Raw genomic sequence first — 144,179 nt, forward strand, 5'->3', positions numbered from 1 at the left:
TGAGGGAGAACTGTCTTTATCAAAACCATCCCTAAGAATACATTCACTAGCCAGCCATGTACCATAAGCCCAAACCTATTCACCAATATCATTCTTTCGTATGAAAACATCTTCTTGGCACTTCTTTTGGTCATGGCCTAAACCACCACAACGGAAGCACATAAATGGCAATCTCTCCTACTTGAATGGAATCCATCTGCGCTTACCAAATTTTGGCAATAGAAACCCAGGGCACAATTTTCTCTCAAATGAAAGACATACCTTAAATCCTAAGTAGCCATTGATAATGATATGGGTGACATCTTTGTTCTAAACTTCAATAATCTCCCCTGCCATAGACGCCAACCTCTCCATGTTCTTCTTAGTAAGCAATTCATTCGGTACTACCAAAGCCCGACCCCAAATTGGGAATCTGGTTAACTCTTCCTCCCATGAATCCATTGTATTCTCAATCTTTCCCAAAATTAGAATACCATTATTCAAGAACCATGGCATTTTTGACAGAATTTGAGTGCGTGTCATCTCGTTCTTGAAAGTGAAGATCAACATAAAAGCTTTGGGGTACCTTTCCTGAATCCTGACTCCCAATCTTTATCCTTTAGGTTTCAGATTTGACTCAGAATAGTTTTGAGGAAGCTCTGACTGAAATCGCGATTTGTACATAGGCGACCTCTCAAGCCCCATCGCCCCACTTCCTTAAAAATACCTTCATCTATCTCCCACCCTTCTACATCAGCAACATGAATATTTTGAGTTTGATTAACCAGATCCTCCATTCCTTCACACACAAATTGCAAACCAAGAAGGCCCTTTGGCAACCCGAGGGCGTAAACGAATTTTTTCCTTGACTCACAAATTACTTTTTGTACTCTTTACTTTGTAAAATGATTCACATGAACAAATATAACAATACACTTGTAGGCAAAATGGTTGTCTTTTTATTATAAGTTTTTAATTTGGTGAATTATTTATAATTTTAGTTCAGAAAAAATTAATCAGACTCGGATTTAGGGTCTAATTGAACTATTTTATAAAAATATAGGATCTAAAAAATAATATGTCAAAATACAAAGTTAAAACAAGTAATAAGACAAAACATAAGATCCAAAATAGTATAAACTCTTATTTTATATTATTTTCTTATTTGAATATGTGTAAATGCACACATGTTGGGTGTAGGGTGCCCACACCAACATTGATATTGTAACGACCCAAAATCACTAATAAGGTTTAAGGGCCTTGATTGGTGTGCCAGGAGGGCATGTTGGGATTTATGTGTGATTTTAGTAGTTAAGTGCATGGTTATGATTTAAAGCATGTTATTTGACTATTTATTTATCTGAGATGCATGACTATGTGTATTAGTATGCATGTAGGCCCTGATTGTGTTTGAAGGGCATAATTGTAATTTTGGCCATGATTGGGCACAGCTGTATTGATATGTGATAAATGTATTCTGTGAATTGTACCACGTGAGTGTGGTGTTATTTTGTGATGCACGTGCCGAGACGGTCCGAGAGAGAGAGCAAATTACCTTAAGAGTCACAACGGGAAGTTGTACCCGGCTCGAGAGGAGCCTAGGGGTACCTTGGGAATTTTATGGTTAAGTTGAGATTTAGCGGTTAATGGTTATTGGAGATTTAGTAACCTGGGTAACCGTTAGTTACTGCTGAGAGTAACAAGTTCTAGGTAGAAAATGGTAGAAATGAAATAGAAGTAAAAAGACTTATGTGCCCTTGAGGTTTAGTTAGGAAAGGATAGGCAAGGAGGGGTAAAATGGTCATTTGGCTGGGAAATTGATATATGGCAGCTGGGTATTAAGGGGTACACGGTTTGGGGCTTGGTCACTTGAGGCTTTGATAGAAATTGAAGAGAAGAAAGAGAGGGAGAAAGAAGAGATAGGGCAAGCAAAAAGAAAAGAAGAAGAAGGGTAGAAGGGCTGAAGTGGGAGCTTAGGAGGAGTTCAAGGAAGCTTGTTGGGTGGATTCTTCACTTAAGGTATGGATTTTATACACACTTAAGTTTGGTTTCTGTGTTGATTTGAGGAATTTAATGCTTGAGTTAAGCTTTTCAAGGTTTTGGTTTGGATTGCTGAAATTTAAGATCAAAGGTGTGGATCTTGGGTGTGTTGATGTTTTGATCTTGATTCTAGTGTCTATAGGTTGTTAGATTGTTCATATGAAGTTTGGAATTGAGTTTTGGGGTTGAGATATGTGTTTGGGATGGTTTAAGGTGAGGTTTAGAGAGTAAAATGGTGGTTTTTTTCTGGGTTCGAAGGGTCGGGCCGCGGCATGGCTCTTGGTGAGCCGCGGCCCTTCGAAGAAGTTGCATGCTGAAGGAGAAGGGCGGGCCGCGGCATGGCCCAAGCAATGCCGCGGCCCTTACCTGTTTTGGAGCCTTTGGGGGTTCTGTTTGGGGGCCATGCCGCGGCATGGGTGGCCTATGCCGCGGCGCTTAAGGAATTTTGGGATTTTGAGATTTTAGGCTTGGGAATTTAACCTAGGGTGCTCGGGGTTGAGTCTTTTACCATATCTGGTGAAGTTCAACGTTCCGAGTACTAAAGCTTAGTTTGGAAGCTTATTTAAGGTTGTTAACGGTGTCTTTCTTCATGGTTGTGACTAGGTGTTAAGCTAGGGCTCGAGGATCGGATCGCGCTCAAGGTGTATCGCCCGTAACTATCTCATTTGAAAGCTAAAGGTAAGAAAACTATAACACCCGTAGGAGGGGGCATGGGCCCATAGTGTGATTGCGGGGCACGGCCCTATATTGCATGTTGCATGATGAGATGATTCCAGGGCACGGCCCTATATTGCATTACATGTTAGGGTGCAGATTTAAATGAATTGATATTTGTTTGAATGTTGTTTGATTTATGCTATATATGTGATTATAGTGAAATGAACGGCTATGGCCGAGGGCGGCAAGGCCGAGAACGGCAGCGGGGCCGGAAGTAACACTTAGCACATGGGATGCTTATGGTCAGGGTGGGACCCAGAGGATATATGTGAGATCCTTACGGTGAGGACCGAGACCCCAGGCTGCGGTAAGGGTTCTGGGGCGGCATGGCCGTGTTTGCTTAGTCTAATGGTTGACTTGTTTATCTGTGGATTATCTGATATGATAAAATGTATAGATTGCATATGTTATGTACTGCATGAGTTTTCTTGCTGGGCTTCGACTCACGGGTTCTCTGTGTTGCAGGTAAGGGCAATGTCTGAGTCAACCAACCATGAGTACGGAGAGCGTGAAGCGACGCGTACATGTTTGGCCTGCCCGACTGCTTTGGTTGGGGGTTTATTCGAAAATGGTTGTAATAATCTATGATTTTTGTACTGATCAACTGTAAACTCATTTCAAGATGTAAATAGTTTTCAAACCTTATTTTGGGATCCCAAATGTCTATTACTAGAAGTTTTTATTGAAACAACGCATTTTCAAAGGTGACAGCCTTAACTTTTAATTAGTCACACTTTCGTTTCAAAACCTCAGTTAGCGAGATCTTTGCACACTGTTTTGTCTTAAAACTCACTTAGTAACGGCTCTAAGGAAGTGGGGCATTACAGATATACTACATTATAACAAACTAATATGTCATGCTAGCAAACTTATATATCATAAACTTTTTTTTCTTCACAAAATCAATTGATAGAAAATAACAATAACAAATTTTGGTATATTATAGCAGACAATGCATATATACCATGTTAATAATAAAAAATATATGTAATTTTTAAATAATTTTAAACATACAACTTTAAAATATCATACCGCAAAAAAGATATATAGTGAGTTAAAAAATAATATACCATCAATTCTTAAAAAACGAAAAAAAAAAATCATATAACTTTAAAATAAAATTAATTAATTCAACAAAATTAATGTAGTTATACCAGGATATTAAAATCATATGATTTTAAATCCAAAAAAAATGGGTAAATTGGACATTCGATAATATTTAAAATAGAATAATTAAAGAAATTGTTATTTTTATCTAATTTAAAAATAAATGACATTTGTTGATGCGGTTTTTCGCCAACAGTAAATTAAATAATCAAATATTAAAGATATTAGTGCTTATTTGTAAACCATAATGAACTTTGTGAACAACTTTTCACACACAATTTTACATGGTACAGTGGTTAAAATTCACTTAGTCCACGAGACAATATTATTGTTCACTCACAATTTCTGCAGAGTTTTTGTATTACAAATAACAGTCAATTTTCCTATCCATTATCCCTGGTATTTATAATAGAATTTCATGGATAGGTTTGGGTAATCGTGTGTATAAATATGGTGAACAATCAATCAAAATAATTCTCATTTCCATAGGGATATGATTTCCTATGCAAATTACTCCCGTTATCTCTAGAAATAAATGTATAATACAACCTAGACATTAATGAGAATATAAAGAGACTCGATGTCTTTCGGGATCCTTCACTATGCGTCACGATCAAGTTTTCCATGAGCTGAACATCTTCATCAAGCTGGTGATCGATGAGAATCCGAACCTTAGTTCAGATTAATTTCATAGAACCCTAAAGGGGATCTTGCCACTGCATGTCTCGAACTGGATCATCAACCTGTGAGGCGACCTGACAATTACCATTGTTGTACCCTGATTTTAGCACAAGTTTATTAACTCAACTCGGGTACAACTGGCAGATAAATACACGGAGAAATAACCAAAGGGAAAAATATCTGCTTATTATCCATGTGAGCAAATCGAGATTCATAGTGGTCATACGTGGTGTTAGGCATCCTGAGTTTATCTCGAACTAAGGATACGATGGTTGTGAAGCGCGAGCTCAAAATATTAAATAGCTGCCGAAGCACGAACTTGGAGGAGATATCCAGCTCATGGTAATTCTAGTATATTGCATACTCAGGGGTCCCCAGAGACTCGGGATCCCTTTTATACGTTTATTTATGACAAGGCTACCATATTTATTATCCGAGATAACAGGAACCTGTTATCTTGTTATCAAATCATATCAAAATATAAATGAGAATTATTTGTATTAAATATAGACATTATGTAAATATGTGATTGACTCACGCGATTACCCAAGCCTGTCCATGGAATTCCCCTATAAATACTGAGAATATTGGACAAGAAAAGGGACCATTATTCTGTAATACAAAAACTCTGCCAAAGTAGAGAGGAAAACAGTAACAATATCGACTCGTCGACTAGGTGGATTTTAAGCACTGAACCATGTAAAAGTTATGTGTTCTTGAGTAAATTCTGTTTATTTTTCATTAGGGTTTACCATTAAGCATTAATCTACCTTATTATTTCTTAATACATTGTTGGCAAAAAACCGCGTCAATAGTTTGGTGCTATCATTGAGGGCGAATTAGTGCTTCATCAAAATCCAGGTTGATTCTCATCATGGTGCTCACTCGCTCAATGCACGATAATGAGATAGAACAACCCGGTGAGCGGGAGGCCCATCATACCGCTGTTCCGAATGAGTGTGGCCCTGAGATTCAGCAACGTTCGGGAAAACAACTGGTGGGTCATGGCGACACTGGGAGTTCGATGTCATTGCCACAAATCCAAATCCAAATTACCTAGCTATCGTCAAGTTGGAAAACATATAATTGAGAAGCCATCTTGCTAGGGTAAACAGGCATATTAAGGAGGTTTTGGCTCGGTTACCCCCTCTTGCAGCCAATGTTAATGTCGGAAAGAGGCAAAGTGGGTCTCACAAGTCCCACAGGAATAATTGGTCCAAACCAAGTCAATCAGTCAGAACCACCACTCCAAGTTCTATACTTGCGGAGCGAGATCACCAAAATTCTCGACCTAGCGACCATCATAGGGGTCGTCAGCATGTCAGTCGGTCGGTTAAGACTGCAACCCCAAGTTCAGTGCCTTCTTCATAGGTCCCCAGGAATGCCCATGGCAATCCACAAGGAGGGGCTGAGATAGGCTCACAAAGACAAAATGTTCCAACAAACCCTTCTACGTCAAGATCAGATCACCAAGCAAAGAGAACTAGAGACATTGGAGTAGAACATAGGCAAGCTAATTTAGTATGCCCTGATGGAATGAGGATAGCCTCACCAATAAGGCATCCCCCATCGTCTATAAGACATCTGACACCACCTCGTCTTCAACGGGACATTCCAGCTTATGGAGACAGTAGGAGAAATCCTCCCCCATCTGCCAATACTTACGTCCCACGGACACATGTCGAAAATCCAGATCCTCGGCCCCAACCGCAAGCTGTAAGCTTCACAAATGGGAGTTAGTAGAGCAATAGTCATCATAGGGGTAGGTTTGAGGGCAACCTAAGATATCAATTGAGTTCAGCACAGAGCCCTCGATATGATCCACAACCTGATTTGTGCGATTGTCTAAATTCGCAGAGAAGAAATCCAGCACAGAATGAAGATATTAGCAATACTCGACAAGAACGAGGTCCGTCCATAGTACGCGATAACGGGAATGCCCCACAAAACAAAGCTTGAGCTTGGAGGTTCAATAACCCATCAAATGCATACGATGGGATGGGAGCTGTTGAAAAACCCCCAGGTAACCTAGGGACTAGGGACCAAACCCTCGAAAGGCTAGCTTTGAGGGAAGATCAAATGAAGAGGCTTTTATCTAGAAAAGAAAAAGACGATTGCAACTCAGAATACGAGCTTGAGCCTTTCTCTCCAAAAATTGTGGTGGCCACATATCCAGTACGCTTTAGAATGCCACACTTGTCAAAATTTGATGGAGATGGAGATTCGTCAGATCACCTCAGAATGTTTAACACCATGATGATGGCTCACAATGTCGACCTCAATCTAAGGTGTATTTTATTCCTTGCAACTCTGGTCGGGTCAGCCAGGCAGTGGTTTAAGCAATATAAGAGGCATTCCATAAGTTTGTGGAAGAAGTTTTCTTCTGAGTTCAAAAAACCATTTCGAGCTTCACAAGAAACTCGGTTTGATACCGATTCATTGGCCAACATAAAGCAGCAACCTGGTGAGACGTTGAAGGCATTTCTAAGTAGGTTTGCCAATGTCGCTGCACGAGCTAGAGATGCTGATGACAACTCCAAACTCATGGCAATGAGGACAAGAATCCTTGTTGGGGGCGGCCTATGGCAGGAACTCCAAAGAAAAGGAGTTAAGAGTGTGGACGAATTCTGGGCTCGAGCTCAAGAGTGGATTAACCTAGAGGTGGCGTGAGCCTCTGTCGCAGGAACCAGCCAGACCCCTGTCCAGCCTGTTGAAGCGATAATGGACGTTGCAGCTACGGCTCAAACCGTTACCCAGAATAACCAAGGGGGAAATAACAAAAGGAAAGGAAATGGCGAGGGTGAACAAAGCGAGACGAAGAAAAATAAATCTATGGAGAAGTTCAAACCTATTTACGCTGCTTATACCGACCTAACGGACACCAGGGTGCACATCTTCCTCGCAAATTCTACTTACCTTCCATGGAAGAAGCCAAATCCGTTGAAGAACCAGAGGGCGAAGAGAGATTCTTCAAAGTTCTGTCAATTGCATAACGACATCGGTCATAACACTGATGACTGTTGATAGCTGAAGGATGAGATCGAAACTCTCATCAGAGCCGGACCATTGGCTCAGTACGCCTGAAATCGAGTGGTCCCTAATCAGCTCGCTGGACCTAACCCTTAATCAGTTCCCGAAGCTCCAGTAAGTCCAACCGGAGCTCAAGCAAATCAGGTTAACCCTCCTCTGATAGTAGGGGGAGATATAACCACAATTTCGGGAGGACCTCATTTGGCAGGCACGAGCAGCGAGGCCTAGAAGAGGTACATTAATGAACTGAAGTCCTATAAAAGGTGGAGTTCGTCCCGGAACAGCGGTTATTGAAACAACAATGATTGGGAAAGCTACCAATCATTTTCACAGAAGAGGATGCTAGCCACGTCTAATTCCCACATAACGATCCGCTGGTCATAACCGTTTAGCTCGCCAACTGAAGGGTCCGGAGAACACTAGTAGATAACGGAAGTTCTCTGAATCTACTTTCCAAGTCCACCTTGGAAAAAATGGGGTTACTTGTAACTGATTTGAAGGCGACCTCAATGACTCTGTACGGGTTTTATGGTGAAGGCTCGGTAGCCATCGGGACAATCGGATTGGTGGTGACATTGGGAGAAGAATCGCGAACGGTTTCCAAGTTACTTGAGTTCGTGGTAATTGATTGTCCAGTTGCATACAATGCAATTTTGGGCCGACTTGCGCTGATGGCGTTTGAAGCCATAACCTTTATCTGCCACCTAGCAATAAAATTCCCCTCAGCCGCGAAAATATGCATCATCAGAGGTGATCATCTCGGTACCAGAGAATGCTATAGCATTTCTATGAAGGGAAAATCACAACCCAGGTATGGTCATAAATGACGAAGGTGAGGAGTCCCAAGAAGTAGAAGTTACTTGCAGGATGGAAGAACCCCAGCAAAAAGAGGATAGTGACGTCGCCCAACGCGATGACATTAACCCACAGATAGGCGAAGACAGGTCAGAACTCCAAGCCATAGAGGAGCTCATGTAAACATTGACCCCAAAGAAGCTTCAAGAGTCATAAAGATTGGGAAGAATCTTGACGATAAAAGGAAGAAGGAGCTAGTCGATTTCTTACCAGAGAATCTGGACATTTTCGCTTGGTCACATGAAGATATGGTGGGAATAAGTCTGAATGTAATAATGCACACCTTAAATTTGGACAAGAACGTGTTTGCAAAATCCCAAAAATGGATATGCTTGGGAACGGTTCGAGCTGAAGCTCTTGAGGAAGAAGTAGCTCGACTATTAAAATGTGGGTTTATCCGCGAGGAAAAATACCCGATCTGGGTTGCCAATCCTGTGATGGTCCCAAAGCCAAATGGGAAGTGGAGGACCTGCATAGACTTCTCCAATCTGAATAAAGTTTGTCCCAAGGATTATTTCCCACTGCCATGGATTGATCAGTTGGTAGATGCCACGGCAAGTCACGAGCTCATGTCCTTCATGGATGCATATTCTAGATATAACCAGATTGCTATGAATCCTGTGGATCAGGAACATACTAGCTTCATGACCGAACATAACATATATTGTTATAAATTTATGCCCTTCAAGCTGAAGAATGTCGGGGCTACATATCAACATTTGGTCAACAAGATGTTCGCTAATCAGATCAGGAGAAGTATGGAAGTGTATGTCGATGACATGCTTGTCAAATCAAAGACTGCCAATAATCATGTGTCCAATCTAGAAGAATGTTTTGGAATATTAAGGAGGTATGACATGAAAGTGAACCCTCAGAAATGCTCTTTCAGAGTGGCATCTGGAAAATTCCGGGGGTTCATAGTCAACATGAGGGGGATAGAGGCTAATCTTGAGAAAATCATATCGTTGTTAGAAATGCCCTCGCCTAGGTCGCGTAAAGAAGTTCAAAGCATGATTGGAAGGGTGGCGGCTTTAAATCGTTTCATTTCAAAATCCACTAACAAGTGTCTACCATTCTACAACTTGCTCAGTGGAAACAAAAAATTTTAGTGGACTGAGGAGTGCGAACAAGCTTTCTTGACCTAAAAATGCACCTGGCTGAGCCCCCAGTGTTTTCTAAGCCTATGTCTGGAGAACCTCTATTCCTTTATCTAGCCGTGACAGAGAATGCAGTCAGTACCGTGTTAGTTCGAGAAGAAGACCGTGCACAAAAACCAATATATTATATAAGCAAGAGACTTCTCAGAGCTGAGTTACGATACCCACTGATAGAGAAACTGGCATTCTGTCTGATATTGGCTTCCAGGAAGCTCCGACTATATTTCGAGTCCCATTCAAACAATGTCGTGACCGACCAACCTTTAAGGCAGGTTTTGCACAAACCTGAAATGTCGGGATGTCTTTTAAAATGGGCTATCGAACTTAGCATGTTTGAGATATTGTACGTGCCACGGACCTCAATCATAAGTCAGGCTCTTACTGATTTTATGGCTGAATGCACCGGATTTCAAGAGGAGCTCTTGAAGGAGCCAGTGCAGGAGTTATGGAAAATCTTCGTGGATGGATCATCAAATGAGAACGGATGGGATCATCTTAATCTCACCAGAAGGGCATCGATTTCATACAGCTCTGAGATTCGGATTTAAGGCATCCAACAACAAAGACGAATATGAGGCCTTACTAGCAGGGCTGAGAGTGGCAAGGGAACTCAAAGAAAAAGCCATCCAATGATATAGTGATTCTCAGCTCGTGGTCAATCAAGTATCGGGAGAATATCAAGCTCGAGGTACCAAGATGGCAGCCTACCTAGCTAAGGTAAAAGGAGAACTGTCTCAATTTGAGTACAATTTTGTTGAATAGATACCCTGCGAGCAGAATTCTAATGCTGACACTTTGGCACGACTTGCCTCCACAAAAGAAGTTAAAACATGAATGTAGTGCCGGTGGAGTTCTTGGAAAGCCCGAGTGTGATAGAAGAAATGATAGAGGTCAAAATGATCGACATAAGACCGACCTGCATGATTCCCATAATGGAATACCTCGTAACAGGAAAATTACCTGACGACAGAAAAGACACAAGAAAAATACTTTATCAAGCTCTTCAGTACATAATAATAGATGGAACCTTATATCGACGTGGTCATTCGTTGCCTCTCCTACGATGCGTTCTGCCCGAGGAAGCCAAAACCATTTTACGAGAAATACACGAAGGATTTTGTGGAGATCATGTTGGGTGGCAAAACCTAGCACTGAAGATACTGAGGCAGGTTCTATTTTTGGCCCACTTTAACGAAAAACTCAATCTCGTATGTTCAGAAGTGCAAAAAATGCCAGCGTTTCACCATAGTTTCCCGAGCTACTCTAGTTGAGCTAACGTTGATTTTGTCCCCAAGGCCATTTGCGGTATGGGGAATCGACCTAATAGGTTCCCCAAATATAGGAAAGGGGGGAGTTTGTTACGCAGTGGTGGCGATCAACTATTTCATGAAGAAGGCAAAAGTCGAGCCTCTAGCAACCATCACTCCAAAAAGAGTCCTAGACTTCATGGTGAAGAGTATTATATGTCAGTTTTGGCTTCCTAAAAATATCGTGTCAGACAACGGGACACACAATTCGACAGCGATCTCTTCACTGACTTCTGTGAAAAATATGGCATCACTAAGAGTTTCTCCTTAGTAGCATATCCACAGGTCAATGGGGCAGGTCGAGGCTGTAAGCAAAACCCTTAAGGCAAGCCTAAAGAAGAGGTTAGATAAAGCCAAAGGATTATGGCCCGAGTAGCTCCTGCAAGTACTTTGGGCCTACCAAACTTCTCACAGAACCTCCACGTGGCATACTCCTTTTTCCTTAACTTTTGGAAGTGAGGCCATGCTTCCAATCAAGGCCATGGTAGCCACTCACAGGCAAAATTCATTTAATCAAGAACATAATGATGAACTACTTAACGCATATCTCGATATGATTGAAGGAAAATGAGAAGAGTTGCAGTTACAGCTCGCCCATTATCAACAAAAAATCACTCGCTATTTTAATTCTAAATTTAAGAGGCCCAGACTTGGACTGGGCGACCTAGTTCTCCGAAGGGTCCTTTTGGTGAATAAGGACCCCAAGGACAATGTATTAGGACCGAACTGGGAGGGACCATATCAAGTCGTTGTGGTTTTGCATGAAGGAACCTTCAAGATAGCTTGGCCGAATGGAGAAGTAGTTCTGCGAACTTGGAATGCCCTACATTTCAAAAATTATTATCAGTAGTACCACCATCAATCTAAGGCTTATTTATAAAATCCATATGATTAAATAATAGATGGATTGTCAAATAACTATGTTTTTCTAATGTTGTATTAGCTCGTGTTCTCATATTTGTAGAAGCAACCAAGAAATTTTATACATTCTGGTTACTTGAGGGGCACATAACCTGAGGTTGGCAAAATTAACCCTGCTCGATAAGATTAAAAAACTTGGAAGCTTGGAAAAATTGATTATTCATGGCTTTTTAGAAGCTTGTGTTTTTAATAAACCTAGTGCGAACTAAGTTTAAATCCTTTAAAATCATGGACGTAACCAGGTCCGAAGCTTAGAAGTTTGGGAAAATTTGTTAAAGGGCCTTTTAAAGCTCGAGTTATCAATAAACCTAGCGCAAACTAAGTTTAAATTATGAAAAACCCTGGATATAACCAGTTTCGAGGCCTGATTCTTAAATAGGTATGATACAAATAAGCAAACAAAACTTGGACATAACCAAGTTCGATAAAATCTATCTTGATCTAAAAGTCGATTCCTAAAATCTCGATTGTACAAGAGTCTAAGGATTCATAAGCATGAGAAGTTAATAAAGGAAAGACAAAAGAATCAAAAGTTGGATATATATATATATTAATATAAGACAAACAAATATAATATCACGTCGAGAAAAAAAAAACCTCTAACTAAGCTCGAAGGAAATTATTTAATATCAAAAAACTATTAGACAATTACAAAGAAAACTAAAAAAGAGATCATTGGGCTCCATCAGCTCGGCCCGCAGAAGTGACCTCCTCGCCGTCACCCTCCGCCACTCCAGACGCCTCACCAGTCTTTAACAGTTCTTGCAAGAGTCGAGCCTTGAATTTAGCAAGGTACGGATCCCACAACCTGAGCTCCATAAAAGAGAAGTTCTCGTCCTGGTTGAAGGCCCAACAATGGTATAACATCTTTTCCATGGCTGATTAAGATGCCACCTTTTCCTCCTTGGCTTTAGCTTCAGCCTCGAGTAATTTTGCCTTGAGCTCACCAATCTCGACCTGAAGACGTTCAATGATATGATTTGCCTCGGCAGTTTGAGCTTGGGAGGTAGATAGCGCAGTCTTTGCAGCCTGCTCGCTTTCCTGGGAAGAGGTGAGAGCAGTCTGGGCAGCCTGCTCATTCTTATAAGCATTTGTCACGGCAACTTTGGCGACCTGCTCACCTTCCTTGGCAGCATCTAGCTCAGCCCGAAGCTCTTCATTTCTCACCCTAGCATGAGCTATGTTGCACTATTGAGCTAGGACGGACTACAAAATAACATAATAAGTCAAAAATATAAGGTGAGCATAATAAAAAAAACAACAAAACAATTTCACCACCAAGCATCGAAAAGGAACTCACGGTGAGATTCATCCCCATGGCGAACTCAAGGACATTCTCGGGACTGTGCACTTTAATGGTCCGTAGGTCCCTCGCGCTGGCTTTATAAGTGTGACCCACCATATAAGTCGCGGTCTCATATATGATACCCCGAAAAGCTTTAGGGATCATTTCCAGGTCCTGAGGATCGACTGGTATTCTGATGTTGGGGGCCTCAGTTTGTATTACTTGAGGAGGCATGAATTGAGGTGGGGGAGAGGGAACCTACCAACAGTGACAGAAGTCACCGGAGCTGGTCCCCGAGCTGAGCCCGTGTCCTTACCCTTGGCGGGGTATTTTGAGGTATTCCCCATCGAAGGGGTGGCCTTCTTCACCACCCGGGGCCTCTTCACAATGGGGCCTGTGCCGGTTTTCTTGGCTTGAAAGGCAGTCCGCAGGTTGGGAGCTCCTGGTTGTTCCATCTCTTCACCTATAAAGAACAAAGGGAGTTAGTTCACAAAAATTTCTGTCAAAAACATTTATAAAGAAAGAGAATATAAAGATCCTACCCTCCGGGCTAGGGGAGGAGTCTATTATCACCAGCTCGGGTGTTTTGATCGGGATAGGCACAACCTCCGGCCCTCGATTTAATGGAGGAGGAGGGGAGTCTAAAGTTAATATTTCTTGGATCCTAGGGGGTGCGGGTCCTTCCTCGGGGCTGGATTCATCTACGTATTGTCTGAACCCAGGGGCAAATGCACCCTGGAGCAAAGAAGGCCAGGTCCTACGGTTTGTCCCATATTCCTCAAAAATGGCGGATCTAAAGTTTAAGATGTTATAAACTACTATTGTACCCCTAGGGTAGCTATTGTCATAGTGTACCACTAGGTGGTCTACGCACTGGAGAAGGGTTACATTTAGATCCAGGTTCGAAGGATGTCGGCTAACGAGTAAATTCGGGTAAAAACGAATTAACCTAAAGTTGGCAACAACCCGATCTAATTCCCTGAAAAGGTATGGGTTACCTTGGTCGGAAGGGCCGGCTGCTGCCCCAGTAGCAACTCGGTCAGGATCAGGTGTCTGGTCTGCTTTGGGGCCCGCCTTTTTCGTAAGAAAGGCACCACGTCCTCTTCATCCTCCTCATCCTCAGTGGGTGGCAAGGCCTCTTGAGAGGAGGGGAGCTCGAGGATCACCGGAAGAGGAGCCTGACTCCTCAAGGCCAGTTTTTGAACCTCGCCAATCAACTTACAAGCCAGCATCGTGACGTCATTCACAACCTGGCAATAGTCCTTTTCACTAAGGGAAGTGTGGACAGCTTCTCATACTGACCCCCGAAGGTCACAGACTTTTCCGTCCTTGCAAATATGGCTGCACGAGATACAAATTCAATCAATACATGTACAACAAAAATATATATTTTAAAGGAACAAAAATTCATGAGCTAAATTTACAAGGATGGAAGACTACGAGGACGGTTGAAGTACCGGTGTTCGAAGTTCTTGAAGCCATTCGACATAAAGAATAGATCTTTACAGTCGTTTGGATGACTGGAAAGCTCAATGAGGGGGCCAGAGTTGGGAAACTGTGTGAGGTAATCAAATCTATCACCTCGCCCCTCTCTAATCAGGGCTAGCCTTGAGGCAGAAAAATTATAGTATGTCTGCCAGGGTGGGGACCTCCCACTTGTATTTCAAGAACAGATACTTCAGCCCCGCCATAAGCCTGTATGAGTTTGGGGGAAGCTGTAATGGAGCCAGTTTCACGTAGTTCAAGAAGTCCACAAAGTACTGGTCCAAAGGAAGGAAGGTGTCGGCCTTCATATGCTCGTCGCTTAAGGCCACGTAATCATCCTGGAAGGGGGCACAACTCCATTCCTCCTCAAATGCAGGTCAGGCAAGAATAATGTCGGATCCTACTTCTATGTTGTGACTCAATAGGATTTTGTTGACCTTCCCTTGAGTCGTGATTTTCAAGACTATACGCTCAGCCTCAAAATAATCATTGGAGTCGATAACGAGCTCCTTCTACACCACCAGACCAAAGTGTGGGATGGGAGCATCAGAGGCGACATGCATCCCCTTGTTCTTGTGCTGAGAGGATGAGCTCGAGGCATTTTTTTTGGAGCGTTCTTCTTTGGAGGAGCCATCAGATCGCCTGATGACAAAGCGGCCTAGTTAGTAGGCGACCTAAGATGATCTATAACTATGACGCGAGAGTTATTTTGGTTAAACAAGCTAAAGTTAGCCTCAGCTCCATCGCGTGATGCCACGCAAAATCCTAAGCCACGCACCTCAGTTTCCCAACAGTCCCCTGATATTTAGGGATCCGTGTGTCAGAAATGTCAGATCCCTACTTTCCTTGGGAAGTGGTTTAGTGCAAAAAAACCCAAGAAAACGTAACCCCTAAGCTATCTAGTTTTAAACCTGAAAACTCTTCAGTTTCTTTACGCCGAATGGGAATTCATTAAATCAATTCACCATTAGGGTTACCCAAATTTACCCAGAAATTTCCCCAGTTTTATGTTCTTATTTCTATAACATATTTGGACTCGCCCATTGAACCTAAATCGAAACCTATTCCCTATGAACATTTAGAAATAGCCTAATAGTAACTACAATGTGTATTGTGGATGAACATAGTTAAGAACAGAAACTCCATTAAAAAAACAAAAAGGAAAACCTTTTCGAACCAAGGGATGAGACACTTACAGGAAAATACATTCATTGATTATAGGGAGTAGACTCGGCAATGGGAAGCTCTTAGAAAGCTTCTGAATGTCTGGGCACGATGAACAGTTTTGGGGATTCTAGGAAAGAAGGGAAGCTTGGAAGTTTGAAATTTTTAAATGCAAAGGTGGTGAGGTTTGAAATTTGGCCATCCTATTTATACGTAAATCATGGAAATTAATCTGGGCCATCCAATTGGGTTACTTCAAAATCAAAAGGCCAAGATTAAATAGACCAAATGGCGGCAAAAAGTTGACAAGACAATTATTGCAGTTCTCGAAACCCGAACAAATGCCAATCTCAATAGACCACATGTCCAGTACTCGAATAGCGGCAGGCGTGGTTTTATGTAACAGAAGTCTAAAAGCCCCTACTGTGTAGGTCAGAAAGTGACGACATCATACACGAGCAGGAGCTTGGAGGCAAATGTTGTACCCTGATTTTAGCACGAGTTCATTCACTCAACTTGGGTACAGCTGGCAGATAAATACACGGAGAAATAACCAAGGGGAATAATATCTACTTATTATCCATGTGAGAAAATCGAGATTCATAGTGGTCATACGTGGTGTTAGGCGTCCTGAGTTTATCCCGAACTAAGGATATGATGGCTGTGAAGAGCGAGATCGGAATATTAAATAGCTGTCGAAGCACGAGCTTGGAGGAGATATCCAGCTCATGGTAATTCTAGTATATTGCATACTCAGAGGTCCCCAGAGACTCGAGATCCCCTTTATACATTTATTTATGACTAGTCTATCGTATTTATTATCCGAGATAACAAGAACCTGTTATCTTGTTGTCAAATCATATCCCAATATAAATGGGAATTATTTGTATTAAATGTAGACATTATGTGAATACGTGATTGACTCACACGGTTACCCAAACCCGTCCATGGAATTCCCCTATAAATTCTGGGAATATTGGACAGGAAAGGGGACCATTATTCTGTAATACCAAAACTCTGCCAAAATAGAGAGAAAAACAACAATAATATCGACTCGTGGACTAGGTGGATTTTAACCACTGAACCACGTAAAAGTTATGTGTTCTTGAGTAAATTCTGTTTATTTTTCATTACGGTTTACCATTAAGCATTAGTTTTCCTTATTATTTCTTAATACACGTGCCGTATTTCCAAGTCCTAACTCGAGCTGCTCGCATCATCATTAGCTAGATGTTCTACTCGCCTACTATTTCTATGTGTTAATCTGCTAGCTGTACCCCTAGGTGAGGTTAAATCCATGCTAATTTTTAGGGTACAACATTTTCCCCCCAAGCTCCTACTCATGCTTGACGTCATCATTTTTTGACACACTCGAGTGTCGAATATGTGCTCGTTTGTAATTGGCGTCTACTCGGGTTTCGAGGACTGTGACAACTGCGTTGTCAACTTTTTATTGTCGCACAGGTCATTTAATCTTCGCCTTTGGATCTCGAGCTGACCCGGTCGGATGGCCCAGATTAATTCCCAAAGCTTACAAATAAATAGGGAGATCAAACCTAAACCTCACCACCTTGGCATTCAAAAACTTTCCTTTCAGAAACAAAAATTCCATTTTTTTCTCTCAATCTTTTTCTAGAAACCTTCATCACCTTTCCTTTTCTCAGAAACTCTCAAGCTCCTGCCTGTGGAAGCATCAGTACTCTCATCGACCGAACGTATAAACTGTAAGTATTTTCTCCTCTGGTTTGAATCCTTCACCCTTTTTTTTCAATGAGTTCTTTTATCTTCGAAAATATATTTTTTTTAGTACCATTTCATATTCAAGTTGTGTCTAAGTTCAAATAGGGATTGGTTAATGCTAAAAGAACGATATTAGACCTATTTAGAAATAAGGTGCTTGAAAATTGGGCAACTTTTTGGGGTTTGTAAAGAAATTTTTGTTGATGAATCAATTAGGATACTTGTTTGGATATAAAAGTTGAGAGGTTTTTAGGTTTGGCTCTAGGTAGCTTAAGGATCACAATTCCTTAAACGGTTTTGCATTAAACCACTTTCAAAAGAAAAGTGTAGATCTGACAGCTCTAATACGCGAATCCTGAAGTATCAAGGAACTTCCCAATTCTATAGCCTATGGCCTAGGACTTCGCGTGGAAACACGAGTTGATACTAGGACATACTTAGCTCATTTTATTTTTGAATCACCAAAAATAAACCACACTCAAAACCTTGGATCACTGTACCTTTATCGTCGTAGTTAGTCATTATTTTAGGCCGCTTTGTCGTCAGGCGAGCTAGATCGTGGCCTAACGCCTTCGGTTGAATCTCCTATTCCTCACTTTGGCCCAGTGGTGGAAAGGGAGATTTTTGTCGACCCTAACGCCTTTTTTGAGGCCAAGCACATCGTGTCCTGAATAACGACACAGGGGAAGGTGAACAAGATACTGCTGAGCCATGGGATCGAGATGGGGATTAACGTCCTTATTTCCCGACCTCCTTTGGAAGGATAACGGAGTTGCGCCCCACTTCAAGATGATTTTGGGGTTTGCTGTGATGAGCACCTGAAGGAAGGTGCTTTCCTCCCCTCAGACCAGTACTTTGTAGATTTATTGAACTACGTCGAATTGGCTCCGTTCCAGCTCCCCCCAAACTTGTATCAACTTTTGGTAGGGATAAAATATCTATTTTTGAGGCATGAGTGGGAGGTCCCCACTCCGGCTCATATTATGTACTTCTTTTTCCTCAAGGCTAGTCCTTATCAGAAGGGACGATGTGACCACTTTTACTACCTCACTCGCCTCCTTAACTTGGCTACCGTTATTGACCTCCCCAGCCATCCAAATGACTATAAAGACAAGCACTTTATGTCGAATGGGCTCAAGAACTACAATCACCGATATTTCAATCGTCCTCGTAAGTCTCATAACTTTTTGAACTCCATACGTGATCTCCCTTATCATTTTTTATTGAATTTAATCCTCCTAACTGAGTCTATTCTTTGTGCAACTATATTCAAGAGGACAGGGTGATCTGAGACCCTTGGAGGTCAATACGATATTTTTTCCTACCTTCCCTCGAAGGAGAAGGAATTCTGACAGGTAGTGAATGATGCTATAACGACCCAAAAATCACTAATAAGGCTTAAGGGCCTTGATTAGTATGCTGGGAGGGCATAATTGGTTTATGTGTGAATTAAATGATTTAATGCATGATTCCGTGATAATCATGCTTATATGATTATATGGATATATGAAATGCATGTTTAAGAGTATTAGTATGCATGTAGGCCCTGTTTAGCTTGAAGGGGTGTATTTGTAATTTTAGCCTGTTGATGGCATAAATGTGATTATATGTTATAATTGTGAAGACCACATTATTATGTGGATATATTTGCAGCATGCATCTTGAGGTGATCCTAGGGAGTCAGTTAGCAGGAAAGTCACAACGGGACCCAATACTTGACTCGGGGCGAGTCAAGGGGTATTTTGGGTATTAGGCAATTATTTGGGTTATCGGGTTATGGAAATAAATAATTGGAGATATATATGAGGTTAAGAAGCTTAGGAGGGAATATTGGAGAAATTTACCATTTTTCCCTCGAGGACGTTTTTGGTACCCCGAGCTTTGGGATTAACTTAAGTAACTTATGTAAGACAAAAGCAACAAGGAAATAGCTAGAAACACCTAAACCGACCCTTTTCTCTCCTCTCAGCTCACTTAACTCTCTCTCTCAAGGAAACCATTGAAACCAAGGGAGATTTGGCTGGAAACTCAGGGATTTGAGCTGGAATCTTGGGGGATATCCCAGTAGCAGTTTGGAGGTTCATAAAGGAATTTAGGTAAGCATTTAATTGTGGTTTAGCTGACTAAATTTTGTAGTTTTGGCTGGGTACTTGATATTGAAGATTGGTTTGAGGCTAAGGATTTAGGAATTAGCTCAGCAGCTACTTGGTGGACTTGTTCTTCAGTGAAGGTAAGCTTTTAATTATAGTTAAGCATTTGAATTCTGGGAATTTCTTTCTGTTCTAAGAGGTTTATAAGCTTTTGGGTTCAAAGATTGAAGTGTAGTTTTGATGAGTTTCTAAGTTAGGTTTTTGTTGGGTTTTACTGTTGGGAATATGTTAGAGTGTTTGTGGAAGTTAATTCATGTCGTTGGGATGGATTTGGGTTGAATTGAGTGAGGTTTGATTGTTAAAAATGGTGAGTTTTCTGGGCTCAAAGGGGTCGGGCCGCGGCTCAGTTCTTGGTGTGCCACGACCCTCTAGAGCATATGGGAGTTGAGGATGAAGAGTGGGTCGCGGCATGGGGAGTGTTGGGCTGCGGCCCGTGTCTGTTATTTGATGAGGCTAGGTCTCTGGATAGGGGTGGGCCACGGCATAAAGAGCTTAGGGCCGCGACTCTTAAGGGAATTTTTTGCCTTAAGGAGGTTTTAGGCGCGAGAACTTAACCTAGGGTGCTCAGGATCGATTCCACTACCGTGTTTGGTGGAATTCGATGTTCCGGAGGCTAGAACTTGGTCTGGAAACTTTTATACAATTATTATGAATGGAATCTTTTATCTTGGTTGTGACTAGGTGTAAGCTAGCGCTCAGGAAACGGATCGTGCTCAAGGGTCATCTCTCGTAATCAGAACATTTGGAATTAAAGGTAAGAAAACGGCACCCGATTGTGAGTTTATGACGGGACTAAGGGCTCCCTGTTCTTATATGCATTATGTAAGGTGGTATTATGCCATGGAAATGTAAAACAAATGGCCTAAGAGTGATGGACGCACAGGGCGCAACTCAGCCACTGGTAGCTCAGGACAGCTTAATATTCACTGAGCTCAGTTTAAGCGGACCAGAGTCAGTGGTGTAAACAGAGGGTGCGACCTAAGGTGTCGACCCTAGTTATTGTATGATTTGGTTGCTGTTGTTAATTGACAAATATGATATGCTGAATATCTGAGTATTAGTTTGTGAATTTGCTGGTTATGTTTACTAAACTTGTGAATGTCATGGTCTGCTGAATATATGATCATGCTTAAAGAATTATTTGGTTATTGTCATTGTTTATGCTATGATATTATGGTTTTCTTGCTGGGCCTTGGCTCACGGGTGCTATGTGGTGTAGGTGAAGGCAATGGTAAGCTTGATCAGCCCTGATTTGGAGAGCTTTAGAGGCAGAATGTACATGATTAGCTGCTCGGCCGCCACGGTTAAGAAAGGGACGGGAACAGGAGGACCTTAAATGTCTTTTTTTCCCTTAGAGGGGCCAATTGATGTATATACTCTGGAAAATTTTGTAAACTGTCCTTCAAATGTCATTTCTTTTGGGATCCCATGTATAAAACGTTTATTTATATGAGATATATCTTTTATGACCAAAACCTTTTAACCCTAGTTCACTAATGGTCTTAGCGACACATTTTCAACTAATTGACTTAATTAGAAAGTCTTATACTTTTATAAACACACAGTGTAATGGTCTTGGCTACCCAGGGCATTACAACTTGGTATCAAAGCGTCCTAGGTTTAAGGGTTCTTGAAGACTGGCTGGACATGTACATTCACTGTTAAAGACAAGCTCAACTCAGGGTTTGGTAATTGTGTATACATGTTTATATGCTTAAATGATTAGAAAAGGAGTATGAATGCTGATATCTGTGCGATTAATAGGAAGCATGAGATACTGATAGGGCCTGGCCCTTGATTATTGTGTGATGATATTGAGGCGTGCTTATTAGCATTGCTGTTGTATGTGAATGAATATTTGAATAAATTGTTATATCTTGGTTGCTTGTGAATGAGAGTTCCAATGGTGGAGTATGGAAGGGTTATTACCCTGTCATCATAGTCTGACCACCGAGTCGTTGATTGCAGATTAACTTGGATAGCTATGCGTCCAAGACGATCTGTACAAATTACTGGTAGTAGGTCTAAGGCACGGGATGATGACCAGGGCCAGACCCCTCCGCCAGTCCCAGAGAACTGGCAGCAACTTATGGCAGACATGCAAGCATGGCTACAGAGCCAGGATGAGCAGATCCGACTTCTACGACAGCAGGCTCCGTCAGGGAGTTCTGACCCTATTTCAACCAGGACATAAATTTCACCTTCATGCAGCCAGGGTTTTGGGAACCTTATCTTGCCAAATTCAAGATTCGATTCTCTCAAGAACCCTCTAAGATTGTCGAGGCTTCCGATGTTGCTGACGGGGACAGCGAGGAGGTGACATCTTCTGAGCAATTCAACATATCTCATTGATGCATTTTCTTTATTTTTTTTAACCAACTCTTTAGGGATTGAAACAATCACCTTTGGGCTCAGATCGAGGTTTTTCCTCCTCGAGATAACTATATGCTTTTGAACATATGTTTGTTAATTTTTTTATGTATTCGTGCTCCACTTAATCTATTGTTTTCTCATGTTTGTGAATCTTGAATTCTTGTACACTTGAAATCTTTAAGGGTTGTCTTTAGATCGAGATAAGTTTTTGATCGCTCGACTAACTAATGTCAATCGATATCTTAGTTGTATCCAAGATTTTTCCCTCTTAATTACGTTATACCTATTTGGAATTAGGCCTCGGGCCTGGTCGTATCGAAGATTTTTAGTCTGCTTAATAGCATCGTACCTATTAAGAATCAAGCCTCAGATCTGGTTATATCCAGGGGTTTAGTTTTAGAAATTTCTCAACTTAGTTCGTATTTGAAATTATTTTGAAAATCCGAGCTTTAAAAAGTCGATGAATAATCAATTTTTCCAAACTCTAAGTTTCAAACTTCATCTGAATATGCTGAACTCTGTTAAAAGCTCTCTTCGATTATGTGCCCCCTAAGCGACAAGAACTTGTAAATGTTCTAGGTTGCTTTTACAAAATGAGCACGTGATAATAAAATGAAAAAATTGATTACGTAATAATCCAATTGTTATTAAAAATGAAGTGGCTTTTATAGACAAACCTTACATGAACAATAATACCAGAAACATTAGCAACAACTATATTATTGATAGTATTTTTTAAGGTGTAGGACATTCCAGGTCTGTGGAACTATTTCTCCATTTAATCGGACTAGCTTAAAGGTCCTTTCATGAAGGATCTCCATGATCTGGTATTGTCCTTCCTAGTTCGGCCCTAACACACCGTCCTTGGGAACTTTATTTGCCAAAAGCACCCTCCGAAGAACCAAATCACCTAGTCCGCGTCTGCATCCTTTTACCTTCAAGTTGAAGTAATACGTGATTTTCTGCTGATAATGGGCAAGCTGTAATTGTGAAGCTTCTCATTTTTCCTCGATCAGATCAAGGGATGCACTGAGTAGCTCGTGGTTCTGATCTTGATCAAAGGTTTTCATCACCAGTGCATCAATCAGGAGCATAGCCTCACTTCCAAAGGTCAGAGAAAATGGAGTATGTCTTGTGGAGGTTCGATGTGAGGTTCTACAGGCCCAGAGTACTTGTGGGAGTTTCTCGGGCCATTGCCCCTTGTCTTCATCTAACCGCTTCTTTAGGCTCGCCTTTAGGGTCTTGTTTAAAGCGTCAACCTGGCTATTAGCCTGCGTGTATGCTACCGACGAAAAATTCTTCATTGTGCCATATTTTTCACAAAATTTTGTGAAGATATCACTATTGAACTAAGTTCCGTTGTCAAACATGATCTTCTTTGGGAGCCCAAATTGACATATGATATTTTTTACGACAAAATCTAGGACTCTCTTCGAGGTGATGGTTTCCAGAGGCTCGGCCTCCACCCACTTCGTGAAGTAATTGATGGCAACAACAACATAACGAAATCCTCATTTTCCTATTGGCAAAGAACCAACCAAGTCAATTGCTAACAACCAAGGGGATGAAATCATGGTTAACTCAACAGATGTTGCTCGGGCGATTATAGTGAAATGTTGGCATTTGTCACATTTCTGAACGTACGAGCTAGAGTCCTTTGTCAGCGTGGGCTAAAAATAGCCTTGTCTCAATACCTTCAGAGCCAGTTTTTGCCCCCAGCATAGTCTCCACAGAAGCCTTCGTGTATTTCTTGCAAGATAGTCTATGCTTCCTCGGGCAGAACACACCGCATGAGGGGTAGTGAATGCCCTCATCGATACAGAGTCTCTTAAACCATAACATACTGTGGGGCTTGATATAACAACTTTCTTGCACCCTTTCGATCGTCAGGTAACTTACCGGTTGTGAGGTACTCCACTATGGGGGTCATCTAGGTTAGTTTTATGTTCAATCATTCTGACATCAACTGATTTTGCTACTACACTCAATTTTTCCAAGAACTCCACTGAAACTACATTAAGTGTATCTGCCTCTGTGGTGGTAGCTATTTGAGTCAAAGCATCATCATTGGAATTTTGTTCGCGGGGTACTTATTCCACGGAGCTGAACTCGAATTCAAACAACTCGCCCTTAACATTAGCTAAGTAAGTCGCCATCTTGATGCCGCAAGCTCGATACTCCCCCAATATCTGATTGAGCACAAGTTGGGAATCACTATAACATTGGATCGCCTTTGCCTTTAGCTCTTTCGCTACCCTTAGCCCTGCCAATAGGGCCTAAAACTCGACCTCGTTGTTGGATTCTTCGAATCCAAACCTGAGAGCTGTATCAAATCGATGCCCCTCAAGTGAGATTAAAATTATCCTAGCTCCTGATCTGTTTTCGTTAGAGGATAAATCAACGAATATTTTCCACAACCCCTGCACCGTTCTCTCATCGGCTCATCCTAAAAACCCATGCACTCGACCACAAATTAAGCGAGGGCTTGACTCTTGACTGTTGTGCATGGAATATATAATATCTCTAACTGGCTGAGTTCGATGGCCCACTTTAGTAAATGACCCGACGTTTCATGCTTTTGCAAAACCTGCATTAAAGGTTGGTCGGTTAAGACGTGGATGGTGTGGGACTGAAAGTATGATCTAAGCTTCCTTGATGCCAAAATAAGACAGAATGCGAGCTTTTCTATTAATGGATATCAGGACTCAACTCTGAGAAGTCTTTTACTTACATAGTACACTGGTTTCTGCGCCCAATTTTCCTCTCGAACTAACACAGCGCTGACCTCATTTTCTGTCATAGCCAGATACAGAAACAAACATTCTCCAAATGCTGATTTTGATAGTACAGGGGGTTCACCAGGTGAGCTTTCAGGTCGTGCAATGCATGTTTTCAATCTTTGGACCACTCCATCTGAGCAAGTTGTAAAATGGGAGACACTTTTTAGTGGATTTTGAAACAAAGAAATTTAGGGCCGCCACCTTTCCAGTTAAACTTTGTACTTCCTTGCGCGACCTAGGTGAAGGCATTTCTAACAACGATCTGATTTGCTCTAGATTTGGCTCTATCACCCTTACGTGGACTATAAAAGCTAGAAACTTTCACGATGAAACTCTGTAAGTGCACTTCTGAGGATTTAACTTCATGTCGACCTCCTTAGTACACCAAAACACTCTTCCAAATCGGACACATGGTTACTGGCAGTCTTTGATTTAACGAGAATATCATCGACATACACATCCATGTTTTTTCTGATCTGGTCAACAAACATTTTGTTGACTAATCTCTGGTATGCGCACCGATATTCTTTAACTCGAATGACATAAGTTTGTAGCAGTATAAGTTATGCTCAGTCATGAAGCTTGTATGTTCTTGGTCTGCAAGATTCATCGCAATCTGGTTATATCCAGAATATGCATCCATGAAAGACATGAGCTCGTGACCGGTTGTGGCGTCTACCAACTGATCAATTCTAGGAAATGGGAAATATTCCTTAGGGCAAGCCTTGTTGAGATTAGAGAAGTCAATACAAGTTCTCCACTTCCCGTTTGGCTTCAGGACCATAACGGGGTTGTCAACCCAGATCAGGTATTTTGCTTCCCTAATAAATCTGCATTGAAGTAGGTGAGCTACTTCTTATTCTAATGCTTCTGACAGTACTCTACCCAAAAGCCTTCATTTTTGGGACTTTGCAGGTACATTCTTGTCCAAGTTCAAAGTATGTATTCTTATACTTAGACTGATTCCAACCATATCTTCATGCGACCAGGCAAATACGTCTAGGTTCTTCCTCAAGAATTCGACCAACTCCTTCCTTTTAGCTCCAAGATTTTTTCCAACTTTTACAACTCTTGAAGGTGTTTATGGGTCGATAGTGATTTCCTTGAGCTCCTCCACAGCTTTGAGCTCAGATCTATCTTCTCCTACTTGCGGATCAATGCCTTCCTATTGGGTGACCTTGTTATCTCCTTTTCGAGGTTCTTACGTCCCATGGGCAACTTCCATTACCCAAGACTCCTCTCCTTCTTTGGCTATGACCATTGTTTGCTACCAAGATTATGATTTTCCCTTCATGGTAATGTTGTAGCATTCTGGAGCAGCGAGCTAGTCTCCTCTTACTATGCATATATCTGAAGTTGAGGGGAACTTCATTGCCAGGTGTCGGACGAGGTAATGGCTTGAAAAACCATCAGTCCGGGTCATCCCAAATTCATGTTATACACAGTGGGAAAATTATCACAACGAACTCAAGTATTTTAGTAACAGATCTTGTATCATCCTCTAGCATGACCACTAGTCCAATTTCCAATTGGTCATTGTTCCGTCACCTGAAAATCCCTAGTGTCATTCAGGTCGCCTTATGATCGGTTACGGATAATCCCATATTTTCTAGGGTGGTCCTGAAAAGCACATTTACTGAGCTCCCATTATCCACCAATATCCTTCGTACCCTTTGATTAACGAGCTGAACGGTTACCACCAGCGGGTCATTATGTGGGAACTGAACATGGCTAGCGTCCTCTTCCGTGAAAATGATTGGTTGTTTTTCCAATCGCTGTTGTTTTGATAATCGTTGCTCCGGGATAAATTCCATATCATTGTGAGTTTCTAGCTCCTATATATACCTCTTTTGGGATCTATTACTCATGCTCGCCAAATGAGGTCCTCCGGCAATAGAAATTATATCTCCTCCTACTATTGGAGGAGGACCAACTAGGTTCTCCTGATCCATCTTAGCCCTAGGCTGACCCATCGGAGTCTCCGAAGCTTGATGATAATTTTTCCTGTCAGATTGATTGGGAGCAACTCAATTTCGGACGTACTAGGCTAACGATCCAGCCTGAATGAGAGATTTGATCTCATCCTTCAATTGTCGGTAATCATCAGTGCTATGGCCGATGTCATTGTGGTATCAGCAAAACTTTGAGGGATCTCTCTTCGCCCTATGGTGCCTATATGGCTCTGGTTTCTTCCATGGAAGGTGATTAGAGTTTGCTAGGAAATTATGTTCCCGTGTATCCGTCAAGTCAGTGTAGGTGGCATAAATGGGCTTGATCTTTTCTCCTAGCTTGTTCTTCTTTGTGCCGCTGTGGTCACCCTCGCCATTCCCTTTCCTCTTATTGTTTCCCGCTTGGTTATCCTGGCCAACAGGTTGAGTCGTATCTGCAACATTTGTCACCACTCCAGCGGGCTGAATAAGGGCCTGGCTAGTTCCTGAGACAGCAAATCGCGCCTCCTCCAAGTTTATCCATTCGTTAGGCAGGACCAAGAACTCATCTACACTTTTAACTCCTTTTCGCTGGAGCTCCTACCATAAATCGCCTCCTACCAGGATTCCCGTTCTCATTTCCATGAGCTTGGATCTATCATCAGTGTCTCTTGCTCGTGCTGCAACGTTAGTGAACCTACTCAGCTATGCTTTCAAGGACTCACCAGGTTGTTGTTTTATGTTAGCCAATGAGTTGGCCTCTACACGAGTTTCCTTTGAAGCTCGGAATGCTCTCTTGAACTCAGAAGACAACTTCTTCCACGAGCTTATCGAATGACTTTTGTATTTTTGAACCATTGTTTGGCAGGTCTGGTCAGAGTCGTGGGGAAAAAATACATCTTAGGTCAAACTCGACATTGTGGGCCATCATCAGCATATTGAACATCCCGAGGTGGTCGAATGGATCTGTGTTTCCATCAAACGATGGCATGGTCGGCATCTTGAAGCAAATAGGATACACAGCTGCTGCAATGTTTGAGCCGAAAGGTTCGAGATCTCCTCATCGGAATCACAATCATCAATTCCTTTTCCAGATAAGTGCTTCTTCATTTTCTCCACCATCAAGGCCAGTCGCTCGAGGGTTGGATCTTTGGTATCTAGGTTAGCTAAGAGTTGTTCACTAGCCCCCATCCTATTGTATGCATTTGATGGGTTGTTTTCTCTCCAAGTTTGAGTTTGGTTAGGCGAGACATTCCCATTGTCGCGTACGATAGACGGACCTTCCCCATGTTGAGTATAACTCATATCATCATTGCGAGATGGATACCTTCTTTGTGAATTCAGATGATCACATAGGTTGGGATATGGATCACAATGAGGACTTTGCACCGAACTAAGGTGACTCCTCAAGTCGCTTTCAGACCTGCCTCCACACTGGCGACCAATCCAGTAACTTCCATTTGCAAAACGTATGACTCGTGGCTGAGATCGAGGACCTGGATTTTCAGCACGTGCTCGTGGGACATAAGTATCCATTGACTGGGGAGGATATCTCCTACTATTTCCACAAACTAGAGTGTCTCCTTATGGGCGCAATGGTGTAGCATGTCTAACCGGTGATGGTGGATGTCTTATTGGTGAGGCTATCCTCATCCCATCAGGTCAGACTAAATTAGCTAGTCTCGATTCTACCCCCAATCTCCTGAGTTCTCTGCGCCTGTGGTTGTGATCGCAGCGCAAGGGGATTCTCCCTGGCGTTTTGTCTTAGTGAATTTGTACCAGCTCACCTTGCTGGGTAGTTGTGAGCATTCCTTGGAATATGTGCAGAAGGCACGGAGCTAAGGGTCACAGTTCTGACCGATCGACTGATATGTGGGTGATGGTTCCTGTGATGATTAGCAGGTTGAGCACTCCGCTGATTTCGCTCTGAAGGTACAAAGCTTGGAGTGGCAGTCCTGACTGAACGACTGGGATTGGGTCAATTATTCCTATGGGACCTATGGGACCCACTTTGCCTCTTTCCAATGTTAGCATTGGTTGCAAGAGGGGGTAACTAAGCCAGGACCTCCTCGATCTATTTGTTAGCCTGAGTGAGATGGCTCCTTAGTTGGGCATTCTCCATCTTGATGGCTGTTAGATATCCTGGATTAGGATTTGGTGGGAGTGATGCTGAAGATGCGTCACTTTAGCTATCCCAAATAATTGATGCCAAGTATCATTGGCAAAGACTCTATCAAGTCTTTCAAAAATAAGGTTCTCCATCCGCCCATTGCACTAAGTGAATATCCATCCTTCAAACTCAACTTCTCTAAAGTCACATTCATCGATAATATCCCAAAAGTTTCTCATCAAATACAAAGGTTTTTCTCCTCTGCCCTTTTTTTCAGCTTCATTGACAATTTCATTAAAGTTCCCTCTGCAAACCCACGGACCTTTATGAAGCTCATGAAGTCTCTGAAGCATCTCCCATGAATGATGAAATAATTGCGCCATCAGGTTGTCGTACAACCCAATCACACGCCATTAAGGGCCTTTATTAATCGACAAAAAACATCAATATGCCCAAGAGAAAAAGAAGTTATATCAACCATAGCTGAATTCCACTAAAGAAGAGTCGACCCTCTACTTTTACCTACTACATCCACATAAAAGCAGCCTTCAAATCCCAAACAGATTTTAATCCAATCAAGCTACCTAATAAGCCTAGTTTTGACAAGAAAAATCACCTCTGGCAAATGCGCCCTGTCATGGGAAAAGAGAGTTTTCAATGTCCAAGGATATATCAAACCTTAGACATTCCAAAAGAGGATATTCATGATTCTTGGCATCCTTGTTCAACAAGGTTCACCACTGAAATTTGATCTTCAAGGGTAGAATCCACTGAAATAAAAACAGTCCCTTGGCTATTCATCCCCAGCTTACTATGCACGTCTACACCATCTAAAATACTATCCCCTTTAGCTCTTGTTTTAGCCTTGGAAAAGACAAACTGTCAAGTCTTCTTAGGAACAGTTGTATTTGTCATCTCTTGTCCCATTTGGAAGTTAATTTGCCCCATTAATCTTGTACCCCCACACAGTCTCTGTTGGCTTCTCTTCAACTTCGGAGGACTTTAATCTAGCCTTCGAAAAATTTTGCACCTATGTGACATGTATATCCTCCTGAACAACTAAAGACATATATGTACCTCTACGATTCTTATGCCCTTCCTCACTTATCTTAGCTTTACCCCCAGACACACAACCTAGTAACCTTTGACTATCCTAGAACCCTTCTTCACTGACAGCTTGATTCGAAGACACTATCCCTTCTCCAAGAACTTGGTGCTCCACATTATCTTCTTCTTGCACGGTCGAATCCAGTGGTAGAAATTTGTTATCCATTTTTTGTAGCTTTTTAGAGTTACTAGACCTCCTATATTCCATAGTTATATTCATTAAGTTGTCCTTTTGAGAACGATGGTCACCAACAACATCTAATTAGTTGAACATGGAGGGAGACCTGTCTTTATCAAAACCATCCCTATACCATTGGCTCAAGCCTGTTCACCCATATCATTCTTTCGTATGAAAACATCTTCTTGGTACTTCTTTTGGTCATGACCTAAACCACCACAATAGAAGCACATAAATGGAAATCTCTCATACTTTAATGGAATCCATCTGCGTTTACCACCAATTGGCAATAGAAACCCAGGGCACAATTTTCTCTCAATAAAGACATACCTTAAATCTGAAGTAGCCATTGATAATTATATGGGTGACATCTTTATTTCTCTCCGTGTTCTTCTTAGTAAGAAATTCATTCGATACCACCAAAGCCCGACCCCAATTCAGGAATCTGGTTAACTCTTGCTCCCATGAATCTATTGTATTCTCAATCTTTCCCAAAATTAGAATGTCATTATTCAAGAACAATGGAATTTTTTACAGAATCTGAGTGCATATCATCTCGTTCTTGAAAGTGAAGATCAACATCAAAGCTTTCGGGTATCTTTCCTAAAGCTTGATTTCCCAATCTTTCTCCTTTAGTTTCCAGATTTGACTCAGAATCGTTTTAAGGAAACTCCGACTGAAATCACAATTTGTACATAGGCGACCTCTCAACACCATCACCCCAATTCTTGAGAAATTCCTTCATTTATCTCCCGCCTTTCTTCATCAACAACATGAAGATTTTGAGTTTGATTAACCAGATCCTCCATTCCTTCATGCACAAATTACAAACCAAGAAGGCCTTTTGACAACCCGAGGGTGTAAACGAAGTTTGCCCAAGACTCTGTGTTTTGACAAATTACTTTTCGGACTCTATATTTTGTAAAATAGTTCAAATAAACCATTAAACTTGGTTTTGATGAACACAAAATTGAATATAACAACACAGTTGTAGGCAGAATGGTTGTGTTTTTATGCTGAGATTTTAATTTGGAGAATTATTTGTAATTTTAGCTCAAAAAACACTGATCAAAATCGGGTTTAGGATTCAATTTGAACCATTTTACAAAAATATAGGGTCTAAAAAGTAATCTGTCAAAACACAGGTTCCAAACAAGTAATGAAACAAAACACAGAGTCCAAAAAGTATAAACATTTATTTTATATTATTTTCTTTTTTGAATATATGTAAAAACACACATTTTGGATGTAGGGTGCCCGAGCCAACATTGATATACTACAATATAACAAACTAATATGCCATCCTAGTAAACTTATATATCATAAACTTTTTTTTTGAACAAAATCAATTTATATAAAATAATAATAACAAATGTTGATATATTATATGATACAATGCATATATACCATGTTAATAATAATAAAAAAAAATATGTAAAAAAAAACACAGGTTCCAAACAAGTAATGAAACAAAACACAGAGTCCAAAAAGTATAAACATTTATTTTATATTATTTTCTTTTTTGAATATATGTAAAAACACACATTTTGGATGTAGGGTGCCCGAGCCAACATTGATATACTACAATATAACAAACTAATATGCCATCCTAGTAAACTTATATATCATAAACTTTTTTTTTGAACAAAATCAATTTATATAAAATAATAATAACAAATGTTGATATATTATATGATACAATGCATATATACCATGTTAATAATAATAAAAAAAAATATGTAATTTTTAAATCATTTTAAACATACAACTTTGAAATACCATACCACAATAAAGATATATAGTGAGTTGAAAAATAATATACTATTATATGATTAAAACTTTAAAATCAATACAACTTTAAAAAACAAAAAAAAAAATCAATATAACTTTATAATAAAATTAATTAATTCACCAAAATTAATGTAGAGGATATTAAAATCATATGATTTTAAATCCAAAAAAAAAAGAGAAAAAAGGGTAAATTGGACATTAAATAATATTTAAAATAGAATAATTAAAGAAATTGTTATTTTTATCTAACTTAAAAATAAAGGACATTTGTTGACGTGGTTTTTCTTCAACAATAGATTGAGAAATCAAACAAGAAAGATATTAGTGCTTTTTTGTAAACCGTAATGAAATTTGTAAAATACTTCTCACACACAATTTTACGTGGTTCAGTGGTTAAAATCCACCTAGTTCACGAGACAACATTATTGCTCTCTCACAATTTTTGCTGAGCTTCTGTATTAGAAAGAGCAGTACCTTTTCTTGTCCATTATCCCTGGTATTTATAATGGAATTTTCTGGACAAGTATGGGTAATCGTGTGTATAAATATGGTAAACAATCAATAAAGATAATTCACATTTACATAGGGATATGATTGCCTATGCAAATTACTCCCGTTAGAGAGAAGGGGAAAAGAAAAAAAAAGAGTAATTTGACTCTTTTGACTCAGGTGGGTCCCACCCACTTAAAAAATTTTAATAATTTTTTTTTCTGAGTCTTTACATTCTTCCCTCCTTAAGAAATTTTGCCTCAAAATTTTCAAAGTACAATCTCAAGCTGAAATTAAACAAATGAGGATACTTCTCATACATCTCCGACTCTAACTCCCAAGTTGCCTCGTATTCTCTATGGTTCCACCATACGACCTTGAATACTAGATTCTCCCTGTTCCTTAGCACCTTTAACTCTCTCGTCAGGATTCTGATAGGTTGTTCTTCATATGTCACGTCCTCCTGAAGAGGGATAGCCTCTTACTCAATGTTGTGTGATGGGTCTAGAGTATACTTCCTCAGCATTGATACACGGAACACATTGTGAGCATGCCCAAACTGCACTGGTAAGTTCAATCGATAAGCGACCTCCCCAACTCTCTCGATAACCTCAAAAGGTCAAATATACCTCAGGGCTAGCTTTCCCTTCACTCCAAATCTTATCACACCACACGTAGTAATAACTTTCAAGAAGACATAATCACCAACCTCAAACTCAACTTCTCGTCGGTGGAGATTGGCATAACTCTTCTAACGATTTTGAACAAGCTTAAGTCTTTCTTGGATGTCTTTGATCTTCTCAGTGGTACTAGCAATAATTTGAGGTCCAATTGTGACATTCTCATCTGGTTCTGCCCAACACAAAGGTGATCTACATGGTATCCCATAATGTTAAAGCTCTTCTATATCTCCCTCAAATATTTTTCAGAATCTTGTCCACCTTTAGACTTAGTGTAACGCCCTACTACCTTAGAGCCATTACTTAGTGAGTTTAAAACAGAAATCATGCTTTTGACTGACTCTACGTGGTTTCTAAAACAAAAAGTGTGAATAAACCAGAATTTAAGGCTGTACTCTTTGAAAATGTTTAGTTTCATTGAAAACATTAAGTATCAAACATCTGGGATCCCAAAAATAAGGTTTACAAAATATTTACAACTCAAAATAGATTTACACCAGGTTAACTATCAAAAGAATGAGTTAATACAGCCATATACAAAATGCCCCCAACCAAAGCAGTCGGGCAGGCCGAACATGTACGCGCCGCCCCCACGCTCTCCATACTCATGGTCGGTTGACTGACTCCTTGCTTTTACCTGCCACACAGAGCACCCGTGAGCCGAAGCCCAGCAAGAAAACCCAAATAGTACATAACATATGCATAGTATATAGCTGACATAATCCACTGATAAATAGGAAAACCATCAGACTAAACAAGCACGGCCATGCCGCCCCAGAGGCCTTACCAAAGCCTGGGGTCTCGGTCCTCACCGTCAGGATAACTCATGTATCCCTTGGGTCCCACCCTGGCTATAAGCACCCCATGTGCTGAGTGTTACTCCCGGCCCCAAGGCCGTACCCGGCCTTCGCCACTCTCGGCCTTAGCCGTTCATTTCATTATAATCATTCAAACATATAATAATTCATTCAAGGTCATACATTTGCAAGTAAAACAATCTAGGGCCATGCCCTGCAATAACACTGTGGGCCCATGCCCTGATCCCGGGTGTTACGGTTTTCTAACCTTTAAATTCGATAGCCTTGATCACCTGACTCCTTGAGCACGATCCTACTCGAGCCCTAGCGCTTACCTAAGAAAAATCCATAAGTCAAAGTCATTACCAAACCTCAAGTCCAAAACCTAGCCTCGGGACCAACCCCGAGCCCCCGGGAAGTCCTAGATCCCCAAAACAAAGTGGTGGAATCGAGCCCCGAACCCTAGGTCAAAAATCCCTTCACAAAAGCCCAAAAATCCCCTCTGTGAACAGTGCAGCGCTACAGCGCTCTAAAGAGGGCGTTGTAGCGCTACAAGCAGAACCACCCCCCCCCCCCCCAGAAACAGGGGCTAGCGCTACAGCGCCCCCTGACTAGCGCTGTAGCGCTAGTTGCAGCCAGACCAAACCCAAAAATCGCTTCTTGCGATTTCCTTCTACCATTTCAACCCCAAACTTGTCCAAATCTTTCCCAAGCCCAAAAACATACTTATCCACACCTCACACTCATCCCAAGCATCCCAAGAACTCAATCCCAAGCTCAAGCAACCCAAAACTCAAAATCTATCATAATGAACCCAAAAACCAGAAATTCACTCAACCAACAAAGATAAGGTCTTAGAAATCATACCGTGGATGGAAATTCGACCTTGAGTTGAACCCTAGACCTCCTTAGCTTGCTCCTTTACAACCTTGACCTGATTTGCCCAAAAATCCCATCTATTTAGCTCAAATACACAGCTCAAACCAGTCAAGCCTTAAAACTGAAATCCTCAAGAACTTACCTCAAATTTCTGATGTGATCTTGCTAATCCTTGCCAATCCTCAATTCTAGCTTAGGATCCTTAATGCTCAGCCTACCCTAGCTCTCCACTGAGCTTAACTCCAAGAAAAATGAAGGAAAATGGATGGGAGAGCCACAAACCGATTCTTTGGAACAAAACCCTTCAGCTTTTCTCTCTTTTCCTTTCTCTTCCTTCTTTCTTTCTTTTTCAGCCTTAACTCTTTTCTACAAAATCCACTAAGTATAAAGCCCCCTTTAACTTATCTCTAACAAGCCTAAAGACCAAAATGCCCTCCTTAATAATTCTAAACCTTATTGCCCATAAAGGGACATTTTAGTCATATTACCCAAATTCCCACTAAATCCTCAAGTGTTCCTAATAATTCCCGCTCGCTACCCAATACCTGATTAATCACCAAATATACATTCCTCATCATCAAGATTAACCTCAATATATTTTCCAAATTCTCATTTAAACTCCCCAGGCTTAACCCAAGCCGGGTATAGATTTCTGCTTTGACTTTTCCGCTAACCCGCTCACTCTAGGATCGTCTCGAGTCATAGATCACAGATATCAACACAGTCATGCCCAACATGGCCAAATTACAATTATGCTCTTTCTAAGATAATCAGGTCTACATGCATACTAATTCACATAGTCATGCATCTCAAATAATCAAATAGTCATATAAAGTGCATTAAATCATAATCATGCATTAAACTCATAAAAGTCACACACAAAATCTCATTATGCCCTCCAGGCACACTACTCAAGGCCCTTAAGCCTTAATAGCGAATTTGGGTCGTTACACTTAGGCATTTGAATCCAATGGAAAATCTAGAAGTGATGGCTCTGTCCGGCAGCTGGATCCATCTGTTGGGCAGAAATGCCTCTTAAAGCCTCTATAATGGCATTCATAGGGAATGAAACTGGCAGAGAGGGAACCTCAGCCTTAGGGACATCATCTTCAGGCCTTCTCCTTGTTGTCCTTCCTTTCAGAGGCATTTTCCTAGGTCAGAAATTCAAAAGCTAGCTTGTTAGTGAGGAATGGATGCTATCTATATGCATATGCTTTTATAGATCAAAATACTTTATTTTAATCTATTTTGTGATACACTCCGAGGTATTTAAACCCGGTGCTCTGATACAATTTTTATGTCACGACCCGAGCCCTAGACTATGGCAGATTTGTAATATCCATAACTTGGGTGGTCAAAGGTCAAACTTTGACCCTTGTTGGAAAATAGTCTTTATAAATGATCATTTAATTTATATTAAATAGTACTATAATTGTAAGTCAAAACAATGGAATAACTCTTATAATTATATATACAAATATTAGTGATAAAAGCATGATCATTTATCATTATACATAGAACAATAATATCCCCACAGTTATGTAGTCACCAAACAGTTAAATTTAATAAGTCATAAAACACCCAAAACAATACTTAACATCCATCATTCCTCATTTCTAACTATTACATAGCTAATTTAGATATACTGACCATTAGGTTCCAAATTAAATGCATATATAATGTTCGAAAGATAGGACTATGGCACTAAATAGAACTAGGCTAAACACATTGGCTTCATCAATAATTCATCTTATCCACATTCGCGTCACTAGGTTCCTGGAATGGGCGAGATATAGGGGGTGAGCTTATAAAACCCAGTAAGAAAGCAACTAATATCATAAGACCCAAAAAGTTTAATAAAACTTCTGCATGGTTAGCTTTGAAAACAAAACATATATCATCATGTATAAACCAAAATAGAGAGAAACCACAAATAATCATAAGAGCATAGCTACAAGTGCACATCACACCGTCCACTAGATCTCTAGTTCCTGTTACCCACCATAGAAAAACCGACATCCTAAACTGGGTAGCCGGGCCTGATAACCACCACAAGGGGGAGGCTCATAAAACTTCTTGTATGTAGATGCTAGGTCCTTACACCTACAGGTGAGTGAACACCTGATCTACCTATGATGACACAGAGACTAGGTCGTGAAACAACAACATGCACAAATCTTGATCACTATGGCTCTCATCGGTATAACCAAATGTAGGTAAACATTAAAAGAAAGAAACATATTCCTTTTATATTTTAGAAAATTGGGCAGCATAACAGCTACATTTGAATAAAACCAAAAAATCATAACTTGCATAAATAAGTGAACAAAAATATATTTGGCACTTAGTGCCCTTAGAACATATCAGAAAACATGCATATTAAGTTTTCAATTTTTCAAACATTTTATAAATATCAAAATTGGAATATGTTTAATGCAATTCAATAAGAGTAAAATAAGTCCAATAGTCAAGTTGAGTCCCCACCTCCTTAGAATTTTCAATCCGAGCCCAAAACGACGCTCCCAAGCTTAACGATGATCCTAAAGTGATTTAGTCCAATTTTAATATCACGATTTTCCTACGTGCACCAAATGAGCAAAAGATTATCATCATTGCATTCCTTATTCAAAATCATGTCCAACGACATATAATATGACCATATTTAAAATTTCAAGTTTCGGAACCTCACCCAAGTGGTGCACAGTAGCGGTTGGTGGCGATAGTGAGCGGTGTACCGAAAACAACGACAAATATAAAAGTGATCCCCTCAATGAGTACATCAAAAATATGCAACTTATTAGCCCAAACCACCGCCGGTGTCGAAAATGCTTCCAAAGGGGCAGAGATACCCAAAATCTCGCCGGAGAAAAATAGCAAGTTGACCAGAATGACTTAGAGGGCAACGTTCTTCTCGTGACGCTGATTCCAACGGTGCCACCCACTCGCCGAACAGTGGTCAGAGTTCGCCGGAAAGTCACCTCAAAGTTTTGACAGCAAAACTTCGGAGTGGTCGTACATGCGCGTCCTTGCTCTGATGGTCACCAAATTTTGGGGTTGCTGTCGTCGCTGGTGAGAGAAGTTGTAGCTCCGGCGCATGTCGAAAATGGATCTCCGGTGATGATCCGACTGGGTTGTGGTTGTGGCTGGTTTGGAGAGAAAACAAAAGGAAGAAAAGAAAAAGAAAAAAAAAAAGAGAGAAGAAGATTCGAGGAGAGAAAGGGAAAAGAAAAAAAAAAGTGATTTGACTCTTTTGACTCAAGTGGGTCCTACCTACTTAAAAAAAATTTAAATAATATTTTTTTTTTGAGTCTTCGAGAACATTTTCTCTGTGATTTTCTTAAAAAAAAACCGTAGAGAAAGAAAGACCTTCCACCTTGATTTTTTTGAAGAAAATTGTGGAGAAAAGTCTTGTAATTTTTTAAAACTTTGAACAAGTATAACTTTGTGGTCGGTTGTCCATTTTGGGTGGTTTTTTTTTTTTTAATTTGATATTTTTACAATAACTATTCAAAGAAAATACTATTTTTTTTATTTTTATCTGCGGTTTTTTTTCCACTTCACACGTTTCTTACTTTACACTATGTTTTATTTTTAAAAACCGCAATAACATATTACTTAAGAAAGCTTCAAACATTTCTGTTGCGCTTTTTAGTTAAGGTAGAAAAAAAACACCGAAAAATCATATATTTGTTGTAGTGTAACTTTTTTTGTTGGATCAACTTCAACTTATGTATACATGTATGGATAACTTATCAATAAAGACTAGCTATGGATACATGCACTAATAGTTTCACTTTGAGGTAATTAAATAAAAGCAAATACATATTCAAACAATTTAACAATATAAAAATCGCAAGTGCCAAGTAGTAAACAAAACAATATTAATATTATCTTAATGAGAATTCCCCTGACAATGGAGTTGCTCTTTCACAAAGCGACCCCAGTACCAATGGCGCTCCCAAACAGCGCCCATGGAGTTCAAAGGGATTCCTTTGGTCTCCGGTAAGAAAAGCGCTACGAAACCAGTCATGGCTGCGATCCAACCGGCGTAGAAGAGGAAGGTTCCATATTTGAAGTGACACAACATTGTTAAGAAGGTTTGGGACAACACAAAGGTGGTCCCGAAGTTCACTGCAACGCTGATGCTTTGGCCCGTGGGTCGAATTTTCATGGGAAAGATTTCGCTAGGGATGAGCCAGCTCAAAGGGCCCCATGACCATCCAAAACCAGCAGCGTACATGCACATTAGCACTAGTACTAGTGTGGCATACCCTTTCGTTATGTGCTTCGTCCCAGAAACACCCGTCGTAGCTGCTAGCACGCCAGCCACCGCCACCTGTTTATAATTATATATATATATACACATATATTTATAATGTGTCAGTTATGTTTCTACAGACAACACATGTATCTCCATGCATATAAAGACTGACAGCATACCTGACAAACAAACATTTGGATCCCTCCAACGATGAACAAAAACCTCCGACCGTACCGATCTACGACAAACGAAGACACGAGGATGGAACCAAGGTTGACCAAACCAAGTATGATGGCTGCGATCAAAGCCGAGTCGCTTCCAAATCCAACGGACTTAAAGAGAACAGGTGCATAGAAGGCAATGATATTGATCCCAGTCACCTGTTGAAAGAAGGGTATCCCTATCGCCATCACCAGGTGAGGGCGGTACTGCCTCTCCAATATGGTCAAGAACGGCGCTCGCCCTGCTGCTTTGGCGATTTCGCTGCACTTGACCAGCTCCGCCAGCTCAGCTTCCACGTCAGAGTCTTTGCCTCTGGCCTTGAGCAGCGAGAGCTTGGCTTCAGGTAGCTTGCCACGCTCGACCAAGCTGCTCGGCGTGTCGGAGATCATTAGGGCCCCGGTTGTCATTATGGCTGACGGGACCATGGCAAGGCCTAGCGATAGACGCCAGCCCCAGTTGTGGTGAGCTGTGCCGTAGTTTATGCAGTTGGACGCCACCACACCGATTCCAATGAAGAACTGAAAGCCTGTGTTGAATGCCCCCCGCCATTTCGGGGGTGCTACCTCCGAAAGATAGACAGGAGCCGCCTACATTGGTTTATATATATATATAGTATGCTGACGATAGTGAGATTAAAAAATCATACATAATCAATTCTTATATAAATATAAGAGTAGTGTTGTTATTTGTCAAACCAATTATGATTGGTAAGTGATTCTTTATAATATTTATTAAACTTAAATGCATGAAACTTAATATTAGATTGCAACAATATATATATTATATATCGTTATAATAATGTAATTTACTACTCGTAGTATATAAGCATGACAGAATTGTGTATCGTTCTCACTTTTCCTTTCGAAGACCAAAGTAAAAAAATGAAAGAAAGGCATAACTATATAGGAAGCTTTTACTGTGGGACATGCTTTTTGTCCTTATCAGCAGGGACTTATTTATTTTTGGCTTTGAAATTATAATCATATTTTTTTTATATAAAAATATATAATTTAGTTATTTATGAACTTTTACTAGTTTTAAAATTTTTTGAATAATTTACGAACGGTATCCAAAACATGTTTCAGAACAATTATTTAACGTGCATATAAAACAAACTTCAAAATAACATATTTCATGTTTTCGATACCGTAAATTATTCAGAATTTCAAAAGATAAAATAAAATTGGGAGCTTCTAAATAACTATACTGTACAATGTCATTTAAAAGAAATATTAGATTGTAACCTATTTATGTGCCAAAAATACAATAACAGGTTGTTTTGAAGCTTGTGTTTATATGCGCATGAAACATATAGTTTTGAAGTCTGTTTTCGACACTATATATTATTCCAAATTTCCTAAAAACTAATGGAATGCCCATTATAACTACAATATATACCGCCATATAAAAAAAATTAAATTATAATTTATTTACGTGTTAAAAATAGAAACTTCCCTACGTGTGGGGGCAAAAGCTATGTCCCTACTGCAGAAATTTCCTATAAATATAATATATATATATATGGGTATCACTATAATAGTGATTATTTTTAATCATTACCTATAGATATTTTTAGTATTATTGGTACATAAATAAGCTGCAACTCTAATTTTTTTACATGATGGTGTATACTGTAGTTATAGTGGACCACCCACAAATTTTCAACAAATTCTGAATAATTTAAAATACTGAAATCAAGAATCAATGAGCTTATTGCAGACATGTTTGTTTCAATATATATACGTGATTGCAATAAACTATTTAAATCGTGATTTCAGCATCCTAAAGTACTAGGAATTTCCTGAAAATTTGTGACAGGTTTCTTGTAACTACATTATACACCGTCACGTAAAAAAAATAGAGTTACAACTTATCCATATACCGAAAATACTAAAAATACCTACGGGTAGTGATTAAACACAATCACTACCTAAATATATTCCTATATATATTTCTTTATTTTTATATATAAAAAATGTGTTTTTAACGAATTCTTAATTCAATAGATTTTTATTTTTGTTAACTTTAACAGGGTCCCTTAACTTTAACAATTTCGTTAAATTTAAAAAATAAAAACTACAAAATTTCACAAAATGTCTCAATATTTTCATCATAACTTTCTATCTAATAGAATTAGATACCGTTGGAAAGATAAATTAAAAATTTATAATTTTTGTGTAAAATAGTATTTTTCAAATTCGCATTATTTAATGGTCAAAAACTTGTCATAAGTTACAGGTTTGGTTAATTACAAAATTTCACAAAATTGTCTCAATATTTTAGTCAAAATTTTTTATCAAAGAGTGATTTCAATAAAAAAAATCATTAGAAAGATAACTGAAAAAGATATAACTTTGTGTGAAATAGTGCTTTTCATATTCACATTATTTTAGGGTCAAAAATTAGTCGTAAGATACAGATTTGGTTAAATACAAAATTTCACAATTATTTAAAAAATATATATTGGTATTTGATCAAATTCATATTAAAATTATGTTTATTTGAGTTGTTTTTGTAATTTAAAATAAAAATAATAATAAAGTTTGATAAAATTATTTCATTTGTATATGTGATTGGATATATACTATATCACTTATATTATACTTTAATTTATTTTGGAATTATTCATATGTAATAGCTATAAATAAAATTGTTAATAACTCTTCTTTCTTACACTCCCTTTTCGACTGCTAGCTATTATTCTCTCTCCATCTTTGCATATGTATTTCTTTTTTTAATCATCTTTCATGACTTTTTACTTTAATTGTATCTATATTTCTTTTAGAGTAAATGGTAGCAAAAATACTCAATGTTTTCAAAATGCTGCACTTTTATACTTAATTTTTTTTCTTTGCGATAAATATACTCAATGTTTTCAAAATGTTATCTTCTTTTTAATAGTAAATATATCCAATGTTTTCACAGTGTTGCACTTTTGTACCCAATCTTTTTCTTTTTTTGTACTAAATATACTCAATGTCTTAATACAAAATTGATATATTTTTACTATGTATAAAAGATTAGGTATAAAAGTGCAACATTTTGAAAATATTTAGTATATTTACAGCAAAAAAGAAAGGTTAGGTATAAGAGTACAACACTTTGAAAACATTGGGTATATTTATCGCAAAAAAAAGATTGAATATAAAAGTGCAACATTTTAAAAACATTGGGTATTTTAGCTGCCACTAACCTTTTTTTTTAATTGTATCTGTTGTCAGTGATTTCATCATTGGACATCTGGCAGTCATTAGAGAAGTAGTTAAACTCCTCAAGAGATAGTAGAGCTCGCCTAGAGCTCCTCGGAGTGTAGTATCCTCCTAGTAAGTCATGATCCCTTCAGGCGTGGACGTCTCCAAGTGAGGCCATGTCCCGAGGACCACCCTAGCGATCCTCCCGTCTTCTTGACCCGATGGTCATCCAGGTCTAGGAATTTTGTCCCCGGGGCTTGGAGAGAGCACCAGGGGTCAGTCATTGTAGCCTTTGGCCACCACAAGATTGTCTGATAGCCTTTTGGGTGTCTCGAGTGATGGATTCGAGTTCGTGCACTTGATAATTGGCATTTCCCACAATGCCGCCTGACACAGGAAAACATGCAGCAGTATTCTGACAATGCCAGAGACGTGTCTTCCATAAAGTTGGTGGGCTGCAACTTGCAAATTGGGCCCACAGTCTTATTTAGTACACCTACAAGTATTAAGTAACAATTAACTCCCCAAATAATTGAGGAATGTTTGTAATAGGGTTAGGGCACCACGTTGTAAAGGACTTTTGGCTTTTAGACATTTGATCCCATTTTTGTACTCAGAACAATCTATATGGTGCTTGAGTAAACCTTCATGGAAGCTTGTACATCCAAGCTTCAAGAACACTAATACTAAAGACTTGTGGACTAGGATTATTTTATAACCTTAACCACGTAAAATCTCGGTGTTAATCTTCTTTATTTTCTTTAAGTTTTGTTATTAAGTTGAAAGTGAAAAATATTGTCAACATTTTAATACTTTCATTGAGCGCTTGAAGAAAGCTTGAAGGAACATTTATTGTAACCACGTGTAGAAATTCCCCAGACTAGGATTTAGACAAAGGAACAAAAGGATTGGAGGCTTGAGGTGTTTAGGAATTTTCTCAAGCCAAAACTAACACAGAGGTTTTCAACGACGCTTGGATTAGGGGACTGTTCTCAATATCGCATTGGCTTATCAGCTCGGGACACAGGTAAGAAAATTGTTGTACCCATAGAGCAGGGCATGGCCCTATTGTTTCTATTGCAAGGCGCGACCCTAATGTTTATGTTTAATATGCATGTAAATATTTGTGAATGATATGTATGTTTATGAATGAATGGCAAGGGCCGGGTACGGCGAAGGCCGAGAACGGCAAGAAGTCGAGTACGACAAGGAGTCAGGATCGTTGTTGAGCACGCTGAGTGCAGGCCGCTAGGGTGAAACCCTCCTAGGGTGTTGAATCCACCTGCTTGGAGAAGACCGCAAACCCAGGGTCTGGTAAAGCGCCTAGGACAGTGTAGGCCCCTATGTGTTTAGCCCGTTGGGAAGGTCGACCAACCATGAGTACCGAGAGCGTGGAGCGACGGGTACGTGTTCGGCCTACCTGGCTACCACGACCAGGGTTATTTTGGGGAAAGTACTGTAATGAATCGCTTTGTCGCTTAGGTCGACCTTAATTGTATTTTTGAGTTGTAATTTTTTTAAATAGTATTTTTGGATCCCAACTATATAACTTTTTTTATGATTTCAACGAATGCCCAAATCTTCTAATTAATGTCTTTAAATAAGTTTTATTTCAACTTAGTCACACTTTTAACCTAAAACCTCAATTAGCGAGCTAATTGCACATTTTTAACTCATGTAGTAATAGCTCTAAGGACGTAGGGCGTTACAAGCAGGGACCGACCCAGTTGGATCCCATTAGGGGCTCACGCCCCTAGTAAAAAAAGCACATCGAAAAATATATATTAGATGTTTTAAATTTATTAACAAATATTAATACAAATCCCTTGTAAATAAATTTTATAACAATTAAGCCCCCACAAAATACATAGAATTTTTAAAAATAACTATAATTTTGATTTGAAATAGATAATAAATTTTATGTTTATTAATGTGAGTTAACACATAATTTTTATTTCAAGCCCCCATTGAACAAAAATCCTACGTCTGTCACTGAAGACTAGGTTTGATGGTAATCATAGAATATGTAAATGAGTTCATATGGAGACGCTTGTATGTTGAGCATGAAAACAAAAACCAAAGATCTTAATTTTTGTTTCCTGAAAAATTTCTCTCAGTGTTTTAGTCATAACTTTTGATTGAGAAGTCTGATTTCAGTATTTTAAATATTTAAAATGTATATGTCAATTAAAAAATATAATAAAATTTTCAAATAAAACTAAACAAACGTATATTGTACGTTGCTTTCACCTAATGTATAAAAATAAACTAGGTAAAAGTAATGTACGATGCACGTTTGTTTAGTTTTATTTAAAAAATAAATTAATTTATTTTTATTATATTTTTAAATTAATATATAAATTTTAATTAAATAAAAAATGTCATATATTATAAAAAAAATGACATAAGAATATTAAAAAAATTAAACCAAAACATTGTCTATATTTTAAAAAAAAATTATATGATAATTTAAAAAAACTTTCAAACTAAAAATATGTTAGATACACATTTTTTATATATAAAAATATCGTGCAATATAGTTTTAAAATTAAATACTTTTTTTCTAATTTCTTTTAGAAAAATACCTATGAATTTTAAAATAATAAAATATTAAAAAATTATAAATTAAAACTATGAATTTAAGAAGTACATTTGATCAAATTTTAATTTTAAAAAATTAATGGCTAGAGCAATTACAATATGTAATTTCTCATTTAAAAACACTAAACGACAATATAAGAAGATATGTCTATTTATGTCTTATTTTACTAGTACATATATGCTTGGATAAAAAAAAATTACGTTAAATGACAAAATACATAATTAATAAAATAAAGAAAATAATAAATTTAAACACATAAATATTGTTTGGGTATCGTTTGGAAATCATAATTCATAAAGTAATTTAAATATTTTAATATGAAATTTTAAAATATGTGATGAGAAATTATATTGACTCATATGTTACTTTTTATTTTTTATTTTTCAATTTATTTACCTTATTTAGATGACTTTATTACTTTTTAATTTTTTTTGTAATTTATTTACCAAATAAGACTTTAAAACTAATAGCGTTAGAAAACAATAAAATAAAGTATTAAACCTAACGAAAAATACAATTTTCGTTAAACACACATTTATAATAGTTTAACGGAAATTGTTCTTCCATGTTAGATTTAACACTTTTTTTTATGTAGAACTATTATCTGGTGTCAAAAATAGACATGGCACAATAGTAGTAGCTCTTGAGTTGTCATGTCATGCAAATTAAAACCTGCATCTGGCAAAACAAAAACAAAAATATTGCTTTAGAAAACCCAAGTTTATATGGCCTTGTCTTTTGACATGATTGCTCTCATTTGAGTGAGGTCCCGTGAGAAGACTTGTGAGTTTTTGTGCATCAGTTTTGTGTTGTTTGGTTTGGAAAAGGACGGTATGGCTTCAAGTAATTCTCATTTACAAGATCTAGAATCTAAATATGCTTCCATTTACTTGGAGGATGAAGGCAACGGAGGTATAACATATGTCGAAGTGGTAGTGTAGGAAGGCATAGATACCGAATGGTGTCTAGTTGGAAAGTTTCTTACAGAAGGGGTCATCGATTTTTTAATAATGCAGCATCAACTGGCAACGTTGTGGCGTCCAGGACGTGGGATGTATGTCAAGGAACTGCAACATAATCTATACCTCTTTCAGTTTTACCATGAGGTTGACATTAAAAGGGTTATGGAGGGAAACCCGTGGACCTTTAATAGGAAACAACTGATATTTGCTAGATTGCAAAATGGTGAGAACCAGAGAGATGTAAGGTTGAACAAACTTGATATCTAGGTTCAAGTTTTCGATATGCAACTTGGTTTTATGTCTGAACGAGTAGTAAAAGATGTGGGAAACAACATTGGCGTGTTCATTGAATTGGATCCGAATAACTTTGTTGGAGTTTGGCGTGAGTTCTTGCATATAAGAGTTTCTATCAACATTGATATGAAAATCCGTAAAGGTGGTGGAGAATGGATTTGGGTCACATTCTGATATGAGAGAGTCCCTACTTTCTGTTTCATTTGTGGCATAATTGGTCATTCTGAGAAGTTTTGTGAGCAACTATTTGATCGTCCGTTGGAAGAAGTGGAGAAACCATATGGCGTTTGGATGAGAGCACAACCCCGTCGCCACAACCAGTTTATTGGTTCACGATGGCTAAGGTCCGGTCTTGCAGAGAACAATCTGATGGGCCTGGCAGTGGGAATGTAGTTAATGCGTATCCTCCCAATATGGCAAGAGGCAACAATCAAGAAGTTATGGAGGTTAATCCGAATGAATCAAGATTAAATGGATTGGTGGGAAGGAAAATTGGAGGCAATCGTGGGACAGTTATTGCTAGAAATATGAGCATTAATAGTGAAGGGGTGGACAAAGTAAACTCTGGAAGAGGAGGGAATTATTCAAATTGATGAAGTACTGATAGTGGACCCAAAAAGAAGACGAACTATTGATGGAGAAAGTGTTGGGCTTATGTTGGAATTGGGCCAGGAAAGAAGTGAAGATCCAAAAAACTTGTCATTATTGGGCCTTTGGTAAAAGAGATCTTAATAAAAATTAGAGAGAGTACTCATTGTTAGAGGACATCTTTAATTTTTAACCAGATTTTAAAATTCTTTCATTTATGCCCAATTTTTTAATCATTCTTCCCATTATGCCCTTTCTCCCACTCACACGCACTGAAACACACAGTCACGCACAACCCTCACTCATCTTCTTCTTCCCCATGACGCAAATGATCTTTGAGCTTCTCCACGTTCTGTTGATACTCTGGTGATACTCCGGCAACTTCGGAAATATCTCACCAGTCCAGTTTCACCACCAACAATTGCTTCTCTCACCACTGCACTTTTGGCACCATTAATTTCAGTCACGACATAGCCCTTACTTCGGCAACTCAAGTAAATAATCTCTAAAATCTGGGTATAAATTAACTAAATATTGTGGCTGGGTATATTTAGTTAATGATCTCTAAAAACGGGTAAATATGAACAAACCCCGAGATCTTAGGTAACTACACAATTAAGAGTGCCTATAAACTTGTTGACCCTGATTTTGGCCAACTGACACGGAGTCGAATATGCTTGATGTGGACAAATGCGTTGAAATGAATGTGATGACAAAAACAATAAAGCACACAAGAGTTTATAGTGGTTCGGCCCCAGAATCTGGCAACAACCTACGTCCACTTGAACTGTTATTGATATAGAATTCAAAGGAGTGATCAAAGAACTAGGGTTCAATGAGTTTCACAAACCTCTGAAGAACAAAACAATATATCAAATAGAATAATTCTAATCTCAGGTAATCAGAAAGCCCAAAAAAGTCCCTTCCTTGAGCTCTCTTTTCTTATTTATAGGCTCAAGGGGGATTACATTAATTTGTTACAGATATTCCTTCCTAAATAATCGGATACTTAGGAAATCCTGGGAGTCAATCTCAGGATTGACTAAGATCTTTATGAAATTATCGTGAGACACGCGGAACCTGCGACCATACTCGTTGCAGGTCAACTTAAACCGTCTTTTGCATGCAATATCTTTACTGGTCGATATCCTAGCAGAATTCTGTCAGGTGTCAGTCACGTGTCCAGAAATCACTTGCCATGTCATCCGTGCCTGTTTTTTGGATAACATTTGCCCCCCAAGTTTATTTATTATGAGCAATGAATAAAATTTTGAGGAAACGACCCTTCGGTTACCCCACCAGACCTGTCAGAACAATTCGTGCAATCTTGGAAAAAGCAACATACCCTTGTCTAATCACGGCTTTTCGCTTCCTAAGTAACCTTTCGACGGCCATCACCCTTCCCCATGCTTCGAAAAAAAAGGGGAAACTGATGATTACTTCCTTTTAATGCTTACGGACAAAAATATATATATAGTCTCTTCAAAGTCTCCTTTTTCTTTTTACGCAAGCCATCACTCTTTCAAGAAACCCTAACACCAGAGCCCCTGTCTTCATCTATAGATCGTCCTTCGGCGTTCCAAGATTCAGTCTATGAGTTCTTCGACGCCCGAAAATTTTTCTCAAATCTCCACGACCTTTCTCCTGGTAAGTTTATGGACTCTTATGCCTTATATTTTTGCCGTGCATGCTTCTATAGACTGTCTATTGGGTTCATTCGCTTCTGGGTTGAGATGCATGTTAGTAAGGGGTTTAATGGGTGATACTGTATTGAATGATTTTTCTCTGCCATTAAGGAGTTACGAGTTAGTTTGATAGTTGATATCATGACTTTTAGGACGTAAAACCGAAGTAAAAATTTGATTTTTATGCTAGCTGAAAAACCAAGTTTTTCCCGCCCTAAAAGAAGTTGAAAAAGCTTTTTCAAAAGACTTTTTGCTTTCACTTTTGATCTGTTTCTCAAACTGTTCGTGTGAAAACTTTTAGTTTTTTGTTAGAATGCTATTGTATAAAAGCTAAACTTTTATACTCGACCAGCATTATTCTAAAAAACTTTCAAAATTCTTCATCCTTACCTCCCCATTCTTCTGTTCGCAGATTTTAATGCCAGATTTGTGGGGAGGTGAGTGGCCCATCGACGACGGTCTTCTTGCCCATCTACTTGAAGGCGAAGAACAACCGCCGACCGAGTTCACGAGATTCCATTTTCCAGAGTTTCTTCTAGACCTCATCCATCACCACCTCAAATGGCCTGCTCTAAGTCCTTAGGCAAGAAAAGACCTGACCCTGAAAATAGTCCAAATTCTCCTGCCCAGCCTGATTCACAGGCTAGGGTTCCCTCGACCAGCGGTCGAGAAAATGCTGCCCCAGACCCTCGTATCCAAGTCAGGGCCCGTCCTCGGCATCAAAACCTTCCTGATGTCGAGTGGTATCTCTCCCCTACCAGCCAAGTGACTCCCCGGATGCTTGCCAATTATCGCAGGAAGTATCCTCTTACAGGGGTTAACCTTACAATCCCTGCTGCTGACCAAAGAGCTAACCTGCCAGGGGGTGTCTATAGCGCTTGGTCCAGGTATCACATAGAGGTGGGGGCTATCCTCCCTCTACATCCTTTCTATCAGGGGGTGGCCAACTATTTCGTTGTCGCCCCCTTTCAAATTACTCTAAACGTATATAGAATGTTGGCCGCACTCTATATCCTCTATAAACTCAAAAAGTGGCCAGAACCTACCCCTCATGAGGTCAATTTCCTTTTTGACCTTAAGTCCAACCCTCAACAATATGGGACAGGCTTCTTTCATCTCTGCCACCAGGAAACAAACCGAATGTTCCTGAGTGAGACTACTTTCATTTCTAACGTGGGGCAATACAGTAGAGAGTATTTCCTCACGCCAGACATGACGACGAATAACCTGGCCTTCACTCGAGGAGGTAAATGCTACTTTCACTGGTCGATACTTTTCCTTAGTACATTCTTCTGCACTTCTCTAAAGTATATTGTGGCTTTCAGGACCATGGTTACGTCCGAACCCAACACTAGACATGGTGTTGAGGTCCAACGCACTGGCCAGGATGGCAGACGCTGAAAAAAGCGTTAAGTCCCAAGTCACTGATGAAAATTTGAGGTCATCTGGCCTCCTGGCTCCTCGCCATGAAACAAGAGGACCTGTGGTGGCAGAAGCCACGATCGAGGGGGATCCCGAGCAGCAACCTCCGACATCTCCTCCCAGAAGGAGACCAACGGGGATTACGATCAGGGAACCCACTGGCATTCCTTCAGCAGAAAGGCCTTCTGCGCCCCAAGGCAAGGGGAAACAAAAGGCAACAGAGTCTGTCATAGACCTGGATGAATCCTCAGAAGAAAACGGTATTGTTATCTTGCTTTTAAATAGCTTGCCAATTCCCTGTCACTTGTTTGACGGGGACGGTAATTTTACGTATACTCCAAATCTAGGGCCAGACTTCTTCATGCCAGATAGTGAGTGTATGACTAATAGAGTCAGTAGTATAGCGACCAGTAGTTGTAGCTCGGGTATAAAACTTTATGACCACTTTTTTGTTTTACCATGAATTTTCATCCGCCTTTATCTTACTGTCTGCATATTTTTCTATGTATGCAGAGATGGCTACTCCCAATGTTTTCGATCTGTATTAGGCTCAAGAGGAAGAAGAAGTTCTCCTGGTTCGACGGAAATCATCCAGGAGGCACAATGGCGAATTAAGCCAAGGACCCCTGGCCAAGAAGGGTCGAACAGATGATCCTTCCAAAGACATGCCTACTGGACAAGCTTTTGCCTAGCCTTCTGCTTCTGTTGAGAAGGAGGCTCCACCCGTTGCTACGAATCCCACACCTACAGCCACGAAAGAGCAGTCCCAGCAAGCCGAAGTTCCTGGGACCAAACTTTCACACCGCGCCCTGCGATCAGCAAAGGATCGCCTTGCACATATCCTAAAGCACGACCGTTGCAAGGAGGCGATGGCTGAGGCGGAGAATATGGGGGTTGACCAGATCCTTAACAGGGCTCTAAACAAAATAGGCAGTGTAAGCATTTTTTCCTTCTTTGGTTTTTGTTTTTTTCTTCCTTGTAATAGATTCTAACTTTTATCCTTTGACTGTAGGCCACACTGACTGCAACTGCTGCTCGTACTCGCGCTATTGCTAGCATCGAGCAGTCTCGGGCGAAAGCTATCGAGGGGTTTTAGGCGAAGGCCATCGAGGAGCTTCAGGTTGTAGAAGCTCGGCATGCTGGGGAGTTGAAGGTGGTTACCCAGCAGAAGGATGCCTTGGTAGCAAAATTGGCAGAGACTGAAGCAGCTAAGGCATCTCTGAAGAAACAGAGGGACGAGTATCAAGACTCCAGTCGAGTCCAATATCGTGAAGTCAAGAGACTTAAGGAGGAGCACCTTGCTAAGGACAAGACCATAGCTGTTCTTGAGAGCCAGGAGGAGCAGCTGAGGCTCACCAACGCTAAGGATTTGGAGAGGTATAAGAATGCGACACTTCGGTGCTTCTACGACTTTTGGAGACACAACCAAAGTGCCGACTTCAGCTACCTTCCAGAAGAGGCTAGAAAAGCTAAGCTAGCGCGCTGTGCTACTCGGTTAGCTGCTGATGAAGAAAGAGCAAGGGTTCCTGCCTCCCCAAGCATCCAGCCAGCCGCTGAAATGGAGGGAGGAGAAGCCGAAGGAGGTGCTGCTGATGAAACTGCTCCAACAAATCCTCCTGCTCCCCAAGCTCCTTGAAGTTTTTATTATTTTTCTCTTTTCTTTAATTACACGACCTTCGGGTCGTGATGTAAAGACTAAGAAATTTTTTAAAATTTGCTGCGTGGGCAGCAAACTTTCCTTTTACTTGAACAATTACATCCGAGCAGTATTGCTCGTAGTGTAAAAGAATGCCTTTTGATATTATAATACATTTATCTATTATAACATCTGTTCGTATGACCGAACTTAGCATAGTACTTTGGCTTGATTTAGCAAAATATAAATTTTGAAAAATACTCTAAGTACCGTAGCATGCTTTCACTCATTTTGTTCATGTGTTTACATACCTCTTGGTATGCTTTGCTATCGATGTACCTTGTATGCCCCCCAAGTGATCGATGAGCTTTAGGTCCTTGGTCACTTGCCTTGACCATGACCTGTGCGAACATTACTGCTCGATAGTAAACATAACACTTGTAATACAGCAAAACAACACACGTAATGAACAAATACTTGTAAAAATAAATTTACAAAGGTTGGCAAGAATGACTGGCTGCGCACAGTCCCTTATAATCTCATATTAAAAATAGACTAAACATGTCTTTACGAGTGATCTTAGAAAGATCTTACACTTATAAGCGATTAGCCATACAATGTGGTTTACCCTTTTTCGAAACTTGTAAAAAGTAAAAATTAATACAAGCCAGTTCTTTAAAAAGTACTATTTATTAGTAGTACTTGCACAGGTGTTCACCGTTCCAATAGCGTGGAACGAGATCTCCATTCAAGCGTGCAAGTTTGTAGGTGCCTGGATGAAGGACTTCTTCAATCTGGTGAGGTCCTTCCCAATTTGGTCTGAGCACTCCAGCAGTGGGGTTGCGGGTATTTAAGAAAACTCGTCGCAGCACTAAGTCACCGACGCTGAATTTCCTTTCTTTTACTTTTGAATTAAAATACCGAGCGACTTTTTGCTGGTATGCAGTGACTCGGAGTTGGGCTCTTTCTCATATCTCCTCAATTGAGTCTAGGGACTCCAGCATCAGTTGGCTATTCTGGTCCTGGTCGTATGTAATGCGTCGATGTGAGGGGGGATCTAACTCGACAGGTAACATAGCCTCATACCCGTATACTAAGGAAAATGGGGTGTGACCTGTCGCTGTTCGATGAGAAGTTCTATACGACCAGAGTACCTCAGGTAGCTGTTATGGCCATGCTCCTTTAGTGTCTTCAAGTCTTTTCTTCAGGGTGTTCTTAAGCGTTTTATTCACTGCTTCGACTTGCCCATTTGCTTGTGGATGCGCGACTGAAGAAAAGCTTTTAATGATCCCGTGTCTTTCGCAGAAGTCTGTGAATAAGTCACTGTCGAACTGGGTGCCGTTGTCGGAGACAATTTTTCGAGGAAAATCATATTGGCAAACAATGTTCTTGATGACAAAGTCAAGAACTTTTTTGGTCGTTATGGTAGCGAGTGGCTCAGCTTCTGCCCATTTGGTGAAGTAGTCGACTGCTACAACTGCGTACTTCACTCCGCATTTTCCCGTTGGCAGGGATCCAATCAAGTTTATACCCCATACTGCGAAAAGCCAAGAACTCTGCATCTGCTTTAACTCGTTGGGAGCTGCGCACGGGATTTTGGAAAATCTCTAACACTTGTCGCATTTTCGCACAAACTCCATTGAGTCTTCGTTCATAGTCGGCCTGAAATAGCCTTGCCTCATAATCTTTTTCGCCAAACTTTGCCCCCCAGCGTGATCCCCGCAGAAGCCTTCATGTACTTCCCTCATCAGCTCCTTAGCTTTCTCTGCTGTAATACATCTAAGCAGTGGCATGGAATATCCTCTACGATATAGAACATCATCAACCAGTATATACCTAGCAGCCTGCCTTTGAAGAGTTCTGGCTTTGTTCCTATCTGCCGGTAGTACACCATTTGTAAGATATTCCAAGTAAGGCGCCATCCATGTGTCTCCCATCCGGATTTCCATACTGGTTTCATTTGCTCGTATGCTTGGCTCGCTCAATCTTTCTACTGGCACAATATTCAAAGTGTCAGCGTCTTTCGCGCTTGCGAGTTTGGCTAAGGCATCTGCGTTCGAATTCTAATCCCGAGGTATTTGTTGGAGGGAATACTTCTTGAACTGAGCCAACAGGTCTCTAGTTTTGTTCAAGTAGGCCGCCATTTTGAGGCCTCGTGCTTGATATTCCCCTAGAACCTGATTCACTACCAGCTGTGAATCACTGTAGATATCCAGCACCTTTATACTCATGTCTTTTGCCATTCTTAATCCAGCGAGGAGTGCTTCGTATTTGGCTTCATTATTCGACGCTGTGAAGTCGAACCTAATGGCGCAGTGAAATCGATGCCCTTCTGGCGTTATCAAAATCACTCCTGCTCCCGCGTGAGATTCGTTGGACGACCCATCCATGAATAACTTCCATTAAGGAGCTTCATCTTGGGGCTTAGGCGCACTAGGATTTTCGCACTGCTTGTTGTCTGGGAGCTCAGTGAACTCTGCAATAAGATCAGCCAAGACTTGTCCCTTTACTGCTACTCACAGTGAATATGTAATATCGAACTGCCCTAGTTCGACTGCCCATTTTAATAATCGCCCAGCTGCTTCTGGTTTTTGGAGGACTTGCCGAAGGGGCTGGTCAGTTAAGACTGTAATGGGATGGGCTTGGAAGTAAGGACGTAGCTTCCTCGAGGCCAAGATTAAACAATAGGCTAACCTCTCGATGGGAGGATACCTCAGCTCCGCTCCGATTAGCCTCTTGCTTACATAGTAAACCGCTTTTTGTACGCCTTCTTCCTCTCGTACTAGTACCGCACTAGCAGCAACTTTGGTGATCGACAGGTAGAAGAACAAAGTTTCTCCTTCGATAGGCTTTGATAAAATAGGAGGCTGTGCCATATGGGCCTTTAAGGCCTGAAAAGCCTGCTCGCAGTCTCCTATCCATTCGAACTTCTTGTTGCCTCTAAGTAGATTGAAGAAAGGAACGCATTTATCTGTCGACTTGGAAATGAATCTACTTAGGGCAGCGATTCTTCAAGTTAAACTTTGTACATCCTTGATCTTCTCTGGAGATTTCATGTCGATCAGGGCTTTTATCTTGTTGGGGTTGGCCTCGATTCCTCTTGAATTAACGATGAACCCCCAAAAATTTCCTGATCTAACTCCAAAGGAACATTTGAGAGGATTTAGTTTCATCTGGTAGTTGTTCAATACATCGAAGCACTCTTGTAAATCATTCACATGTCCTTCCGCCTTTTAGACTTTACCAGCATGTCATCCACGTACACCTCCATGTTTACTCCGATCAACTCCTTAAACATGTGGTTAACCAATCGCTGGTAAGTCGCACCTACGTTTTTCAGTCCGAAGGGCATTACTTTATAACAGTATAATCCTGTATCGGTCCGAAAGCTGGTGTGATCCTCGTCATGAGGATGCATACTAATTTGATTGTATCCTGAGTATGCATCCATGAAAGAGAGGATCTCATGTCCTGCAGTTGCATCGACTAGCTGGTAGATCCTTGGTAGTGGGAAGCAATCCTTTGGGCAGGCTTTATTGAGGTTTGTGAAATCCACACAGGTTCGCCATTTGCCGTTAGGCTTGGGAACCAGTACCGGATTAGAGACCCACGACGGATAAAACGCCACTCGGATGAATCCATTCTCCTTCAGTCTATCGACTTCTTCTTTTAAGGCTCTCGATCTGTCCTTATCGAGCAGCCTTCTTTTCTGTTGCACGGGCAGAAAACTCTTGTCCATGTTCAGGACATGGCTGATAACTGTAGGATCTATCCCAGCCATGTCTTTGTGCGACCAGTCAAAGACTTCCTGGCTCCTCCGCAAAAATTCCACCAGTGCATGCTTCGTGGTTGGCTCTAAGTTTTTCCCGACCTTCACAACTCTGGTCGGGTCTTTCTCGTCAAGTTGGACCTCTTCCAGGTCCTCGACGGGTCCAACATTTTCCTCAAAATCCCCAAAGCGAGGATCTAAATCCATATCCTCACTTTGGGCAACACCCTATTTGGTGACTTCATCACCGGATTGGGCTTGTGTTTCAATAGCCATCTGCAACCTATCTGGGGGAGTGCTTTTTGACGTTCCCTTCTTCACCTTCGTGACTGAGGCGTTGTAGCACTCCCTGGCTTCCCTCTGATTTCCCAACATGCGTCATACCCCTGCGTCTGTCAGGAATTTCATTGCTAAGTGCCATACTGAGGTGACGGCTCGAAGATCAACCAGTATAGGCCTTCCAATGACCGCATTGTACGCCGAAGGACAATCGACTACTATGAAAGTAGTGAGTAATGTCCTGGTAGCAGGCGCTGTACCCGCTGTCACTGGGAGTCTGATTGACCCCGCCGGGGCGAGTCCCTCACCAGAGAAGTCGTATATTGTTTGGTTGCAGGGCTCCAAGTCCTTAACAGACAACTTCATGCGCTCCAGCGAAGATTTATATAGGATGTTCACTGAACTCCCTGTGTCAACTAGCACTCTTTTCACCATCATATTGGCCATTTGGATATCCATGACCAGCGGATCAGAATGTGGGAATCAGACATGCTGGGCGTCGCTATCAGAGAAGGTTATTTCACCCTCTTCTGACCGAGCCTTTTTTGGCGCGCGGTCATCCACAGTTATCATCTCGATGTCTTGGTCGTGGCGCAGAGTCTGAGATTATTGTTCTCTGGCCTTTCCGCTGTTTCCCGCGAGGTGCGGGCCTCCACAGATGGTTAACAACGTGCTAGTTACGGGATCAGGCTGCAAAGGTGGCGAGCGTTGGCATGTGGGCGCTTGCTCGTTGCCACCTGGAGCTTCTCGTTGGGAACTTCTCGAGGCCCGTATATACCTTCTCAAGTGTCCTTCTCTAATAAGGAACTCGATCTCATCCTTCAGCTGGTTGCATTCGTTGGTATCATGTCCGTAGTCGTTATGATAACGACAGAACTTGGTAGTATCTCTTCTCGAAATATCCTTTCGAATGGGAGCAGGTTTCTTATAAGGCACACTGGAACTCGTGGCCTGATAAACCTCTCCCCGAGACTCAATAAGGGCAGTGTAGTTAGTGAACCGAGGTTCAAAACGATTACCCTTGGCTTGTTTATTGTCAGAGGTGGAAGGCTCATTGTGCGGTCGTTTCCCCCCATTCTTGCCATTGCCATTGCCGTTCCCGTTGCCTTTGCCGTTGCCGTTGGGCTTCGACCCATTGGCGGCTTTGGCGGGCTCGGCTGTCCCCTTGTCCTTGCCTGGGGGCTTCCCTTCATTGGTGATGGCATCCTCGAGCTTGATATATCGATCAGCTCGATCTAAAAATTCCTGGGTAGTTCTGACCCCATGTTTTCTGAGGCTGTCCCAGAGAGGCGTGCGGCGCTTAACCCCTGCAGTTATGGCCATCATCCTGCCTTCGTCTCCCACTGTTTTCGCCCCAGCAGCTGCTCGCATAAAATGCTGGACGTAGTCCTTCAGTGGCTCTCCATCTTGCTGGCGTATTTCGACCAGCTGATTTGCCTCAGTCGAGTGCAAACGACCCGCATAGAACTGTCCGTAAAATTCATTCACGAACATTTCCCAGGAAACTATACTTGCAGGAGGGAATTTGAAAAACCACTCTTGTGCAGCATCAGAAAGTGTTGCGGGGAAGATCCTGCACCGAGCGTCTTCGGACACTTTCTGAATGTCCATTTGTATCTCAAACTTGTTGACGTGAGTTACCGGGTCACCATACCCGTCAAAGTTCGGAAGCGTAGGCATCTTAAACTTGCTAGGAGTTTCTGCCATAGCTATATTTTGGATGAAAGGAGTGCCCTTCCTCCTATCGTGGTCGATATAAGAGGTTCTTCCCCCGACCAGCTGCTGCACTGCCTGGTTGAGGGCATCTATCTGGGCCTGCACGACGCTAGGAATCGCCGGGGCCTCTGGTGCTGGGGGGATGTACTCATCGTGCCGCTCCCGGCAATCGTTGAGTACGTCTCTTAAATCCTCGTCTCCCATCCGCTGCTCGCTAGCTCCGAACCGGTTGAAGACGTTATCTTGTCTGGGCTGCCCCCCAGCGTCCCGTCTTTCGGGTTGGTCATCCCTAGGTGGCAGGCTTCTGCCTCCACCTCTTTCTTCATTCCTCCGACCGGCATTTCCTCTGCTTGAGTCGGCCTCCTTGTAATCATGGCCATCTCTGAATCTTGGTTGGCTATGATGGGATCGATTGTTCCCTCGGTTGCCTTCCCGGGCTGGAAACTCCCGAGCGTTAGAGGGTGGCCTGCGTTGGTCGGTAGGTCCCCATTCATTATCATGTCATGGGGGGCCTCAGACCGCAGAGCCTGACTCTGAATTCCTTCTGTTACCAGGAGGACGCTGTCCTCTGCTCGGGGGGTTTGGCTCATCGCCCATATGGCGTCTAGGACTGCGAGGCGGCTGCCCGGCCCTATTCTGCCTTTGTTGCGGGGGATTGCCGCAACCAGCTTGGGATGGAGGCTGCGCCTCAGGGTCCCTCAGCGGGACATCGTCATGAGGCGTCGGTGGCTGCTCAGGCCTTTGAGGGCTCGAGGGCTGGATAGGCGGGCTAGGATTAGGACCCCTTTGGGGTGGTCCATTCATAGGTTGATCAGGCTGTGAGGCAGGTGCAACCTGGTTCCTAGCCAGTTGTTGGGCTACTTCAAGGGCTGCCATGGCCTCCCTCTGGCGACGGTCCATCTCCGCCTGTCTTTCACTCAGTTCCAGACGCTGCCGTTCCATTTCCTGTTGCTGCCGCGCCATGACTTCGGCAGCACTTTCCTGGCTGGCTCTCAGATTGGCCAGTTCATCCTGCAATACCCCCAGGGTATTCCTCAGCGTCTCGGAATCTATTTCCTCCTCTTTGAATTCCAGATGTGGCTCATCCTCAGTCACTTTTGGAGGAGGAGGAGGCGGGTGAGATGGTGCAGCGCCAGCCGCCTGTTCAGTTTTCTTGGTAGTTTTCGCCATTGATATTTCAACGATACAATTTCAAGCTCTCAATGAAAGCACCAGAATGTTGACCCTGATTTTGGCCGACTGACACGAAGTCGAATATGCTTGATGTGGACAAATGCGTTGAAATGAATGTGATGACAAAAACAATAAAGCACACATGAGTTTATAGTAGTTCAGCCCCAGAATCTGGCAACAACCTACGTCCACTTGAACTGTTATTGATATAGAATTCAAAGGAGTGATCAAAGAACTAGGGTTCAATGAGTTTCACAAACCTCTAAAGAACAAAACAATATATCAAATAGAATAATTCTAATCTCAGGTAATCAGAAAGCCCAAAATTCCACCAGGTGTCAGTCACATGTCCATAAATCACTTGCCACGTCATCCGTGCCTGTTTTTTGGATAACAAAACTTTTACCGAAAATCAGTGGGCGGTGGAGTTTGAATGTTAATGACACTTTCTGGCGTGAACTTTGGCAGTTGAAGGTTCCTCCTAAGGTGTGCAATCTTCTATGGCGAGACGTCTACAAAGTGCCTTCCAATGTGTGTTCAGCTAAGAACAAAGAGGATTGAGCTGGATGAGTTGTGCCCGGTGACTCATGGTTTCCCTGAGATGATATTACATGTCCTGACTGAGTGTTCCTTCGCAAGAAGCTGTTGGGATAGTTTGGGGGTTAGGAATCATTATGGTGGCAGTGCTGAGTTTGTATACTGGCATCAGAAAATCTTTGAAGTTAATTCGAATGAGATGTGGAGTATAGTTGGTAGGGTTTGTTGGTCGATTTGGAAGGGTAGAAATGATTTGGTGTTGAATCAGAAGTCTCTGTCTGTCAACGAAACAATTGTTTTAGCAAAAGCTAATCTTGATCAATGGGTCGCAGCTCAAGACAAGTGTTTACAACCAACCCAAGTATCTCTATAGCCTGAGGATGGTCAGGAGCGTTGGACCAAACCACCTAGAAACAAGATCAAGATCAATGTTGATGCAACTTTGTTTGAGTCAGATGGGCATTATGGCTTCAGTTGTGTGGCTAGGAATAATGAGGGCCTTCTGATTGAGGCTAGAGTGTTCGGCAGGCAAGGTAACGTGAAGCCTAAGATAGTTGAGGCTTTGGGGGTTAAGGAGGCGCTAGTTGGATCAAGCAACAAGCTTGGGCTAATGTCATTATAGAATTTGATTGCCTTATTGTGGTTCAAGCCATTAGAAGTAACACTTGTATGTTTTCTACTTTTGGTTTATTAATCCAAGATTGTAAGGATCTATTGTCTAGTTATTCACATGTTTCTTTGGTGTTTGTAAAGCGGTCTGCATATAAGGTTGCTCACTATCTAGTGAGAAATTCTTATTTCCAAGCTGATCGTGTTATTAGTGGGTTAAATGTGCCCACTAAACTTTTCTCTGTGTTGTTGGAGATGGATTTATCTTAATGAAGTTTGCATTTTTATAAAAAAAATATTTTTTTTATTGTTTTTTAATACCGTTAATTTTAAAGTCATCTAAATAAGATAAATAATTTTTTTAAATAAAAAAATAAGGTAAATAAATTTAAAAAAATCATCTAAATAATTTTAATAAATTAAAATATATATATATATAAATGAATAATAATTTATCATCACATATTTAAATTACTCTATCAATTACATTTTCAAAACTATAATCGAAAAATATGTATGTGCTTAAATTTAATATTTTTCATTCTTTTATTAATTATTTATTTTGTCATTTAATTTATTTTATGTATCCAAACATATATGTGATAGTATAATAAGACATAAATATACACATTTTTTTTATTTTTTCATTTAGTTTTTTTAATGAGAAATTATTTATTTTAATTCCTCCAGCCCTTAATTAAATAATATATATTTATATATAACTTTGTGTTGGCCTTAAATTTTTTTAAATTAAATAATTAAAATTTGATCCAATTTTTTTTTTTTAAATTCATTATTTTAATTTAGAATTTTTTTAATATTTTATTGTATTGAAATTCATAGATATTTTTTTCTAAAAAAATTAGAAAAAAATATCTAATTTAAAAACTATAATGCACCATAACTTCTCTTCTATATAAAAAAATGTGTAGACAACGGAAATTCCTAGTTTTAATGGTTCATTTTGTTAACTTTAATGGAATATTTTAAATATTTAACGGAAAATATCTTTCAAACTAACTAAAAATAGATATTTGTTAATTATATTAATATAAATTTAAATATCACAAAATATTATTATTATTATAATAATATTTAATATAAGACTACATATATAATAATTATATTAATATAAATCCAAACTCAAATTCAATGTTATAAAATATCAATATATAATACAATACTAGATATTTAATGATTATATTTTTATAAATTTAAATGTTATAAAATATTATTATGATCAAAGTATATAATTCTAATATTTTACAAATTATATTAATATGAATTAAAATATTATAAATATTATTATAATAATATTTAATACAACATTAGATATTTAATACTTATATTAATATAAATTTAAATATTATAAAAAAAATATTATAATAATAATAATATAATACATAATCTTAATTTTTCTTAAAAAAATTATCATTTATGTTTAAAAAAGTTATCTTATTATATATATGTTGACGCAGTTCTTCGCCAACAGATAATTAAGAAAAGAAGAGAAAGGGATTAGTGCTAATGTTGAACCGAAACAGATATATGATCTTAGAAATGAAAAGGTGACTAAAGATGCGTTTTTCAAGTGGTTCAAATGTTAAAATCCTTCTACTCCACTAGTCAGTATTATTGATATATACTGGATATTTGATTAAAGGGTATTTCTTACAAGAGAGAATCCAACCCTTATCAACTCCCAGGGTCTCCATATTTATAGGAGAAGGCACCTGGGAGTTGGTAAGAAGGTCATCCCGTGACCTTCTTACCTATCGTATCAACTCTGTGACATTCATGATTAATTCCTAAACCTGACACATAAGTGTGGTCAAATCAATAGGTAAGGAGATAATGGGCCGCACGGCCCAACCCAGTCGTCGGTGTCTGAATGCGCACGTTCCTGCTGCGTGTCCGAGAAGTCAAGGGCATATCAGACACGTGATGTCTGATATATGCACGTTTACCTTGCGTGTGTTGACTTTACAAAGGGTCATAGCCTCCAGATCCAGCTCGTACCATGAGCTGGATACTTAACTCGACCTTCGGCCTTCAGAGTCCGGACTCAGTTCTTAGGCAAGCTTGGCGAACCCTTGGGTTACCTCGAGCTAAGGAGGTACGACCTTATGACCTTCTGACGGCAACTCCGGTTTTGGAGATGTCCACGAGATAATCATGATTAGGGTGCAGCTCAGCTCGCTAATCAGCCCGTGGGAAAATCAGGGCGTACATCTGCCCCCCAAGCCCCTGCTCATGGTATACTACGTCGTATAAGGCCACAGTAGGGGCTTTTAGGCTTCCCCATGAACTCTTCACATTCCACATCTTACGCAGGCGCCTGATACGTGGAACATCGTGGTTGGTGACGGTACGTCTTACGAGAACCGCATTTAATGACCTAGCCTATGCCCAGCCGTCGTTTTGTATTTCGAGTGGAAGGCCTTGGATCCCACATCAGGGCCATCCAACGACCCTCTATACATGACCCTTCACGTATATAAAAGGGGTGACCACCCTACACATGGGCCACCCTTTCATTCGAAATTTCTCAGAACTTCTTTCCTTCTTCTCTCTTCATCTCAGAAGAAAAAGAAACCCTCTTCTTCGCGACTGCCATTCTCAGTTGTTCAAGAAGCTTAGGCGTAAGGATTCCTTCAAAGCTTTGGAAAAAAACACTCCGACGAAGCTCCCACCTAGGCGACACCTTCATCCACCTCCCAGCCAAACACTGTAAGTCTCCTGACCATGCGTGTTTTGAAAATATTTTTCACTGTAGCCTAGGTAAATATTTACTGTAGCCACATGCAAGGGTTTACAGGTTTTTGGTGGGTATGAAGGGTGAAAGCCTTTTAGGTTAGGGTATTTTTGCTGTAGGAAAACATTTGGGAGTATGGTTTACAGGATGCATTTTCTGGGGAAAATTTCTGGGTAGAATTTTTGGTATTTTGGGTGCAAAACCGAGTAGCTTAGGGGACACGCTTCACAGGCGGTTTTGCCTTCTTTGCCTACTGAAACTTTCCCCCCAAGGCAAATTCTATCCTGACCCTCCTGACACATGAATTCCGAGTAATCGGGGATCTGTTGGGAGCACAGGCGCGTGTTCATTGAACCGCGTGGTCCCACTATCCACGGGCTGGGCTTACCTCAGCTCGTGCAAATAACATTTGATTTTTCCTCATGCTTGGGTCGCCTTTTCTGAAATATTTTCTTTTGTTCGCTAGGCGACCAGATGGCACCGAAGAGGAACGCTCCCAAACAGACCGTCGACAGCTCGGCCTCCCAACAAGACAAAGGAAAGGCGGTGATGCTGGACTCCCCGATCCCCAACTTTGGGCCTGCAGTGGAGAAGGAGCTCGAGGTGGCTCCTGATGCATTTTTTGAGGCGGAGAGGATCGTCTCAAAGATTACCGACCAGACGATGATTAACAAACTATTCCTCTCCCACAACATCGGGCTGGGGAGAGCATCAGTGGTTGCCCGACCTCCCGCGGAGGGCGAGCGGAGCTGCGCACCGCTCGACGAATTGTTCGCGGCCTGGAGCGGCGAGCATTTTAAGGCGGGGGCCTTCCTCCCATTGGATCAATATTTTGCTGACTTCCTGAATTACGTGAGGTTGGCCCCATTTTAGCTCCCCCCCAACTCTTATCGATTGTTGGCGAGGTTGAAATATTTATTTTTGAAGAACGAGTGGGAGGTCCCCACCCCAGCGGACATTTTGTACTTCTTCTGCCTCAAGGCCAGCCTGGACCAGCGGGGGCGAGGCGACGGGTTTTACTACTTAACCCGATTTCCCAATACGGCTGTGGTTATCGAGCTGCCCAGCCACCCCAACGACTTCAAGGATCAATTCTTCATGTCGACGGGGTTCAGAAACTGCGAGCTCCATTACTTCAATCGTCCTCGTAAGTGTTTTTTATCCTTAGCTCGTAAGTTAAGTGTCGTTTTAGCTCCTCTCGTATCCTTTTCTGACTTAGACTAATCCTACAGCCATCTTCGCGAGGACAGAGAAATCTGTGACCCTCGGGGCCCAATACGAGACACTGGCGGGCTTGCCCCCTAGTGAGAAAGATTACCGCATGCTCATAACGGACGAGACGATGGTGGCCTGCAAGCTGATTTTCCCAAATCAGACATTGAACCTAAAGAGGCCCCGGGGCCTTCCCCCAGCTCGCGACACCAGACCCATCATCGTGGAGGAGGTTGCGGGAGATGAAGATGAGGAGGGCGAGGACGACGAAGTTCCCCTCGTGAGGAACAGGAAGCGGGCTTTGGAGGTCGCCCAAAGGACGGGCGAGGAGAGGATCCAATCCGGAGCAGCCGCGGGTCCTTCTGGCCAAGGTAACCCTTACATGTTTAGGAATCTAGATAGGGCCACAGCAAACCCCGGGCTAGCTAGGTTCAATCCTAGGTAGCTCGTCCATCGTCACCGAAGTGATCCGGACCTGAACACAACCCTGCTCCATTGTGTCGACCGGCTTGTGCTGGACTACCAAGATAGCCGGCCTAGGGGTACCGTAGTAGTAGATAACACCCTAGCTTTTAGGTCGATCTTATTCGAGGAGTATGGGACCAACCTTCGGTCATGGACATCACTCCGGAGGGGTGCCGTAGCTCCGGGGCTTAGGCAATATGTAGAGGAATCTAGCCTTGAGTCAGCCTCGGGCCCAGAACTTGCGCCAACTCAGGAAGTAATCAACTTAGATTCTTCTTCTAGCTCGGGGGGTAGGATTCCCTTAGTATTCATATACTCGAATTTCTCTCTTTACCCCTTTGTTTTTGTTTTTGCATGATTGCTAACTCTCGTACTAACCATGTTTTTGTTTTGATAGAAGAGATGTCTCAGCCCGAGGAGAGCTTGCGAGGTGCGTTCTTCGGGGGGAACCCCCCAGCAGGGGCCGCCGGGCCAAGAATGAAGAGGCTCCGGACGTCCAAGCACGCCGCCGGGACCCCTGCCAAGTCTCCTGCAAAGGAGAAGGAGCAAGCCCCAGCCGCCCAGGTCGTGGGAGCGGTTCCTCCTGCTGTAGGGGGAAGCAACATGCCTCCATCCCCTCTGCGAGCTCCTGCCGCCGCCCGGGACGCAGGGACGGAGCTCGAGACTTCGGCGATTGTACCCTCCGAGGTATGCATCCCAGTCAATCCCCAGGACCTGGGGAAGATCCCGGGGAACGGTGTATGAGTCGGCGAACTACGCCGTCAGCCATATATACAAGTTCATCAAGAAGGAGCTTCGGGCCATCGAGACAATGAGCCCGGTGGGCGTGCTGGAGTCTTCACTGGGCATGGCCATGACGGTAAGCTAACTAACTTTTTTGTGGTTTTTATCATTACACTTTGCCCTGCTTTTTCTTTCTCTTTTTTCTAAGGCAATTATCTTTTCTCCTTCGTAGAGCGCCGTTGCCCTTCACCGGAGCATCGCCAGGACCAAAACTCAGCTCGAGGACATGAGGAGCGAGCACCAGACTACCCTGTAGGCGGCTAAGGATGCTTTGGCGACTTCGCAGGTCGAGTTGGAAAAAACCCGCTCGATGGTCCAAGAGCTCGAGACCTCCCTCGCCACCTCGCGGACAGACCTAGATGCCGCGAAGGCTGAGGTCCAGGCCGCCCAGGCCACCCTAAAGGCAGAGCGAACAACTTCGAAAAAGTCCCTGGAAGACCTGTTCTACCATTGCTGGGCCTACAATCCAGACGCTGACTTCTCCTTCCTGTTAGCGAGCCTCTGGGAGCGCTTGCTGGTGAAGTACCAAGCTTGCCTTGATAACGAGGCGCCCTCCGAGGCCGGGGAAAGCTCTGGCGCAGCTGAGCAAGGCGAGATGGCGACCTCTAAGGGGCCACCTGGCGGAGCTTAGGGTGTTTCTTCTCTTGTGCCCTTTACTATTTTTTAACATTTTTTGTGTAACCTTTGCATGAGGTGCTTCCACCTCGAGACAATTTGATTCAATGTTTTTAATTGATCCTCTTTCTTGCCCTTGCGCATTTTGGTTACAATTTTTTGAAAAACTTAGTTCGCGTTAACTTTTATCCATATCTCGAGCTCTTTAGGAAGAACAACGATCAATAGATTTAAATCAACTTCTAAGTTTTATGACCCGGTTATGACCAGGAACTTATTTTGAAAACATAGTTCGCGTTAACTTTTATCCATATCTCGAGCTCTTTAGGAAGAACAACGATCAATAAATTTAAATCAACTTCTAAGTTTTATGACCCGGTTATGACCAGGAACTTATTTTGAAAACTTAGTTCGCGTTAACTTTTATCCATATCTCGAGCTCTTTAGGAAGAACAACGATCAATAGATTTAAATCAACTTCTAAGTTTTATGACCCGGTTATGACCAGGAACTTATTTTGAAAACTTAGTTCGCGTTAACTTTTATCCATATCTTGAGCTCTTTAGGAAGAACAACGATCAATAGATTTAAATCAACTTCTAAGTTTTATGACCCGGTTATGATCAGGAACTTATTTTGAAAACTTAGTTCGCGTTAACTTTTATCCATATCTCGAGCTCTTTAGGAAGAACAACGATCAATAGAGTTAAATCAACTTCTAAGTTTTATGACCCGGTTATGACCAGGAACTTATTTTGAAAACTTAGTTCGCGTTAACTTTTATCCATATCTCGAGCTCTTTAGGAAGAACAACGATCAATAGATTTAAATCAACTTCTAAGTTTTATGACCCGGTTATGACCAGGAACTTATTTTGAAAACTTAGTTCGCGTTAACTTTTATCCATATCTCGAGCTCTTTAGGAAGAACAACGATCAATATATTTAAATCAACTTCTAAGTTTTATGACCCGGTTATATCCAGGATAGGACTTAGTTAGCGTTAATCCTTATCAATATCTCGTATTTTTTAAGAAAAACAACGGTCAATCAATATGAATCAACTTCTAAGTCATTAAGGAGACCTGGTTATATCCAGGTACCATATGCCCCCTAAGTAACTGGGAAAGGGTCTTTCGTGGTTACTTTAGATTACACTTGCAAACATGTACAAAAAGCTGATTCTCATTAATACATAAAGAATGGCCCTCCTAGGCCTTACAAGTGAATCATTGATAATATTTCTTTAAATGGATGGCATTCCAAGTCCGCGGGACTACCCCTCCATCAAGCCGAGCTAACTTATAAGGTCCCTCCTTAATGACTTCGATGACCTAGTACGGTCCTTCCCAATTTGGTCCCAAGACTCCCTCTTTGGGATCTTTCCCGGCCAGGAAAACTCTCCTTAGGACCAAGTCGCCGACGCTAAAGGCGCGCTTTTTGACTTTGGAGTTGAAATAACGAGTGATTTTCTACTGATAATGGGTGAGCTGGAGTTGCGAATCTTCTCGCTTTTCATCAACTAGGTCAAGGGAATTGCACAGTAGCTCGTGGTTGCGGTCCTGGTCGTAAGATTGGGCCTTATGCGAAAGCACCTTAATTTCCACGGGGAGGACCGCCTCACTCCCAAAGGTTAGGGAAAAAGGAGTATGACCCGTAGGAGTCCGATGCGAGGTCCGGTATGCCCATAGGACCTGGGGGAGCTATTCCGGCCAGACCCCCTTCGCTTCATCTAATCTCTTCTTGAGGCTCGCCTTTAGAGTCTTGTTGACAGCTTCGACCTGGCCATTCGTCTGAGGATAGGCCACGGAGGAGAAACTTTTCATAATTCTGTGCCTTTCACAAAACTCGGTGAGCAGGTCACTGTCGAACTGAGTGCCGTTATCGGAAACAATCTTCTTGGCAGGCCGAATCGACAGATAATGCTTTTAACCACGAAGTCAAGCACCTTTTTGGACGTTATCGTTGCCAAAGGTTCTGCCTCAGCCCACTTCGTAAAGTAGTCGATGGCTACCACGGCATAACGAACCCCGCCCTTTCCAGTGGGGAGGGCGCCAACCAAGTCTATCCCCCAAACGGCAAATGGCCATGGGGACGAGATCATCTTTAGCTCGACTGGAGGAGCTCGGGTAACTGCTGCGAACCGCTGGCACTTGTCGCACTTCTTCACGTATGAAACCGAGTCCTTGGACAGAGTTGGCCAGTAATACCCTTGCCTTAGGACCTTTAAGGCCAAGCTTTGCCCCCCAGTGTGGTCACCGCAAAAACCCTCGTGCACCTCCTGCAGGATGGCCTTTGCTTCACCTGGAAGAACACATCGTAGGAGAGGCAGGGAGTGCCCACGCCGGTACAACACCCCGTCTACCATAGTATACCTGGGAGCTTGATAGAGTATTCGCCGCGCATCATTACGCCCTTCAGGCAGCTTTCCCTCGACGAGATACTCAAGGATGGGGGTCATCCAGGTCGGCCTGGCATCGATCATCTCGATCTCTGTCCTGACATCCACTATGCTGGGTTTCTCCAAGAACTCTATCGGCACTAGCCCCAAGGTCTCCGTTTCCTCAAAGGTGGTGAGCTTGGCAAGAGCGTCTGCGTTAGCGTTCTGCTCCTGAAGTATTTGTTCGATCGAGCCTCGCTCAAACGCGGACAGCTCAGCTTTTACCTTTGCCAGATAGGCGGCCATCTTGGGTCCCCGTGCTTGATATTCGCCCAGAACCTGGTTTACCACGAGCTGGGAGTCACTGAAGCACTGGACGGAGCTCGCCTTCAACTTCTGGGCTATCCTCAGCCCGGCCAGCAAAGCTTCGTATTCGGCCTCGTTGTTGGAGGCTTTGAATCCGAATCTCAGCGCCGAGTGGAATCTATGTCCCTCGGGGGATATCAAAATGATTCCAGCTCCGGAGCCGTTCTCGTTGGACGAACCATCTACAAAGATCCTCCACGACGCCTGGGGCGAGGTGACTTGGGGTGAGTCTTCTGCGGGATCCTCCTGGAATCCCGTGCACTCTGTCATAAAATCGGCCAGGGCCTGACTTTTTATAGCAGTTCAGAGAGGGTACAGAATCTCGAACTGATTGAGTTCGATGGCCCACTTTAACAAACGTCCCGATGCCTCAGGTTTTTGCAAAACCTGCCTTAAAGGTTGATCGGTCATGACGCGTATCGAGTGGGACTGAAAGTACGGTCTGAGCTTTCGCGAGGCTGTGAAAAGGCAGAACGCCAATTTCTCCATCAATGGGTACCAGGATTCAGCCCCGAGAAGTCTCTTGCTGATGTAGTAGACTGGTTTCTAAACTCGGTCTTCTTCTCGTACCAACACGGCACTAGCTGCATCCCCAGTGACAGCCAGGTAGAGAAAAAGAGGCTCTCCTGCTTTGGGTTTGGATAGTACGGGCGGCTCGGCCAAATGCGCCGTCAGGTCGAGGAATGCGCTTTCGCACTCTTCTGTCCATTAAAACTTCTTGTTTCCTCGGAGCAGGTTGTAGAATGGCAAACACTTATCGATGGACTTGGAAATGAACCGATTGAAGGCTGCCACTCTTCCTGTCAGGCCTTGGACATATTTTCGCGACCTGGGCGAGGGAAGCTCGATCAGTGATCTGATCTTGTCGGGGTTTGCCTCGATTCCTCGGGTATTGACTATGAAACCCAGTAACTTCCCTGACGCAACTCCAAAAGTGTACTTCTGTGGATTGAGCCTCATGCCATATTCCCGTAGTATCTTAAAACATTCTTCCAGGTTGGAAACATGGTTATCCGCAGTCTTTGACTTGACTAGCATGTCATCAATGTAAACTTCCATGTTTTTCCCGATCTGTCTTGTGAACATTCTGTTTACTAACCTTTGGTAGGTAGCTCCGGCGTTCTTCAACCCGAACGGCATGACCTTGTAACAATAAACGTTAGTCGGGGTCATGAAGCTGGTGTGTTCCTGGTCCACCGGATTCATGGCGATCTGATTGTAGCCTGAGTATGCATCCATAAAGGACATGAGCTTATGCCCCGCCGTGGCATCTACCAGCTGGTCAATCCTTGGCAGTGGAAAACAATCCTTGGGCAGGCTTTATTCAGGTCGGAGAAGTCTATGCAGGTCCGCCATTTTCCGTTGGGCTTCGGGACTTGCACGGGGTTGGCGACCCATATTGGAAACTTGGCTTCACGGATAAAGCCGCATTTCTTGAGTCGGGCCACCTCTTCCTCCAAGGCTTCAGCTCGAGCTGTTCCTAGGCGTCTTTGCTTCTGGGACTTGGCGGGAATGCTTTTATCCAGATGAAGTGTATGCACGATGACACTCGGGCTAATTCCCACCATGTCCTCATGGGACCATGCAAACACGTCCAGGTTATCCCGCAAAAACTTAGTCAGCTCCGCCTTCCTCTTGCTATAGAGGTTTTTCCCGAGCTTGACCATCCGTGATGGATTCTGTGGATCAATGTTCACTTCCTCGAGCTCCTCAATCGCTTGGAGCTCGGATCTGTCCTCGCCTATTCGGGGGTCAATATCCTCACTTAAGACGACATTTTCCCCTTCGGCGCTTTGAGGTTTTTCAATCTCAGGATCAGCTACGGGTTCCTGAGATTCCTCTTCACCATCTTGAATGGCCATTGCCAGCTGCCCGGGTTTAGATTTTCCCTTCATAGAAATGCTGTAGCATTCCCTGGCAACGAGCTGATCGCCATGAACAGTGCATATTCCCGTGGAAGTAGGGAATTTCATTGTGAGGTGGCGAATGGAAATGACGGCCTCAAACGCCATGAGCGTGGGTCGTCCCAAGATCGCGTTGTATGCAGCGGAGCAGTCGATGACCACGAACTCGAGGAGCTTGGAGACTGTCTGAGATCCTTCTCCTAGGGTGATCACTAGCTCGATCGTCCCTATTGCTGCTGATCCCTCTCCCGAGAAACCATACAACATCATGGAGGTCACCTTTAGCTCGGTGACGGTCAAACCCATCTTCTCCAACGTGGATCGGAACAGGAGGTTCACCGAGCTCCCGTGTCGATCAGCACCCTCCTCACCCTCCGATTGGCGAGCTGAACTGCCACGACCAAAGGGTCATTGTGAGGGAACTGGACATGGCCCGCATCTTCCTCCGTAAAAATGATCAGTTGCCTCTCCAATCGCTGCTGCTTTGACTGACGCTGCTCCGGAACGAAATCTACTTCGTTATGAGCCTTTAGTTCGTTCACGTATCTCTTCTGGGCGCCTCTACTCGTGCCGGCCATATGCGGACCTCCAGAGATGGTGGATATCTCTCCTCCAACCACGGGAGGAGGGACGTCCTGATCTACCCGAGGCCAGGGCTGACTGGCCGGGACTTCTGGAGCAGGTCGACTTGCTGGAACCCTGTTCCGTGCGTATTGAGCCAAGGGGCCGCTCGGATAAGAGTCTCGATCTCATCTTTTAAATGCCTACAATCGTCGGTATTGTGGCCAACATCGTTATGAAAACGGCAAAACTTGGAGGTGTCTCTCTTCCCCTTGTGGTGCTTTAATGGCTCCGGCCTCTTCCAGGGGACTTGAGTAGAGTTGGCTAGGAAGATATTCTCCTTGGACTGGGTGAGCTCTGTATAAGTCGCGTAGATGGGCTTGAATTTTTCTACGGACTTATTCTTCTTTTGGCCGTGCTGACTGTTTTTGCCATTTCCCTTTCTTTTGCCTCCACCGGGCTGGTTGTTCTGTGTGATGTTTTGGATCACTGCCACGACCTCCGTCCCCACTCCAACGGGCTGTTCGGGGACCTGGCTGGTTCCTGCAGTTGAGGCTTCGGCTTCCTCCAAGTTTATCCATTCTTGGGCCCTGTTAAGGAATTCGTTAACCGAGCTGACTCCCTTCCTTTGTATATCCTTCCAGAGGTCTCCTCCGATGAGGATTCTAGTTCTCATGGCCATGAGCTTGGAGCTATCATCCGCATCTCTAGCTCGAGCAGCGACGTTCGCAAACCTGCTCAGGTAGGCTTTCAGAGTCTCACTGGGCTGCTGCCTCATGTTAACCAGGGAGTCGGCCTGAACACGGGCGGCCTGGGAAGCTCGGAATGCCCTTTTGAAGTCTGCCGAGAAAGTCTTCCAGGAGCTGATTGACTGTCTTTTACTTTGCTTGAACCACTGCCTGGCAGGTCCAGTCAGCATGGAAGGGAAGATTAAACATCTTAAGCTCGGGGCCAATGTTGTGGGCCATCATTAGGGTGTTGAACATCCCTAGATGGTCCGATGGGTCTCCGTCCCCATTGAACTTTGACAGGTGCGGCATACGGAAACCAGATGGGTACGCCGTCGCCGCTATGCTGGGGGCGAAGAGTTCCATCTCGTCCCCTGAATCATATTCATCTTTTTCTTTTTCTGACAAGAGTTTCCTCATCAGCTCCTCCATTTGAGTTAGGCGCTCGAGGGTTTGGTCCTGATGTCCTTGGTTTAACAGCTCCGAACCCATTGTACATATTTGGTGGGTTATTGCCCCTCCTGTCTTGAGATAGGTTATTTAGGACATTCCCTCCGTTATGTACTTCGGACAGGGCCCCCCCTGAGCGAGCGTGGCCATCTCCTCCTGCTGGTTCCCCCCTATGAGAGTTAAGGCGATCTCGTAGGTTGCCCCCCTGGGTGGTTTGATGACTTTGTGCCGAACTCAAACGCTGACGCAGGTCTCCCCTAGAGAGATCACTCTGGAGACTGCCGGTCCAGTGGCTCCTGCTAGATAGGCTTGGAGTCCGCCTTTGATGGTGAGGATCTGGGCTTTCCCTTGGCGCCTTGCTACGCCGGGAAGGTCCAGCTGATGGCGGGTTTCTCCTACTACTCTCATAGGCTGGGATATCTCGGACGGGCCGAGGAGGAGACGGATATCTGATTGGAGAAGGAGGATGCCTGACTGGAGAGGCGATCCTAGTTCTGTCAGGACGGATCAAGTTTGGTGGGGGCCTTTCGGCCCTGCCAACCTGCTGGTCTCGCGCCTAGCGATCTGGACGAGGCGCAGGACGATTGTTGGGGACGGGCTGATGCTGGGAGCCCTCCCCGGATCTCCTTCGGGAATTTCCTCGAGCTCCCCTTGGCGCTCGCGAGGATGGCTGGGAGCTAGGAGTTGACGTTATGACCGAACGGCTGTATTGCTGTTGCCTGGCTCCAGGCACTTCTTCGAAGCATGCCTCTCGATGGTGTGATGAAGGAGTGGAGTTGGTTGTTGGAAGTCTATTCGAGCGGCTATGCCTGGACCGGTTACCCCGGCGAGACTTAGGAGCCTCGCCTTGCCTCTCTCCGACGTTAACGTCGGTTGTGAGAGGGGGTAGTCGGGCCAGCACATCCTTGATCTGCTGGCTAGCTATTGCTAGCTGGCTTCTCAACTGAGCGTTCTCCATCTGCACCGCCGTGTAATAACACGGGTTTGGATTAGGTGGCCGAGGGGCCAAACTTCCAGTGTCATCTTGGCCCACCGGCTGCTTTCCTGGCCGCTACTGGGCTTCAGGAACTTGTTCACCAGGGGTGGCAGTATGATGAGCCTCCTGCCCATCATGCTGTTCTGTTTCGTTACCGTGCCTGGATCGAGTAGTCACCATAGTTGTATGTTTGCGACAGCACTAAATAAACTTGCTCTCAACGAAAGCACCAAACTGTTGATGCGGTTCTTCGCCAACAGATAATTAAAAAAAGAAGAGAAAGGGATTAGTGCTAATGTTGAACCGAAACAGATATATGACCTTAGAAATGAAAAGGTGACTAAAGATACGTTTTTTAAGTGGTTCAATGGTTAAAATCCTTCTACTCCACTAGTCAGTATTATTGATATATACTGGATATTTGATTAAAGGGTATTTCTTACAAGAGAGAATCCAACCCTTATCAACTCCCAGGGTCTCCATATTTATAGGAGAAGGCACCTGGGAGTTGGTAAGAAGGTCATCTCGTGACCTTCTTACCTATCGTATCAACTCTGTGACATTCGTGATTAATTCCTAAACCTAACACATAAGTGTGGTCAAATCAATAGGTAAGGAGATAATGGGCCGCACGGCCCAACCCAGTCGTGGGTGTCTGAATGCGCACGTTCCTGCTGCGTGTCCGAGAAGTCAGGGGCATATCAAGCACGTGATGTCTGATATATGCACGTTTACCTTGCGTGTATTGACTTTACAAAGGGTCATAGCCTCCAGATCCAGCTCGAACCACGAGCTGGATACTTAACTCGACCTTCGGCCTTCAGAGTCCGGACTCAGTTCTTACGCAAGCTTGGAAAACCCTTGGGTTACCTCGAGCTAAGGAGGTACGACCTTATGACCTTCTGACGGCAGCTCCGGTTTTGGGGATGTCCACGAGATAATCATGATTAGGGCGCAGCTCAGCTCGCTAATCAGCCCATGGGAAAATCAAGGCGTACAATATATATTTAAAAAAATACCATAAACATTATTTTAAAAAATTTCATTTAATAGATCTGTCCTTCTTTTAAATATTTATTTATTTGAATTTTATATGATAATGATACAAATTTAATAAAAATAATTAATAAATTTTATAAATAAAATTAAGCGTTAGAGATGTTAATAATATAAGTTTTATTATTATGTAAGGGTAGTTTAGTCTTTTAGCCTCTCATTATTTTGGCTATATATTTTGTTGCTCTTATTCTTCATCTGATGGTGTTGCCTTGTCAGATCCCTCTCTATATCGCACTCTGGTTGGTAGCTTAGTGTACCTTACTATCACCAGGCCAAACATCGCTTATGTAGTTCACATTGTCAGTCAGTTTGTTGCATCTCCCACTACCGTTCATTGGGCAGCTGTGCTTCATATTCTTCGATATCTTCGGGGAACTCAATTTCAGAGTCTGGTTTTTCCATCTACATCTACTTTAGAGTTACGTGCCTACTCAGATGCAGATTGGGGTGGTGATTGTACTGATCGCAAATCTACCACTGGTTTTTGTATATTTTTGGGAGATTCTCTTATTTCTTGGAAGAGTAAAAAATAGACTGTTGTCTCTCGATCGTCTACAGAAGCATAATATCGTGTCATGGCCTCCACTACTGCTGAAATTGTTTGGTTGCGTTGGTTACTTGTTGATATGGGTGTTATTCTCTCAGATCCCACTCCGATGCATTGTGACAATGTTAGTGCTATTCAGATTACTCGTAACTCCGTTTTTCATGAGCGCACGAAACATATTGAGATAGATTGTCATCTTACTCGTCACCACTATCAGAATGGGACCATCACTTTACCATTTGTCACTTCCGCTATGCAGATTGCCGACTTGTTTACGAAGGCTCATACTATTTTTCGTTTTCGTTTCTTAGTTAGCAAACTCTCGATGTTTCCCGCAAATGCATCGTGAGTTTGAGGGGGATGTTAATAATATAAGTTTTATTATTATGTAAGGGCAGTTTAGTCTTTTAGCCTCTCATTATTTTGACTATATATTTTGTTGCTCTTGTACTCTTATTTTTATCTCTTTTGACATAATGAAAACCTAGCCTCCCTTTTGATTCTCTCTCAAATCTCCTTTGTCTATTTTTGCAAAATTATCAAGAGATATATAGTCATATCCTCATGCTACATATGTATGTATGTATATATATAGATATATCCTTACTATATAAGCATTGATATACCCTTTTACATGAAAAAAAAAATCATCCAATCTTTTAGATTAATGCCATTGTTATCCTTTTTTCTATTTTTGTTTTTGTCTACGCCTGCCGACTTGCTAATAACAACATTAATAATAATAATAGTTTGAATCTAATTTTTTTAGTTTTCCTTTGAAGTATTTAATTAATTATTAAAATTATTAAGAGATTGTTTGGTACGAGAAATGTTAGAAAAAGTTGACTTTTTGGTTTGTCTCACATTGTTTGTGAATGAAAGTTTACCTTGAATGGAAGCTATAAATAAGCATAAGTGATCTTAGTTAAACACACACCAAAAACAAATTTATATATGAATCTTCCTTGAATACTATTGTATATATATATACTTAGTATTATATTTTCTTAATTACCTTTTAGAGTTCTTAGGCTTTTAGGCTTTCTAGTTTAAATATATATATATATATATATATATATAGATAGTGCGATTAGTGTTGCAACAACACAATTTTAGATTTTAGATTGCCAACTTCTTTTTATAAGAAATTTTCTCTGCTCTCCTTGAAGAATAAGTTTATATATATTAGATATGTGAAAAATTATTAGGTGGTAATTGTTTTTAATTATTATCTAAGATACTTTTAGTATTTGGTACACTTACAATTCGAATTCTTTTAATGAGTAAGTGTATAATGTGTATATATATATAGATGAAGTGCATTGATATTTATGTACACGATAAGTATAAGTATGCAAGCGAGTCGACAGACTTACTTGGTTAGTGAAACCAACCCCGAATCCGAGCAAGATACGGCCTAATATGAGCATAGCGATATTAGCAGCACCACCATTAATTGCAGCTCCAATAAAGAAGGTGCAACCGCCAAAAACCATGCTATTCCGGCGGCCCAAGGTTGCTGTCAGGCGGCTTGCAACTAGGGATGCAGCTAAGCCAGCTATGTAAAGTGAAGATGTGAATGCTGTCAAAGCTTGACTATCGTAGACGCAGTACATGTTTGTTTTTGCTTCTGCTGCGTTCCTTTGTACAGATGGGAAAAATTTCTTCAGAAACGGTCCCATTGTGGTCACTCCACCTGATATTATATTATAGAAATGATATTTTTTACCATCATTTGTACATACATATATATATATTTATAGATATATATATATATATGTGTGTGAAATTTTTACCGTGGAGACATGTATTTTGTTGTCGACGTTATTATTTTAGGCACGTGAAAAAGTTGTACACTAAATATTTTTTTTATATGATGATGTAAAATGAAGTTATTTAGGATCTTCATGGAGTTTTTAGAAAATTTCAAATAATTTATAATGCCCAAAATATATTTCAAAATAAATTATTTCACGAGCGTATAAAACAAGCTTCAAAATAACATATTTTATGTTTTTTAATACCGTAAATTATTCAGAATTTCACAAAAATTTGTGGGGTTCTAAATAATTATATTATACATTGTCATATTAAAAAAATTATATTGTAACATATTTATGTGCCGAAAACACAAAAACAGGTTGTTTTGAAGCTTGTTTTATATGCGCGTAAAATAGATTGTTTTGAAGTCTGTTTTCGACACCGTAAATTATTTAAAAATTCTTAAAACCTATAAGATGCTTACTATAACTACAACATACACTACCATATAAAAAAATTAAGTTATAATATTTTTACATACTAAAAATAGAAACGTCACTATTGATGAAGATAAAAGCTAGACAAAAACTTAGTAGATAATAAGCTTATGATATATAAGTTATATATATATATATATATATAGTCCATGACTACTCCTATATATAGTACCCTTTCATAAAAAAAAAATCAATAATATGCGCCGATTAAAATAACAAAATAACTATATTATACCGTTTATTATTGTAAAAAAAAATTAACGAAAAGCTCATTGATTTATTTACACGTTTACTTTGATAAGAACTATATATACTGTATATAGCTCGATGATAACATGTATTCTATATGATAGATTAAAGAGTTCTAATTGTCGCTTCATAGTAGACACAAAAAATATGGGAAAGTTTAGTATATATGCATGAAGGGGATACATTATACAAAAGTATCCCACTTAATGCAAGTATTCCAAAAGTATGCTTATTTTGAATTTTTTTGGCCAGGTAGACTAAACTACTGCTCTCATACTTTCCCCCCTCTCTCTCTCACTTCAGATGGTCTCTCTCTCACCCTCCTCTCCTTCCTCCTCCCCTCTCCCTCACTCTATACCTAAACCAAGACCTCTCTCTGTCGAAACATACACCCCCGACTCATATCACCATCATCATATATAGTGCAAGGATATTAGAGGAAGAACTCTTATTATTCAGTCAAAACTGATATCAAAAACTACCTTGCACAAGAGGACCAACTCAGCTTAAATAAAAGGCTGAGAAGGGTCCAATCCGAAAGTAACCAACCAAATTAAAACATAATTGGTTAACCAAGAAAGCTAACATAAACCAAGCCTAACTAACTAACCATAAACTTAATTCTAATAGACCCCCTCAAGATAAAATATACAAATTTTTAACTTTCATCTTGGATATTAAGTCCTTAAAATGAGCTGGAAATAAAGGTTTGGTGAGAAAGTCAGCTATATTGTTCTTTGTAGGGACATGAATGAGTTTGATGCAGCCTTCTTGTATTTTGTCGCGGACAATATGACAGTCTATGTCGATGTGTTTTGTTCTCTCATGAAAAGCAGGATTTTCTGATATATGGATTGCAGCTGTACTGTCACAATATAAGATAGCTGGATTGTTGTGAATGACATGGAAGTCTTTGAGTAGCATTAGCCATAGCACGGTATTCAGTTTCAGCGGAAGAGCGGGACACTGTGCTTTGCTTCTTGGACTTCCATGAAATGAGAGATTGGCCAAGGAATATACAGTAGCCCGAAACTGAGCGTCGAGTATCAAGACAAGATCCCCAATCCGCATCTGAAAAAATTTTAAGACTGAAATCTGAAGTATAATTAGATTGAGCATGAGCACTTAAGTGGGGTGTAGAAGAAAAGTGAAAGAAAAGGCCTTGGCCCGAGGTACCCTTTAAGTATTGAAGGATGTGTTGGGCAGCTTGCATATTTGAGGCATTCTAGGAGAAGATTAAAATTGACTTAAATGATTCACATCAAAGGAAATGTCAGGACGAGTTATAGTTAAGTAAATTAATTTACCAATAAGACGTCTATAAGTTGTAGGATCAGATAAGAGAGGACCTTTATCCTTACTGAGATTTGTATTTGGCTCCATAGGAGTGGAGGAAACTTGGTGCCCATACAACCTGTGTCATTTAAGAGCTGTAAAGTAAAAGGGCGTTGAGATACAGAAATACCACTATTTGATCACCCAATTTCTAGCCCCAAAAGAAACGTAAAGGACCAAGGTCCTTTAACTGAAAAACTGAGTTTAGTTGTTGTGTAAACAAGGAAATAGCAGAGTCATTGTTAGAAGCAATAACTATTGTAACGACCCAAATTCGCTATTAAGGCTTAAGGGCCTTGAGTAGTGTGCCTGGAGGGCATAATGGGATTCCATGTGTGACTTTAATGAGTTTAATGCATGATTATGATTTAATGCACGTTATATGACTATTTGATTATTTGTGATGCATGACTATGTGAATTAGTATGCATGTAGACCTGATTGAGCATATTTGTAATTTGGCCATTTTGGGCATGACCGTGTTGATATCTGTGATCTGTGACTCGAGACGATCCTAGAATGAGCGGGTTAGCGGAAAAGTCAAAGCGGGAATCTATACCCGGCTTGGGTTAAGCCTAGGGAGTTTAAATGAGAATTTGGGAAATATATTGAGGTTAATCTTGATGATGAGGAATGTATATTGATGATTAATCAGGTATTGGGTAGCGAGCGGGAATTATTAGGAACACTTGAGGAATTAGTGGGAATTTGGGTAATATGACTAAAATGCCCCTTTATGGGCAAAAAGGTTTAGAATTATTAAGGGAGGGCATTTTGGTCTTTAGGCTTGGAAGAGATGAGTTAAGAAGGGCTTTATACTTAGTGGATTTTTTAGAAAAAGAGTTATAGGCTGAAAAGAAAGAAAGAAGGAAGAGAAAGGAAAAGAGAGAAAAGCTGAAGGGTTTTGTCCAAAGAATCGGTTTGTGGCTCTCCCAACCAATTTCCTTCATTTTTCTTGGATTCAAGCTCAGTGGAGAGCTAGGGTAGGCTGAGCATCAAGGATCATAAGCTAGACTTGAGGATTGGCAAGAGATTAGCAAGATCACATCTGAAATTTGAGGTAAGTTCTTGGAGATTTCAGTTTTAGGGCATGACTGGTTTGAACTGTGTTTTTGAGCTAAATGGATGGGATTTTTGGGGAAATCAGGCCAAGGTTGTGAAGGTACAAGCTAAGGAGGTCTAGGGTTCAATTCAAGGACGAAATTCCACCCACGGTATGATTTCTAAGACCTTATCTTTGTTGTTGAGTGGATTTCTGGTTTTTGGGTTCATTATGTTAGATTTTGAGTTTTGGGTTGCTTGAGCTTGGGGTTGAGTTCTTGGGATGCTTGGGATGAGTGTGAGGTGTGGTTAAGTGTGTTTTTGGGCAAGTTTGGGGTTGAAATGGTAGAAGAAAATCGCAAGAAGCGATTTTTGGGTTTGGCTGGTCTGCAACTAGCGCTACAGCGCTAGTCAGGGGGCGCTGTAGCGCTAGCCCCTGCTTCTGATGGGGTGGTTCTGCTTGTAGTGCTACAGCACCCTCTTTAGAGCGCTGTAGCGCTGCACTGTTCACAGAGGGGATTTTTGGGCTTTTGTGAAGGGATTTTGACCTAGGGTTCGGGGCTCGATTCCGCCACTTTGTTTTGGGGATCTAGGACTTCCCAGGGGCTCGGGATTGGTCCCGAGGCTAGGTTTTGGACTTGAGGTTTGGTAATGACTTTGACTTATGGATTTTGCTTAGGTAAGCGCTAGGGCTCGAGTAGGATCGTGCTCAAGGAGTCAGGTTGATCAAGGCCATCGAATTTAAAGGTAAGAAAACCGTAACACCCGGGATTAGGGCATGGGCCCACAGTGTTATTGCAGGGCATGGCCCTAGATTGTTTTACTTGCAAATGTATGACCTTGGATGAATTATTATATGCTTGAATGATTATTTCGAAATGTTTTATGCGTGCGATTATAATGAAATGAACGGCTAAGGCCGAGAGCGGCAAAGGCCGGGTACGGCTTTGGGGCCGGAAGTAACGCTCAGCACATGTGATGCTTATAGCCAGGGTGGGACCCAAGGGATACAAGAGTTATCCTGACGGTGAGGACCGAGACCTCAGGCTTTGGTAAGGCCTCTGGGGCGGCATGGCCGTGCTTGTTTAGTCTAATGGTTTTCCTATTTATCAGTGGGTTATGTCAGCTATATACTATGCATATGTTATGCACTATTTGGGTTTTCTTGCTGGGCTTCGGCTCACAGGTGCTCTGTGTGGCAGGTAAAAGCAAGGAGTCAGTCAACCGGCCATGAGTATGGAGAGCGTGGGGGCAGCGCGTACATGTTCGGCCTGCCCGACTGCTTTGGTTGGGGGCATTTTGTATATGGCTGTATTAACTCATTCTTTTGATAATTAACCTGGTGTAAATCTATTTTTGAGTTGTAAATATTTTGTAAACCTTATTTTGGGATCCCAGATGTTTGATACTTAACGTTTTCAATGAAACTAAACATTTTCAAAGAGTACAGCGTTAGATTCTGGTTTATTCACACTTTTGGTTTTAGAAACCACAAAGAGTCAGTCAAAAGCACGATTTCTGTTTTAAACTCACTTAGTAACGGCTCTAAGGTAGTAGGGCGTTACAACTATATCATCAACATAAATTAAGATAGCAATGAAGGTGCTATAAGTACTCTTGATGAACAAAGAGTTGTCAGAATATGATTGTTTAAACCCATTTGAAGTAAGATATGTGCTGAGTTTTGTGTACCATTGTCTTGAGGCTTGTTTTAAGCCATATAGACTCTTGGTTAATTTACAAACAACATTTTGAGTTAAATGTATTTTGGGTTGATAACCCTTTGGTAGTTTCATATAGACATTTTCATTTAAGTCTCCATGAAGGAAGGCATTGTTAATGTCTAACTGAGATAATGACCAAATTTTTATTGTAGCAAGAGCAAGTAATAATTTAAGGGTATTAACTTTTGCAACAGGAGCAAAGGTGTCTATGTAATCAATACCTTATTTTTGGGTGTAGCATTTGGCCACTAATCTAGCTTTATACCTGTCAATGGAACCATTGGCTTGATATTTTTCTTTGTATATCCACTTGTTGCCTATGGTGTGATGTCCAGGAGGGAGAGATATTATTTTACATGTGTTGTTATCTTCTAAAGCTTTGATTTCTACAGCCATCGCTTGCTGCCATTCAAGTATGACAGATGTAAGTTTGTAGCTAGTGGGCTCCATAATAGTATTGGCAGCAAGAATGGCAGCCCGAAAAGATTCATTAAGCCTGTCATAAGATAAAAAATCATATAAGGGATGCGCAGTAGAGGTAGTTAGATTACAAACATAATCATCAAGATATTTTGGGCATGATAGGACACGTCCAGAAGTAGACGAATGAGGAATATTTGGTGGAGTATGTGAATCTTGATGTTGAGGTGAAGCTTTAGATTGGGGAGATATAGGCTTTAAAGAAGGGTTAGTTCCTGCATTTGACAACATGGATTGTGAGCACAAAGAATCAATATTATGATGAGATAGATTATTTTTAAATGGAAATATATTCTCATAAAAAACTACATCCCGAGAATGAAAAATTTGATGGCTTTCTATGTCAAGAAGAGTATATGCTTTCATTCCGAGAGGGTAACCAATGAAGATGCAAGGTTTGTACCTTGGAGAAAATTTATGTCGTTTACTATCTAAAGTAGAGGCAAAGCAAGGCAGCCAAACACACGAAGATGATCGTAACAAGGAAGTTTATTATGAAGTAATTCAAATGATGTTTTCTTTTTTAGAATCATGGAAGGGGTTCTATTGATAAGATAAACTGCTGTACTGACAATATATGACCAATAAGGAAGAGATAACTGAGATTGAAATAAACGAGCTCGTGCAACATTTAAAATGTGTTGATGCTTCCTTTCAACAACAGAGTTTTGTTGTGGTCTTTCGACACATGAGTGATAATGAAGAATGCCCTTAGATGCATAAAATGTAGTAAGATTAAACTCTTTTGCATTATCAGTCCAAATACCTTTAATAGAAGCCGAAAATTGAGTGGCAACAAGGTTAAAAAATTGAGGTATAATGGTTTGAACTTCAGATTTAGTCTTAAGCATGTAAACCCAAGTATATCTTGTGTGGTCATCAACAATAGTAAGAAAATATGTGTACCCTTCTAAAGTCATGATATGGAATGCACCCCAAATGTCTAAGTGAATTAAATCAAAAGGAGAAGCAGCCATATTATTTTGAGGATGGAAATGCAGTCATTATTGTTTAGCAAGATGACAAATTGAACACACATTATCTTGAGAAGGTTCTGAAAATTGTAAATTTTTATTGATAGCTTTTGAAACTTGTACAGAAGGATGACCAAGGCGAAAGTGCCATTGGTTCAAATCATTACATTTGGAGTTCAAAGTATTATTATGACTAGAGATAAGTACAGCAGTAAATATATGTGAAAAGAAAGAATTGGTATAACCCGAATGTAAGAAAGAAGGAACTTGTTGAATGAAGAATAGGTTGCCCACTTTCTTAGCAATCCCAATCTTTGAAGTCAGCCGAGGAACCTGAAGAAAATAGTTAGAGTGGTCAAAGAAAATAGTGTTAGGACTGTTGTGAAGATAGGCAGGTATAGAAAAAGATTGAACCGAAATTCAGGGATATAAAGAACATTAGTCAATAAAATGTCTTTGTTCATACGTACAGTACCAAATTTATGAATAAAAATCTTATGGCCATTAGGTAAAGTAACATATTTATCAAGAACATGGTTGTTAAAAGAGATAAAAAACTTGGTAGAGTGGCAAACATGATGAGTGGCACCACTATCTACTATCCAAACAAAATGGGGAGAAGATACAATTTTACCAGTGATATTAGATACTTGAGGAAGAGTATCACTTGGGGAAGAGGTATGATGCAGCTATTGACCTAACAGAGCAATTAGTTGTTGGCTGAGTTCCAGTTGGGATGGTTGAAGGATCGGTCCACTTGGTGAAGAAGTAGAGACAGAAACTTGATTAGTCTTGACAAAATCAGATTTGCGTTTATCACCATAACACAAGGGAAATCCATGAAGGAAAAAACATTTCTCCTTGAGGTGCCCTGGTTTGAGACAATGGGTACAAGTGGGGCGCATCTTCTTGGTGCGAGATGTAGAAGATGGAACGGATGGAGGGACAGCAGCAATGAAGGTTATGTTGTGAGATGGCCGAAGTCTCCTTTGATTCTCTTCTTGAATAATCATGGAAAAAACTTTTGGAAGAGAGGGGAATGGATCTATCAACAATATTTGAGCTTTTACAACATGAAAAGACTCATTCAAACCCATGAGGAATTGAAGAACATGTTCTTGGTTAAGAAAATCAAGAGAGTCAGCAGAAGCAGCACAAGTACAAGGAAGTCTAGGGCGTAAATCAGTAACCTCATCCCATATAGCTTTGAGTTTAGTGAAGTAGGAACTTACAGAGTCATCACCTTGATGAAGGCTGATGAGAGATGTTCGAAGATCAAAGATCTTAAGTCCGTTTCCTTTATCAAACCTACTGTTTAGTTCATTCCACATAGCAGCAGCAGTGTCCAAGAACAAAATACTACTTTTGATGTCAGGGGAAACAGAGTGAAGGATCCAAGACATTACCATGTGGTTGCAGCGAAGCCATTGATTGAGAAGAGGATCATCTTCAGCTGGTTGAGGGAGAGATCCATTGAGGAAGGGGAGTTTGTTCTTTGTTCGAATGGAGATCTTGAAATCTCTTCTCCATTGTTGAAAATTCTTGTCTGTGAGGGGAGGAGATGCAAGAACAAGTGCTGGGTGATCTCTCGTGCTCAAGAAGTAGGGACTACTACCATCTTTATGGGCAGGTCGATCAAGAACAGAAAAAGAAGAGAAAGGATTGGAGACATGGATGGGAGAATTCAGAACCCTAGAAATTGGGGGTTCTTGAGGAGGAGCATCAAGATTCGGAAGCAGTCGTTGAAGGCTCCGGAAGAGGATGAACGGGGCTTGTATTTCGAAGACCTGTAGCTCTTGTTCGTTCCATGGAGACAAAGGAGAAAAGAAAGTTCAGATGGTCACTGATACCATATTAGAGGAAGAACTCTTATTATTCAGTCAAAACTGATATAAAAAACTACCCTGTACAAGAGGACCAACTCAGCTTAAATAAAGGCTGAGAAGGGTCCAATCCGAAAGTAACCAACCAAACTAAATTAAAACAGAATTGGTTAACCAAGAAAGCTAACATAAACCAAGCCTAACTAACTAACCATAAACTTAATTCTAATAAAGGAAAACACTTTGACTGTAAATGAGATGGATGTTAAAGTGAAGTTTTTCAATGGAAACATTGACAAGACAATTTATATGGTGCAAGGAAAATACTTTGAGTCACGATGCCCAAAGAATATGGTTTACATATTGGTAAAATTCATCTATGGACTTGGGCAAGCTTCTATACCACAAGTTTTATCAAGTAATTATCTCATTTAATTTTTAGATGAATGTTGTTGATGATCGTGTGTATCACAAATCCAGTGGGAGTAAGTATAATTTCTTAGTTTTATGTGTTGATGGCAGACTGCTCACCACTACTCATATATGCATTTTACATGAATCATAGAGATTTTTATCTAAGAATATTGAGATGAAAGATCTTGGAGACATCTCTTTTAAATTAAGAATTTAGATACGCCCAGATCACTCTTAGGGCATCCTTAGATTATTTCAATGAGTCAAGTACTCAAAAGATTTGGCAAGAAAGATATCAAATCGAGTAACATTTGTCACTTAAGGAAATAAGTTCAGTTTAAATCAGTGCCCTAGGAGCAACATTATCATTCAGAAAATGCAAAAGATTCTTTATACATCAATTATTGTGAGTCTTATGTATGTATGCATGCTTAAGTATGTATGTTCTTATATATTTAACTTTAAGTTTCGTGTTGTTAAAAGGGGGAGTTTAGAGTCGTATAGTATTGATAAGGACATATAAGGATAAACTCCATGGTTCCAGATCTGCTCACTAAGAATTTACTACTAGGGTATTTCAAGAATATAATGCTCACAAGGGGTATGGTATATATTATTTGATGATGCTCGAGTTTAGTGGGAATTTGTATTCTAAATTTTGGTTTGTTTAGACACATATTTAATGATTTTTTTTGGTAAGTAAAGTTTATGGGCTAAAGTTTGTGTACTATGAATGAGTTCTGTCTATTGTGATTTAAACATTCAATTAGTAAGAGTAAAGAATTCGTCTCACTAAAGAATAAAGTAGTATCGATTGGAAATAGACATATTTGGATGCATGTAATTTCTTTGTTACGAATCCATGATTGATATGTATCTTTTGTTTGTATTGGTATACGTGATAATTTATAAATTAGTCAGGCTAAATGTGACAAAGATTGCTTTAATCAAGTCATGATATAACCAGCGGATGAGGTTGTTTGAAAATACCTTTATTTGTGAGGGTAGCTTTTAAGCTCACAAGGTTATACATATTTATAAGGAGACAAATATAGTACACATGATAGATTGTTTGATAAATTCCAATATGTAGGCCACATATGTGTAAATGAGTAGTGACATCCTAAAGTAAGCCCATTTAATGTCTATTTAAATAATTGAATAATGAGTTTATATATTTTTGGATCCTGTATTTTGTCTCATTACCTGTTTGGACCCTGTGTTTTGACAAATTATTTTTTGGACTCTATGTTTTGTAAAATAATTAAAATAGAACTCTAAACTCAATTTTGATAAAGAAAATATTGAATATAACAACATAATTTTTAAGCAGAATGATTTTATTTTTGTTCTTAATTGTTAGTTTGTTAAATTATTTGTGATTTTAGTTGAGAAATCATTGACCAAAATCGGGTTTAGTATTTTATTTTAACCATTTTACAAAACATAGGGTCCAAAATGTAATTTGTCAAAACACAAGGTCCAAACAGGTAATGAGACAAAACACGAGGTCCAAAAAAGTATACACCCTTGAATAATTTGATATTAAAGTGTCATAGATTTTGTATGGAGATGCCATAGGAAAATCATCATTTTAATCTCTTAAATTTTAGCTAAATACCAAATTTCACCTTCTGTTTTAAAAAAGAATAAATAAGAGTTTTTCCCTCCAAATTATTACCACTTGCAATTCATGCCTCCCGAATTTTTCACATAGTTAAAAATTTCTCATAAATTATGCACATTGCCCCTCCTCCAGATTTATCCATTCCTAAGCTCGGGCCAATAATTCATCTACACTCTTTACTCCTTTTCCTTGGAGTTCTTACCATAAATCACCTCCTACCGTGATCCATGTCCTCATTGCCATGAGCTTTGAGCTATCATCATCATCTCTAGCTCATGCTGCTGCATTGGCGAATTGGTTCAGATATGCTTCAGGGACTCACTAGGTTGCTATTTTATGTTAGCCAGTGAATCGACCTCAACGTGAGTTTCATTCGAAGCTCGGAACTGTCTCTTAAATTCGGAAGACAATTTCTTCCACGAGGTGATTGAATGCTTTTTTGTACTTTTTGAACCATAATGTGGTGGGTCCGGTCAGAGTTGCGTGGAACAAGATACATCTTAAGTCGAACCCGAAATTGTGGGCCATCATTAACGTATTGAACATCCCGAGGTGGTTGGATGGATCAGTGTTTCCTTCATATGTATGCATGGTCAGCATCCTAAAGCCAACAGTATACGGAGCTGCACAATTTTCGGAGCAAAAGGCTCGAGCTCCTCATCGAAATAACAATCATCGACTCCTTTTCCAAACAAAATTTGGTGGGTGCGACGTTGAGCTCCCAGTATCATCTTGGCCCACATGTTGCTTTCCAGGACGATGCTGAGCGTTTAAGCCTTTTCCAGCGGGAACGGTCGTATGATGCACCTCCTGATCACCAGGTTGTTCCATCTCGTTGTCATGCATAGACCGAGTGACCACCATGGTGAGTGTTGGATGAAACCTGTGTGGGGGATTAAGCATTAATAAGCTCTCAACGAAAGCACCAATCTGTTCGTCAACAGTTGATTACGAAGCTCGATAACAGAGATATTAGGTTTTCTTACTAAATTGTGATTAGAAAAATGAACAATATCACAAACACTCACACTTTAACGTGGTTTAGTGGTTAAAATCCACCTAGTCCATGAGACAATTTTATTAATCTCTTTAAGGCTCTGGTGAAACTGTTTCTTACAATTTAAGCAGAGTTTCTGTATATCAAAAAGCCACCCATATCTCTATCCATTCCCCTGATATTTATAGAGGGTTTTCTGGAAAGCTTTGGGTAACCTCGGAATAATCTCCCATTTACATAGGGATATGATTGTCTATGGAATTTACATCCATTATCTCGGGTAATAAATGTGTAATAAAATTTGTGCATCAATGAGTGTATAAGGAATTTCTGAATCTTATGGGATCCTTCACTATGCATCATGATCGAGCTTCCACGCGCTGAACACTTCCTTCGAGCTGGATGTCGGAGAACTAACCTAATCTGACACGGGCCAAGTTCAGTCTAGAAGGCGATCGAGCCATCACGCATCTCGAACTAGGTTGTTGGCGCAAGAGACAATTTGGAGACTATTTGGTTGTCGAACTATCAAGTTTGACTCTAACTGCTCACACCAGACTTAGCTAAATGTTCTACCTGTACACTTTCTCCATGCGCTTATCTGCTAGTTGAACCCCAGGCTGAGTGACTCAGTTTGTATTTATTTTGGGGTACAACAATATTGTTTTTTGTTAATGTAGACTTTAATACTTTTTTTAAGTTCTTATTCAACTTTTTGTTTATTTTATATTATGCTTTAAATCTATTTTATTTTAGCCTCAAGAGTTTAATATATATAAAAAATAATAAGATTAGGGACTAATTTGCCAATACATATAAAGTATAAGATTAAAATTTATTTAATTTTATTTGTAGTAAAGTTTTTCTATCAAATGTTTTAACCGTGTTAGTCCCAAGAATGTAATTGCATCAAAATAATAAATTTGCGGATTGATTTAAAAAAAAAAGTATGGAGACCAACTGACCAAGACACATATAGTTTGAGGACTATTTGTACAAATAAGCCTTTTTGTTCTAAAATTTAAAGATTAGAGACTTAAGTACAAAATTGGATGAAAAAGAAAAATAAAAAAACTAATTGATGCAAACATTTTGAGAAATTAAGAATTTAAATATCAAAATTTTTATAGGGGACCTAAATGGAAAAAGATAGCGAGAACATGAATTATTGTAGTAAATAAACTTATATAATATAATTTTGGAAATTCACAAAAATACATTAATATTTTTAAAAAATATGAAAAATACGGTAGTTTACAAAAATATAAAAATTTTATGAAAATCACATAGTAGCAAAATTGTAAATATGAAGAGACAAAATTGTAAATGCGAAGTAGTAAAATATAACTATTTTGTAAACATTTGTTACAAATTTATAAATATATGTTACAGATTTGTAAACATCTATAAAAGAAAAGTGGAATTTTGTCTTATTTAATTAGATTTATGTATTTGATAAAAGAATTAGATTTATGTATAGTGCAAGAGAAGAAATAAGAAAAGTGGAAGAGCAAAAATGGAGGTCTATAGCATACAGGACAACAAGTATGAATTCTCATTTTTCTCAACGTGTGATTGTTTGTTATACTCAATAGCTTTTTGTATTGAGAAATTTAAAAAAATACAAGAAAATTATTAAAAAAAAGTGTGTTAACTTTGGACTCTTATAAAAATACGAATTTGTAACAGTATCATTTGTAACACATTGTTAACAATTTGTAATCTTTTCATTTTGGTCCGTCTTTAGTATTATTCGTAACACATTGTTACCAATTTGTAACAATTTCTTATTATTCCAATAGTTGTTTGTCTTTTTAGTATCATTTGAAACATATTGTTACCAATTGGTAACAGTTTCTTATTATTCCAATAGTTATTTGTCTTTTTAGTATTATTCTTAACACATTGTTACCAATTTGTAACTATTTTTAAAAGTTGTTTGTCTTTTAGTATTATTCGTAAAACATTGTTACTAATTTGTAACAGCCTATTATTATTTCATTCATTATTACTAGTAACTTCAGATTGATTGAAAATATAATAATTAATATAAGCAGAAATATAATAAATCCTATTAATTACATTCATTTTCAACATTTAAAAATAATTAAAGTTATTACATGAAAGGAGTATCATATTATGTATTTCTTTCCTGACTACCTACTATTTAAAAATGAATAGAAAAAGACCAAATAACAAAAAAACTGAAAATCAGACAAAGGAATGAAAAGCGTGGCAGTAACTAGTTAATAAATATATTCTAGAACTGATCAAAAAATAATAATAATAACAATTGGACATTGTATTTTTGCACCTCGAAATTTGTTTAATACACACCATTTTTATTAGGGTTTATATATTTTTAGACCTTATGTTTTGCCTCATTACTTGTTTGGACCCTGTATTTTGATAAATTATTTTTTGGACCATGTGTTTTGTAGAGTGGTTCAAATAAGCTCCTAAACCTGATTTTGATTAACAAAAAATTGAATATAACAACACGGTTCTTAGGCATAATAACTGTATTTTTGTTTTAAGTTGTTAGTTTGATAAATTATTTGTGATTTTAGTTCAAAAATTTTTGATCAAAATCGAGTTTAGAGGTCTATTTAAACTATTTTAGAAAATACAGGGTCTAAAAAGTAATTTATCAAAACACAAAGTCCAAACAGATAATGAGTCAAAACATAAGGTCTAAAAAAACATAAACCCTTTTTATTAAAACTTAATATATAAAATATATTTTTATAACTTATGGTCACATTTTCTTAATGTTTTATATTTTTTTCTTTTTCATATTTTAAAAAATACATATAAATAATATATATTTTTAAATATTTAAATAAAATTAAAATTAAAACAAAAAAAAATATAAAAACTTGTTAAAGAGTTTTTTTTAAATATTATACATTATTTAAAAAAAATTATGAAAAGAAGATAATTTTTTTTTAAAATTAGGAAATTAAGAATTTAAAGAATGTCAAAAAAAATATTGAGAAAAAGTGATAAAATTAATTTTTTAAGGGTTTATATTTTTTTAGACCATGTATTTTGTCCAATTACCTGTTTGGACCCTATGTTTTGACAAATTATTTTTTGAACCCTATGTTTTGTAAAATGGTTAAAATTGAACCCTAAACTCAATTTTAATAAAGAAAAAATTGAATACAATAATACAGTTTTTAAGCAGAATGATTTTATTTTTATTCTTAATTATTAATTTGGTCAATTATTTGTGATTTTAGTTGAGAAATCATTGACCAAAATCGGGTTTAGGGTTCTATTTTAACCATTTTACAAAACATAGAGTCCAAAAAATAATTTTTCAAAACACAAGGTCCAAACAGGTAATGAGACAAAACATAGGATGCAAAAAGGTATAAACTATTTTTTTAATAAATATGATTGTTATATATATTTTTAGGCTGGAAATATAACCACGCTAACAATATATTCTAGAAATTGTTTTTAATATTTAATTGTTAATTTTAAAATAAAAAAAATGAGTTTTCAAAAAAGGGCAACAATAAAAAAATTTAATTATGATATTTATATTGCATATATATTATATTATATATCTATTAAATATAATTTAGTTGCTGCCAACAAAAAAAATTATAAATTAGTTGGAAATTAAACATCAAACATGTGGATATCGGGTTGCAACTCAATCGGATTAGTAAATAACCGTATTTTCGTAATATTTTTCAGATGCCGTATAAAACGATTTTTCTTTTCAATTTACGGTGTACTGTATACCATAATTTTTCTCATATAATTTTGGCAAAGGAATCACTCGCAGTCGCAGGCTCATAGTTTTCTAGATCAGGAACAAATTCTATTGTTAATCAACTCAATTTTCCCCCTTACATTAATTAATGGGAAGTTTACAAAAATGTTAAAGATTTGGAAAAAAAATACTAAAATTATGATATTTAGAAAAATTACAATAATATGTAAAGGCATACTTGTAAATATGATTTTTTTCAAACAAAATTTACAAATTTGTGATAATATTGTTTTTTTTTAACTGCAATTTACAAATTTGTCACTAAGGCTTATAAGTTTGTAATTATATATTACAATTTTGTAAGTAATATTTACAAATTAAATAAAAAATTGTAACAAACGCTAACAAACTTATTACAGTATGTTATTCGTATTTTTGTAATTTTTGTAAAATTTCGTATTTTTCAAAAAATTTTAAAATTCATAGTACTATGTGTAATTTTTTCTTAATTAATTATCACAAATTTAGTCCAAACTTATTGTATTATTAGAATTGACATTTCATGTAAATGTGTCGTGTTCGTGTCGACACAATCAATGTAAATATGAACACGACACGATTATTAAACGTGCTAAAAATATGAACACGAACACGACACAAACATGATATAACACAACTTGATAACACGATTATGATACGATTAATTTGTTATGATAGAACATGACATTGACATATATAATCATACTTATATAAAAAATTATGAAACCCAGAATAATTATTCGTGTTATCGTGTTGACACGACACGATCATGCATGATACGATTATGACACGACACGATTAAGGTAAACACAAACACAACATAATTATTAAATGTGTCACCCAAACTCATTTATTTTCGTATCGTATCATATCGTGACCCAAATTGCCCCTCCTAATTATGACCCACTCTATCTCTCTCTTTTTTCTTTTATTTGTTTTAAGGGACACTCTCTACTCCATAAATTTTAAATCTCATAATTAACTGCGTATCTGTAGGTAACGGTGACTGCGTATCTGTAGGTAACGGTGACCAAAGCAATAATTAACTAATTTTACTTTACTCTTTTGTATCATGGATTTTCTTTTAAGAAGGATGAGTAAATAGTGAAGGGAAGATATAGATATATATATATATATATTTTTTTTTTTCTTTCTCTAATTTTTTTTCCAATCTAAGTCTTTGTACGAGCTTGAAATACACGCCAATGTTATCAATAATTCAACTTTTGCTTCTGTGTTTTCTTTTTATTGTAAAAGTCTGGATTCAATTAGAAAAAAGGGAGCCAAAGAAGAAATTTATAAGAGTACACTAACCCTTCAACTTTGGATTTTTAAGCTAATAATATTTATATATAAAAAAAATAAAAGTTGGGAGAAAAAGAAAAGGAACCTGAAATTCCGATGTCATAGCCAAAAATGAGGCCACTAGAGGCAGCAACGATGCACGTAATCACCACTGACGCCGTTACCTTGCCGTGAAAGCCACCAGCGGGTACGTCGACGACAAGAACTCCTCCAGCCATTTTTGTGCTTTCCTTTGATCTATATCTAATAATAATCTACCTTGTATATATTTATATTATCGTCCCTCTTTTTTTTATATATAATTAAATTACGATCGCTTGGACTCCATTTTGGTTCCTACCTTCTCAGTCTCTAATCTCTACTCTCAGAGTCTCACGCTTAGCGGTACATGCCAGCGACCAACCCCTCTTTAAATGATTAGGATTAGAGTACAGAGTGGGTCAACATGTGTAACTGTAACTGTGTTAGTGTGTACGAAACTAAATTATTGTTAATTTATGGGTTTACATGAGCCGTGGTCCACACCTTTCTAAAAATATTATCACTTCCGTCCCTAAATTTTATTTAGTATCATTTACATTACTAAACTTACTAATCTGTATCACATAGTTCTTTTTTATTAGAAAATAATTTTTAGAATGCCCAAGATAAAATAATTATTACCAAGTAAAAAATTATTTATAATTTACTTAATTTTTTTTATAATTAACTAAGTCATAAAAATATTTTGCTGTGCATTCTCAAAATTATTTAAAAAAAAAAAAAAGACTTATATCATATACATTTAAAAAATCTGGGGAATTAAAGGATACTTTTTAAAAAATTGAGTATCTATGCGGATATAAACACTTAAATAAAAACAAATTGGATCTCAAACTCTCTACGGTATACCTATACACACCACCTACTCTCGACCGACTCTATTAAATGCAAAATCACATGGTTAGCTACTCTTAGCTAGCTAACCATATTGTTATTTTTCTTGTTAATAATTCAGTTTGTTTTTTTCCTCTTTCTTCAAGTTGAGAAGTTAAATATTTCTACAAAAAGAAAAAATGTCTGACCAAATTGAAAGTTATATTACCTCCTTTTGTATGACTTGTAAACTCTTTGCTCTTTCTTCCCATACAAAACAACAAATTTGAAAGTAAATGAATTAAGAGACCTAATTTTTAATTGGAACATAATCAAGTGAAATTAAACCATCAACCCAACAATATTGAAAAATGTCAAAAATAAGATGAGTCGAAAATTGAAAATAGGTGGAAATTAGTTTGGGAAACAAAACTTCAAATTTGGACAGTGACTATCATAGGTGTTCATTAATAGGAGTTGAGATCCAGCCAAGTGTAGTGTTAAGTAACTGATTGTCAAAATGTTAAGATCGGTGGTTGGACACGAGCTAGAAGAGTAAGTAAGGCCCTACCAATCATTCCCAAAATTCAAAGGCACTTTCTAATAATACTAATAATTATAAACAAAACTTTTATGTATTAGACAATACACATAAAAGTTTTGGTCTAATTTTGTAATACTCTTAAGAAAAAGCTAAAAGTTGCTTAATAGTTAAGAAGTTTTGAAAAACTAATAAATAACAGTTTATTAAGAAATTAAAAGTGGCAAAATCAAACTTCAAATTTAGCTTATAAAAGAATTTATAATTATTTGATTATATTATCCTACAAAAAAGGGGATATGCTAGGGTTTTGCGTGCGTTTGCCTTGCCCCTTTCATTGAAGGGTTACCGTCTCGTCTTGTGACCTGGTTTGTGGTAATCTTCTCCGACGTTTCTGCGTTACCGTCTCCAGCATTCCTGTGTTTTTGTCTCTGGTGTCGATCCTTTGCCTACGTCTTCGACTTTGTTTTCAGCATTTCTATCTGTCTCGTGCGTTTCTGTCTTGTACAGAGGTTCCGTTTTCTTATTGGAGTTTTGTCTTTGAATCTTTCCTACGACTTTGTATCCGGTGAACCTTCTCTCTCGGTTTCCATGGCTTTTTCGAATCAAGATCTCAAAGATCTTGAAGAGCATTGTGATGGGTTACGAATAGAATAAGAAGAAGAACAACAAGGGGGTCTCTGCTATGACACGGTAAGGGAATAAATTACTAGGGTTGAGGCAAGATGGTGCTTGGTGGGAAAATTCTTGGTTGACAAAACTCTTGAATTTCAAGTTCTGCAACATATGATGGCAGCCCTATGGAAACCTGGAAGAAGGATGTATGTCAAATAACAGGAGAGCAATCTCTACCTGTTTCAATTCTATCATGAAGTGAACATTAAAAGGGTTATAGAAGGCAGCCCATGGACAATTAACAAAGCTCAATTGGTTTCTGGAAGACTTAAACCAGGTGTTGATCCAAGATCTTTGAAGCTTCACAGATTGGATATATGGGTTCAGCTACACGATCTACCCCCTGGGTCTATGGCAAAGAAAGTGGTCGGGGATATTGGCCTAGACTTTGATCCTAACAATTTTAATGGTGTATGGAGAGACTATTTAAGGATTAGAGTATCTATTGATATTGATATACCTCTGAAGAGGAAGATGAAGAGTAGCCATTCAAAGGGAGATTGATTCTGGGTTCATTTCAGGTATAAAAGAATCCTACATTTTTATTTCATTTGTGGACTAATTGGGCACTCAGAGAAATTTTGTGATAAAATCTTTGATATACCCTTGGAAATTCTAACGTCCCAAATTACCTAATAAGGCTTAAGGCATTGATTAGGGGGTCAGGATGAAAAATTATGTGTTTATGTGATATATATGTGTGTAATTATATGATTATGTGAGTTATATTATAATATGACTAGATATGCATGTTTAGGTGTATTAAATATACATGTGGATCTGTTTCTTATAAGAAGGGAAATTTTCGTAATTTGGCTTGTTACGGGTATATTTTGAATATATGTGCATATATGTGTAATACCACATTATTATGTGGATATATTTGGGTTACTCGACAGGAGGCGATCCTAGGGAGCAAGTTAGCGGGAAAGTCACAATGGGACCTAATACCCAACTCGGGGTAAGTTAAGGGGTATTTTGGGTATTTAGTACATTACCGGGTTATTGGGTAACAAGAATAAATATTCGAGGATATATTTGGAGTTAGTGAGATTAGGAGGGGATTTCTGGGATTTTGACCATTTTACCCTCGGGGACGTTTTTGGTACCCCGAGCCTCGGGAATTACTTAGAGTTACTTAGAGTCTAAGTAAACCACACAAACACCAAAACAGAAGAAAAACACGTTCAACTTTCTAATTGCTCTATCTCTCTCTCTCTCTTTCTCGTTCACACACTCTCTTAATTTTCCTTGGGAATTCTGGCGATCTAGGAGGAATCAGAGCTAGCTTAGGCTCGGGATTGCATGGGGAGAAGCTCAACATCATTTGGGGCAACTGTGATAATGATTTCCAGCCTTGAATCTCTCTGTTTTTCTAGTTTTTAGCTATGTTTCGGAGTTTTGAAACCCAGTTCTGAATTTTGAGATTTGGTGAGGTTTTGGCCAATTTTTGGCTTGGGTTTTGTGTGTTTTGAGGTGCTGAGTTGATTGGGAACTTTACTTTTGGGATTTATCTATGTTTGGATAGGATTTTGGCTCGAAGAAAATGGGAAATTTTTTAGTTTTCATGTCGAGCTGCGGCCCTATTCTTGGGGCACCGCGACTATCATGAACGAGAAGAAGAATGAGGGGCTGTCAGTCCATTTGAGCTGCGGCGCCTGTAGTGGCACGCCGCAACGTGTGTCAAAACAGAGGAGAGCCTTGGGATATCTGACTTGGGGTGGGTCGTGGCTCTTTTGTTTTGAGCCCGGCGCTTGGAGGGTTTTTGATCCCCGGGAGAGTTTTGAGTGCAGGATCTTAAACCTAAGGACTCGAGATTGATCCTACCACCTGGTTTAGTAGAATTTGACGTCTCGGAGCCTAGGACTTGGTCCGGAAGCCTTTATTCGCTAGTTTTTAATGAGATTCTCTATTGGTTGTGACTAGGTTATCGCTAGGGGCTCGGTTTCGGGATCATGCTTGAGGGTCGTTCTTAATATACATTGCACTTGGACCTAAGGTAAGAAAACTGCACCCAATACGTGATGTATGTTATTAGGACTTGGCCCGGTTGTTGATTATAACTATGAATAGAGCTCGACCCCTAAGAATGAACGTGATTAAGTAATGTTTGCGCTCATTGAATAAACATGCTTGAATGCTTCGTGTCTAGCTAGTTGGTTAATGATTGTATGCATTTTCTGCGTAGTTAGGGCTCGCCCCCATTAAGGAACATGGTTATTACTATGGTTGCATTTAATTGACTGGAAAATATGATTAATTTGTATGCATACTTGTATTTTCTGAAGTATGCTTATCTGTATCTGTATCTGAATATCTGGTTAAGGCCTCGACTTATTAGTCAAGGGCGGCAATAGCGTGCTGCTCGCTGGTTGAGAGGCTTAGACCTAATCAGGGACATACTATTACGTTGGCCGACCCTATGGTCGTTGGAAAACAAAGCACTTGGCTAGATCTATGGCTAGTTACTCAGAGCTAACGGCAAGGGCCCTAGGTGACTCTATGGTCACATAGCTAGGGCATAGGGCCCCGGGTTGACTCTATGGTCATCTATTCAGGGCAGTGGGCCCCAGAATGATACGATGATCATTTATTTGCAATTTTATGCATGCATGAGTAGGTTATTACTGCTGGGCATGCTAGATTTGTATATGGAATCTGTATTTATTATTCTAGCACATGTTTTAAGTTTTCTTGCTAAGCCTTGGTTCATAGGTGCTATGTGGTGTAGCTAAGGGGAAAGGAAAGCTAGACCAGCCATGAGTTGGAGAGCTTTGGTAGCGGCGTGTACATATGTGGTTGTTCGACCCCCATGGCTGAGGATATCTTAGTGGAACTAGGGTTGTATCCCTTATTTTTTCCGCTTAGGCTGGCTGGTTGTAACTTTTGATTTGTATATACCCTTTTAAACATCTGTTTGTAACATTTTGGGATCCCATGTATGTATTAAACTTTTAAATGAAAAGTCAAGGTTTCCTTTGACCAAATTTTTTAACCCTAACCTTGACATTAACTTTAGTTACACGTTTATAACCAAGGGACTTGATTAGCAATTCTAGCACTAGTGAAAGTACACAGTGTAATAGTCCCGGATTAGGAGGACGTTACATAAATGATTGAGAAACGCTATAGATTATAGATGAGAGCGGTTCCAAGAAGACAAAACTTGCTAATTGGGGAAAAGTGGCTTTGGCAAGGCAGTAGTAATGATGCTCACTTTCTGGAAGGTGGGGGTACAAGCCAACTCAGGGACAACAAAACACAAGCTGCTAACATTGATGAGTCTTCAATAAAGGCAACACACAAAGAGAACCAACATCCAAAAACTCAAGCAGATGACATGATCCAATTATGGCTTGATGAGGATACTCAAAGTTCTTCTAATGAGGAAGGGGCAGAGTTAGTGATCTTTGAATCAAAGAGAAGACACACAAGTGAAGGCAGCAACAATGGGAAACAAATTGAAGAGGATGTAGCAATGTTATGTAGTGGTGATACAGGCTCAAAAAACATGATTGGGGCGGGTTCTGTTACCCAGACCCGCCAAGGAGCATGAGTTCGTTAAGTTGGAATTTCCGGGGGCTTGGGAATCCTCGGAATGTTCAATTTCTACGAGAAATTGTTTCTCAAAAGTCACCCACTTTTGTTTCCCAATGGGAAACATTAAGCAGAAAGGAGAAGTTGGAGAGTATTTCGAGATCTTTGGGTTATGAGGGGTTGTTTGTTGTCAATCCCGAAGGGCGTAGTGGAGGCCTAGCCATGCATTGGCATCAGGAAGAGGCTTCATATAATACCCTACTACCTTAGAGTCGTTACTAAGTGAGTTTAAAATGTGCATTTAACTAGCTAACCAAGCATTTAACTCAAAAGTGTAACTAAACTGTATTAAAACCACATAATTTTAAAATGTAAACATTCATTGAAAATTATAAGTGTTTTACATTAGGGATCCCGAAAATATTGTTTATAAATATTTACATCTCAAAATACATTTTAGGTCGACTAAACGACAAAATAGGATTTAGTACAAAGCATCTCCCAAAAATACCCCTGGCCGTGGCATCCAGGAAGATCGGAGATGTACGCTTCGCCTCACGCTCTCCGTAATCATGGTTGGCCGATCTTCCCCTTGCCCTTACCTGTACGACAGAGCACCCATGAGCCGAAGTCTAGCAAGAAAACTCCACACAAATAGATAACATATGCATATCAATCACTCAGCATATAGCAAATCCGCCAATAGGCTAAACATATATGACCGCACCGTCCCAGGCGCTTTACTAGGCCTTGGGTTCGCGGTCCACATTGTAAGGATATCGCAGGTATCCTCTTGGGTCTTACCCTGGCAACTCGCAGTCCACGTGCTAAATTCTGCTCCCGGCTCCTTGCTGTTCTCGGCCTTCGCCATTCCCGGCCCTTGCCGTTCTCGGTCTTCACCGTTCCCGGCTCTTGCCGATCATTTACATATTTGCATACATAGCATAATTACTCAAACACATAAACATGTATTAACATAATCAATGGGCTATGCCCTGCATATAATCATATAGGGCCGTGCCCTGCAACACAACTACGGGGCCTCGCTCTGCTCTATGGGTACATCCGTTTTCTTACCTGTGTCCCGAGCTTCTTGAGCACCGAAATCTCGAGCACGGTCCTCTAACCTGAGCCTCGCTGAAAACCTAGTTACAGCACATACATAACACTCTCATTACTAAATAATTTATAATCATCTCTCGAAACTAATCCCGTGCTCTCGGGACCTCCCATCTCCCCCCACAAGGTAGCGGAAGCATCCCCCGAGCCCCCTGAGCCAAAACCCCCCAAAACACATTTTTTCCCTGCCCATAAATTGGCCTAGAGCTGCGACACAGCCCCTTAGGGGCTGCGACACCCAAAATGATCCCATGCCCTGATTCAGCCTAGCGCCGCGGCGCAGAAGAACAGGGCTGTAACGCCCTACTTCCTTAGAGCCGTTACTAAGTGAGTTTAAAAACGTGCTTTCAACTCGCTAATCTAGATTTTAGATCAAACAGTGTGATTAAGCTATAAACAAAAGAAAAACTTTAGAAAATAATAATTTCCATAGAAAATCATAAAAGCTTTACACTTGGGATCCCAAAATACAGTTTAGAAATATTTACAACATATAAATTGAAGCAAGTCGGGTAAACGAGAAAATCTAGATTTATTTACAAGCATCTCCCAAAACTCTCTGGCTGTGGCAGCCAGGCTGGCCAAATATGTACACGCCACCTCACGCTTGCTGTACTCATGGTTGGTTGACCTTTTCTTTACCCTTACCTGCACCACAGAGCATCTATGAGCCGAAGCCCAGCAAGAAAACCCACAAACAGACAACATATGCAACACATATAACATGCATATAAACAGGCCACCAATGGGTTAAACACATATGGCCTAGCCGTCCCAGGCGTTTACCAAGCCCTGGATTCGCGGACCATGCCGTGAGGATATCCCAGGTATCCTTTTAGGGAATCGCCCTGGCAGCTCGCACCCCACGTGCTCAACACTGCTCCTGGTCCCTTGCCATTCTCGGCCTTACACTCAACGTGCCTAACGCCGTTCCCGGCCCTTCACCGTTCTCGGTCTACACCGTTCCCGGCTCTTGCTGATCACTCACATCATAGCATGCACAACATAGCAAATAATTACAGAATTCTAGCATACTCAGCTAAAGGGCTACGCCCCGCAGTTCTAACATATTGGGCTCAGCCCTGCACACAAGCTCTATGGGAACAAGGGTTTTCTTACCTGAGTTCCGAGCTTTCTGAACACCGATGCCCCGAGCACAGTCCTCTAACTTTAGCCTTTCTGAATCCCTAGTCACAACATATTAACAATATCCATTCATCAGATTCTAATCCAATAAATATCCCCGAGCCATAACCCTAACCTTCGGGACCTTGAATTCTATTAATCCGGGTGATAAAATCCATCCCGAGGCTTACCCATTGAGTTCCCAAGCCTAAACACCCCTAAAAGCACAACTTGGCACTAAGAGCCGCGACCCCACCCACAGGCGCCGCGGCTAGCCTCAAAACAGAGGCTAGCACCCCACTGACCCCCACACGGGCCGCGGCGCGTGCACCAAGCGCCGCGGCGCGCAGGAGCTTCTCGGCCTCCCATGGCTGCGCGCGCACACGGGCCGTGGCGCGCCCCTCCTAGGGCCGCGGCCCTCACCACCGAACCCAGATTTTCTCACCATTTTTCTACACCTTTCCTCAAGCCAATTCATCCTAAGCTTAGCTAACAATCCTAGGTAACCAGCACAATCATTCCAGCTCAATAACAGCACTAAAACCCCATTGAATCCTACTCCAAAACTCAGCTAAAACACCCAAAAGTAAACCAAGCTTGACTAACATGCAATCCACAAAACCAGCAGAAATTCAAGACCAAACCTTAGTAGTTAGAACTTACCTCTTGCTGAATTAAGCTTCAGAACCAGTTCCCCCTATGTTTCAATCTTCAAGCTTCAAGTTCCCTTAAATCCCCCAGCTGAAATCCCTTAGCTTTAAGTTAATTTCCCTTAAGTTTCCCTTTGAATTTTCCTTAGAGAGTGAAAGAGAAAAGTAGATGAAAGCTATCTTAGTTAAGAGAGAATGTGTATGTCGGTTTCCCCAAAGCTTCTAAGTAGTTCCTCCTTTTTGTTTTATTCAGCTTAAGTCTATATGGTTACCTCAAGGCTCGGGTACCAAAACGTCCCCGAGGGCAAAATGGTAAATTTCCCCAATATTCCCGCCTAGACATTCTATCCACAAATATATCTCCAAATATTTATTTTCATGTCCCAATAACCCCATAACACCTAGTACCCAAATTACCCCTCGACTCGCCCCGAGTCCGAATCTCAACCCTGTTGTGACTTTTTGACTAATCGCTCACCAGGATTGTCTCGGTCCGTGCTGCACATACATATCACATATATATAACATTTATCACATTTATACCCCTAATATCCAGATGGGGTCCACATGCATATTTAACTTAACTAAACATGCATCATAATCATATATACACATAAATCCACATATTAGCATATTAAATCATTTATTGCCCTCCAGGCACACTAATCAAGACCCTAAGCCCGATTAGCAAATTCAGGTCGTTACAACTACCCCCTCCTTACAGAAATTTCATCCTCGAAATTACCTGAACAACTCGGGGTACCGCTCCCTCATCTCTGACTCAAGTTCCCACGTCGCCTCCTCAACCTTGCTGTTTCTCCACAGCACTTTCACCAAGGCGATGGTCTTGTTCCTCAAGACTGTATCTTTTCAGTCAAGAATCTGAACCGGCTTCTCGTCATAGGATAAATCCTGATCAAGCTCCAGATTCTCAAAACTTAGAACATGCGTTGAATCTGACATATACTTCCGGAGCATGGATACATGGAATACATCATGAACCCCTGATAAAGCTGGAGGCATCGCTAATCTGTAAGCTACCTCTCCAACCCGTTCCAGAATCTCGAAGGGGCCAACAAACCTGGGGCTCAACTGTGACGCCCCACATCACTAGGGCTTCTTTCTGGAATGACTACTGGCCCTACAAACCAACACAAGTCTTTCCAGCGTGCTTTGTCCTCACTCGCACACTTCTTGGGAAAACTTCCCAGGAGGTCACCCATCCCTAGATTACTCCAGGCCAAGCACGCTTAACTTTGGAGTTCTCAAGTGATGGGCTACCGAAAAGAAGATGCATCTTCTTGATATAGGTAGTACCCATCAATCCATTTAAGCCCTCTTCAACTGTGTAGTCCCATACCTACACAGTCTTAGAATCATTACACTTGACCTTCCCCAGGCGGTGTGTGATTGCACAGCTTACCCGGTCTTTCCCCTTACGGATCACGGGATTTTGACTGTCACATCAACTTACCCCGAACACCAAACCGTTTCACACCCCTCATGGGTGAAACCCTAAGGAACACATGATCACTAACCTGAAACTCCACGCTCCTGCGTTTCAGGTCTGAATAACTTTTCTGTCGACTCTGGGAGGCGAGCATACGCGCTCTAATCTTCTCAACTGCCTCATTGGTTCTCTAAACCATCTTTGGACCCAAATACCTCCTCTCACCTGTCTCATCCCAATGAATAGGTGATCTACACTTCCTTCCATAAAGCATCTCGTAGGGAGCCACACCAATGGTTGCCTGATAACTGTTGTTGTACGAAAACTCGATCAAAGGGAGATACTTACTCCACGATCCCCCAAAATCAAGCACACAAGCTCGCAGCAAATCCTCCAATATCTGAATCGTCCTCTCAGATTGCCCATCCGTCTGAGGATGATAAGCGGTACTAAACCGTAACTGCGTGCCCATAGCCTTCTGCAGACTCTCCCAAAACTTGGAGGTGAAGGTGGGGTCTCTATCAGATACTATCGACCTCGGAGCCCCATGAAGTCGAACAATCTACTTCACATACAACTCAGCATACTACTCCACAGTATAAGTTGTCTTTATAGGCAAGAATTGGGCGGACTTGGTATACTTATCTACAATCACCCACACCGAGTCATGCTGTCCCACAGTTCTCGGTAAACCAACTACGAAATCCATAGTAATATCTTCCCACTTCCACTCTGGAATCCTCAAAGGCTGCAACAACCCCACTGGCCTCTGGTGCTCAGCCTTAACCTGCTGACAAGTTAAGCACTTAGCCACATAATCCACCACATCCCTCTTCATGCCCGACCACCAATACAGAGCTCTCAAGTCCTCTTCATCCCTCTTCCTGAAGTGAGAAGCTTTTTGGGATTAGCAGGGTATTATCGACGGTTTGTTGAGGGGTTCTCCAGAATAGCTACACCACTGACAAAGAAGAAGACAAGGTATGTCTGGACGGATAGATGTGAAAACAGTTTTAAGGAACTGAAGCGGCGACTGATTACTGCGCCAGTCTTAAGCTTGCCGACAGAGAATGAAAAGTTTGTGGTTTACTGTGATGCATCTAGGCAGGGTTTGTGGTGCGTGTTGATGCAAGCTAGCAAGGTGATAGCCTATGCATCGAGATAGTTGAAGGAATATGAGCAGAGATATCCTACGCTTGACCTGGGGTAATCTAGGGATGGGTGACCTCCTGGGAAGTTTTCCTAGGAAGCATGTGAGTGAGGACAAAGCATGCTGAAAAGACTCGTGTTGGTTTGTAGGGCTAGTCGTCATTCCAGAAAGTAGCCATAGTGACGTGGGGCGTGACAAATGGTATCAGAGCCTTGACCCAGCTGGAAGTGTGGCCTACGGGGACGTCGGGCCCGTAAGGGGGGGTGATTGTGATAGTCATAATCCCGTGATCCGTTAGGGGAAAGACCGGGTAAGCTGTGCAATCCCACATCGCCTGGGGAAGGTCAAGTGTGATGATTCTAAGACTTTGTAGGTATGGGACTACACAGTTGAAGATGGCTTAAATGGATTGATGGGTACTACCTATATCAACAAGATGCATCTTCTTTTCGGTAGCCCATCATTTGAGAACTCCAAAGTTAAGCGTGCTTGACCTGTGGTAATCTAGGGATGGGTGACCTCCTGGGAAGTTTTCCCAGGAAGCGTGCGAGTGAGGACAAAGCACGCTGGAAAGACTCGTGTTGGTTTGTAGGCCCAGTCGTCATTCCAGAAAGCAGCCATAGTGACGTGGGGCGTCACAAGGGCCGCGACGCTCATACGCAAACCCAAAAAACTGGGGTTTTCCCCAACATTTTCCCGAGCCAAAAGTCTTCCAAATCAACCCCAAGGTACTCCCAAGTCCCAAATCAACTTAAAACCCCAATTAGACAGTATGGTAACCCGATAACAACAACAAGAAGCTCAAATATCCAATCAAATCCATAAATCACCTAGTGGTTTAAAACTTTATCAAACTTAAACCATAAACCAGAAAACTTAAACCATTTTAAAATATAAACCTTAGAAATGCATGGAATTATTACCTTGAACAAGAATTCGACCTTGAGCTTCCTCCAATTCCAACTCCAAGCTAAACCCGTTTGATTCCCAAGCTGAATTCTCACAATAACAAGCCACAAACCCAGCTTTCAACTTTCATTCTCAAACTCTCAAAAACATGCTTGGAAACTTAAAGAAATAGGGATGAATTCCTTACCTGTGTTAATCACACCCTTGAGCTAATTCCTCTAGCCATAGCAAGCAAAATCCTTCAATTCCTTAGTCTAAAATCCTCAAGACTCTTCAAGCTCTCAACCACCAAGGAGAGGGAGGAGGGAACCGAATATGAGAGAGGGAGTTGAGAAATTTGTTTCTTTTTTCCTTCCCCTGATTTTGCCAAAAGGTTCTAGTATATCCCAGCCCCTTAACTAAGTGCAACCAGCTGCCAAATGACCTAATTGCCCCTTAAGTTAACTTAAGTCCTCACATGCCACAAAGGGCGATTTAGTCTTTTAACATATCCCGCTAAATCCTCGAGTATACCTAAAAATCCCCATTTAATCCCGACACATCTAAACCATTACTGAATTACTAACCGTCACTCAATAATTCCCGATCATTTTATAATATTCCAAAAATACCCCTAAGCTCCTCCCGAGCCGGGAATTTGATCCCGTTGTGACTTTCTAGCTAAACAGCTCCCTAGGACCATCTCGGATCATGCACCGCAATTATATCATCACCCACACGTGGTATCAATCACAATACACATAAATATAACATTTATGCCCCCAACTGGCTAAAATTACAAATATGCCCCCTAACAACCAAATGGGGCCCACATGCATATTTAATCACCTAAACATGCACTTCTAATCACATATTCACTAAATTCACATATTAATACAATATAACAATTATTGCCCTCCAGGCACGCTAATCAAGGCCCCAAGACTTATTAGCAAATTTGGGTTGCTACAACTGTTTACCGAGTTTTTCGGAAACGAATAACTAACAGAATAATAAAAAGATAAGAACTGTAGAAATACTGAAATGTAACTAAACAAACAGTGTTTTTACGTGGTTCAGGCGTTAACAAGCCCTAGTCCACGAGTCGATGTTATTATACTTGGAAAAGATTACAGTAAGATGGCTGGTGCATAAGAACTTCACACACTCACAATGTTTCTCTCGGGTTCTCTTGAAGAAGATGAAGCTAGAGAGATTTTGGTAGAGTTTTTGCTATCTGATCTCTCCCTCCTCCTTCTTGTAAAAGGAAGGAGTCTTTATAGCTAGGGTTTCGGATTAGGGTTTTTCTCTACGTACATGAGTCTTAATTACACCAGCCATAAATAGGGGATACAATTACTGTAGTAGCATGGCTACCAGACTCTATGTGGGTATATTTACGTGAAAGTATGGGGAACACACAAAGTCAGCCGTCTTTTCCAAGTTGTCAGCGGAACAGTAGGCGAAAAGGTACCCTTAGGCGTGCTGGGATGTGTGCGGCTTTGACCTGACGGGCGTGTCAGGCGGGATCCTGTGTCAGACGGATATCATTCCAAATATGCCTTCTCCCGGACTCGACCGTTCGGTTTTGTTCTGTGCGGGGCACGGAACTGTTTCCGCGGAGACCACTCGAAGAGCCTCTCCTGGAAGGGGCCTCCCCGAGGGGTATCCTTCGGGAGTCCGGGAGAGTTGACGAGTTTCCGTGTTGTGCTTGTTTGGAAGAGTAATCCGGATACTAGACAGGAGAGGCGAAGCCTTTCTGTCCATCCGCGAGCTCTGGTCACCCTCCGTGAAAGACATCGATAATTCTGCTTCCCCGAGGTCATCAATCTAAACGCTATCCGGAAATCTGGATAACATTTACCCCCCAAGGTCGCGGAGCTTTGAGAGATCCGGGAGCTTGTACAATCGGTTTCTTAGACTAGGCGAGGGGGCACCTTCTGTGTTCCCGGAAGGGTTCCTTTTTCCCGCCTGAGTATTAGTATGAAAGAGAAAAAGGAATTTCTTCTGTTTGAGATCAAGTACTCAAGTGCGGCAAGGATCACGTGTCATTCTGGGAATGGTTCTGCGACCAAGACGTGTGCGTGAGGCGACTGGTTGAGGATGCGTGCGTCAGTCATCTGACTATTTGACGGTTTTTAATGGTACTCAGGGCCCGAGGTGGTGTAATGATGGGAAATAAATACTTTATTCCCATCCGAGGAGTCATAAATAGGATCGTCGCTTCCTCTCCAGCCGTTGGATCTGACGCACATGGAATGGGAAGATCGGGACCGTCCACTCGAGGAATCCGAAACGGCTTCTTCCCTGCTATAAAAACGAGGGAAAGGACCTTTCTTCCTCTTTACGCTTTCAGATTCTCCATTTTTAGGATTTTCAGATTTCCAAACCTTCGAACTCTCAGGCTTCCCAGCTTACGTTCCTCCGAACTTGCCATTTCTTTTGGTAAGTATCTGGAAACTTTTCTTTTTGATTTGGCAGTGGGTTTATTCCCCGAAGTTCCTGGTTTGAATCGCCGTTCATCTTTGCAGCTTTTACTTCTCGCGATCGTGCTGTGCAGTGATCCAGTTACTCCTTCAACCTCCACCTACCCGAATATCAGTAAGTATTTCTACTTTGCTCTTTCCTCCCAAACCTTAGGTTGTTGGTAGTTGTTAGAGTAGAGGTTTCTGCCATTATTGCTTATGTGCATGTGTGAATAGGGCTTTGGTAGGCATGTGATTGATTGTGAGTCGATAAGTAGCCTTTTCTGCGTGTTTTGGCGATTTGCGTTTGGAAAGTCGTCCCTTGTTTTGCTGTTTTAGGGCATAAGCATGAACGCCTTTAGGGTGTCTTTCTCTGGAAAAACCCTTCTTTTGGTGGGCTTAGGCTCGGGGTCTGAGTCTGGTTCCTTGCTGTCCTTCGGGTGGCATGGTGCCAATCCCTCGGCAAGCTCGGTGGGAGCCTCTCCAAGCAGATTTCGGGGAGGGTCTCCCCGACGCCTTTGATACCACTAGGGTATGACAAGGGTGCTGACTGCTTAGAGTGTTTTCTTCTTTCTTTTCTTTTGTCCAGTGACGAACATCTCGAAGGAACAACTTATTGCTGCGGGGGAGGCTGAATCTGCCCAAGAGAAGGGCTCTCCTATCGCTGGTGGAAAGGGGAAAGGAAAGGCGAAAGCGGTCGCGGCTAGCCCACCAACCTCCAATAGTTCCATCTGGGAGATGGACCAAAAACCGAACCTTTTCAGGAATTATGGCATGCTGGAGCTGTATTCCTCTGAGGCAGGCCTGAAGAACATCCCAGGTCTGATGTGGCACCGTCTGTCGGTGCTGGGCGAGTCAGCTAGCCAGAGCCACGAGGGCTTTGGTGCCTGGAGTTGGGCACACATAGTGTGCGGAGCGCACTTGCCCCTAAGGAGTTACTTCGCCAATTTCTGTGTGAAGGCGGGGATTGCCCCCTTCCAGTTAATTCCTCCCAGCTACAAGCTCTTAGCGGGGTGGTTCATCTTTTGCAAGTCCCGGAGACTGGAAGCTCCTACCCCGGAGGAGGTGCTGTACTTTTATGGGTTGAAGTCTCAGCCTATGAGGGGTCACTCAGACAAGGTGGGGTTTTACAGGCTAGAAAGGCACCCGGATGTGATGTGCCCCACTTGTCATACCGCGAGGGTTCCAGACCTCCGGGAATACTGGTTCCTGACGACTGGCTTCCCGCTGAAGAGGGTGCCAGCTCTATCTTTGGATTTCAAAATCCCTGGTAAGTGTTTCCTCTTTTCCTTTTCAACTTTGTTTCTTTGTGTTTGATTTGCCTTTTGGGAGGATCTCTAACGCTTGTATTTGATTTTTGCAGAAGTCGTTCCGCGGACACCTCGCTGCGCGGAGATGATAAGGAGGTCCAAGTTCTACGAAGGGCTTTCTGAGGAAGAGTTGAGAGTGGAGGGACTTGTGACCTCCGAATCGTTGAGGGAGTATGGGTTACTCGCCTCCTTCCAAAATATCGAGCCAGTAAGTGGTAGGGGGCAGACTCAGGTGTCGGCTGACATCCGGGAGCAGATTGCCCTGGAGCTGTCTAAGGTGATCACCCAAGCCGCTCGGGACGAAAATACTCTATCTCCTAGTTGGGCGGAGAGGTTCCCCGACCCCCAGCCGGAGGGAGAGGAGATCGAGGCTCGCCACGCCGCGGCTTACCCTAACGAAGGGGCTCCGGGGGCTAGTTCCTCCGGGAGAGGTAAGACTAGTTTTCGATTGATCCACACCCCCAGCCTGTCTGAAGTTTCCCAAACCTCTCAGATGGGGTTTGATCCTCGTTTCCTTAGGCTAGATCCGCGTAGGATACCCTTCGACAGGTACTGTGATAGGGTAGATGAGCTCCTCTGGTGTCTGAGTGATGGTAGTCTGCCAGAAGGTGTCATCATGGTTGACCCTTCTTCTCTCAGCATGTTCTTCCCGGACTTCAAGGAGTACGGGAGCTTCCTGGAACAGGAAGCGATGTTTTGTTTTGCTCGGGGAAGGCCATCCACGTTTCTCGTGCATGGTCGTCCCTTTCAAACTTTTCTTTTTCTTGTTTCTTGTTCCCTGCTGGCGGGCTTGCTTGTACTTTTATGTTGCTGATTGTCTTGTCTTCCGCTTATCTTCTTTCTCATTTCTTGTTGGTTCGTTAACCTTGCTTTGTACGTTTCTTGCAGAGTATCCCGAAGCCAAGATGTTGGGGAGGGTTACTTTGCTTATTAAGAAGGCTGCCACCAGCCAAGACCCGCCCACGGGGAAAGGACGGAAGACCAAGGCTGGTAGGGGAGGTAAGGCTGCCTCCCCCAAGAAGACAAGTGGCGAGGCGCAAGCGTCTCCGAGGGTAGAGAAGTCCCCTGCTGAAGGGCCTTCCGAGACTATGATGGTCTCGAGTAGCAGTAGCGACGGGGAAGGGCTTGTGTTCCCCGTGAGGACAACTGGGGTGAGCAAGCGTCCCGGAGAAGATGCTGAGGGTGCTAAGAACAAACGCCTTAGACACTCTTCTCCCGGTCGAAGGCAACAACAACAGCAACGACAGCAATCACAACTACAACAACAGCAGCAACAGGAACAAGAGAGACAATCACCAACGCCGCAGCAGCAGCAACAGCAACATCCAAACCAGCAGCAGCAACAAGGGCAATTACTTCTGCTACCGCAGCAGCAAAAGCAACAGACCGGGGCCTTAATACCCCGGCTGCCTCCTCCTCCAGCCCAAAGGGGGTCCACCCTTCCGGGGTCTCCGTCTTCTCAGACAACTAATCTTCCCCTGCCTGGCCTGAAGTTCCACTTTCCACGGAAGCCGACCAGTTTTCCCGCTGCCCTCCTGGAGGGTGTAAGACGGGCCGATAGTTTTTTGAAGAGGCGGCTAGAGGCGGAGAAGGCCGTTACTCAGGGAAGGGCAGATAACTTGTCTGCCGTGAAGAGGGCTGAGCTGGCCGAGGGGGTGAGATCTTCTCACCCGGCCGGAGCGGTTCTGGATGGTCCAGCCTTGGAGAAGAGGCTGGTGCCTAGGCTCGGACGTGCATTGGCGCCGTTCGGAGCTGAGATGATGGAGGACATGGCCCTGAGCTTATGCGAGCTCAATTCTGAGAAATGGGCCATCAGCAGCAGCAAGGATCCGCTGTTGCTGACACACGCTGTGAAGCAGCAACTGTCCGGGGTAAGCCGTCAGTTGTTATTTTTTTTTTTGGGACCATCTGTCTTTTGGTCCTGCTTTAGCTCATTCTGTTGTCTTTCCTTGCAGGTCTCTATGATCGCGGAACGCTCGTTCCGGGAGGTTGGTGCAGCTCTGGTTCAGCTGGAGGAGAGCCAACTGGCTCGCCAGGCCTTGGAAGCGGAGAAACAGAAACTGACCCAACAGGCCTTGGGGGCTTCGGAGAAGATTGATCAGGCCCGGCGCACGGCTGAAGAAGAGGCGGAGAAGAAATATCTTGCCAAATATCAAGAGTACCGGGCCAAGTCAGAGAATGAGTTTAGACAGCGGTCGGATGGGATTAAGACCGAAAACTCCAAGCTCCGGGAAGAGCTGTCCCAAGCCAAGGTGGAGAAAGATACCCTGGAAGCCCGCTTGCAATCAAAGAACGATCTCCTCCTTAAGCGGCAAGAGGAATATTCCACTCTTCAGAGTAAGCTGCACGACGAGGAGCAACTCCATAAGAGGAGCAGGGATCTCGTGTCTATGCTTCAGTTGGGGCTCGCCGAGAAGGATAAAGAGATCGGGGCTTTGCAATTCACTGCCAGGGGGCATGTGACCGAGAAGCAATCCGTGCTGAACCAAAATAGGGAGCAGCGCAAGGCGATTGATTCTCTTAAGGGGGAGCGGGATGCCTCCAAGGCCGAAATGGAAAAATTGAGGGCCCAACTAACTGCTGCGGAAGCACAGCTGGCAACCTCCGAGGCGGAGCGGTTGAAGGAGAAGGAGGATGCTGAGGTGATACTGAACAGGACTATTAATATATCGCATGTGGTCCTCATGCATCAACTCTGGAAAGTGAACCCGGAGGTGTTAGGCTATCTGGGAGATGATGCCGAAGCCATGAGGGAGAAGCTACTCGTGTGGGATCAGGGCCCAGAGGCGTACGTCCAAACTTATAACATTGACGATCGTGCTGAAGCTCCTGAGGCGGGAGATCCCGGAGAGGCGGGGACCTCTGAACCTTCTCATGACCAAATTCCTCCTTCCAATGAGCCGACTCCGCCAGCCTCAGCTGAAACAGATGCCCCCGAAGCTGCGGTCGTGGACGCTGTAGTTACCCCCAATGCTTGAAGGGGTTTTATCTTTAATTGTTTTTCATTTTGAGTTTTTCATTGCGGACAATTTTGCCATAATCATAGCATTCTCCTTTCTTTTTCTGCCGAGTTCTTTATTTATCTTTGCGCTTAGGGTAGACATTTATACGGTAGAAACTGTTGTAGGGGCGTATGGGGTTTTGGTTCCAACGGCCAAAACTTATGCACTTCCCAGTTGAAGCTTTAACGGATGATGTCTTTCCCCACGTAGTTTCTAGGTTACGAAGGTTTTCTGGTTCCAACGGCCAGGCTCCTTTCACCGTACTTTATCTTTCCTGAGGCAAATAGCCAATCCCGGGACTTGTAGTTATACTGTTCGCTGGGATTGCTAAGGTGAGTCGTTCTATTGTTTGGAACGGGAGTTCTTTTGGTGAGCGTCGCTAGACTTAAGGTTAAATCTTTGCGAAGCAAAACTAACTGTTGTTGCGAACCTCATGGTGGCTGGCTTCAGGGACCTGGCATGGAGCCCTGCGAGGCTAGATCCGCGCGAAGCAAAGCTTTAGAGCGCTCGCGGATCTCGCCATCTTTTGCCTTGCGGGATCCGGAGCTGGAGCATGCGAAGCAAAGCTTTGCAGCGTTCGCGGATCTTGCCATCTTTTGCCTTGCGGGACCCGGAGCTGGAGCTTGCGAAGCAAAGCTTTGCAGCGCTCGCGGATCTTGCCATCTTTTGCCTTGCGGGACCCGGAGCTGGAGCTTGCGAAGCAAAGCTTTGCAGCGCTCGCGGATCTTGCCATCTTTTGCCTTGCGGGACCCGGAGCTGGAGCTTGCAAAGCAAAGCTCTTCAGCGCTCGCGGATCTTGCCATCTTTCGCCTTGCGAGACCCGGAGCTGGAGCTTGCGAAGCAAAGCTCTACAGAGCTCGCGGAGAATTCTGCAAAGGACTTGTCAAGGAGCTGGGGGTGTTTTGGCGTAGCTCTATGAACGTGCCTCAACCCCCAGTCCCGTCCATCGCTGGGCTACACAAGAGATAATTCTCATGATACATAATGGCAGGCATTTCTGTGGCAATTTTCACTTAAGCACATAATGCACATATGACACGTAATGCAAGCATGTTCATGGCAACAAATAAACCTAAGCTTAACAATTAGAGCAAAACAATTTAAAAACTTCAAACACAATGCTAGCACATAAGTGGTGTTCTGTGTACGTTTTGTTCAAGGGGCGTATGGCTAAGCCTTAGCCATGTATACCCCCCAAGTGAGCGTGGGGTCCGGACGTCTCCGGACCGCGTGGTCGCTTGTTAAAACGCAGCTTTGAACATAGGGATAAAAAGTGCAGTAAAAGCAGAGTGAATCCCTCCGTGTTTCATTAAAATAGCCTGCTAGGCGCTAGTTTTACGACAGGGAGGATTATTTCCACATTTTTCACTTTTGTTATTTTCACCAAGGACTTCCGACTGGATGGTCCGGGGCTTACTGGTAGTAACGGCGGAGGTGCTCCGCGTTCCAGGCGCGCGGGACTTTAGATCCGTCGAGTCTCTTTAAGTGATATGTCCCATGGCCCACTTTTTCTTGGACTTCGTAGGGGCCTTCCCAGTTGGGTCCGAGGACTCCTACTCCCGGATCCTGCGTAGCAGGAAATACTCTCCGTAGGACAAGGTCCCCAACTTCGAATGCACGGCTCTGGACTCTCGTGTTAAAGTGTCGGGCTATCTTGCCTTGGTACATTTTTAGTTGGACCTGCGACTGCTCTTCGATCATGTCTAAGGACTCCTGGAGGAGGGCATGGTTCCGGGTAGGATCGTAGGTGTCTTGCCTGTGAGAGGGGATCATAGCTTCTACTGGGATGACGGCCTCGCAACCGAAGGTCATGGAATAAGGCGTGTGCCCCGTCGAAGTTCTCTCTGTTGTGCGATAAGCCCAAAGTACTCGCGGAAGTTCTTCCGGCCAGTGAGCCTTGCAGGCTTGGAGTTTTTTCTTCAACGTGGTCTTTAATATTTTGTTTACAGCTTCCACTTGTCCATTAGCCTGGGGTCTGGCGACTGCGGAAAAGCTTTTGATAATTCCATGCGAAGCACAGAAGTTCGTGAAGTGTTCACTGTCAAACTGCTTTCCGTTGTCGGACACAATTTTCCGTGGAAGCCCAAAACGACACACTATATTCCTGATGACAAAATCCAGTGCTTTTTTAGATGTGACCGTGTTCATAGGTTCAGCTTCAGCCCATTTGGTGAAGTAGTCTACCGCGACTATGGCGTACTTCACTCCACCCTTTCCAGTGGGGAGGGAACCTACTAGGTCAATGCCCCAAACGGCGAACGGCCAAGGGCTGGTCATTAGGGTAATTTCCGTAGGCCGCGCTCGCGGAACCTTGGCGTACCTCTGGCACTGCTCACACTTCCTGACATAATCCACACAATCCTTCTTCATGGTGGGCCAGAAGTATCCTTGTCGAAGGATTTTTTTGGAGAGGCTCAGCCCGGAGGTATGATCGCCACAGAAGCCTCCGTGAATCTCATGGATGATGGTGCTGACTTCGGTTCCGGCAACACACCTAAGGAAGGGTATGGACAACCCCCTGCGGTAAAGCTTTTCATCCATAACCACGTATCGGGGAGCTTGATACTGGAGCTTCCTTGCGTCAGCTTTATCGGTGGGGAGTTCTCCGGTGGTGAGAAATCTGAGGATGGGTCCTATCCAGGAGTGGGAATGGTCGATGATGGCGTTTATCCTTCGCATCTCAGTACTGGGGGCTTCTAAGTGCCCGATGGGGACTAAGCCATACTGTTCAATCTCCGGGTCCGTTGCAAGCTTGGCCAGCGTGTCCGCAAGTGAGTTCTGGTCCCGGGGGACCTGGCGGATTTTGTAGCCTTTGAAATGCTGCAGTAGGTCGCGGGAGAGAGACACGTAGGCAGCCATCCTTTCGCCTTTCGTCTGGTATTCCCCGGATATTTGGTTTACCACAAGTAGGGAGTCGCTGTACACTTCGATTTTTTGGGCTCCGACTTCTCTGGCCAGCCGTAACCCAGCTAACATGGCTTCGTGTTCTGCCTCGTTGTTGGATGCTGGGAATGCGAAACGGATGGCGCTCTGGAGCTGATGCCCTTGGGGAGATATTAGGATAACCCCCGCTCCAGCTCCTTTTTCATTTGAGGCTCCGTCTACGTAGACCTTCCAGGTGGGAAGTTCCGGGACAGGATCTTCTGGGAGGTCATTCATTCCCGAGCACTCCACAATAAAGTCCGCGAGAGCTTGACCTTTTATGGAAACACGCGGTTGGTAGTGGACGTCGAACTGGCTTAGTTCCATGGCCCACTTAAGCAATCTGCCAGAAGACTCGGGCTTCTGCAGGACTTGTCGGAGAGGGTGGTTGGTGAGTACTTTGATGGTGTGCGCCTGGAAATATGGCCTCAGCTTCCGTGAAGCGATCAGCAAGCAGAGGGAGAGTTTCTCGATCATCGAATATCTGGACTCGGCGTCCAATAACCTCTTGCTTACGTAATACACAGGGAGCTGGATACGGCCATCTTCCCGGACGAGAGCGGCACTTACTGCGTGCTCAGTCACAGCTAGGTATAAGAACAACGCCTCTCCTTCGACCGGCTTGGACAGAATGGGGGCTCGGGTTAAATGTTCTTTGAGGTGTTGGAAGGCCGCTTCGCATTCGGGGGTCCACTCGAACTTCTTGTTCCCTCGCAGAACATTGAAGAAGGGGATACACTTGTCGGTGGCCTTGGATACGAAGCGACTGAGAGCAGCTATCCTTCCGGTAACGCTCTGGACATCCTTATGCTTCCGGGGGGAAGGCATATCTATGAACGCCTTTATTTTTTCAGGGTTGGCTTCCACGCCGCGGGAGCTGACAATAAAACCGAGGAACTTCCCAGACGAGACCCCGAAAGTACATTTCTTTGGATTTAGTTTCATCCCGTACTTTCGGATCACGGCGAAAGCTTCCTCAAGGTCGTTACTGTGGTCCCCGGAGGTCTTGGACTTTACCAACATGTCGTCCACGTACACCTCCATGTTCCTCCCCAGTTGGTCCTTGAACATTCTGTTTACCAGACGCTGGTAAGTCGCCCCAGCATTCTTCAAACCGAAAGGCATGACCACGTAACAGTAGACACCCTTATCCGTGAGGAAGCTGGTGTGTTCCTGGTCCGCGACATGCATCTTGATCTGGTTGTATCCGGAGTACGCATCCATGAAGGATAAGAGTTCGTACCCGGAAGTAGCGTCCACCATCTGATCGATTCGCGGGAGAGGGAAACAATCTTTCGGGCAGGCCCTGTTTAGGTCCGTGAAGTCAATGCACATTCTCCAGGACCCATCGGGTTTCGGGACCAGAACTGGGTTGGCCAACCACACGGGATAGTGCGACTCCTGGAGAAAGCCTATGGACATCAATTTGTCCACTTCAGCTTTGACGGCTTCGGCTCTCACTGGGTCCAGCGGCCTCCTCTTTTGGCGAATTGGAGTTGCAGCTGGGTCTATGTTGAGTGCGTGGCACGCAACATTGGGATTAATCCCCGTCATATCAGCGTGGCACCATGCCAGGATATCCTGATTATCCTTCACAGTGGCCACGATCTTATCTCGAACGGCCGACGGCAGGTTTTTCCCCACCTGAATGACCTTGGTGGGTTCTCCCGGATTGAGGATCACCTCTTCGACTTCCTCCATCGGCTCTATTGCTTTCTCGATTCCCACTCTTGGGTCGAGTTCGTCAAAGTATGCCTCCTGAGCATCCCTGGTTTCTGGCAATACTTCCGCCAAAGGAATGGCAGCAAACGTCTCTCGGACCGTGTAGACGGCTCGGACGGAGACGTTATAACAGCTCCGTGCACTTCTCTGGTCTCCTCGGAGGGTGCCAATACGCCCATCGTCGCAGGGAAACTTCAAGCATAAGTGACGTATCGAGGTTATGGCCCCACAATCGATCAGGACCGGTCGGCCTAAGATGGCATTATACGCCGTGGGGCAGTCGACCACCACGAATGTGCTATGCTTGAAGGCACAAGCGTCGCTTTCTCCTCTGAGGGTGACCGGAAGTTGAATTTTGCCTAATGGCATGAGTGCGTCCCCATTGAAACCTTGAAGCTGGATGGGGCATGGGGCCAGGTCCGTCTCGGTCAATCCGATCGCGTGGAAGGCCGCTTTGAAGAGGATGTTCACGGAGCTTCCGTTATCGATCAAGACCCGTGAGACCTTCTTATTGGCAATCTGGGCTTCCACCACGAGGGGACCGTTGTGGGGGAAGTGCACATGTCGAGCATCGTCCTCCGTGAAGGTGATGGGAAGATCCATCATTCAGGGACGTTGAGCAGGTGATTGGACCAAGGCGCACATCTCCTCGGCGTGCTCTAACTCCCTCAAGTACCTCTTCTGGGAATTGTGGGTGCTTCCGGCAAGGTGTGGTCCTCCGGAAATGGTGGCGACGTGTCCGTCAACGGGTGGCGGAGCAAGGCCGGGCGGATATGGGTTGCCTGGCCCTGGAGCCAACAAGGCAATGGGCGCCGGAGCAGGCGGAGGAGGAAGTGCTGGGAACTGAGACCCGGGAGCTTGGGGGTGACCGGCTCCAGGAGCGCTAGCGGCCCCCCTCTGTCCCGGTGAATATGCAGCTCCGTGAACTACCCCCTGTCCGGGATAAATTATGGGTATTCTCACCCACTGACCGAGGTGTCCCGCTCTTGCCAGGGACTCGATCTCATCCTTCAGCTGAAGGCACTCATTCGTGGTGTGCCCCACGTCTCCGTGGAACTCACACCTCTTATTGGAGTCTCGCGAACGCCTTCCTCAAGCACCAAAATGTTTACCGAGTTTTTCGGAAACGAATAACTAACAGAATAATAAAAAGATAAGAACTGTAGAAATACTGAAATGTAACTAAACAAACAGTGTTTTTACGTGGTTCAAGCGTTAACAAGCCCTAGTCCACGAGTCGATGTTATTATACTTGGAAAAGATTACAGTAAGATGGCTGGTGCATAAGAACTTCACACACTCACAATGTTTCTCTCGGGTTCTCTTGAAGAAGATGAAGCTAGAGAGATTTTGGTAGAGTTTTTGCTATCTGATCTCTCCCTCCTCCTTCTTGTAAAAGGAAGGAGTCTTTATAGCTAGGGTTTCGGATTAGGGTTTTTCTCTACGTACATGAGTCTTAATTACACCAGCCATAAATAGGGGATACAATTACTGTAGTAGCATGGCTACCAGACTCTATGTGGGTATATTTACGTGAAAGTATGGGGAACACACAAAGTCAGCCGTCTTTTCCAAGTTGTCAGCGGAACAGTAGGCGAAAAGGTACCCTTAGGCGTGCTGGGATGTGTGCGGCTTTGACCTGACGGGCGTGTCAGGCGGGATCCTGTGTCAGACGGATATCATTCCAAATATGCCTTCTCCCGGACTCGACCGTTCGGTTTTGTTCTGTGCGGGGCACGGAACTGTTTCCGCGGAGACCACTCGAAGAGCCTCTCCTGGAAGGGGCCTCCCCGAGGGGTATCCTTCGGGAGTCCGGGAGAGTTGACGAGTTTCCGTGTTGTGCTTGTTTGGAAGAGTAATCCGGATACTAGACAGGAGAGGCGAAGCCTTTCTGTCCATCCGCGAGCTCTGGTCACCCTCCGTGAAAGACATCGATAATTCTGCTTCCCCGAGGTCATCAATCTAAACGCTATCCGGAAATCTGGATAACAACAACTATCCCCTCCTTACAGAAATTTCATCCTCGAAATTACCTGAATAACTCCGCAAGACTTTATCCTCACGCATATCTAATTCAAGTTCCCATGTCGCCTCCTCAACTTTGCTGTTCCTCCACAGCAATTTCACCAAGGCGATGGTCTTGCTCAGCAAGACTTTATCCTCCCAGTCAAGTCCTGGTCCAGCTCCAAATTCCCATAACTCAATACATGCGTCGAATCTGATACATACTTCCGGAGCATGGATATGTGAAACACATCATGAACCCCTGATAAGGCTGGAGGCATTGCCAATCTGTAAGCTACCTCCCCAACCCGTTCCAGAACCTCAAAGGGCCCAACAAACCTAGGGCTCAGCTTGCCCCGAACACCAAACCATTTCACTCCCCTCAAAGGTGAATCCCTAAGGAACACATGGTCACCGACCTGAAATTCTACGCTCCTGCGTTTCAGGTCTGAGTAACTCTTCTGGCGACTCTGGGAGGTGAGCATTCGAGCTCTAATCTTTTCTATTGCCTCATTGGTCCTCTGAACCATCTCAGGACCCAAATAACTCCTCTCACCCGTCTCATCTCAATGGATAGGTGATCTGCACTTACTCCCATAAAACATCTCATACAGAGCCACTCCGATAGTCGCCTGATAACTGTTATTATACGAGAACTCAATTAGAGGGAGATACTTGCTCCAAGATCCCCCAAAATCTAGTACACAAGCTCGTAGCATGTCCTCCAATATCTGAATCGTCCTCTCAGACTGTCCATCTGTTTGAGGATGATAAGCGGTACTAAATCGTAACTGCGTGCCCATAGTCTTCTACAGACTCTCCCAAAACTTGGAGGCGAAGGTGGGCTCCCTGTCAGACACTATCGATCTTGGAGCCCCATGAAGTCGAACAATTTCCTTCACATATAACTAAGCGTACTGCTCCACAGTATAAGTCATCTTAACAGGTAAAAAGTGGGCGGACTTGGTATACCTATCCACAATCACCCACACCGAGTTATGCTGTCCCACGGTCCTCGGCAAACCAACCATGAAGTCCATGGTGATATCCTCCCACTTCCACTCTGGAATCCCCAGAGGCTGCAGCATTCCTACTGGCCTCTGATGTTCAGCCTTGACCTGCTGACAAGTTAAGCACTTGGCCACATAATCCACCACATCCCTCTTCATGACCGACCACCAATACAAAGCTCTCAGATCTTGGTACATTTTCGTCGTACCTGGATGTAAAGAATAGGGAGTGATATGCGATTCATCCAAGATCCCCCGCCGGATATCAGAATCCATCAGAACACAGATCCGACCTTTGTACCTCAGTAACCCCATCTCCGAGATAGAGAAGTTCTTAGCCGCTCCGACTAAGACGTTCTCCCTGTGACCCTTCAACTGGAAATCATTCTCCTGCGCTTCCTTGATCCTCTCAAGGAGCGTATACTGAAGAGTGATGTTGGCTAACCGACCAACCACCAAATCTATACCCGCTCTAGACATCTCCTCTGCTAGCTTATCAGATATCTGTCTCGAACTGAACAATTGTCCTGGGCCTTTCCGGCTCAATGCATCAGTAACTACATTAGCCTTCCTAGGATGGTATAAGATATCACAATCATAATCCTTAACCAACTCCAGCAACCGTCTCTGGTGCATATTTAGATCCTTCTGAGTAAAGAAGTACTTCAAACTCTTATGGTCGGTGTCTATCTCGCACTTCTCACCATATAGATAATGTCTCCAAATCTTCAGTGCGAATACCACCGCTGCCAACTCCAAATCATGCGTGGGATATCTCTGCTCATACTCCTCTAACTGTTTTGATGCATAGGCTATCACCTTACCAGCTTGCATCAGCACACACCCTAAACCCTGTTTGGAAGCATCACAGTAAACTACAAATTTCTCATTATCTGTCGGCAAACTCAATATTGGCGTGGTGATCAGTCGCCGCTTCAACTCCTCAAAACTGTTCTCACATCTATCTGTCCAAACATGCTTTGCCTTCTTCTTTGTCAATTCTATCAATGGCGTAGCTATCCTGGAGAACCCCTCAACAAACCGCCGATAATACCCCGCCATCTCAGAAAACTCCTCACTTCAGGAACACTGCTCGGTCTAGGCCAATCTCTCACTGCCTCAATCTTACTTGGGTCAACCAAAATCCCCTCCTTACTGACAATATGGCCCAGAAATGTAACTTCCGGTAACCAGAACTCACAGTTACTGAACTTGGCATATAACCTATGCTCCCTCAACCGCTACAACACCAAACGCAAATGCTGCTCGTGCTTTGTCTCTGACTGAGAATACACCAGAATGTCGTCGATGAACACAATCACAAACTTGTCCAAATAGTCCTTGAAAACCCTATTCATCATATCCATAAAAGCTGATGGGGCATTGGTTAATCCAAAGGACATGACAGGAATTCATAGTGTCCATACCTCGTTCGAAAAGCAGTCTTTGGCATTTCCTCTTCTTTGATCCTTAACTGATGGTAACCTGACCGAAGGTCAATCTTAGAAAACACTGTACTTCCCTGTAACTGGTCAAATAAATCGTCGATCCTAGGCAGTGGATACTTATTCTTAATGGTCAACTTGTTCAACTCCCTATAGTCAATAGACATCCTAAGAGATCCATCCTTCTTCTTAACGAACAACACTGGATCACCCCATGGTGAGAAACTTGATCTGATGAACCCCAAATCCAGTAATTCCTGCAACTGAATCTTCAACTCCTTTAACTCTGCTGGAGCCATTCTGTAAGGTGTCCTGGATACTGGCTCCACCCCTGGTGCCAACTCTATAACAAACTCAATCTCCCGCCGCGGTGGCAATCCTGGCAGATCTGCTGGGAATAAATCTGGAAACTCACATACCAATCTGGTCTCCCGGTCCAACCGACACAACCTTGGAGGTATCCACAACATTTGTTAGGAATCCTATGCAACCTTCCTGCATCCGGTCTCTAGCCTTCAATGCTGAAATCACAGGTACCCGCGGTCCACTAATCGTCCCCACAAATACAAAGGGTACCTCCCCTTCTGGTTCAAAAGTCACCATCTTGCGCTTGTAGTCAATTGTTGCCCCATACTTCGATAACCAATCCATCCCTAGGATCATATCAAAGTCATCCATCGCAAGCTCAATCAGATCAATAGAAAATTCCCTACCATCTACCTCTACTGGTAAAGCTCTAATCTATCTCCTAGAGATTACCAGTTCCCCAATTGGCAACAAAGTCTGAAAACCCCTAGCATACAAAGCACTAGGTCTACTCAGCTGATCTATCACTCTAGCAGACACAAATGAATGGGTCGCTCCTGAATCAATCAATGCAATATACAAAGTACCAGCACTAGAAATTTGACCTGTCACAACTGAGGGGCTAGCCTCCGCCTCAGTCTGAGTCAAAGTAAACACTCTGGCAGGAGCGAGACTGTCACCCTGCTTTGGCTCCTCCTTCCTGGCTTGTGGGCAGTCCTTCTTCAGATGATTGGCACTCCCACAGATAAAACAGGCCCTAATCCTACACTCACCCTGGTGTCGTCTTCTACACTTAGGACACAATGGAAAGCTCTTCCAGTTGTCACCTCTGCCCTGACGACCACTAAAAGCACCTCGTGCCCTTCTTTCCGAACTGGGAGGAACAAAGGAATTTGGGGCTTTCCTCTTCTGCTCACTAGACCCACTACCCCGACTGGATCCAATAAAAGGAGGCACTGTCCTCCTAGCATCGTCCCTAACAACGCTCTCTCTCCAAATCTGGTCCTCGACCCCCTCAGCTGTAAGGGCCTTGTCCACAACCTGAGCATAGGTGGTAGTCTCTAGATCCAAAGTGATCTTCACATCACGGGCGATCATAACGTTCAATCCCCGTACAAATCTGTCTCTTCTTGCTGCATCTGTCGGCACTAAATCCGGCGCAAACTTTGCCAATCGATCAAATTTCAGAGCATACTCTATCACAGTTAACTGGTTCTGAGTCAGGTTGATGAACTCGTCAACCTTTGTAGTTCGGACTGCAACACCGTAGTACTTCTCGTTGAAGATGTTCTTGAATTCTTCCCAGGTCTTAACTGCCACATTCCTTCTCTGAACCACTACATCCCACCAGACACGAGCGTCTTCTCTAAACATGTAGCTAGCACAAGCTACCCTTTCGTTCCCCTCAACCCTCATGAAATCCAGGATAGAGGAAACCATATTCATTCATTGCTCTGCCCGCAGTGGGTTTGGTCCACCCTCGAAGGTGGGAGGATGCTGCTTCTTGAACCTTTCATATAAAGGTTCCCACCTGTTCTCCACAACAGGTTGAACCGGCACTGGTGCCACAACCTGCTGAACCGGCAACCCAGTGACCCGTGGAGGGGCCTGTTGCCTCAACTGTCGAAGTTCTTCCTCCGTTTGCTACAATCTTGCTTCCATTTCGGCAAACATCTGTTGCCAATTCTGTGGGGCAGGTGGAGGGTCCTAACCCTGGTTGTCATCCTCGGACCTACTGCCGCGAAGTCTCAATGATTGTCAAGGCATCTCAACAAATACGCCTGTAATCAACGACGCCGCTCATCAGGCATGATAACAACATCCAAAACCACCTCCCAATCACATCAGTCAACCACAACAACAATCCACATAGCATACCAATAACATATAACACTCAACGGGCCATTCCCTGACATCATGCATATGTTAACTCATTCATCATGCTCTATATGAAATAAACAGGCAAACAAGGCATTTAAGCACATATTCAAACATATAAGTCAATTATTACCAACCAACCTTGAGTTGAGCTTGTTACTGACAGCGGGCGTACATGTTCGGCCAATCTCTAGGAACCATAAACCTTGGCTCGCTCTGATACCAAGTTGTAACGCCCTACTACCTTAGAGCAGTTACTAAGTGAGTTTAAAATGTGCATTTAACTAGATAACCAAGCATTTAACTCAAAAGTGTAACTAAACTGTATTAAAATCACATAATTTTAAAATATAAACATTCATTGAAAATTATAAGTGTTTTACATTAGGGATCCCAAAAATATCGTTTATAAATATTTACAACTCAAAATACATTTTAGATCGAATAAACGACAAAATAGGATTCAGTACAAAGCATCTCCCAAAAATACCCCTGGCCATGGCAGCCAGGCAGACCGGACATGTACGCGTCGCCTCACGCTCTCTATACTCATGGTTGGCCGATCTTCCCCTTGCCCTTACCTGCACCACAGAGCACCCGTGAGCTGAAGCCCAGCAAGAAAAATCCACACAAATAGATAACATATGCATATCAATCACTCAACATATAATAAATCCACCAACAGGCTAAACATATACGGCCGCGCCGTCCTAGGCGCTTTACTAGGCCCTGGGTTCGCGATCCACACCGTAAGGATATCCCAGGTATCCTCTAGAGTCTTACCCTGGCAACTCACACTCCGCGTGCTAAACGCTGCTCCCGACCGCTTGCCGTTCTCAGCCTTCGCCGTTCCCAGCCCTTGCCGTTCTCGACCTTCACCCTTCCCGGCTCTTGCCAATCATTTACATATTTGCATACATAGCATAATTACTCAAACACATAAACATGTATTAACATAATCAATGGGCTATGCCCTGCATATAATCATATAGGGCCATGCCATGCAACACAACTACGGGGCCTTGCCCTGCTCTATGGGTACAGCAGTTTTCTTACCCGTGTCTCGAGCTTCTTGAGCACCGAAATCTTAAGCACGGTCCTCTAACCCGAGCCTCGCTGAAACCTAGTCGCAACACATACATAGCACTCTCATTACTAACTAATTTATAATCATCTCTCGGAACCAATCCCGTGCTCTCGGGACCTCCCGTTTCCCCCCACAAGGTAGCAGAAGCATCTCGTGAGCCATTTGAGCCAAAACCCCAAAAACACATTTTTTTCCTAGCCCAGAAATTGGCCTAGCACCGCGGCACAACCCATTAGGGGCCGCGGCACCCAGAATGGTCCCATTCCATGATTCAACCTAGCGCCGCGGCGCGGAAGAACATGGACGCGACGCTCATACGCGAACCCAAAAAACTGGGTTTTTCCCCAACATTTTCCTGAGCCAAAAGTCTTCCAAATCAACTGCAAGGTACTCCCAAGTCCCAAGTCAACTTAAAACCCCAATTAGACAGTATGGTAACCCAGAAACAACAACAAGAAGCTCAAATATCCAATCAAATCGATAAATCGCCTAGTGGTTTAAAACTTTATCAAACTTAAACCATAAACCAGAAAACTTAAACCATTTTAAAATATAAACCTCAGAAATGCATGGAATTCTTACCTTGAACAAGAATTCGACCTTGAGCTTCCTCCAATTCCAACTCCAAGTTAAACCCGTTTGATTCCCAAGCTGAATTCTCACAATAATAAGCCACAAATCCAGCTTTCAACTTTCATTCTCAAACTCTCAAAAACATGCTTGGAAACTTAAAGAAATAGGGATGAATTCCTTACCTCTGTGTTAACCACACCCTTAAGATAATTCCCCTAGCCATAACAAGCAAAATCCCTCAATTCCTTAGTCTAAAATCCTCAAGACTCTTCAAGCTCTCAACCACCAAGGAGAGGGAGGAGGGAACCGAATATAAGAGAGGGAGTTGAGAAATTTTTTTCTTTTTTCCTTCCCCTACTTTTTCCAAAAGGTTCTAGTATATCCCAACCCCTTAACTAAGTGCAACTAGCTGCCAAATGACCCAATTGCCCCTTAAGTTAACCTAAGTCCTCACATGCCACCAAGGGCGATTTAGTCTTTAACATATCCCGCTAAATCCTCGAGTATACCTAAAAATCCCCATTTAATCCCGACACGTCTAAACCATTACTAAATTTCTAACCACCACTCAATAATTCCCGATCATTTTATAATATTCCAAAAATACCCCTAAGCTCCTCTCGTGCCGGGTATTTGACCCCGTTGTGACTTTCTAGCTAAACAACTCCCTAGGACCGTCTCGGATCGTGCACTGCAATTATATCACCACCCACACGTGGTATCAATCACAATACACATAAATATAACATTTATACCCCCAACGGGCTAAAATTACAAATATGCCCCCTAACAGCCAAATGGGGCCCACATGCATATTTAATCACCTAAACATGCACTTCTAATCACATATTCACTAAATTCACATATTAATACAATATAACAATTATTGCCCTCCAGGCACGCTAATCAAGGCCCCAAGCCTTATTATCAAATTTGGGTCGCTACACTTCCATTGTTTGCTATTCAGCACACCATATTGACTTGCTTACTAAAATTGATGGGATGGATCAGTGGCGTTTAACTAGTTTCTATGGTGAACTTAACTGGTTAGAAAGAAAGCAATCTTGGGATTTGATTAGAACTTTGAAGAATAGGTACTCGGTTCCTTAGTTCCTTATTGGTGACTTCAACAATGTTTTGGGTAATGAAGACAAAATAGGAGGGAAGCCATATCCCAGTCGGGTTAATTGAGGGATTTCAGCAAGTGCTCAATGCTGTGACTTGGTGGATTTAGATAGTTACCCTTTTACTTGGGAGCATGGGAGGGGTACCAAAAATTTCATTGAAGTCAGGTTGGGTCGTGCTTTAGTCTCTCAAGACTGGCTGGTTTTGTTTCAGGAGCCTCAATTGACCAAACTTATTTACTCCTCTTCAGATCACAACCCAATTTTTCAACCCAATACTACACATATTGTTCAGGTCACTTGGTGGTTTATATTAAAAAAATGCTTGGTTGAGAGTGTTAGAAACGGTTCCTAGTGCGCAGCAGAAATTGCGGTAATGGTATATAACAAAAATTTTCATATAAACAATCTTTATATGAGGATCTTCTAGTATGGAATATGTTAATCAATATATATTATGAATATGAAAAATAATACGAAAATGATTTACCTCTTGTAGCCTATCAAGAATCCTTGAATCTTTTTGTATATCTTTCGATCTTCCTATCCTTGTTGGAGTACTCACACCTAGATCTTCCAAGACGTTCTCTACACCTTAAGATGTGGGTGGGAACATAGAGAACAATGATCAATTTTGTGAATCAAAAGTATTCTCAACACATGAGACTTTTGATTATAGGCTAGAGAGAAAAGGTTTTTCTTTTTGTGAAAAAGATGATAGTTTTTCTTCTCTGTATAAAACTTGTCAAGACTTGTTGTTTCTATTTTCTATCAAATAGATATATAGACATGATTACCATAATAATAAAGAAAAATCAATCATCTTTTATAATAATAATGATAATAGACAAAAATCTAACATTCCATTTTAAAACCCCTTTTAAAATGTTTAATTAATTAATTAAAAATAAAAATGAAAACCAATATATGATAACATCAGATGTGCCACACACATAGAGCAGTCCAAGCCCTATGCTTGTGACCTATCCCTGAAAAATGAGATTTTGATTTTTTATGTGTTTTTATTTTAATTAATTAATAATTAGATATTTAAATAAGGTATCATCTTTTTAAGGAAAAAGATAACAAGTTAAATTTCAAAATTCAAATTGAATTTCCATTATCATCTTATTATTAATTAAATAAATATAATAATCAAAACCAATTTTGACTATCCATATTTATTTATTCACACTAAAATAAAATAATTAATTAAAATCAATTTCTTTTATTTCTACACAATTTTGAAATTACACAAATGCAATAATAAATTGTACAATTTCAATTATCACATAATTGCACATTTATCAAGAAGAATAAATATTCTCTCAAAAAGCCCATTCAAAGTTTAACTGTAACGCCCTACTTCCTTAGAGCCGTTACTAAGTGAGTTTAAAAATGTACTTTCAACTCGCTATTCGAGGTTTTAAGTAAAACAGTGTAATTAAGCCATAAACAAAGGAAAGACCTGAGAAATAGTAATTTCCATAGAAAATTATAAAATTTTTACACTTAGTATCCCAAAATACAGTTTAGAAATATTTACAACATATAAACTGAACCAAGTCGGCTAGACGACAAAATCTAGGTTTATTTACAAGCATCTCCCAAAATCCTCTGGCTGTGGCAGCCAGGCTGGCCAAACATGTACACGCCGCCTCACGCCTGCTGTACTCATGATTGGTTGGTCTTTCTTTACCCTTACCTGCACCACAGAGCATCTGTGAGCCGAAGCCCAGCAAGAAAACCCACAAACAGATAACATGTGCAACACATATATCAAGCATATAAAGAAGCCACCAATGGCTAAACACATACGGCCTAGCCATCCCAGGCGTTTACCAAGCCCTGGGTTCGCGAACCACGCCGTGAGGATATCCCAGGTATCCTTCTAGGGACTCGCCCTGGCAACTCGCACTCCATGTGCTCAACGCTGCTCTCGGCCCCTTGCCGTTCTCGGCCCTTCGCCGTTCTTGGTCTACACCGCTCCCGGCTCAAGCCAACCATTCACATCATAATATACATAGCATAACAAGCAAGTTGTACGCCCTGGTTTTCCCACGGACTGTTAGCAAGCTGAGACACGACCTAATTATGAGAGTCGGCCTAATCATGTCTACCACGTGGACATCCCCAAGACCGGAGCTGCCGTAGAAAGGCCCTACCTCCTCAGCTCGTGATAACATAAGGGTTCGCCAAGAATAGACTGAGTTTAGACTCTGAAGACCACAGGTCGAGGGAAGCATCCAGCTCATGGTACGAGCTAGAGTTGGAGGCTGTGACCCTTTATAAAGTCAACCACGTAAGGTAAACGTGCATATATCAGACATCACGTGTCTGATATATCCCTGACTTCTCGGACACGCAGCATGAACGTGCGTATTCAAACACCCACGACTGGGTTGGGCCGTGCGGCCCATTATCCCCTTTACCTATTGATTTGACCACACTTATGTGTCAAGTTTAGGAATTAATCATGAATGTCACAGAGTTGACATGATAGGTAAGAAGGTCACGGGATGACCTTCTTACCAACTCCCAGGTGCCTTCTCCTATAAATATGGAGACCCTGGGAGTTACAAAGGGTTGGATTCGATTATGTAAAAAATACCCTGTAAAAGAATACCAAGCATATAGCAATAATATCGACTGGTGGAGTAGAAGGATTTTAACCTTTGAACCACCTAAAAAACGTATTTTGTGTCACCATTCCATTTCCAAGATCATTCATCTATTTCGGTTCAACATAAGCACTAATCCATTTCTCTTATCTTCTTAATTACCTGTTGGCGAATAACCGCGTCAACAGTTTGGTGCTTTTGTTGAGAGCTAGTTAGATTGGTGCTGTCGCAAACATCCAACTATGGTGACCACTCGATCCAGACACGGTAACGAGACGGAACAACATGATGGGCAGGAGGCTCATCATACCGCCATCCCCGGCGAACAAATTCCTGAGGTCCAATAGCGGCCGGACAAGCAGCCGGTGGGCCAAGATGACACTGGAAGTTTGGCACCCCGGCCACCTAATCCAAACCCAGGTTATTACACTGCGGTGGAAATGGATAATGCTCAGCTGAGGAGCCAACTAGCAACAGCTAATCAGCAGATCAAGGATGTGTTGGCCCGACTACCCCCTCTTACAACTGACGATAACGTCGGAAAGAGGCAAGGCGAGGCTCATAAGTCCCACCGGGGTAATCGGTCCAGACATAGCCACTTGGACAGGCCTCCGACAGCCAACTCCATTCCTTCATCACACTGTCGAGAGGCAAACTTCGAAGAAATGCCTAGAGTCGAACGACAGCAGTACAGCCGTTCGGTCCGAACTTCAACTCCCAGCTCCCAACCAGCCTCGAGCGCGCCCAGAAGAGCTCGAGGAAGTTCCAGAAGGAGATCCGAGGAGGGCTCGCAGCATCAGCCCGTCCCCACTAGCCGTCCTGCGCCTCGACCAGATCGCCAGCCGCAGGACCCGTAGGTTGGCAGGGCCGCGAGGCCCCCACCTAACTTGATCCGACCTGATGGAACCAGGATCGCGTCTTCGGTCAGGCATCCTCCCTCACCAATAAGATATCCATCTCCTCCTCGGCCCATCTGAGATATTCCAGCCTACGGAAGTGGCGGGAGAAACCCGTCGTTTGTGGGACCTTCCCGACGTAGTAGGTTGCCGAGAGAAAGCACGTATCCTCACCACCAAAGGCGAACTCCGAGCTTTTCTAACGGGAGCTACTGGACCGGCAGTCCCTGTAGCGACCTTTCTGGCGGAGACCTGCGCCAGCGTTTAAGCTCGGCACAAAGTTCTGAAACCACCCAGGGGGGTGACCTACGAGATTGCCTTAACTCTCACAGAGGAGAGCCAGTAGGAGGTGGTAGCCATGCTCGTTCAGGGGGAGACCTGTCTGAAGTACGTAACAGAGGGAATGCCCCAAATAACCTATCTCAAGAAAGGAGGGGCAATAACCCACCAAATATGTACAATGGAGCCGGAGCTGTTGAACAGCCCCGGAATAACCAAGGAAATCAGGATAAAACCCTCTAGCACCTGGCTCAGATGGAGGAGCTGATGAGGAAGCTCCTGTTGGAGAAAGAGAAAGATGAATATGATTCGGGGGACGAGATGGAGCTCTTCGCCCCCAGCATAGCAGCAACAGCTTACCCACCCGGTTTCCGTATGCCGCACCTGTCCAAATTCAATGGGGACGAAGATCCGTTAGATCATCTAGGAATGTTTCCTAGATGGCCCACAACATTGGCCCCGAGCTGAGGTGTCTAATATTTCCCTCCACACTGACTGGACCAGCTAGGCAGTGGTTCAAGCAAAGCAAAAGACAATCAATCAGCTCCTGGAAGACTTTCTCGGCTGATTTCAAAAGGGCATTCCAAGCCTCCCAGGCTGCCCGCGTCAAGGCCGACTCTCTGGCTAGCGTGAGGCAACAGCCCGACGAAACTCTGAAGCTTACCTGAGCAGGTTCGCGAACGTCGCTGCTCGGGCCAGAGATGCGGATGACAGCTCCAAGCTCATGGGCCTGAGAACTGGAATCCTCGTCGGAGGGGAACTCTGGAAAGATATACAAAGGAAGGGAGTTAGCTCGGTGAACGAATTCCTTAATAGGGCCCAGGAATGGATCAACTTGGAGGAGACCAAAGCCTCAGCTGCAGGAACCAGCCAGGTCCCTGAGCAGCCCGCTGGAGTGGAGACGGAGGTCGTGGCAGCGACCCAAAACGTCACACAGAATAACCAGCTCGGTGGAAGCAAAAGAAAGGGGAACGACGAGAACGGCCAGCACGGCCCAAAGAAGAATAAGCCCGTAGACAAGTTTAAGCCCGTCTACGTGACTTATACAGAGCTCACCCACTCTAGGGAGAATATCTTCCTGGCAAATTCTACTCGCCTCCCCTGGAAGAGGCCGAAGCCGTTGAAGCACCAGAAGGGAAAGAGAGACACCTCCAAGTTTTGCCGTTTTCACAACGATGTTGGCCACAATACCGATGATTGTAGGCATTTGAAAGATGAGATTGAGAATCTCATCCGGGCCGGCTCCTTGGCCCAGTACGCACGGAACAGGGTTCCAGCAAGTCGACCTGCTCCGGAAGTCCCGGTCAGTCAGCTCGGGTCTCGGGTAGATCCGGACATCCCTCCTCCCGTGATAGGAGGAGAGATTTCCACGATATTTGGAGGTCCGCATATGGCCGGCACGAGTAGGGGTGCCCAAAAGTGGTACATAAACGAACTCAAGGCGCATAATGGAGTAGAGTTTGTCCCGGAACAGCGTCTGCCGAAGCAGCAGCGATTGGAGAGATAACCGATCATTTTTACAGAAGAAGATGCGGGCCATGTCCAGTTCCCTCATAACGACCCTCTGGTCGTAGCAGTTCAGCTCGCTAACCGGAGGGTTAGGAGGGTGCTGATCGATAATGGGAGCTCGGTCAACCTTCTATTCCGGTCCACACTGGAGAAGATGGGTTTGACTGTCGCCGAGCTGAAGGCGACCTCCATGATGCTGTATGGTTTTTCGGGAGAAGGATCCGCGGCCATAGGGACTATCGAGCTGGTGATCACCCTAGGAGAAGGACCTCGGACAGTCTCCAAACTCCTCGAGTTCGTGGTCATCGACTGCTCCGCCGCATACAATGCAATTTTGGGACGGCCCACGCTCATAGCCTTTGAGGCTGTCACTTCCATTCGCCACCTCGCGATGAAATTCCCTACTTCCACGGGAATATGCACTGTATATGGCGATCAGCTCGCTGCCAAGGAATGCTACAGCATTTCCATGAAGGGAAAATCGAAACCCGGGCAGCTAGCAATGGCCATTCAAGGTGGTGGAGAGGAATCTCAGGAACCCTTAGCTGATCCTGAGATTGAAAAACCTCAGAGCGTCGAAGGGAAAAATATCGTCTTAAGTGAGGATATTGACCCCCGAATAGGCGAGGACAGGTTCGAGCTCCAGGCTATTGAAGAACTCGTGGAAATAAACATCGATCCGCAGAATCCTTCACGGATGGTCAAGCTCGGGAAAAACCTCTGTAGCAAGAGGAAGGCGGAACTGACTAAATTTCTGCAGGACAACCTGGATGTGTTTGCGTGGTCACACGAGGACATGGTGGGAGTCAGTTTGAGTGTCATCATGCACACCCTTCATCTGGATAAAAGCGTTCCTACAAAGTCCCAGAAGCAAAGGCGCCTTGGAAGAACCCGGGCTGAAGCCTTAGAGGAGGAAGTAGCCCGGCTCAAGAAGTGCGACTTTATCCGTGAAGCCAAGTTTCTGATTTGGGTCGCAAACCCCGTGCTGGTCCCGAAGCCAAACGGGAAGTGGCGGACCTGCATCGACTTCTCCGACCTGAATAAACCCTGCCCAAAGGATTGTTTTCCATTGCCAAGGATTGACCAACTGGTGGATGCCACGGCAGGGCACGAGCTCATGTCCTTTATCGACGCGTACTCAGGCTACAATCAGATCGCCATGAATCCGGCGGACCAGGAGCACACCAGCTTCATGACCCCGACTAACGTTTATTGTTACAAGGTCATGTCGTTCGGGTTGAAGAACGCCGGTGCTACGTACCAAAGGTTAGTAAATAGAATGTTCGCAAACCAGATCGGGAAGAACATGGAAGTGTACATTGATGACATGCTAGTCAAGTCAAAGACTGCCGATAACCATGTTTCCGACCTGGAGGAATGCTTCAAGATACTACGGGAGTATGGCATGAGGCTCAATCCACAAAAGTGCACTCTTGGAGTTGCATCGAGAAAATTCCTGGGTTTCATCGTCAATACCCGAGGAATTGAGGCAAATCCTGACAAGATCAGATCATTGCTCGAACTTCCCTCCCCCAGGTCGCGCAAAGATGTCCAAGGCCTGACAGGAAGGGTGGCAGCCCTCAACCGGTTTATTTCAAAATCCACCGATAAGTGCTTGCCATTCTACAACCTGCTCCGAGGAAATAAGAAGTTCGAATGGACAGAAGAGTGCGAAAGCGCTTTCCTTGACCTGAAGGCACATCTGGCCGAGCCACCCGTATTATCCAAACCAAAAGCAGGAGAGCCTATTTTTCTCTACCTAGCTGTCACAGAGGATGCAGCTAGTGCTGTATTGGTCCGAGAAGATGACCGGATTCAGAGACCAGTCTACTACATCAGCAAGAAACTTCTCGGAGCTGAATCCCGGTACCCATTGATGGAGAAATTGGCGTTCTGCCTTATCACGGCCTCGCGGAAGCTTAGGCCGTACTTCCAGTCCCACTCAGTACACGTCATGACCGATCAACCTTTAAGGCAGGTTTTGCAAAAACCTAAAGCATCAGGACGTCTGTTAAAGTGGGCTATCGAACTCAGTCAGTTCGAGATTTTGTACACCCCACGAACTGCTATAAAAAGTCAGGCCCTGGCCAATTTTGTAGCAGAGTGCACATGATTTCGGGAGGATCCTGTAGAAGACTCACCCCACGTCACCTCGGTCCAGGCGTCGTGGAGGATCTTCGTGGATGGTTCATCCAATGAGAATGGCTCCGGGGCTGGAATCATTTTAATATCCCCCGAGGGACATAGATTCCACTAGGTGCTGAGATTCGGATTCAAGGCCTCCAACAACGAGGCCGAATACGAAGCTTTGCTGGCTGAGCTAAGAATAGCCCAGGAGCTGAAGGCGAGCTCTGTCCAGTGCTTCAGTGACTCCCAGCTCGTGGTAAACCAGGTTCTGGGTGAATATCAGGCACGAGGACCCAAGATGGCTGCCTACCTGGCAAAGGTAAAAGTTGAGCTGTCCGCATTTGGGCGAGGCTCAATCGAGCAGATACCTCGGGAACAGAACGCTAACACAGACGCTCTTGCCAAGCTCGCCACTTCCGGAGAGATGGAAGGTCTGGGGTTAGTTCCAGTAGAATTCTTTGAGAAACCAAGTATAGAAGAAGTCCGGACGGAGGTTGAGATGATCGACGCTAGGCCAACCTGGATGACCCCCACCCTTGAGTATCTCACCGAGGGGAAGCTACCTGAAGGACGTAATGATGCGCGACGAGTATTGTATCAAGCTCCCAGGTACACGATGGTGGACGGGGTGCTATACCGACGTGGGCACTCCCTACCTCTCCTACGATGTGTTCTTCCAGGCGAGGCAAAAGGCATCCTGCAGGAAGTGCATGAGGGTTTTTGCGGAGATCACACTGGCGGGCAATTCTTGGCCCTAAAGGTCTTGAGGCAAGGATATTACTGGTCCACTCTTTCCAAGGATTCGATCTCTTATGTCAAAAAATGTGACAAGTGCCAGCGATTCGCCTCAGTTGCCCGAGCTCCCCCAGTCGAGCTGAAGATGATCTCTTCCCCATGGCCGTTTGCAGTTTGGGGAATCGACTTAGTTGGAGCCCTCCCTACTGGAAAAGGCGGGGTCCGCTACGCCGTGGTGGCCATTGACTACTTTACGAAGTGGGTTGAGGCAGAACCTTTGGCAATGATAACTTCCAAAAAAGTCCTCGACTTCGTGGTTAAGAGCATTGTCTGCCGATTCAGACTGCCCAAGAAAATCGTTTCCGACAATGGAACTCAGTTCGACAGCGACTTCTTCACCGAATTTTGCGAAAGGTACGGAATTGTGAAAAGTTTCTCCTTCGTGGCCTATCCTCAGGCGAATGGCCAGGTCAAGGCCGTCAACAAGACATTAAAGGCGAGCCTCAAGAAGAGACTAGACGAGGCTAAGGGGGTCTATCCAGAATAGCTCCCCCAGGTTCTCTGGGCATACCGGACCTCGCACGGGACTCCTACGGGTCATACTCCTTTCTCTCTGACTTTTGGGAGTGAGGCGGTCCTCCCCGTGGAGATTAAGGTATTGGCAACCTGATCCTCAGAAGAGTTTTCTTAGCCGGTAAGGATCCCAAAGATGGAGGATTGGGACCGAACTGGGAAGGACCATATCAAGTCATTGAGGTCATTAAAGAGGGAACTTATAAATTAGCTCGGCTTGATGGAAGGGCAGTCCCACGGACTTGGAACGCCATCCATTTGAAGAGATATTATCAATGATTCCCTTGTAAGGCCTAAAAGGCCATTTTTTATGTATTATGCAATGAGAATTAACTTTTTCGTTTATGATGGTACATATTTACAAGTGTAATCTAAAGTAACCACGAAAGACCCTTTCCCAGTTACTTGGGGGGCATATGGTGCCTGGATATAACCAGGTCGCCTTAAAAGGCTTAGAAGTTAATTCAAATCGATTGATCGTTGTTCTTCTTAAAGAGCACGAGATATTGACAAAAATTAACGCGAACTAAGCTGCACCCTGGAAACAACCAGGTCATAAAACTTAGAAGTTAACTTAAATCGATTGATCGTTGTTTTTCTTAAAGAGCACGAGATATTGATAAAAGTTAACACGAACTAAGTTTTCAAATTAAGTTCCTGGATATAACCAGGTCATAAAACTTAGAAGTTAATTTAAATCGATTGATCGTTTTTCTTCCTAAAGAGCACGAGATATTGATAAAAGTTAACACGAACTAAGTTTTCAAATTAAGTTCCTGGATATAACCAGGTCATAAAACTTGGAAGTTAATTTAAATCGATTGATTGTTGTTCTTCCTAAAGAGCACGAGATATTGATAAAAATTAACGCGAACTAAGTTTTTCAAAATAGTAACTAAAGTGCATAGACAAAAGGAAATAAGTCAATTAAGAATAAAATTGATAGTTAGATTGTCTCGAGTTGGAAACACCTCATGCAAAAGTTACACAAAAAAATAGAAATTGAGAATATTAAAGGAAGACCACTAAGCTCCGCCAGGCTGCCCTGTGGAGGTCACCGTCTCGCCCTGCTCAGCTGCGCCAGAGACTTCCCCGGCCTCGGAAGGAGCTTCTTTCTCGAGGTGAGCTTTGAACCCGTCCAGCAAGGGCTCCCAGACGTCCGCTGCCAAGAAGGAGAAGTCGCCGTCCTGGTTATAGGCCCAGCAATGGTAGAACATGTCCTCCATGGCGGTGCCTGAAGCTGCCTGCTCGGCCTCCAGGGCGGCCTTGGCTTCAGCCTTCGCAGTGTCCAGGTCTGCTCGCGCAGCGGCGAGGGCGGCTTTGGTAGCCTCGAGCTCTTGTAGCATGGGGCGGGCTTCTTCCAGCTCGGCCTGCGCACCCGCCAGGGCATCCTTAGTCGTTTGCAAGGAAGTCTGGTGAGTGGCCACAGCCGCTTGGTGCTCGCTCCTCATATCCTCGAGCTGGGCCTTGGTCCTGGCTATGCTCCGATGAAGGGCAACGGCGCTCTGCGAAAACGGAGAGGCAACTGCCTTTGAAAAAAAAAAAGAGAAGGGAGAAAGGAAAAACAGGGCAAGGCATGATAATTAAAAACCATAAAAGGGTAAGGTCAGCTTACCGTTAGGGCCATGCCCAATGAAGATTCCAGCACGCCCACCGGGCTCCTTGTTTCGATGGCCGTGAGCTCCTTCTCGTTGAATTTGTAGATGTGGCTGACGGCGTAGTTCGCCGTCTCATACACCATCCCCCGGAAGGCCTCTAGAATCTTCTCCAGGTCCTGGGGGTCAACTGGGATGCGCACCTCGGAAGGTGCAATTGCCGAAGTCCCGGGCTTTGCCCCTGTGTCCTGGACGAAGGCCGGAGCTCGCGAAGGGGGTGGGGGCATGCTGCTCCCCCCTGCAGCAGGAGGAACAGTTCCCATGACCTGGGCGGCTGGGGGTTGCTCTTTCTCCTTTGCAAGAGACTTGGTTGGGGTCCCGACAGTTTTCTTCAGTGTCTGGGGCTTCTTCATTTTGGGCCCAGAGGCCCCAGCTGGGGAGTTCCCCCTGGTGAACGCAGCTCGCAGACTCTTTCCTCTGAGCTGAGACATCTCTTCTGTCAAAACAAAGATATGGTTAGTACAGAAGTTAGCAGTCATACAAAAACAAAGGAAAGAAAAGAAAAAATGCGAAATTCAAGTATATATATGTGCTAAAGGGAATCCTAGCCCCCGAGCTAGAGGAAGAGTCTACGGTTATGACCATCGGCCCCGGAGCTTCTTCGGGGGAATCTAAGACAATCACTTCTCGAGCTGGCGCGGGTTCTGGATCCGAGGCCGGCTCAGGACTAGACTCTTCTACATATTGCCTAAGTCCTGGAGCTACGGTACCCTCCCGGAGTGATGGCCATGACTGAAGGTTAGTCCCATACTCCTCGAATAGGACCGACCTAAAAGCTAGGGTGTTATCTACAACTATGGTCCCCCTAGGGCGGCTACTTTCGTAATCTAGCACGAGCTGGTCGACGCAATGGAGCAGGGTTTCATCTAAGTCTGGGTCACTTCGATGGCGTTTGACGATCTGTTTGGGATTGTACCTAGCTAGCCGGGGGTCGGCAGTGGCCCTATCTAAGCTCCTAAACATGTATGGGTTACCTTGGCCAGAAGGACCCGCGGCTGCTCCGGACCGGATCCTCTCCTCGTCCATTCTTTGGGCGACCTCCAACGCCCGCTTCTTCGTCCTCACGAGTGGCACCTTGTCCTCCTCGTCCTCCTCATCTTCATCCCCCGCGACCTCCTCCACGATGATAGGTCTGGTATCGCGAGCTGGGGGAAGCGCCCGGAGCCTCCTCAGGTTTAGAGTCTGGCCTGAGGAGATCAGCTTACAGGCCAACATCGTCTCGTCTGTCATGAGCCGACGATAGTCCTTTTCACTGGGGGGCAAGCCCGCCAGTGTCTCGTACTGGTTCCCGAGGACCACAGTCTTCTCTGTCCTCGCGAAGATAGCTGCATAATTAATCTAAGTCAGAAAGGGATACAGGAGGAGCTAAATGGTACTTAACTTACGAGCTAAGATTGAAAGACACTTACGAGGACGGTTGAAGTAGTGCAGCTCGCAGTTTCGGAACCCCGTCGACATAAATAATTGAACTTTAAAGTCATTGGGGTGGCTGGGCAACTTGATGACCATGGCCATGTTGGGGAATTGGGCTAAGTAATAAAACCCGTCACCTCGCCCCCGCTGCTCCGGGCTGGCCTTGAGGCAGAAGAAATAAAGAATGTCCGCAGGAGTGGGGACCTCCCACTCCTGTTTCAAGAACAAGTATCTTAACCCCGCCAACAAATGATAAGAGTTGGGGGGGAGCTGGAATGGGGCCAACCTCACGTAATTGAGGAAATCAGTGAAGTACTGATCCAACGGGAGGAAGGCCCCCGCCTTGAAATGTTCGTCACTCCAGGCCGAGAACACCTCGTCAAGCGGCGCGCAGCTCCGCTCACCTTCTAAGGGAGGTCGGGCAACCACGTTTCCTCTCCCCAGCTCGATGTTATGGGAGAGGAATATTCTGTTTACCCTCGCTTGGTCAATAATCTTTGAGACGATCCTCTCCGCCTCAAAGAATGCGTCGGGAGCCACATCGAGCTCCTGTTCCCCTGCTGGCCCGAAGTTGGGGATCGGGGATTCGGCCATCACCTCCTTTCCTTTGTCTTGGCGGGAGGACGAGCTGCCTACAGAAGTTCATTTGGTCAGACAAGTGTAAGGGCAGTTTCCAGGAGTTGAAGCGACGACTCATTACAGCGCCAGAGTTGAGTTTGCCTTCGGGGGAAGGGAAGTTTGTGGTATACTGTGATGCGTCAAGGTTGGGTTTAGGCTGTGTGCTGATGCAGAATGAGAAGGTGATAGCTTATGCATCACGACAGCTGAAGGAGTATGAGCAGCGGTATCCTACTCATGACTTGGAGCTGGCAGCAGTGGTTTTTGCTCTGAAGATTTGGCGGCATTATCTTTATGGGGAGAAGTGCGAGGTGTACACCGACCATAAGAACCTGAAATATTTCTTTACGCAGAAGGACCTGAATATGAGACAGAGGCGTTGGTTGGAGTTGGTGAAAGATTATGATTGTGATATTCTTTACCATCCAGGAAAAGCCAATGTGGTGGCTGATGCATTGAGCCGCCGAGGTCCAGGTCAGTTGTATAGCTCCGTTCAGATCTCAAGGGAGTTAGCTGATGAGATGGTTAGAGCGGGGATAGAATTGGTAGTGGGCCAGTTGGCCAACATTACTCTACAGTCGACCTTGCTAGAGCGGATCAGAGAGGGGCAGTTGGCAGACGCTCAGCTACAGGGAGTTAGAGAGGATGTTTTAGCAGGAATAGCTAAGGACTATTCTGTTTCAGAGGTTGTCTTACTTCGGTATCAGGGGCGGATTTGTGTTCCAGCTGACGAGGGGATTAGACGAGAAATATTAGATGAGTCTCATACGAAGCCGTACTCGCTTCACCCGGGTACCACGAAGATGTATCAGGATTTACGGACTTTGTATTGGTGGCCCGGGATGAAGAAGGATGTAGTAGAGTACGTTGCCAGATGCTTAACCTGTCAACAGGTGAAAGCTGAGCATCAGTGACCAGCAGGGTTGCTTCAGCCTTTGGGTATTCCTGAGTGGAAATGGGAGGATATTACTATGGATTTTGTAGGAGGTCTACCCCGGACAGTAGGGTTTCATGATTCAATATGGGTTATAGTGGATAGATACACCAAGTCAGCCCATTTCCTTCCAGTGAGGTCAACTTATACTGTGGATCAGTACGCTGAGTTGTATGTGAAAGAGATCGTACGTCTCCATGGGGTTCCTAAGTCGATTGTGTCAGACCAAGATCCTATCTTCACTTCCAAGTTTTGGGGAGGTCTGCAGAAAGCTTTGGGGACTCAGTTGAAGTTTAGTACAGCTTTTCATCCTCAGACTGATGGACAGTCTGAGAGGACGATTCAGGTATTGGAGGATATGCTCAGAGCCTGTGTGATTGATTTTGAGGGTTCATGGAGTAAGTACCTTCCGTTGATTGAGTTCTCGTACAATAATAGTTATCAGTCAACAACTGGAGTGGCTCCCTATGAGATGTTATATGGGAGAAAGTGTAGATCACCCATTCATTGGGATGAGATGGGTGAGAGGAGATATTTGGGGCCAGATATGGTTCAGAAGACAAGTGAGGCCATAGAGAAGATTCGGGCTAGAATGCTCGCTTCACAGAGTAGACAGAAAAGCTACGCTGATCCTAAGCGCAGAGACGTGGAGTTTCAGGTTGGTGATCACGTCTTTCTTCGAGTTTCACCTCTGCGAGGGGTGAGGAGATTTGGTAAGAAGGGCAAGCTAAGCCCTAGGTTCATTGGACCATTCGAGATCCTGGAAAGGATTGGTCAGGTGGCTTACAGGTTAGCTTTGCCACCATCATTGTCTGGAGTTCATGATGTGTTCCATGTCTCCATGCTTCGGAAATATGTCTCAGATGTGAGTCATGTGTTGAGGCATGAAGATTTGGAGTTACAGGCAGATTTGGCTTATGAAGAGCAACCGGTTCAGATCTTGGATCGGAAAGATAAAGTATTGCGGAATAAGACGATCCCTCTGGTTAAAATACTATGGAGGAATGCTAAGGTCGAGGAGGCGACCTGGGAACTTGAGACAGCGATGCGGGATCAGTATCCCGAGTTGTTCAGGTAAATTTCGAGGACGAAATTCTTATTAGGAGGGGATAGTTGTAACGACCCAAATTCGCTAATAAGGCTTAAGGGCCTTGATTAGCATGCCTGGAGGGCATAATGGAGATTACGTGTGATTTTAGTGATTAAGATGTATAATTATGATTTAAAGCATGTTATATGATTACTTGAGTACTTGAGATGCATGACTATGCGTGTTTGTATGCATGTAGGCCCAGATTAGGGTGGGAGGGCATAATCGTAATTTTGGCCATTAAGGGCATAACTGCTTTGATATATGTGATAATTGTTGAGACCACATTATTATGTGGATATATCTGCGATCTGTGACTCGAGACGATCCTAGTGAGCTAAGTAGCGGAAAAGTCATAGCGGGGATTTATACCCGGCTCGGGGTGAGCTCACGGGTGTAAATGGGAATTTAGTGGATGAGCTGGAGATTATTGTAACATTGAGGAATGCTATTGGTGATTAATTAGGTATCGGGAATTAAGCGGGAAATAACAGAGACATTCGAGGAAGTAGCGGGAATTAGGTAAAATGACTAAAATGCCCTTAAGTGGACTAAAGGATTAGAGTTAATTGGGAGGGCATAAAGTTCATTGGACTCTTAAGGATGGGTATTACTGAGGTTTTAAGTTAGTGGAATTTATAGAATAACAAGGAAGTCTGAAAAAGAAGGGAAAAGGAAGAGGGAAAACAGAGAGAGTTTCTCTAAAGTCGGTTTACACTTTCCTTCATCTGTTTCTTGAGAATTTCTGGAGTAAAGCTTAGAGGAGAGCTGGGATAACTAAACATCAAGGATCTTGACCTAAGACTAAGGAATTGACAGAGGTTTAGCAGGGTTTCACCAACACTTGAGGTAAGGTTCTAGAGTTCATCCATTTCTGTTTCTGGTTTTTAAGTTGTGGTGCTTGAATTGAATTGAATGGAACTTTGGGGAATTCAGGCTTAGGGCTGAGGAGTCGCAAGCCAAGGGAGCCTAGGGATAGCTTGTGGGCGAAACTCTATCAAAGGTATGAATTCTAAGCTTTGGTTCTGATGTTCAGCTGGTTTATGTTGGGTTTTAGAGTTTGGAGGTGGCTATGGTGAATTTTGAGTTTGTGATTGCATGTGCTTGGATTTCAGATGGTTAGGGTGTTTGGGATGAGTGGAGTGTGGTCATGAGGTTGTTTTTAAGTTTGGGTAAGAGTTGGAAGAGGTTTGGTTGAGGTTGGCTCGAGAAAATCGCATAAGGGAAATTTTGGGTGTTGGGCTGTCTGTGACTAGCGCTACAGCGCTAGCCTTTGGGCGCTGTAGCGCTAGGCCATTTTGCTGGAAGGGTTTTGGCTTCTGTCTGTAGCGCTATAGCGCCCTCCCAAGAGCGCTGTAGCGCTACCCTGCCTTCTGAAGGGGATTTTAGGGTAATTTGCAAGGGTTTCTGACCTAAGGTTTGGGGTTTGGTTCCACCACCTTGTTTGGTGGAACTAGGTCATCCCGGGGGCTCGGGATTGGCCCCGGGGCTAGGTTTTGAACTTGAGGGTTGATGTTGACTTTGGCCATGATTGTGTTTAGGTGAGCGCTAGGGCTCGAGTGGGATCGTGCTCAAGGTGTCGAAGGATTAAAGCTATTGAATTGAAAGGTAAGAAAACTGCACCCGAATGTATGGTTGTGAATGGGACTAAGTGCTCCCGAAATTTGTATTGTGTCATCGTTGGTATTATGCCAAGGGACACGTATAAGCGGTCTAAGAGTACCGCTCATGAGTTTAGCGCACGGAGCGCGAATTGGCCATTGAGTGCCGGAAATAAAAGGATAACAGAGGGAGCTGCCTGTGAGCGCTAGCCCTGGTTATCGTCTGTGCATTATGTATTTGATGAGATGCTTAGTATATGAAATACTTGATTGATGATACACTTGAGTTGATGAGATGCTATAAGTGTAATTCATTTGTTGCTGGTTGTTCATGCTCTGTTGTTTCTATGTTTTCTTGCTGGGCCTTGGCTCACGGGTGCTTCGTGGTGCAGGTAAGGGCAAGGGTAAGCTGGACCAGGCCTGAGGTGGAGAGCTCCGAGGTGAAATGTACATAGCCAGCCGTTCGATCACCACGGTCGAGAAGTGTGTCAGGACAGAGATTACCTAACAGCTCGCTTTTGCCTTAGTATGGCCAGTTGATGTATCTAAACGTTGTAACTTTTGTAAATGGCTTTTAAACTGTCAATTTTGGGGATCCCATGTACGTAAACAATGTTTAGTAATGAAAACGTACTTTTGAGACCAAAACACTTTTAACCCTAGTTCCTCCACTATTTCAGTAACACGCTTTTACTTTAATGACTTGATTAGCAAGTCTGGCACTTTATAAACACACAGTGTAACGGTCTTGGCTATCCAGGGCGTTACAGACAAGAGCTAGAATCGCCAATAAGCAATGTTGAATGCAGGTCGCCATGTCATGGCAATCTAAGGGTGTTGTACTCGCCCGCTTATTTAGGATTGTGAACTTGGTGCCTTGTAATACACCTTGATCAGCTTAGGCCGCTGTTGTTCGTTGTTCGTTGTTCGTTGTGTTTGTTTAATTATGCACTTATTGCAATGAATTATTATATGTTATGCTCGTGAAGTTTTCTTGCTAGGCCATGGCTCACGGATTCTCTATGGTGCAGGTAAGGGCAAGGGAAAGACCGACCAAGCATGAGTTACAGGGCATGGAGAGGTGCGTACATGTTTAGCCTACCTAATCGCCACAGCTGAGGCAGTTTTGAGAGATGTAGTGTAAATAACTTATTTTGTTGCCTTGGTAAATTGTATAATGACTTGTGAATTGTAAATAAGTCTTAAAGAACATTTTGGGATCCCATGTAGCTTTTCTATAATCTAAATGAATGTTTAAACCCTTTTATGGAAATTTTGTTAAATGAGTCTTTACTTTAATTCAATCATACTTTTGGGTCTAACACCTCGATTAGCGAATCAAATACATATTTTAAAATCACATGGTAACAACTACAGGGTAGCAGGGCATTGCAACTTGGTATCAGAGCGTGCCAAGGTTTATGGTTCTTGGAGATTGATCAAACATGTACGCTCCTTGCTAGAGACAAGCTCAACTCAGGGTTGGTCGGTATTAAGTGACATATTTGTTTAATTACATATTTGAATTACCTATCTGCCTATAGATATATATAGATCATGATGTGTATATAATGCTAGGGCTTGGCCTCTTTGATTGTTATATGATTATGATATGTGTGTATCGTGTTGGATGCTATTTGTGTTTGATTGGTTGAACTGGAGGGTGGTTTCTTTGGATGTTGTTATCATGCCTGATGTGCAGCATCATTGATTATAGGCATATTGAAGTTATGCCAAGGTGATCAAATCGATTCCATGGCAATATGGCCGAAGATAAAAACCAAGGTCAGGACTCTCATCCTGCCCCCACAAAACTAGCAACAGATGTTTGGAGAAATGTAAGCTAGACTTCAGAGAACTGAAGATGAACTCCGAGAGTTTAGACTCTTGGGAAAACTTATTCAGGATCTTGTTTATTTTCATGTAAATCTTATATTAAAAAAATTAATATGAGACAACCTAGAACATGTTTCTAAAATTGAATTCATACAAAGAAAATGATAAGAACACTTACATTACTGTGCAGCAAAATGATTGAGTCATTCCTTCAGTTTCTCTAACCCCTTGTATCCTTTCTGTCGCAGGGTTTCACCAAGAAATTGAAACAATCTTCAATTTTCTTCACAGCCTTCCAAAGTATCCTTAGAATCACATAGACCAGAGTGGGCAATTCTCAACACATGAGATAGATTCAAAGAAAAGAAGGATATAAGAGAAAAATTGAGGCTTAGAGAAGGACTTATGCTATAGAGAGGATCTAAAACCTACGACATCAATACTAGATCTTATGATCTTCTCAAAAAAAAGTCTCTTATTTCAACTCTCACTTAGCATTCTTTTTATAGACTCAATTAGATCATTTATTTTAATTAAAAAATCAATAAAATAATAGCCAATTATCAGCCCTAGGTCAAAATTCCCATGGGCTTTAGGCCCATGGAATTTCACATTTAATTATAAGCCCATTGGACTTAAAAACAAAGCATGTACTATATTCTATTGATTAATTAATTAAATAATTATTTAAATCCTTTATCAAATTAATTATTTATAATTTGAACCTTGATTTAAACTTACTTATTAATATAGACACCAATTTGTCTTAATTAATTAATCTACCCTAAGATCTCTTTTCTTCTCTAAATTGTGTAACTCTATGAAACTATCTAAAACTGACCTGGTCAACTTTGATAATTCAATTAATTGAGACTATCTATTTGATTTTATCAAAGGTACAGTGGGGACCATGGGCCTATGAAATCAAGCTCCAATAAGTTCTCATAAATCTAACAAATAAATTTACTAACTTATTAATTTC

At 42.4% G+C, this 144,179-nt stretch overlaps 1 protein-coding gene across 1 annotated transcript; it reads right to left on the reverse strand.

Moving 5' to 3' along the window:
• Positions 1–38,403: 38,403 nt before the first annotated feature.
• LOC133807125 (sugar transport protein 5) lies at positions 38,404–92,911 on the reverse strand. Its single transcript, XM_062245286.1, has 4 exons — positions 92,558–92,911; positions 75,853–76,172; positions 39,171–39,800; positions 38,404–39,066 (listed from the first exon to the last, which is right to left on the reverse strand). The coding sequence occupies exons 1-4, from the start codon at positions 92,688–92,690 to the stop codon at positions 38,623–38,625; spliced, it is 1,527 nt and encodes a 508-aa protein (XP_062101270.1). The 5' UTR covers positions 92,691–92,911; the 3' UTR covers positions 38,404–38,622.
• Positions 92,912–144,179: the final 51,268 nt, after the last annotated feature.

This window comes from Humulus lupulus, chromosome X, assembly GCF_963169125.1.
Source record: "Humulus lupulus chromosome X, drHumLupu1.1, whole genome shotgun sequence".
NCBI lineage: Eukaryota > Viridiplantae > Streptophyta > Magnoliopsida > Rosales > Cannabaceae > Humulus > Humulus lupulus.

Excerpts from the sequence above, each read along its gene's own strand:
- LOC133807125 (XM_062245286.1), bottom strand. The coding sequence starts at position 92,690 with ATGGCTGGAGGAGTTCTTGTCGTCGACGTACCCGCTGGTGGCTTTCAC. Across the intron at positions 39,801-75,852 it reads GGGTTGGTTTCACTAACCAA|GCGGCTCCTGTCTATCTTTC; the intron begins GTAAGTCTGTCG and ends AAACCAATGTAG. Across the intron at positions 39,067-39,170 it reads TCCAAATGTTTGTTTGTCAG|GTGGCGGTGGCTGGCGTGCT; the intron begins GTATGCTGTCAG and ends AATTATAAACAG.